Source organism: Platalea leucorodia (assembly GCF_965183815.1).
Source record: "Platalea leucorodia genome assembly, chromosome: 2".
Lineage (NCBI taxonomy): Eukaryota > Metazoa > Chordata > Aves > Pelecaniformes > Threskiornithidae > Platalea > Platalea leucorodia.
Window position 1 is genome coordinate 127,956,241 of NC_138824.1, and position 119,586 is coordinate 128,075,826.

The following is a 119,586-nucleotide window of genomic DNA, read 5'->3' on the forward strand; positions in this document are numbered from 1 at the left end:
CTGATTGTTCACATCCAACCGATGCCTGCCTGCGCTACCCATCCCTATAAATCTGGTCTGCCAGAGCATTGCATGGCGCTCCTGATGGCTTCGTCCCACATGTGGGAGGACAGGCAGCACCTGATCCAGAAAAAAAACCACAGCAGCACAGGCGTGAAGCCCGGCTGTGCAAGAATTATTGTCTCAAAAATTCACAAAAGATTTTGAACCAACAAGTTTATACTCATCTGCCCTGTGCATGGCATGGCCAGGGTGTGTTTGATCTGATGTCAGTCAGGTTTACCACATCGTCAAGCTACAACCTGAAATGGCTGGGAAGCGTCTCCCCGCAGCTCGGTGCTGCCCCGGCGCCCAAAGCCAGGCCCATGGGCAGAGGAGAGGGGGACGAGGCTTAGCAGGCAGTTGGATTTTCTTTTCCCCACTTGGGCTATTTTCCCCTGTTGTTTTCAGTTGTAACTACAGCTAATCATCCAGGCACTTTTTTCCTGTTCCCCCCTTTTTTTTTTTTCCCTTCAAAAAATACTTTTTCTAAAAGCAAATCAGTGCAACAGCCAGTCTGAAACGTGGTTGTCCGCAGCCTCCTCTTTCTCACATATGCTCGCTCGCACGCTCTTACTTCTCTGCTCTCCCAGTTTTTTTAGGAGGCGATTCATCCCCAGAGAGATTAAAATAGAAATGAAAAGAGTTTTTCCTTGGAGAGAAGAATATTTCCGAGTGACCTTCTTTCTCCTCCTCAGTGAAAAATGACCATCTTGGATGAATTGCTCCCAAAACAACAGATACCACTTGCAGGCTTCGAGCAAAGTCTTCTCATTACTGTAGACCAGGGGTCAGGAACAGCTCAGCTGCACTGCTGGCACCCAGCACAAGCTGGTGGAAAGAGTGTGATCACCTGGAAATATGAAGGTATGATAGGAAAAAAAACTTAATCCTGGGATAAGCACCCTCAGGATCTGCTGGGGAAGATCTATTTTGGTCACAGACAAAGTAGTCAAGGCAGGATCCTCACTACCTCCTCTGGAAGCAGTCAGATAGCTACAATCCGAGCCTTCCTCTTTTTCATTCCGGATTTCAGCGTGGTTTTGTAATCAGCTGTCTGAACTCATCAACATCTTTAAACACCCATGTGTCGTTACTGGCATCAAGGAACTTGCACTGGTGTCAGCAGGGTCCTTTTTCATGCCCTCATGACGTAGCTGGTTTCATTTTATCAATGAGGTTGTGTGAAATCCCCAAATTACTACCAAATTTGGAAGAAGCACTAAGCATCTCTTCCTCCTTTCTGTGCCTCATCCTCGAGTTAGCCCCTCGCGTGAAGCTCTCCACTCGCACTGCTGCCTGCACGTGGCTGCTGGGTCCTCAGCCAACGCAGGTGAACCCACCTCCCCAAAACACGCACGTGGTATGTAACAACCATGCTATAGGAGGACTTTTCTGTTCGTATTATCCTTAAGGATTGCCCAGTCTTCACTCACATCGGTGGAATATTAAGACCTGAACACTCAGGCAAGATCTAGTTGTTTAAATACATGACCACAGATGTCTTGCAGCTACAACTGTATAAATACAGCTACATAAATACTCTTTTGCCTGACGACCTTTCAGGCTTGAATAGGCTTGTCCCGCTATCTAGGGAGAGCACAGCAATGCTGTTCCTCCCAGGGTATCAGTGGGGCCTGACCCCCAGCTCAGCATCCCAGCCGTGTCCGAAAGGAGAGCAGAGAGCTGGCTCTGGATACCCTCCAGCAGCAGCCTGGGTAGGTGCAGCAGCCCCCAGGGACAGAGCTTGCACCCTCTGCTCAAAACCACAGGGAGAGGCACGTATTTTCCCCAAGGCTTCATGGAAATTAACTGAATTGCCAGCAGTCCTGGGGAGCAGCTTCGGATGTGCCTTGAGGGGCAATAAGTATGTGATGGCTCACAAGGGATGGGGGGAAGCAAAGCCTCCCAAGCCAGGTTTGAGAAAGGCACCCTGCTAAAGGCAAGCTTGGAGAAGGAAGGAGCACAGAAAAGCCGTTTCTTTCACAGCCTCACTCATACCAAGCCTTGAGGAGGAAAAGGGAGGTCAGTCCCTCTCTGAATTTTGGGCTAACATCTGTGATCCAGCCCTAACGAGGCCTGTCCCACCTTGCTGAGGGACAAAAGTGTCCTCGGATGCCACGTGTTGTGTTCCTGTTAGACAGAAGGCTCTTCACACATCCGTGGGATGAGTTTCTGCGCTCACCGAGTACGGTGGGGACACAACGCTCCAGTCTCGCAGAGGCGAGGCGGGAGTCGGGCGCTCCCAGGAGGGCAGAGTCAGAGGGGTAGGTTTGATGGAAGGGGATGTGGCAAGGGCAGGAGAAGAAAAGCCCTTGATCCCCGCAGCAGCCGCGTAAGGGAGCGCACGGTGTGTCCCACCTCGGCCCACTGGTTCCCCTTGAAGCTTTTCCTCTTCCTGGTGCCTGTCCCTGACAACCAAAAAAAGTGAGAAGGGGGTTTTTTGCTTTCCTTCATTGTAAAGCATTCAGGAGCAGACAGATTTTGCTATAAATGGCAACTTTTTGCTGCTCTGTGGGGAAAACTATGTCACCCTTGGCCTAGGAGTGCAGAGCTAGCCAAATTAGAGGTATTCCTCTGTACTCACATCATTCCCAGCTCCCTAAACTTCCCATCACCAGCCAAGGCTATGCATTAGGGAACACAGGACGGGGGGTGAGATGTAGGAGGAGAAGGGTTCTTAGGAGAAGATCAAATCTCAAAACATCATATTTGCACTCATTAGGAGGCAGTAAAGAAGCTAAGCAGGCCGGACAATTAGAAATAAGGGCGAGTAACACGCTGTTCCCAGCCCAATGTCCTGCCTGCTGGTAAAAGTGGGGGTGCAGCCCAATGCATTCTTGACATTTTGTTCTCTCAACTGATGCCAGCTCAGTTCTTATCAGATATCTCCACGGCCAATGATTTTTCACAGTGGATAACACCACTGAACTGCATAGGAAAAAAATCATAAACCTCTGTCCTAGGCAAGTAAGCAGAATGTTCCCTTCCCGGCCTTCATATGGGGGTATTTGTGGCTTTACCTTTTCCACTCTTCTTCACTTAACGTCTTTCCTGCCCTGCACATTTATGGCTCTGACCCACCTTGAGTTGCATGAAGGTGAGGAACGTCAAACCAGATCCTTCCTCCACTCTCCTGGGCCAGTCTGACCTCCTCTTCCACAAACAACCCAGACTCACTCCCCCTTTTCTATAAGATCGAACACGCTCTTTGATCATAGAATCATAGAATCATTAAGGTTGGAAAAGACCTTTAAGATCATCAAGTCCAACTGTTAATCTAGCACTGCCAAGTCCACCACTAAACCATGTCCCTAAGCACCACATCTACCTGGCTTTTAAATACCTCCAGGGATGGAGACTCAACCACTGCCCTGGGCAGCCTGTGCCAGGGCCTGACAGCCCTTTCAGTGAAGAAATTGTTCCTAATATCCAACCTAAACCTCCCCTGGCGCAGCTTGAGGCCGTTTCCTCTCGTCCTATCGCTTGTTACTTGGGAGAAGAGACCGACCCCCACCTGGCTCCAGCCTCCTTTCAGGCCGTTGCAGAGAGCGATGAGGGCTCCCCTCAGCCTCCTCCTCTCCAGGCTGAGCCCCCCCAGCTCCCCCAGCCGCTCCTCACAGGACTTGTGCTCCGGACCCTTCACCAACTTCGTTGCCCTTCTCTGGCCATGCTCCAGCACCTCCATGAGGGGCCCAAAACTGAACACTGTACTTGAGGTGAGGCCTCCAGTGCCGAGTACAGGGGGATGATCACTGCCCTAGTCCTGCTGGCCACACTATTCCTGGTACAAGCCAGGATGCCATTGGCCCTCTCGGCCACCTGAGCACACTGCTGGCTCATGTTCAGGCGGCTGTCAACCAACACCCCCAGGTGCTTTTCCGCCAGGCAGCTCTCCAGCCACTCCTCCCCCAGCCTGTAGCGTTGCCTGGGGTTGTTGTGCCCCAAGTGCAGGACCCGGCACTGAGCATTCTTGAACTTCATACAGTTGGCCCCGGCCCATCGATCCAGCCTGGCCAGGTCCCTCTGCAGGGCCTTCCTACCCTCCAGCAGATCGACACTTCCACCCAACTTGGTGTCATCTGCAAACTTACTGAGGGTGCACTCAATCCCCTCATCCAGATCATCAATGAAGATATTGAACAGGACCAGCCCCAGTACTGAGCCCTGGGGAACAGCACTCGTGACCGGCCGCCAACTGGATTTGACTCCATTCACCACCACTCTCTGGGCTCGGCCGTCCAGCCAGTTTTTAACCCACCACAGGGTGCACTTATCCAAGCCGTGAGCAGCCAGCTTCTCCAGGAGAATGCTGTGGGAGACTGTGTCAAAGGCCTTACCAAAGTCCAAGCAGACACCATCCACAGCCTTCCCCTCATCCACTAAGCGGGTCACCTTGTCATAGGAGGAGACCAGGTCAGTGAAACAGGACCTCCCTTTCATAAACCCATGCTGGCTGAGCCTGATCCCCGAGTTGTTCCCTGCTGGTCAAGCCAACTTTAAATTGCAGGGCCAGCACGGTCAGCGCGCAGGCTCGGAGCTGGGGCAGGAGGGCACAGCTAGAGCAGGGCTGCCATCAGGGACCGGCATGGCAGCAGGGAGAGGCTGTGCCTCCCTCCAGACCCCCCGCCTCCCCGCAGCAGGAGAACGCCCCTGTCCGCCCTCCCCACTGAGGAAAGCCATTCCCATGCTTGAGGATGCTGCCAGCTTTATAGTTTCCACCAGTCTTGGCGGTGCCGGCCGAGGTGGAGGTGTGCCGGCTGCCCACCACCATTTCAGGCTTAACATGGGGATCGCCTTGCAGCCAACGGAGCCGCCTCTGACAGGAATCTGACCTTGCGCACGCCGGCCTGACCTCCCAGCAGAAGTAGCACCTGAAGCTCCCTCCTGAGTGGATTTTGGCCAAATCTCAAGGATGCTTTTGCTGCTCTTCTTCCTTTATGCTGAACTATGGGCTCGGTGTCACTGTGCTGTGTGAGAGAGACACCCTCCCTGTTCTGCTCTGTGTCCAACTCTCTGCTAAAGCAATATTTGGGGAGCTCAGTTATGTGTGCCAAAGCCAGGGGAGCTGGGGATGCAATCCAACTGCTTCTCTTTAGATTCTGTGCTCCAGGATAAGAAAGCTTTCCAGTAAATGATTACACCCTGGTGATAATGGTGACAAAAGCACACCGTTGCCTGGGGTAACACATGATGGTACTGTTAACACAAGCAAGGTGCTGCTCTGCCTTCCACCCGAGCGTACAACAGCTTCAGGCTCTTTCAGGACTCCCTGGGATGGGTCCTCACAAGATTAGGCAACAAGGAGCATGTTAATTTTGGCCAGGCAGCGCTGGCTTCAACCTACCCTGGGCTGAGCTGCCCTCGGCTACGCACCCCAGGGGCTCCCCTTCTGCAGTGCCCTCACCCCGGGGCACTGGGCATGTCCCTCTGGGGCTTTCGGTAGTCCTGGGGCTGCTTGGGGCCTCAGGCTCTTTGCAAGAGGTCTGCCTTTTTCTGTGACACAGCTGGCACTGCAGCTTGCCTGAACCACCGCCATGCCCAGTCCCACATCTTCCTTTTCAAATCAAAGTGGGAGAACAGCAGCAGAGTTCATTAGTGTAGGGCATCACTATAAACAGCCAGAACCACCCACCTGGAAAGCGATGCCTGACAGCTGCTGCAGGATCCGCTGCCATCGTTCAGACTTGCAGGATTCTTCCAGGACATTAGCAACTGCCGCCAGGAGCAGACATTTTCCTCTGCTGGGTGTTTCATAGCCCCTGCAGGGCTCAGGGATCTCGTTCTGCTGTAGCACTTTCCCTAACTTCAGATCCTGGGGGGGTGTTTGTTGTTTCATCTTCCTTGTCGCTTTGTACTGCTTCAAATCCCCCACGTCTCGGGCAGCAGGGTCTTTCTCTTCAGGTTTCTGTTGAAAGTGATGTCAGCAGGCAGAAACACACTCTTCATCAAGTGCTCTATTGTAACATATATATATATTATAACATATATAATATGTATACTGTATGTACGTTGCCAGTGAGTGTGTGCATATATCCACACATATACAAACATACACATGTATACACAGACATACCTATATCTCTAATCCGTGTCTATATTTACACACGCGACTCTATACGCGCACACCACTAGTTGCTCTGCAGCGCTTTGCAATGGAAGTGCAAACTGTGATAGCAGGGCATGCGGGTGATGAGCTCCGTGGCAAGTTTCTGAGCCAGTTTACACCCTTGTTTGGGTCTTTTTCAAAATAAGCAGGGTTATTTTCCATTTTGTCCATTCCGCCATTGCGTTGACAATGATAGGCATCAGCAGCCACCAGTCTGAATCTCTTCTGTGCAGACTGCTCTACCACAGACCCACTGAACTGTAGCCAGTCTCACGCATTATCATATTACAGCATCAGATACCAGCTATATCCAGCCACGTTCATATTTTCATGGCTTGCCTAGGGCCCGCAGGTCTGTGTGCAGTCATCCTTGACCCACACACCTTGCTCTGCAGGTCCTAACTCCCTTTCTTGCAGTGCTGTGGATTCCCAGCTCTACAGACAGTTTCAGGACCCTGTTTGCCCAGCCATAACCATGCTTTTGGGGGGGATGTCCTGTGTTGCTTGGCACAGCCGGGGTTAGTTCTGGCTCTCCAGCAGTCCTTCTTGTTTTCGGTTCCAGCCACGGGCTGGTCTCCTCTAAGGGAGTTGGCTATGATCCTCTTTTCCTTTCTCCTCCCCTAAAACTACCAAACCTATCAAGCACATCAGAGCCAGCCGGTGTAAGAACTAAGACTATATCTCGAGGCCTTTTTATTCCCTTGCACCTTGTGTAGGCACAGAGTGAAACAGTCTTTGACCTTCCTCTGCTGCTTCCCACGGCCCCAGAGCTCCAGTGGAGCTTTAAGCGCTCCACCCTTCTGCTCTGATGTTTTCTCTGTATGTCTGGCACTGTGTGATCATCAGAGATTACTCAATAATTCGACTATTTATTTGCAGGACAGGGGCTGCTCTGTGGTCAATAAGGAGGTGCCTTTCTGTTTATTACGTGCAAACCCTGCCCCTTCGCTGTCCCAAGAAATGCTTCCCAGCACCTGTAACTGATGGAAACCCTTCAATACAAAAGCCTGGAAGCCACAGGACTGCCAGTTCCCAGCTCCTTGCAATAGCAGGACTATATCTTCCAGGTGAAATCCTAGGGGACCAAATCACATCCCCACAATTCTTCCTTACCTGACCAGAACAAAGATTTTTTTTTTTTTTTTTTCCCTGGCTTGGATCCGGACACTGGTTTACCCTTAAATATGTGAACGAGACACACCAGGGAGATCCTCGGGAGGTTTCCCAGCTCAACCTGAACACATACCAGCTGGTTTCTCTATCTGTGGCCAATCTCTAGCACTTCAGATAGTCAGCCAGAACTGTCCTGCTTTTACAGGAATATGTAGCAATGGGGAGCAGTTAAGCAAGTGGCTTGCAGACAGAGACAAAATCTAGCCAGACAGCATGCCTTCCTCCTGACCATGCAGACCGTAAGCACATCTGTGATGGAGAAGGAAACTTTAGAGAGTGCTCTTTGCACCTGGAGCGCAGCTCAAGAGAAAAGGGAAGGCCGTAGCTCAGCGGCTGCTTCTGGGCACCCAGTGTGCACTGCTACAGGCGCCACGAGGTGCGAGGACACCGGCAGTCAGATCACCCAGCGACCTGTCCCCTCTCTCCCTCACCCCACCCGCTGCGCGGGGCCCTGCGAGCGCCTGGTGGGTGCCGCATGGTCAGGACTGCCTTTTTCAGCAGATGGGGGACGGCACCCTTTCGCCGAGGGCGGATGGGTGGCGAAGGTGAGGACAGCTCACCTGGGCTAGCTGCTGCCCGCAGAACTCCCAGCTGGCTCTTGTTCCAGGGGTTATCTAATGACAACAGAAGGTCGTCAGCCAGCAGCCAAGCTACGTCGCTCGAGACCCATTCAATGTCCATACGTCAGCATCCAACGTCACAGCCTTGCTTCCTCAACGGTGTTCCCTGCCCAGAGACCAGCCCCCAGCAGGGACCGGCTGTGGCCTCTCTCCCAGAGGAATCTTACTGGAAGACCCTGGTTCAGTGTCTACCCAAGCCCCCAGCAAAGGCAGCCCGAAGGAGCACGACGCACTGCCCCACTCCTTTGGATGGCCGTGACGCCGTTGGTGCACGCTGATGCTAATTTCAGTGGTTAACTTTGCTTCTCTGAGGGCGGCGTTGGCAAACACATTTGATCTCCCTAGCAATATAAACGCACAGCTGCTTCCTCCAAAATAAGGGGTAAATGGAAGCAAGTGAAAGTGTGTGCGCATTTGTGATGCTCGTGCTACAGAGGAAATGAGTTTCGGTGCAAAATAGAGGAAGTGGGAGAAAAACAACACAAAGCACACGCTGCATCCATTGAACGGGACCTGAATTGGTATCTTGGCTGCTGTTGGACTAACGTATGGTATCACTAAATCCCATTCTCCTCGCAGGGAAAGAAACCCTGCAACTGTGCATTGTCAGCGTGACGGAAGAAACAACGGCAGCTGATGCTGGTTGGGTCAGTATTACTCTCGGTCTCACAGACCGGCCTTTGTTCCCGGAGTGGTGACAAAGGGCTCCCTTCTTTCCTTTACCTCCCTCGAGCTGTTCATAGGCGTGCTGGAACAGTGCATGTTTTAAGACTATATTGGCTATGGGTGTCATGCTTTAGCTGGCTCCCATCAGGACCACCACCATCCCTGCCCCTTGGGAGGTGCTCCTCTCGTGCACGGGTGCCCTCCGTGGAGGCCACAGGCAAAGGTTCATGTTGTTATCGCCTGATGGAGCTGTGTGCTCCCAGGAGCCCATTGGTACGAAGCATGACCACAGGCAGATCACAAGCCCTGAGCCGGTAGGTCCACAGAGGACCAGGAGCATGCGCAGTGCTCATATCACTTTCTGGTTCATCTCTCTGGTTACCCTCAGCGCTCCAAAACTTGTTCACTTGGGCACTCTGCTCTCTTGCCTCTCCCAGCAGATGAGCGCAGGGGAAAGGGTGAGTGTTGGTGAGTCTTAGCTGGCGTTGATCAGGGTGACCTCCTTCTCCCCCCGCATGGAAGAAAAGACTTCAGAAGCTTTTGCCAGCACCTGAGAAGGGGCAAGTTACTGCTGCTGGTGTAATCCCAGCCTGTAGTGCATGCTTTTCCAAGAAAAGGCAGCGTCTCAGCTGGTGATCTCTGGCAAGCAGCTGTGCCCATCATCTGGCAGAGGGGAAGAGTCTGCAGGACATTGTGGTGGGTGGCAGAGCTCTTCCAGACAAGGGACTTGGCTGGAAGACGTTTCCCACGTTCAACCGTCATCTGACTGGATGGTCTGACCTCTGAAGGTCTCCCCTCCTGGTGTCTGTGTGTTGTACATGGCGAGCACACACAGCGGGGCAATATCTGAAGATCTGAGAGTGCACCTGCAAGCCCATTTGATGTGATACCTGTATTCCCAGTCTGTGCACTCTACACAGCTCTGGTCTGAGCTATCAGTCTGACAGGATTATTCCAGCCACATTTCTAGTGCTCTTTAACTTGGTGGCAAAAGTTCACCTTCATTACATTTCTCATGTTCTTCGTATAGAGGGATGAACCTGCACAGAGACATGCAGAGACACAAAATAGGGGCCACGCCCCGATGCACACAGGTCCTAACATACAAGAAGACACATTTGGAGGCATATACACAGAGACCCACTTGCAAAATAAGGACAAGCAGAACAGTACGTGGAGATAACAATAGACAGATATCTTCCAGTGCTTTACAAGAAATCCTAAATGTCATTGCCCCCCAAGGGAACTGGACAAAAGCAGCACAGTACATTAGATCTGAAGTTGAGGTTTCAGCGTCTCCTTTTCAGAAAACAGGGAAATAATTTTTAACTTCTGAAAGCAGCAAACAGCAGTATAAGGAAGAACCAACACAGGTGCCACAGCCTCTGCTATAGTTTTGACACATGAAAAGACCTCAGCAGGAACATCACACGCTGGCCACCATGTCTGCACACAGGTCACACCGCTGGGAGATGCCTGCTGTCAAGTGATCCCAAATCTGTCTTTGGAAGTTGTGTCTCCATGCCGCATTTGTACCGGGTAGCGCAACTACAAGGAGTCGCCTTCCTTGAACAGAAGATGAACATTTCTGAATGGAAGTTAAACAGGTGGAGCTGACCACATCAGTCAAAACAAGGGGCTCATGACTAATGTTCTCCTCCTCTCTCCTTACACTTCCTCAGGGGCTAATTTTTCCCCTTTGGGCTGTCTGATGCCAGGCAACATGACTCACATGAAGCCTAGCAGGCACTGGTGCACACAAAGGAGGACCTGCCTCTGTCCTGAGGCCTCCACAGGCAGCCCAGGAACACAGCTCAGACTCTCCTCTGGGGTTTGGGTCCTGGATCGTTGGGTTTTTAGAGTAGGGATGGGCCAGGTGACTCCACATAAGGGTAAGTAAGTTCAGGAGAAAAATGAAAAGGGAAGATAAAAGATTCTTTGTGGTGCAAGACATCTTGCTTAACTCATATGTCTTTATTTCCCTTACCTCATGGGCTACTGTCCAGAGCACCATGAGGAGCTGTGGTAACATGTCCACTTGTATCAGAGCGTGCACAAGGCTGTGCCAAATATGTGCATTTTGGGGAGGTCAGCAAAGAAGTTTCTTTTTTATGCTACTAGCAGCCACCCATGCATCCAGATCCCAGGAGCAATGAGACCAGGGACTGTACTTCATGGCTCAAGTGAAGCTGGGCAAAACCACATGCCCTTGAATCTATGACATTTGGGGGGGACTGACCTTCTGCAGCAGGAATTACGAGTTACCTACAGCATAGCTCAGCTAATGTTTCCCACAACAGAGCAGGGGGAAAGGGCTTAAGCTTATTTAAGACTGGTCAAGAGAGCGGGAGTTTGTCTCCAGAGCTGTTTTTTATGGCACACATCTGAAAACAGTTTACATGTGGCTAGAAGGAAGCCTCTACGTTATTGTGGTTAAAATGACCTCTTAGTATCTAGCCTCTATTTTAAGTAGGTGATGCATATATGTTCTCATGCCAGTACTCTTCAGGCTTTTAGCTGAAATAGCAGTTCTCTTTCACTGGGATTTACCCATCTGATGTATTAATAGGCAGCAATCATATGCCCTCTTAACATTCCTTTTGCTAGGCTAAAAAAAGCAGACTCCTACTATCACTCTAGTGCCATTCTTTGCACTTGTTACAATTTTCTCTCTCCTTTTCCAGCTCTTCTGGAAGGTACTTTCCTCCTCCTCGGTCCTGGCAATGCCTCCTTGTTTTGTCTCTTAAGCCAACATCTACATTTTTTCTCCAAGGTCATCAGTGAAGATATGAAATTAACGGGTGCCAAAACCAGTCCCTAAGGAATTTCATTAGCAATTGCCTACTACTTTATGTTTCAGAGTCTCTTCATTAAGCAATTTGTTACCCACTTTTCAGTTCAAGTGTGACTCCCTGTACTCCCCTGCTTTCACAACTTCCCAACCACCTTCTGTGAAACCTAGATACATTTCATATACCACATAACTGATGTTTAAAACATGACCTATTCTCCCCCCCAAGCATAAAAATAATCAAAAATACTCTACCTTTCATACAGCCATTTTGAATTTTGTCTCATTGTCTATGCACTTCAATATCTTTAATTATTCCTACTTTGTTCTAGGATAAAAAGAAAAGTTGTTCTAAGCCCTTGGGTCTCTAAGTAACCACAGCACTTTTTTGTTCCTTAACTAGATTTAGGTAAAATTGTTGATACTGTGCAACTGTGTGGTCCTCATCCAGCCTTCAGTTGAACAGGTTGATTGAACATCACTGCTATTGGATTTACTACTTGATGTGTCTCTGGGAACCTTCTGATCTGAAGAAACATTGTGAGTTTTGCCTTGACCACTGATGGGATTGTTTCTATTTCCAGACACTTTCAGCCATCAACTTGTAATCCCCTTCTTCTACACCGTCTTTCCTGCAAAGTGAGGCAAAACTTTTGGTTTCTGAGGCATGCGTTGATCTTAGCCGTACTGCACAGAGGTCTGATCGCTTGCCTTGTCCTTTTTACCCTTACAAAGAACTTTCAGCAACTCATAGCTTCCCCTGCCAGGTCTAGCTCACCTTGATTTCTGCCGACTGACGTGTCTTTTTCCCTAAACTTTGTGACCTCTGGAATGTAGATTTCTTTGCTGACCACTCCCATCTTTCACTGGGGAAATTTTTTCTCCAGAGAGAGACACCGTTTCTATATGCTCTCCCTCCACCCAGTTGCTCAGGAAAGCAAGTTACCTTTTGCAGTGCTGAGCCTGAATGTCTTCCACATACAAGTACTTGTGACTTTTAGCTGAAATAATTGCTTCATCACTTCAGTCCCACAGCTTCTCTGATCACTCCTGTTTTGAGGCTGAAAAATCTTAGCTGTGGCCCCATGATATTTACTCTTCCATTTAATTTAAACAGAATCAGTCTGTGCCCAGTCAAGGTTAAAAGTTATCTTCTGCCACATTGTTCTGTAATATCTCACTGGTTACCAAGACCAGGTCAAACACAACAGAAGCTCTGATTAGTTTGCTGCCTCTTAGTGAAGAAACACGTCAAACAGCGCATCCAGGAATACCTGGGCCCAGCCTATGCTAGTAGCAATTATTCTCCACATAAGAAGTTAAAGCCTGTAGTAATGACAATCCCTGGTACTGCACAGCTTTCTAAAAAGGTTAGAGACCTTCATCAATATCCTGATGCAACCTTGGATAACTGCAGCAGAACTACAGTTGTCTTTCCTCAAGGTGATTTAAACCCAAACAGATTCAGCTTTATCACCTCTGCTGCTTCTTTTTTCTTCGCACTCAACAATACCATGAACAGACAATACTACCCCACACCCCACTTTTCTTTGCCCTTCTGAGCAGCACAAATCCTTCGGTCTCAGTGGTCCAGCCATGCCAGCTGCCCATCCTGCCTCCAAAAGCCCTGGCATACACAGTTTCATACTCTAGTTCTGGATTCACCTATATGTTGCTCATGAGCTCCTTGTCTTAGTGTTCAGGCACTTCCAGTGTTTCTCCCTGTTTCCCATATGTACTGGCTATATAATCTTGGATGGAGTATCAGTTTCTTGCTCAAATTAGTATTGTACTCCTACTCTCATATGTTCTTTTAGTCACCGCTGTATTTTAATATCTGTGCTCTTCCTTCAACTACACATCAAAAGCAGGCATGGAAACCACACAAATCCCAACTAAAAAGCCTGCACAAAATCCCATGTCCTCCTCCCCATGTCTTAGTTTAAACCCTGTCTCGGCCGTCTCGCTCCCAGCGGGCTGGGTTCCTCCACATGCACACTCAGGCTGCCAAAGAGAGCCCTCTTTCTGTGGATGCCTTCAAAGAGACAACACATTGCTGGCAGCACTTCCCAAGGCATCTATATTGTCTGGGCCATGGATTTGCCCTTCTTCTCTTAGGACATGTTTCACTCGGGTATGTAAAGTGCCTGGAGCAGTATCTGCAGTCATCTTTCTTCCATTTCAGTGGGAATCTGGCTCCCTCATTTGTCTCAACATGAAGGGAATCACTGGATTATTCTCTCTTCCCATCAGGCTCCTTTTCAGTTCCAGATCCCCTTTGTAACAGGGTGATGATTTACCTTAGAGCGTCCCCACTCACACAGACCTGTCTTTCCTGGTGCTCCTGGGGTCTCCAGCTTCATTTTGTCCCTTCCCCTTGCAGCCCCTCCTGCAGCCTCTCCTCTTTTGCAGGTTCCTGGACTCATGCCTCCCTGACCTCTAACCTCGAGCCATCCCCGTCTCCTCTTTTCATTCTCTCCTGGGTTTAGTTTTTCCTTTCCCCTTGTTGTTTTTCCTCTCCATTCTCAGTCTGAAAGCTTTTTCTTGAACTTCAAATGATGCAGTAGCAGGCAAGAACTTGCTAACGTGCCTGATAAGCTCTGCTCAGATGTTTGCTCAGAAGGTGCCGTAGGGATGACCTGAGTGCATCCCTCTCTATACTGAAAACCTGAACTCCCAAAAAGGGCTGGGAGATTTCAGCAGCACAGAAGCTGTAATCTGAATTTAGCCTTACCCAGATCCCAGCTCTGAAGTGGCATGCTGACTTAAGCAGCTGACCTAAAGTAGTACAAGGCCAGAACATACAACTGCCTTTACCTAGAGACAGCAATTCCTGTTACAAGTTTGAGTTGGGAATCTCATCCCCAGGAGGTAGGCAGCTGCTACTACACACATCGTACATCATGGTGACAGAAAGAGCTGCCAGTGGGTTGGGGGACGTGGATTATGTGTCTCTGTTGTAGGCATCTCCACCTGACCGTGTTGCCTCGACTCCCTGGTCCTAGACAATTAACTCAGGTGGAGGCAGAAATAATGGACACATCTTCAGCACCCTATTCCAAGGGTCCTATGTCCCGCTCGCATCTGCTAACGCCCAAACGACAGTCCTTCCCACAGCTCCCCTGCCTTTTTTGCCTGGGCACCGCACTCTTCAGCACGGCGCCGCTGGGTAGCATCGCTCAGGTGGAGCACATGTGTTTCCTCCGTTAAGTTTCCATCCCAGACAGGGCTGCATTGTCCGGGGCGAGTGACGTGATGCTCCCACTTGCTGGGCTGAGAAGCAAACTGCCACGGCACAGCAAAGCACAGCGGCAGCGTCACAGGGACGTCTCCCCTTGCCTCCCGTCAGCCTTGCTCAAGGTCACGCTGCATGGCAGCGACAGGAATAGAGCTCACGAATGCCACCTCCTTATCCCGCTTGTCCCAGGGCCAGGCCCAGCTGGGAAAAAGCAATATCCGTCCAAATGCGGCAGCAATGCCCGGGTGTTGTTGTGAAGATCAAGAACAGGTTAACACTCATGCTGAAACCCCCATCTCGCACACAATAGGCAGCGAGAGGTGCCAGCTCTGGAGGCCTGGGGACGCGTTGTGCTGGAAACGCTGGGGCCCCATCCAGCTGCACCAACACTCCCTCGCCTGTGGGACTTTGAGTTCCTCCCCGGGAAAGCAGCAACGCCCAGCTGATTGCGCTCCAGCCCCGGCAGGAAAACACCGGTTTACGGACAATGCCCAGGCGGGGTGATTAAGCAGCCCGTTCAGCAATGCACCAGCCAACGCGTGAGCTGTGCGTGCGCCGCAGTGCACACCTGCACTCCGGGCTGTATTTTGTGCTTCTTTTTTGCAAAGGTCTGCATGTTAGGGATGCTTCCCCCCAGAGGGACAAGGGAGCAGCAGGGCATTTTCCCCCCACCTGCCAGGCAGCTTCAGCTCTGCCCCAGAGGCATCCTGGAGGAGACCGGGGTGGTGTTCACCCTCACTGAGACAGCTACCAAATCTGTTAGCACGGGCCCTCGAAAGCTCAAGGGATTTGGGCACCCAACCACTAGGGAGTAAAATGTACTGCTTTGACTTCAGTAGAAAAGGTCATGCATCACAGGCTACTGCCAGCTAATGAGAAATGAGTCTGGACAATTAATCAATACACAATCTCCTCTGCTAATTATATTGATGGAAGATGAGCTCCATCCCCCAGGAAGGGCAAAGGCCATTGAGCTAAGCCATTTAGCGGCATTTATTTATATCCTCGGTGGTTCAATAATTTGAGTCTTGCCTGATAGCATCAGGCCCCCGAGGGCTAGGCAATATTGTCCAGCTGGAAAAAAAAAAAAAAACACAACAGGTATTACTTAAGAGAAAAATAGCGTTTAAATGGAAAGGAAAACTTTTAAAGGCAAATGCATTCTTTTCCTCTAAATTTTCAACCACACACATGTGCACACAGAGAATTTCTGAAATATTCCACCAAATGGTCAAAAAAATGTCATTTTCTTAGGGGAATACTCAGAAAAATATTGGCAAGGTCTCAGGGCATATATTACTGTCAGTTGCACCAGAATGCCCTGCTCTAGAAGTCTACCATGAAGCATTACAAGAGAATGCGTCCCTCAGTCATTCATCCTAAAACGATGCCTTTCCTCTGGCAGGCACAAACTGCTTTGTAAGAAACCTGGCCCTCTAGGTAAGGTGAGTTCACGCTTGTGTAATTAAAGCCTATGTTGAAACACAGACGCACCAAGGGACAAAGATGATGTCATGGCACAGCTGTTTCTGCAACACAGCTGGTTTCCTGGCTCCCTGATACAAATCCTGCTCTTGCTGAGCTGCAGCGAAGCGGGTGGTGGAACTGGCAATTGGTAGTTGTAGATTGTCCCTGCCTGTTGCGCGCGGTGCTTAGGCTGTCCCTGCAAAAGCTAGCGGAGCCTTTCCGTTGCACCCTCCGCCAGACAACGTAACCTGTGGAGAAAGGCACTGGTACTCGCAAAGAAGCTGTTTACTTACACAGTTGCCTGCTGGGGCTTATTTACAGAGTACTACTGAGAGCCACCAGATCTGCTTGTATAGCTCTGGAGACGGTTCAAATCCTCTGTTCCCAGACCAGTGATTAATGCTGTACGGCGAGAAGTTAGGACTGAGGATAAAACAGCTTTCAAAACAAGAGCCTCTGATCTCCAACTGAACAAACATTTCCCCTCGCCTGTGTCAGCCACTTTGATTTCCAATAAAAGGGCAGATATTGCTTTGGAAACCGCAGCCATGCCAGAGCGAGCTCCCTCAAGCACCCTGTCCTGCTCTCTCGGTCAAGTCGTAGGCTGAGCAAACTCTGCAAGCAGCTCGCGCAAAGGAAGCTCAGAGGTAAGTAAGTCAGTCTCCCAGCTCAGACCTGGGCAGGAACAAGACTACACTCTTTAGAGCCCCACCTCCTCATTAACCCTTACTTATAAACAGCCACAGGGCCAACGTGTGCTCAGAAGGTGCACCTGATCCTGCCGGCAGCAGATCTGAACACAAAGGCATCAACACAACAGCTAAACCCGCCCTTTGAAAAGACTAGAGAAGCCAGAACAGGATTTTCTCACAGTTTTAAAGCACCTCTGGACAGGAAAGATTTAATTGCATTGGCAAAGATGGGCTCCATGCAAACAGGGTCTGTGGCAGCAACACACAGAGAGCTGTGATAGCAACAGCCCAGGGAACAGTGTCTGGATAGCATGGTCCTCCGTAAGACAGGACCGTCCTCCCCCGCTGCCCTGTCCCCCATACGCAGGATATATGAAACGTGGTGGATGATTATTAACAGCTCTTAAAGTCTGTGGCTTTTAGTCTACAGGTACAGAAAATGCATGCAAGTATAGACATATATATGTGCATGCACACACCATCGTTCATATACTCATGCTGTGGAAAGCCCATCCAACCCGCAGTCGTTGCCTCGGGTACTGCCCATAACTGATGAGATCTTGCTGAAAAGTGCTCTAAGCCTGCCTGCGCTCAGGTTTAACTTTGTGCGAGCCTTTCCCAGCCGAGTCCAAAGAGAACGCCGCTATTGCGAGGGCCAGAGCCTTTCTGCCATGCCAGCACACGCAAAGGCTGACGTTTCATAAGCTGCCTGCCATCAGGAGGACAAAGTCCCGTTGAGTGGGCATTGGCTCTGCCTCCCCTCGCAGATAGCAAGGGATCAGCTGAACGCAAGTTTGGCAGCCTCCCAGGGCATGGCACAAGGCTAGCCAAGCATGTGAGGCAGAGTCATTATCAGTGCCCTGTTCCTAATGAAGTGAAGACATTCCCTTTCATCTCAAACTAATATTTGTCCCTGCTCTTTCCAAGCAGAGGAAAAAAGATGCACACCGTGCCAGATCCCCTGCCGTGATATGTATCTCCTAATCTGTAGCTTGTACGGTTACAGGGAGGCTGCAGGCATGGGAAAACACTTTAACATCCGAATTCAGGAATAACATCCTGTCAAGGTGTAAAGTAGAAGCAATAAATAAAGGCTCTTTGAGAAGGAGGGAAGACAAAATTACTTAATTCCGTGTGTTCTCCCATCACAACAGCTAAGGAAGCTAAGGTTTGCAAGGGGCAAGGGAAGAAGGCTTGTCCATTCGCCTTTGGAAGACAGAAGGTGCTGGCTGCCCCGAGCCAGCCCTGTTATCTCCTCAGTCACCTTTAACACCAGAGGGTTAGGGAAAGGTTAGGGTTAGGAAAGCTTCATCTTTCCTGGATGAAGCTCTAGGACTCCTCTCAGCATTTTAGTCCTGGTTTAGGGCACAGACCAGTCAGTCTCAGGAGTTAGCCAAGATCCTGAGCACCTAACGGGACTTCTTTCTGCTGAGAGTAATCCTAATTCTGCTTCACATTTGTGCATTTTCTTTGTAACTTGACTCCATTGGTGAAGCAGATTCACTTGCATTTCTAAGTAAACAAACTCCATCTGTAAACAGTGACTTATGGCTAAGCTGAGCCTAAGTGATATGACACATAGCGGAGACACCCTGCTCCTGCTGGGACGCTGAATATTTTATGCAGAGCTGTCCTGGGAAACTGCTTGCATGCCTCTTGGCCATGAAGCAGCGGAGATGCGGAGAGTCCATGAAGCACTGAGTTGCAAGGTCCTGGTCCTAGGCAGGCAAGACAGGCTGTCCGGTTACAGAGGGGAACCTGTTCCTCTGCAAGGGTTAGACCGTGATCCAGTCCAGAATGACCTGAGAGCGACCAGCCAGCCCTCATATCCTCGGGCAGCTGAACTCTCAACTGACCCCGGTGGGGAAGGCACCAGAAGGGACTTTGCCATGTGTACTTGCTGCTTTCTGGGTCAGCCGATTTTGGAAATAGAGGACCAACATGCATTTAACACATTTTGCAGTTAGCTCCTGTCCAGAGCCGGCTGGTCACACACAGCCGCTGAGCTGCTCAGAGGGAGACAGAGAGGAAAAAAGAGAGAAAAGCTCCCTTATGGCTCATGCCAGCAGTAAGCATATCGAAGTGGAAAGCACGTGGACTACAGACATTGAGAGGCAAGGTACAACAGCTCAGCCACGGGTTTCCTGCACCTATGTCTCCCCTGAACTGGAGCTATTTCGCATCCAGCGAACTCAGAGCACAGGCAAGGAGATGGGCTTTGTCCCCCCTCCCTGTGGAGACGTCCCCTTGCTTGCTTCAGTGAGGAACGAAACGGTGCAGTGACCCTGAAGCAGGTCAGCCTTGCAGCCCTGCCTTTTATTCACATTCAGGCTTTCCCCAGTCTTTGCAGATATGGGCCCCTTCATACCATCTCCCCGCGATGCTGTCTGGAGAAGGGGATGGGGGAGCAGAGTGAGAGTCGGTGATAAAACGGACAACACAACCCTGGAGTGCCAGGTGTCAACCCCTTTTCTCACCAGCTTTCTTTAGCAGCCCGCTGGACATTCTTTCCAGGTTACTGCAGACCTCTCACACAGCATCTGCATCCCTGAAGCAGAGGTGGTGTACGGCCGGGTGGGTCTGGCGGCGTGAGCCGTCGGTGAAGCAGGTGCCTCCTCGCAGGGGCAGCGCTGGGCATGCAGCAATACCCAGCACCACACAGGGGACGATGCCCAACATCACGGCCAAGAGGCTGCAGTGCAGGCTGGGCAGCCACGTGCAGCCCGTGGGGTCGCAGGCGAGGAAGGCGGCCACAGCGCAGCGCTGCAGAGGCGTGCGATACGTGCAAGGACTGGGGCAGGACCGCACTGCGTGCCTCACGTTCAGCCACGGCTGGGGATTAGCAGGTCTGCAAGCACAGCTAGCCAGCCTGTAGCCAGCCCTGGAGTGTGCAGATTTTGACTCCTCAGTCTACTCCAGACACTCCTTCTGCATCCAGGGGACGACAAGGGTCGCTGCAGTCCTTTCACAAGATGCCAGTGAAGCAACAGGGAAAGAGCCAAGAGAAGCTCTTCAAGTAAAGCAAGAGCCACCACAAACACACCTGACTGAGCCCAGCAGGAGCAAGCGTGTGCTCGGTGTTGTCCCGTTAAACAACGTTCAGGGAAGCAATGTAAACCAGCGGCTGGCTCCCTGGAGCCAGGACTCCTGGCTTCCATGGCCAGTCTTGCCAGTAACCTTGCTTTTTGCCTTTGCCTAGGCCATGGGACCTCTGTGTTTCTGTTTCACTGCTATTACAGCATGTGGCAAAGGGGAGGACTCCTTCCACAAGATGTCTGTTTCGAGAAGCAAAAGACCAACTCAGCTTGGCATCGGCCAGCAAAGACAGACAGAGCATAACGCCTGTGTCATGGAGAGAGGCTGCGTGCCAAAGTCCTTGGAGCACAAATCCTCAGGGAGTAAATCCCCAGGGAAACAGACAACGTTGCCCATCTGTTTCCTACCAGCCACCCAGTGCTCTGCCTCCGTGGGGCTGCTCTGCCAGGCGGTGAAAGGCAGAGGCTCAGGTATCTGTCTCTGCTCTGTAGTTCCAGCACCTGAATGCTGCATTATGGACGTGAGCCAAACATCTAAGCAGCACCTGAGTCCCTTGACCTGACCCACCCCGCTGCCAGCATCTCAGCTGCCTACCCCCCAGCCAGGGCCCTCCTGCAGCCCGGGGGCACGCCGGAGCTCCGCAGGGGTCCCAGCCCACGCGCCCTTCCTGCCCCAGCACATGCCCTTCCCGGGCCTCCCACCCCTGCCAGGCTTAGCAGCCACAGAGGAGAGAACCTTCCCACTCTGTGCGAAAGAAGGAGCTTCAGAGAGGCTTCACAGCAGAGAAACCAGACTGGCTCACTGCTATCCCCTCCCAGAGCTAAGGCGAGCAGCTATTTCGGCAAAGGGGACCCCTTCCTGGGTGGCTGGCATCTGTGGAGCTCGCCTGTAAGCCTTTGGTTTTTCCCGTGTGTTTCCAGTCACAGATGGATTTTAAAGTACTGGATGCAATCTCACCATCTCTGTCCCAGAGTCTGTCTCCTCATTTGTACTGCTGCTTGACAGCCGGCTGGGGCCTCTGCACCTCATCCAGGAGTTAATATTTTATCTTTATTGTATTTATTATTTTATGTCCAGGGAAGCTGGGTGGAAATTGTGCCAGCCTTGAAATGCCAAAGGTAACTTTAAAATATTTCCTTCTGGACTCTGAAATGTTGCTAGTAGAAGCGTATTCTCTGATAAGAAAATGGCTCTGGACCCAGGCTAACAGCTGGGGAGATTAGTCATGGAAATCAGTGCCACGAGTCTCTGTATCACTTTCATCTGTTTTTCCCAAATCCCACCTTTATGGAGACCAAGCGCATCACTCTTCTAGCTCCAGAGATGTGAAGTGGGAGCAGCTCTCCAGCAGAGGAAAGTCTGCTCATCCTGCAAAGGTTTCTTTATTCTCATTGCACAGGATCATTTTTCTACCGTGCAGCAGATTTATGTGAGGAACAGTGGTGGCACAAGGAATAATGACTCCATTTTGTTTAATAATTAACTCACACGGTCGCCTGGTGCCACACGTTCCAGCAGACGCTGCGAGGCAGTCAGGCTGCGCTGGCTGGAGAGCTAAGCACGAGGCGGGCAGTAAGGAAAAACTGATTTTTCCTTCTCCTGCTCACTGATGTTGTGCCCTGACCCGCCCGTGCTTGGCTCTTCCTACCTGCAGCGCTCGGTGCCGACAGCTCTTTGAACTCTGCGGACTCTCCATGCTCTGAGTATTTTACAGAAACAACTGACACCGTGGTGTATTATTTCAATTGGGGGGGGGCATATAACAACTATTTCAAAGAGCGAAGCCGAACTATGTAGCAAGAGTAAGAAAGGAAGCCAAGAGAAATTAATATCTCATTGAGGTCTCCAGCTGCCATCAAGAAGCTCTGTCTTGCAACCTGTCACTGCTTGGTTTGCAAACTGTCAAGAGCGGCTTTACAGCTCGAAGACACAGGTTTCAGGAGAATTTGCTGGAAACCTTTCGCCAAACTTTTCTCAAATTTTAATGCTGGTTCCTCACAATCAAACCATTTCTGGGGAAGAGCTGCTTTCAAAGAACTTCTCAGCTTGAAATATTGCTGAGGGGATCCCATTTCTAAGTGTCATAACATTTAGACATTTTTAAAGAAAAAAAAAAAATCCGGTGCATATTTAAAACAGTTGTTAAAAATCAGAAGATAACCTTTTAAAGTTACTGAAATAAAATATTTCAAAAGGAGCTTTTTTTTTTTCCTAGAAAAATATACATTCTTTGAAAAGTTAGAGTTTTTAACTTTTTCTCCCAATTTAAGATACATATTTTTCCTCAATACCTCAAATCTTTGGGAGAGGGGGAATCTATTTCCCACTCGACTTGGCTTTTAGAGAAGCAGAAAACAATAAAACAGAAAGGAATTTGGCTGGAAAAAAAAAAAAAATCTCAACCAGAATCCTTTACTTGAGTCAAGATGGCCCTAGGGCTACCAGTGGCACTTGCAGCCAAGGTTGAGGCAGCCGTAGTTTCAGCAGCATTTGCCTTCATGAACACACGCCTGAGATGCCAGCAAGTCCACGCTGCCTGGGACCTGAACTCTGTTCCTATCTCTCGGTCTATTTTAAGGCATATCCCGTACGCGGTCCTTACAGCTCCTCACGGTCAGGAATGTGGCTCCTCCTGGAGACCATCTGCTCCGGGAGACAGCTGGGCTTTTACTGAGGGCTGAATCTGCACCCTGCAATGCAGCCCCTCCCGGGTGGGTTAGGATGCCCTGAGTCAGGGTGAGCACCTCCTTGCAGCAGGCTTCCAGGGTTTCAAAACCTCAGCACTCCGGGCAGACCAGCGAACACGGGAGGGACTTTGTTTTATGCAATTCCCACTTATTCCCAGTCTTCAGTCATCAAACAACGCTTTGGATACACCCCAACACCCACACCCTCCCTACCTGCCCCACACGAGTTCCCTTTCCAGGCCTTCACCACCACCCTCTGCCACGAGTCCTGCTGATAGCTTGTGCCAGGCGACTGCTGCTCCACGTCCCACGGAGGCTGCCAGCCAAGCTTTGCTGGCCTGCTCTTCCAATGGTCTGAAATGACCTTCAAGAGACTGGCTGCAAGGTGAAAGTACACAGCAGATTGAAGCTGGTTATTCAGCATCCAGGGATTAGAGCAAACAAGAGAAAACAAAGCTGGTTTGATTGTCTTCTGCAAGACGTCATTGTCTAAAAGTCAGATCTGCAAGCCTCGAAGCAGAAGCTGAGAAGAGCCACGGGCCAAGGTAACCCAAACTCAGGGGACTGGAGGACTCCTGGCTGGGCTCCCAGGAGAGAGGACAAGAGCCAGTGAGAAGCAGGAGAATATTATTCCATACCACATCTAACGGGGTACCGAGGTGTGGATCCCAATCTGTGCCCTATCTTCTCTGTTCCGGCAGTCAGCCCAAGGGAAATTCTCTGTGATGGGTGTCATCTTTGAGTCAAAGTTGGAGAGACAACACTTCCAAACTAGGCACAAACTGGGAACAGGCAAGTTTCAGAAGAGATCCCTGAAAATCCTCCCCCGACTAAATGTCCTAGTAATGTCCTAGTGGTTCCTGAGAGCCCTAATGCAGATTTTATCTGCGCCGTGACCGCTGAATCATACTATGTTCTTTTACTTACCCCCTGAGTGCTTCCAGAGCGGACTGTCCGGGAGGACGCACAACAGCACAATTGCACCCCAAAATCATCAGGTGGCTGCTTAAGCCCTTCAGAGGAGGGGTGAGTGATCTGGGAAGGGGAGGATGAGGGGGCTCTCAACAGATCTCAGCCCCCAGCTTTTGCTTAGCACCACCACATGCCTTCTGCAATGCCTAGTCTGTAAAGGTGGTGCCCAAGCTCAGGGGGTAATGAGGATTCACAGCTAAAATTCTCCCTCTTCAGTCCTTGAACAAGCAAAGGATGGCTCCACATTTCTCCCCAGTCCCATTAAGCTTGATGATGTGTGACTAACTCTTTCATTGACCAAAGCCCAACCACTTCCCTCACGTGACCTTACATAACTGCTCATCTATTTCGTTAATGAATGGAGCTTGAGAAAATTTCCATTGCCCAAGGCCCTTGGGGGAAAATGCGTGAGCGCCATCTCCACCTTTTGTGTGCCAATGTGGGATTTTCCTATGGATTAAAACTGAGTAGGGTGGTATTGTTTTTTTGGTTGCTGTCATTGGTGCCTGAAACGGTAAGCTAACAGCCGGGTGCCACGGAGATGGGGGAAAAAAAAAAAAGAGTCCCTGCCTGAGCCAGAGGAAACAGGAGACTCCCTCTGCCAGGAGGAACGGCAGGGACATCACCGCAGTGGCCAGGGACTGCACCTACTCCCAGGCAAAAGCTGCTGTGTTTGCTCATCCCTGTGTGGAGCCAAAACAAATCCCGGCCTCTCTTCTCTCCCCGCCACAGACCCAGTAGCTGCTGGTGTCCTGGGGGGCCAGACCCGGTCCTGGGGCTGGCCAGCGGCTCTCTCTGCCCTGCCACAGTCAGGACAGAGCAGCCAGGAGGACAGTCCCCATGGACAGGGCTGTCGGGGGTGCTCTGTAAGCTCAGGGACTTCCTCCATGTGCTCTTCAGCTTTTTCTCTGCTTGTAGGGAAGGAGTCAGTGCTCCAGAGCAGCTGTGGGACCCCGGTCTGTTCTTCTCCCTCTGAATGCAGTGTAAATCCCCGACTCCCAGTCTGATGCTGGGCAGCAGTGGAGGAGGGGGATAGGTACCCGTTGGCTATATCAGCATGTCGAAGGCACACACACCAGCATTTGCAGCAGGCAGGAGCTGGACGGAAGATGGGGATATCCCAGTGTTTCTAAAAGCCCATACTGATGCTTCAGATTTTCCCATTTTAACCACTTCAGTGTGGTGCTGCCTAAGATAGAAATTGCTTTTACCATAGAAGTCCTTCCACCAGTGGAAGGCTGGGGAGGGGAGAGCTCTATGTCTCCCAAAGTAACGTCATGCAAAGGCGTTTGTAAGTGCTAGAGACACGTGATTTTCAGAAATGTGATTTATGCTGTTCTCTGAGGATGTACTTTGGAACTGAGGTATTTGTTAGGTGTGCAATGTGGGCTCCCCATGGCATGAGCTACAAATCTCATGGCTATAGGGTTTAGGAATGCTGCTGAAGCTAACAGGATAGCTAGGTTGAACTGGGCATGACTGGACTACCATGAAGGACGGAAGTGGCAGCACTGAAATACTGGAGGATCCTCCTTTCTCTTTCAATTCATGGGGATAAAATGCAAATGCAGGCCTAGCCTCTGTAATGCCTGGTCCATGTGCAGTGGTGAGTAAATATTTAACTGCAGGAAGAACATTCCCTTGCAGGAAGAACATTCCCTCCCAGAGATCGAAGCAGCTGAGTTAATCAGTTCCAGATTATATTCACGTTATGGGTGTCAAGAGGACAATACAAGTTCAAAACCTTGAGGATGTTCAAAGTCTTCTACTATGCCTGGGCAGTTGCCATGTCTCCCCTGGGATGCTAAAAATAAAAATGAAGATCTTTTCACCTGCTGAGAAAGCAGGATGATTAACTCACTCAAGGACACGCTTCACAGAGAGGGGGAAGGGCTGGAGATGTGGCAAACAGGGAGTTTGAAGATCCTCCTGTTGCATCCGGATGGTGCTTCTGAAGCTTGGGAGCAGAGGCTGCTGCAGCAGCTGGGCTGGGCTAGGAAAGCCCTCAGGCAGGTCTGGAGATGTTTCCTAGCCTGACAGCACACTGTATGTTCACCTGCAGGGCTGATGACAGAAGTTGTCACTGGCAGTAGTTCTCAGGCTTTGGAAGATGCTCAGTTCCTGCCAGGCCCTCCTCTTACACAACAACATATTTCCAGTTATTTTACCCCAGTATAGTTAGTGTGCCCTCATCTGTCCCTCCCTCACAAAGCTAGTCTGTTCCCTTCAGAGATTACGCAGTGGAGAGAAAGTTGTTAGTACTCATCTCTATAATAAAACAAGCTGCTCCAGACATGATGTAGTTCATGTTTTCTTATAATGCCTGTAGGGCTCGCACTATGCTCCTGGAGCCTTGGAAAGAGACTTAGCTATCAGCATACTTTCTCCCACCTGCATCACGGCTGACCAGCTGATAAACTGTGGACTTGGTTGCTCTTGGCTGCTCATTCATCTCTGACTTTTGCTGGTGCTTCATAGAGATGTCTCTCTATGGAGGAAAAAAAACCTCCAAGAATATGTTTATCTTTAGGCCCATCTCTCCTCTGGTGTCTCCACCACAAAACCCCCTGAGGTTCAAGGTAGATGTTTCTAGTCCCCTGCACCAAACACTACTCTCTTCTCTAGAGCCTATTTTGCTTGAAAGGACATCATTTAAAGTTGGGACGAGAAAGGAATCCTCTTGATTCAGTGTCCAAGTCCATTTGGATGACTGAGGACCTCTTAAGTGCTTCAGCCAAAGCACTCAACATTTACTATTTGGGGTATTTTTTTCTTAACAGTCAAAAGAGTCAAATATTTTACCATGCGATTGAAACTTTTGTGCATTATTCAAAGCTCAGCTCCTCCTAGAGGAATGCCAAATCAGAAGCTGTAATGGTAAACTGAGTCCTGGCTACAAAATAAAAAAGCAAAAGTCTGTGCTGCTATTTTTCACTTTGGATTTAAATCCTCTGGACTGAACAGCCCTCACCAGGCACTGTGTAAAGTTTTTTCCTAAAATAAGATGACAGGGGTCAGGGGCCCAAGCTAAGCTGATTAGCACAGCTAAAGCTGTATCACATTGCCACAGTGGGGTCATATGATTGATCACTGGGGTAAATATTTAGGAAGCTTCCCAGGGAAGGGGAGTAGATGGGAAGGACCAGAGAAGCCAGGGAAAATGGGCATCTGGGGAGGGTCTGATACCATTCGCCTGTCGCAATGCAAATCAAAAAAGCGGGGCTTGCTTTGCTTTGAGTTACATCTCCCACCGGCTTCCCCTATGAACGTGTGTTCTGCACCACTGACCCAGGACTCCGGATCACCTTCGCTGCAAGGTAGTGTTTTCAGCAGACAAGACAAGGAGACATCAAAGCAGTCCGTGTCACTCTGCAACTACATGACACCGTCCCGCCAGGCCCTGCCGGCACCGGTCAGCCCTGCTCCCCTCTCCCAGTTAGCACAGCGCCCACTGCAGAAGGGCGACACGCTCATCAGTGGGTCAAATGGGGTCTCCATGGGCTTCGACTTTCCCGTAGGCAGCATGGGATCCTCCGTCAAGGGCAGGCGGGCCAGGAAGTTTTGTAGCGGCTCTGAGCAGCTCTCAAGCCCCAACAGCATGGGACCGGCGTGGCGGCAATCAGTACCAGCCAGGCTCCCTGGCCCTTCCCTCCGCCACCACACCTCCTCCTGGGGGAGTAAAGGTGGAGAGGAAACAAGCTGTGCTAAAGTAAACGCTTATTTGTATCTAAGCCACACCTCCTGGTGTAACCTGGGGGAGTTTTCTTCCTCTCCTACCTCCAGTGTAGGTGCTTGAGGAGCTAAACCCTGCTCTCAGAGCAGTACCCAGCTCACCTCAGCCTCTGAGTCCTCCTCTAGGATGTGCCCCTCGCTCTGCTGGGGCTCTGTGAGGGGTGGCCTCAACAGCTTCGCCCCGTCCACAGCCACAGCAGTGGTCCCCACAGCGCCTTCCCCCACTGGTGGGGTCTGCAGGATGGCTGCACTTCTTCACGGGCGGACCACAAAGCTCATGGAGACCCCCTTCCCTGCCAGGCCCCACTGAGGCACCATCTCAGGAGCAAGGGGAGCACCGCAAGATGGTGCCTGCCCTGAGATGGCACCGGTTGGCAGGCCCAGGAGGGGGAAGCAGCGCCCAATCATCCTCTGCTGCCCCACGGTTCAGCGGGGACCAGAGAGGCCTCCGGGTCCCTCCTTCTGCCACAAATGAGGGGCAACATCCTGGGCTTGAACCCGGCCCTTCGTAAGCACAGCCAGGGCCTGGCTCAGCCGCCAACCCACTCGCCATGAGGCACCCAGAGCCATGATGTGAAGAGGTTCCTTGGCTCCCTCCATAATTAACGGCAGCCAAAACAGGAGCTGGGAGGGCTGAGGGGCAGGCGGGAGGGAGGCACTGCCCAGTGACCACCTTGGGACCCCGCTGCAGCACCCGGGGGCCTCCTTGATCCCAAAAGGCACGGGAGCGAAGGCAAGGCCCAAGGATTTAAAAGGATAAACATGAAGACAAGGAGGCTGTGAATGATGGGAAGCAAGCGTGTGGCCGTCCTGAATAACCTGTATTATTAAACAGGTGCCAGCTGCCCTGGGAGGGGGTGGCTTTCCACACACGCAGGGCTTTTACACACTTTTCCCCCTGTCAAACTCAGTGGTTAAAAAAGAAGCCACTAGAAGTTAACCTTCTCCTTTAACCACAGTTTTACCAGCTCTCATTTCTTCGCCGTTTGTCTTTCCTGTCCTATTGCAGCCCGAGGTTGTTTGCCAGAAAATAAGACAAAGGCTCGTTGCTGCCAGAATCTGCCCTCCAACAACAAGGAATGGCAGTAAGTGGGCAAGTAGGGACACACAGAGCTGCACAGAGAGAGGAAGAGAATAGCTCCTATTATTTTGGTAAGTTGCTGTTGACTTTGAGGCAGGACTCTCAGGGAAAGGTAACAGCTGGTGTTAGACAAATGATACAGCTAAAAAAAAACAGAGGAGCTTTTAGACACACAAATCCTTCTTCCAAGCTGAAGCAAAAGGCTGTAAACGTTAGCCTAAGCACAGACTGGAAAAGCTTCCTCCGAGTCTCTCTCTTCTTTCTTCAGGGAAAAATGAGGCTCCATGGGGAAAGACCTTGCCCCTCAGCATGCAGGAAAACAGAGGCATGACTGGATCCCTGATTCCGGCTTTTCTGTGATGAGATCATAGAATCATAGAATCATTAAGGTTGGAAGGGACCTCTGAGATCATCGAGAGATGGTGCTTCCCCACCTGTAGAAGCCATTGCTGTTGCTGCGTCCACCAAATGAAACCTGTTACAGTACCGCAATAACACCCTCAGTACCTGTGAAGCACCGGCAGATGCTTTGCCACACTGCATCACTGCACACAAGTGGTTTGCAAGTGCAACTCAGACCCAGCCTTGTCACGTTGAGCTGTGATTTACACCAACTCCAGAGATTTCACCTCATGCAACTGCTCCAACTCAGTCTTCACCGCAAACATTCATGGCATTTTACAAAAAAAGGAGCAGTTTGCAGGCCTTGAGGAGAGGTATCGGGGTTGGGCAGAGCTCAGGAACTGCATCAGCACTAAAAGAAGCAGGAGAGTTAGAGGAGGCACAGCACAAAGACACTGTTGAGCTGTGACTTGACGATGGTAGTGAAGCAAACTATGCTTTGCCAGGTTACAGGGTCAAGCGGCAGTAGTATATTGATTAACGATGTTGAAGTCGCCAGAGGGCCTGTCTTAGATGCAGCAGACAGTTCACATTGCGTTCTGGGATCCGTATGTCTGCTTTAGGCTGGCACTCTCGATTTGAACTGCAGCGCCATTTGCCCTTAGGCAGACACCTTGGCTTCGATATTGCACAACGGGATTTGCACAGGAGACTGCATTCAAGTATAATTGCATTGAGTGTCACAGGAGAAACCCAGCCTATAGGCCGCAAACTCTGTCCCTGTGACTGGTGCTCAGCTATGCAATTTGCTATTGCACAGCATGGACATTTTCTGACTTGCTGTTTCAGGCCTGCCTCACCCTCTGCTTTCCCTCTGTTACGAAGCTCTAGAGATGCTTCCCCAGCGACAACGCTGTTTTGTTCGGGAGAGAAAAACCCAGGACTGATCAACCCTGCTATCAACAAGCAGGTGTCTCAGATAGCAACAAAAGAACCAGCATCAATAATGGAGAGGGTAGAGAAAGCCAGAGATGCAATGAAGTGGAGAGAGGGAAGCCAATCAACTTAATGAAATAAGGCGCAAGGTTAGTGAAGGGCTATTTATAGACTCCAACTGGTTCAGCCCTGTGCACTTAGAGGCTGGTTCAAACTGGCTCCTTAACAGCAGTAATAATCATTACAGAAAAGAACGAGAAAAAAAGTGAAAGCTTGGAAAATTCACTGCCGGAGGTAAAGCTTTAGAGCCAGGGCTGGCTGGAGTCAGAAGTAACTGCATTACTGAGAGATTGAAAGGTTAATAGGAAACCAGCTGACACTGAAAGGGAACAATTAGAGAGGTTAAGGGGTTTAATATTAGATTAATGGTTGCCTGGAGGAGCAAATGCAGAGATTTCAAGAACATAGGAGAATGGTGTGCAGAAGGCTGTTTTTTCATGGATGGAGAGCCCCAGGTCTGCTCCTGTCGCTCCTCAGATAAACTGGAAGAAGGTGGCTCTGCCATTCCTTGCCACTCTTGCTCAGTCTCCTGTTTCCATCTCTCTTCCTCCTCTCCCATCTGTTTGTCTCTGAAGTCCCTTTGGGTGTGCGCTCCCCGCTTAAGCGCTGTCTGTGTGGTCTTGTCTTAGTGTCTTCCTTGTGTTCCTCCTCCACCCTCCCACTGTCTCCTTAAAGGTCACAATAATAAAATGATGCTTAGCGTTCCCATGGCCCTTTCATTCCTCTTCAGCGAGCTGCTCTCCAGAGTCAGGCGTGGTGGGGATGGACACTTTTATCCGCATTACCCGTAACCAGGAGTCAAAGCTTCAAAGAGAAAAAAAAAAAAAAAAGAGTTGACAAAGATCAGATGACAAGTCTGTTCCCCAGCAAATCCACCCCAACTAGATGGACAATACTGACACTGGTGAGGTCCTGGACTACCAGTAGTCATTTTAAAAGGCTTTTTAGCAGGAAGATATTGGACATACTGCAGAGAGTACCTATTCAGCAAGATCGGAACTTACAGCATGGATCAACGGCATCTCCAAACCCAAAAGGGGTGTTGAAGATACTAAGGAGAGGACATTCAGCACAAGGAACACCGTCCTACCAGATGAAGGGCCATAAACATGCTGCTGCTGTGTGGTGGGCTGAGCGCTGTATGGACAGAAAGTTAAAACATGCCTCTTACACGAAGACAACAAAGAAAGGAGGATGTTCTGTAGCTCAGGGATGCTGGATGTTCTCCTGAAACCTTGTGCTGCAGAGGGAAGGAGATAAGCTGTTCTCCCTTCCCCCACAGTATGGGATGAGTAGCAAAGTATTTGGGATGGACTCACTGCATTCGTACAGTGCAGACTCCCCAGCCATAACCGACCTGGCCTCTTTCCCCATGAGCACTGCAGTTGCTGACATACTCATCAGGCCCCTGAGCGTCCCTGTACCTCGGTGCCAGGAGAGCCTTGTCACAGAGCACCACCAGCTGCTTAGGACGATGCTGGGAGCATTGGGCTGCTCCCTGCACCACCCCGAGGGACTCCTGAGAACCAGGGAGAAATTCTCCCCTCCTGCACCACCCGCGGCTGCTGCGCTCGCGGATCCTTCCCAATGCACGTGCTCCTCCCACGGGACAGGGACAACTTTCCCTGAGTGCCTGGCCCTTGGCGGCTGCTTGTGGACTCAAACAAGTGCGAGCTGGCTGGATCCACCCGTATCTTACACCGCTTCCCACAGCACAGCCTCCCCTCTGAAAATCATCCTGGCAAGATTAGAAAGCGATGCACTCAGCACTTCCTTCTAGGGCCGTAAAAGCCAGGCTGGGACTCCAACGCCGCGCAGGCACCTGACAGAAAAGATTCCTCACTTGTGATAACGACAGTGAATGTCCCAGCCTAGACCGAGTTGTGGTCGTTTGCGGCATATTAGCTCCAAAACACCTGAAATGCAGTGTTCTGGCTTGATGCAACCTATGGAGGTCACCCGTGGGTTCCAGAGGGGAAAAGACCAAGGAGGCTCTGGCTGGTATCAGAAGGCAATTCAAGCTGTTTTCTTCTTATATGCATGGCAGCTGAGCACTGACTTCTTCTTACCAGCTGGGACACTGCTGATTGATAGGAAGATAGCTAGAGAAGCATTCACTGGATGTGTTATTCCTCAGGTCTCTCTTCCACGCAGCCACATCTCTTTAAAAGCAACGAGCCTGAAGGGACAGGCTCTCCCTCCCACCTTCCCATCCTACACAGGAGCGTTTCCCAGGTCTAACATAAACCTCCCCTTGCCTCTGGCCAGCCACATCCCTGGAGCTGCATCTCTGCTTGAAAAGAGCCGATATCCTTCCAGTGACCCACCCATCACCTCCAGTCCGCAGCGTCCCAGAGTTAAAAGCACGTTTCAGCTAAGGATCTCCAAGTGCTGTACAAAAAGCTATTAATCCTCAAGCCACCCCTAGGAGCCAGGCCTGTAATTATTTGGCTTGCCATTTATCTCTGGAACTCACTGTGCCATTCCCCCAGCCCGGGGATGAAGGAAGGTAAAACAATACCTATTTCATAACAAATTGCAAATTAAATCGGCTGCAGCTCAGCCGTTAAGGGAAACGTTACCTTTTCCATAATCACCCCCTGCAGGCAAGAGCCTGAGAAAATGTAGCAACAGCTATTCTTTAACACTTAGGTAAACTTCGACACAAAATTTAAGTGACAGGCTCCAGCGAGACAGCCAAGTGTCAGAAGATTTCCGAGAACAGAAATCAGGAATCCTAGCTCTTGGTTTCTTGTTTTATCAACTGAACTGTCTCTCCTCCACACGTACCCCCCTCCTTAAAGATGACCATCAAAGGAAAAGAAATGCCACTTATGCCCTTTATGTGCCTTTGTAATAGATTAAGGAGCCTGTAGGACTTCAGTCCAAGGGAAAAAGATTAAGTGTTTTTCCACTTGTTCTCTTACATTAGAAATGCAGGTCTTTGGGAGCCTAAAAGTCTCCAGTCTGTCTAGCCTAGATCATGACAAAACCAGGAACAAATGAAAGACAAGAGAGCAAGAACGGGGCAGAGAGGGGAGGGGAAATCAAGTCAAACCCACAAAGTGCTGTTTGCAAGCAACGACTGCATAAACACAGTAACACAATGACGCACAAAATATCAGTGAGAAATTACGTGCTGTTTAAGAGTTGACTCTCCTGCAGCTCCAGCCAGGGTGTGAGAACCCACAGAGGTCAAACCCTGAGTACCCCAGGAGATCTGCATGGGAAGAAGAAAAGGGAAAAAGTATCCTCATATCTTTTTCTTCTTGTCAAACAGAAGCTGTAAAGTGGCATGAGATCTCAAATAAGACAGACCCAACCTACAGGAACGGGAAGGACCGGGCAACAAAAGCCGAGCAATGGCTGTCCTTTTTATGCCTCCTGTGTTGGCCAGGTTCATGCAGGGGACTCCCTGGAGAGGAGATGCCGAAGGGAAGGAGCATGGGGATGGGTGGGGTAAACCAACAATGCAAAAGGCAATTACAAAATGAAGAAAGCAGTAGAAGGACACGGCTGGAGCAAACGTCAGCACACAGAGGAAACCGTCCCGCTTCAGTCCAGAGAGCTAAAAGGTCACTCAATTGGTTTCTAGCTGACAAAGCTGTCCCTCTTACAGTCTTTCTCTGCCCTCTTCCTACAGCTCCTTCCCCTGCCTGTTCCAGGCAGGCAGCAGGACCCCTGCTCTGGTCTAAGCAAAGAAAAATTTCAGTCGCTTCCAGCTGTACCTGTTCAAACTACTTCTGGGAGATTTAATTACGGCTTTAACAGTCTGGGACAGAAACCTGCGTGACCAGAGCGCAGAGGGAAAGGCAGGGGAGGTTGCAGCTGTATTGAGAGACGCGCACTGGAACGGGTCGTGTCTGGATGCGGCTGAGGGGCACGCGAACTGTCCGTGCACAAGGGTACCTGGTTGCAAGTCACCGGACGCTCTGAGGGCTAAAAGCCAATTCAGTAAGCAAAAGCCTTTCCTTAGGAAATCTGTTTTCCCAGTTCTTTGAAAATCCACTCAGGTAGCTCCTCCAGAAACCTCCAAGCACAGAGCATTAAATAATAATCTGTTAAAATTACCTCCCTCCTGACCAACTACCTGCCAGTAACGCTTCATTGCTACATCGAGGTGTACTGACACCCAGGAGAAGCCCAAGAACTTCAGTAACCAAGCGCAAATCTTGTGGAAACCCCTTCCCTGTGCCTGGAAGCAGGTAAGTACACTCACAGCCCCCTCGGTGCGTGCCTGAGCTTCCCAGGCCAAACTGGTGCCTTGAGCCACACCATTCCCCTGTAAAAGGGAGCTGGAAGGGACTGCGAGGAGCCCTTCCCAGATGCAGCCAAGCAATTGCTGATGCTAGAGCGGTGCCTGCTGGCCGGTCCTATCAGAAGCACTGGGAAATGTTTCCACAGAGGATGAACTTGCAGTCAAGGTCAGGAAAACATTTCTAGGGAAGAGCTGCGTGTCCAGCTCCGCCGTGTTTCTGCCGGAGAGCTGGCATCAGATGTCGCAGTTTTGTGAATCAGTCTGGCGGTTATTTCTGTCGTGCCTCCAGCCCCGCGCTGTTTCTCGTCTTTCTTTACTCTTTAAGGTTTTATGATTTTTAAGCCAATCCCAAGGTAACAGATGACTTCTTTATTACTTTGGTATAACTGATGCAGTTTCAATAATGCAACTCCCTGTGAAAGTTCAGATTCGGGACAGTGTCACCTCAGCAAGCTCCTTAACCTGTCTAATGTTGGATGCTAAGAACGTAAGGCACCTCAAACCACTGAGAGCTTTTGAAAGGTCTGACATTTTACACGCCTTTTACATAGGGAAACATGCTCAAAATGCCATTAATGCCACTGTTACGCAAACTGGGTGGAACAGGTGACAAAACCACTGTCCTGTTGCTGTCCTTATGATGTGCTGGGAGAGAGAAATGATGCTATGGGTGGAACAGCTCTCGTCACAGAGGCAGTGTCTTGGATGCTCGCAAAATGCTGAATACAAAAAAGATGAAATCCCAGAGAAATAATCTTCAGAGATATCGTGTAGCACTCTTATGCCATCTGCACAGACGTATAACAATGTATTATACTGGATTTGGTCCTCAGCCCAAGGATTTGGAGACAATTTAGATATGAACGAAAGGAAATAGGTAGTGTATCGTGTAGTTCTTGAATTTTCAGTATGAAAGAAAATAGAGTCTATCCGAACATTGGGATTACGTCCCCCGGAGCCCACAGCTCTTCTAGGTAACAACACACACCTATCCATACACACACGCGCGCCTGCTCCTAAGGCAGGAGTTTAAAATGGATAAGACTGGTAATGGCAAAGGGATGCATCCATCTTCATGGGTCTTCCAGGGGCTGAAACTGTACAGCAAACTCTCTCTTGGACGCTCACGGACCCATGTTTTCTCACTGATGGCAGGTGGTGCCATGTTAGGCAGCCTCAGCTGGAGACTTCCCATTATTCACATTTGTTCGCTATTTTGCCACACTTGAACTGTCAGGCTGACATTTTACACCCTCAGCATAAACAGGGCAGATGTAGGTGGGAGGTGGGCAGACAGAAACAACATAAAGCTGTTAAATGCCTTTCTGAAGAACTGGATGTTATCTGTACCGCTGTCTGAACTCCCCCATGCTCTACGTAAACCAAAACATTCAGTTGAATACCTATTTAAGGTAGACACTGGCCAAATGTCTGTGTTGGGCCAGCAGTTGCACAGATTTTAACCATCCTACTGTTTCAGCAGAAGAAAGCACCCCTCTCCCCACACCCACTCCAGCACAATTCAGTGGAGACTGCTCCATCTAGGAAAAACGGACCCCAAAGAGTTCACAGCCCCGCACAAGCACTGATCTACTAGGAAATACTGTAGTGACTTAAACCCTTTCTACTCTAAAAGCTCCAGCGCACTAAGAGGCTGATAATTTACCTCTTCAGCATACTTCCCTCCCCTGTACGAGCAGCACACAGTACACAGGTGCACACACGTTCACGCACGTATACAGAACACAAACATTTGCACACACAGGAAGCACAAGATTTCCACGCATCATTGGTCTTCCCTTAACAAGTCCAAGCACCAGCTTGTACAGCTCATTTATAAACAACTTTTCTTCTGAATGCACTGTTTCTCTTTCTAGCAGAAGAGGAGGACAAGAGCACAGGGAACCCCATCTTCTCTGCTGGGAGTTTCACCCCAACAGAATTCATACATGGATTGCCATGCTAAAGCTGTTTGTGCATTCCCTGTTTCCCCACGTGTGCAACAGAAGATCTTGCTAGCAGCTTGTAGCTGCAACTGAAGGTGAACGGAGCTCTACCTTAACCATATGAAGGCCCCAAGACTATGCAAGCATGCAGGAAAGCCAAGACTTACTCATGTATGCTCCCTAATCAGTGAACACATCTCACAGACTTGGTCGTAATTTCACTGTGTGTCAGTTTGCCCATCTGTAAAAAGGGCACCATACCACCACCTGTCTTAGAGGGTAGAAAAATTTGTTTGTGGAATGGTCAGATGGTATGGTGTGAACATTATAACTCAAAAATATCTGAAAGAAAGTGAATTACTCTAAAGTGTATCTTGGATTATGCCTAAAAGAGAAAGCCAGGGGGCTACACAAAGTTGATGCAAAAAATCAAATGAAATGTTGAAGCAGGATCCATTGACTACCAGCCACGGGAATTTGTTGAAAATACCAGTCTATTTTCAGAGTGCATTAAGTACAGGGGGAATAAGGGAAGATTGTGCAGAAAATCTTGAATTCAGCATTCGCTAATCTTTCAGTGTTTGATTTTACCACCACAATGAACTTCTGTCATAATTTATTTGGCTCCAGAAATAGAGAATTGAAAAACAACCAGATGATAATAAATAATTACTAACATGGAGCACATTACTTATGATCACAATGTTTCAGTTCACCATATACTTGTTACCAGTGTGATGCCACAGCGATTAGAAAAAGCATATTAAATGAGTTCTGGCTGATATACTGCGGAGTTGAACCCGAGGACTTTCATATTCAACCGGTGCTGTTGAGCAAAACTCATGATTCAGCGCCATGATGGAGCCAAAGAACAGTAAATAGTCTGGCTGCGTTCCATGCGCTGACATATTTGAGGATCATGTAACAGTGGTCCCAAATTAGGTATTATTTCCTGTGACCTTTTTTCCTGCTAGATTGGCCGCAGGAACCAACCAGGTCCACACCCACTGGAAGCCAGCGAAACTTTTCTCAGGACGCTGGCATGCTTCAGAGCAGATGTAATTTAGCAATTGTGCAAGGACATTGAGCAATAAAACTCTCCGTGGAACCCGCTCCGCTCCTCAGTGGTAAAATTCTGCTGCCCTGGTAAAATTTTTCTCCTCCTGCTGTTGAGGGGGGAAAGAAAAGCGGTGGGTATGTTAAGTAGAAGGGTTCCCAGAGCCCAGCACACCAGCACAGGATACCATCAGTCTATGTGTAATGGGAAATGTGATCCACAGCATCCCTGGGTCACAACATCTTTTTACGAGGAACAAATCTCCCACCCCCATGGGCCGGCCCTCAGCCATAAAGGCCTTCAACCTCAAAGTCCCACAGCAAGTTTCTCATAGTTTTCTTCTTCTCAAATCCAGACTTTGGCCCATCCTGTCTGCTGGCCCTGCATCACCCTAAATCACGATGCTGCTGCTGAGATCATTTCCCTCAAGGGTCCAGGCCCCTCTTTCTGATGTCCTAAAGGTAATAAAAAAACATCACATGATTTTGCCAATTTCTAATTCTTCTAGACAAAAAAAAAAATATTGGCCCTTGAAAACATCTGCAACAAACCATCCCACCGGGTAAGCCACCCCCTCACCCACCAAATGCCCTTTGTCTGAGTAAGTGGGCAGCAACCTGCCTCCTACAACTCTTAACGCAAAACAACTAACCCATGGGTGATTCATCTTCAGGAGCCCTTTTCTCTCCCCCCAATGGCCTTCCCTAGAAAATCTCCCTCTCCACACAGCAGAAGGAACCTGGGAAAAACCCCACACACGGCCGGGTCCTGCCCTGGCAGAGCAACAGCGGGACACACAGAGCTTCAGGCTGCCACTCCAGCACCTACAGCTTCTCACCTCTTCTTCAAATGTTGTCTCCCTGGGACAGTCCTCTGGCTTGAGTGACAGACACTATCCCCACCAAGGACTTTCCTTGATTAGTTTAGTTAAATTAATTATTTAGGTTAGCTTAACATTCACTTAAAACTGAGAACTCGCAACTGGAAGTGAAACCTCTGAACATGTAATTCTCAACCAGAACTAGTAGGGAAATGCTGATATCAATGGAAAGGCACGGCTCCTCCGTTGCCAGGACTGCAAGACACAGCCTATTGCAGCATAAGGCAAGCATTTCAAGAGATGATTCTGGGATGAATTTACCCTTGGAGCCCTAAAAAAACACTCGGTTTTGCAGTACTGTACACAGACTTTCTGGACCTTATTTGCACTTACCTCCACCTACCATCCAGCACTCAGTTCCCCTCTGTTCCATCTTCCTGGTCCAACTCTCCACTCTCTTTTCCCCTCTCTCGCCCAGGAACCAAACAAGGATCAAAAATGCATACTCGAAGAGCACTGAATCCCCCAATGAAGAAGAATGGCAAACAAGCACAACTGCATATGACAGAAGAGGAAAACACAGTCTAAATGGGAAAGAAACTTGAGATTTTTAAGGCTAGGAATGATTTTTTTCTAAGTAGAGAGACACAGTTTGTTTCTCTAACTGCTAGAAAAAACAGACAAGTTTTGAGACTCATAGGACTGTCCTCAGATATCCAACAGGGATGAAGCAGAAGCTGCATCATACCCAAGGTTTATATTTGAGTCATACAAAACTTGACAAAGTAGAAACTTAGATATGTCCTTGGGCATAGGATACACTGATTTCTCCCATGACTGAACTAGTTAAGCCCACATGTGCCCCATGGTCAACTCTACTCACCACCTTTTAAGGAGGAAAGTCCCCTTGAGGTCAACCCTAAGGCAAAGCTCCTCAGAATTTTGTTCGCATGCTCATTAGGGTCCGTAGAAATGTTTCATGTCCTTGTACCTACACCACAGTTCAAACTGCACCCAGAGACAGTGGGAGCACACAAGCTCACCTCCCCTTTGCTGCTTTGGGTGTTAGCAAATTAACCTGCTGCTGCTTGAAGAGCACTGTGTTCCAGCGGCAGCGTGCCACATAGGGTGCGCATCGCCTCCTTGCAGTCTGCCAGCTGCTATCAGCCCCTGGTTTGAAGGCATAGATACAAACCTGCTCAAAAGACAACCGTGCCGCCTGTTGGTGTTCCTGCTGTCCCTAGCTTTTGCTGCAATCCTGCTCCTGGAAGCCAGTCCTCACAACTCTGCCTGTGGAGCTCCATATGAAGTCGGCTCTTGGGCACTGACGAAGGCTCTTTCAACTCACATGACTGCTTTCACACTGTTATCTAGTAGAGAGTGTTCCCAACAGTTGCACAGCCAATGATAAAGGGAGGATGGTGTAACTTTTCAACCAGCGCAGCTAGATCCAGGAAAGGGTGTTTGCGAACAACTGAAAGCCAGCCGCTGCACCTCAGCACAACACAAAGCTGCCTTGACAACTGTGGTTTGAGTTTGATGCCCAAAATCCATAAAATCACTACACCAGCACTCAAGCTCTGATCTCATTTATTCTGGGATAAATGAGGAGCAACATCTCCCGCAGGCACTGCTTCCGGAGGTTAAAGCTAGTATAAAGAAAAGGAGAGTCAGGACCAAGTCCTGACCAAGTCAAAAGGAGAGTCAGGACCAACTGGGATGTGTTTTGTGAGCGCAAGTACTTAGCAGCAGCTTCTACTCACTGTGAGTTTCCGTTATTAGCAATAATCAGGTCTCAACATCAGCCTGAGCTGGGACGCCGGGGTGGCAGAGGGCAGGCTTGCTTCCTGGAATACAGTCAGCATTTCCTGGAATCAAGTGGTACACGAGCCAGAAGTAACCGTTTGCATCTCGAGTGAGCTTCTGCTCTTTGCTATCGAAAACTGCCTAGTTTTGTATTCATTGCAAGATAGGATTGGACTCAAATTTTTCACAGGAAAAAATGTTTATTCTTCTTTAGGTATTGTGCAGGTGACATTTGGAGAGAAGGACGTGAGGAAGCGCACTGCAAATGCTGTCACCAAAACTAGCAGGAAGTTAGGTCAATTTATTCTCCCAAATGTCTGGCTTCACATCCCTATGGGGAAAAAAAATCTACCCATCATCATAACCAAAGAAACAACACCACTAGTAAAAAAAGCCCTGAGCTTCACTCTTGCTTTGAAAACCACGAAGTCTATACTTCTACCATGGGTGGAAGTTTCTCATGCACAGCAGACGCTGCAAAGCGAGTGAGTGAAAGCAGGCAGTGAGATACTGTAGAGCCTGTAGTTCTTGGTCCAATGTCAGCCTGCCATACAAGTCGGGTTTTCTATTTCTGATAAAGCTCCAAAATGCCAGGAATTACGCTGAAGTCTTTCAGCAACTGTGGTTAACTAACCACAACTGCTTACCATTTTTCACGGCTGTTGCTTTTTGCTTTGGAAACGAAGTCAATGATATCAGGTGTCAAGGGATTCTCAAAACCACACCCTATGTGAGACTTTTGTGTGATGTTTAGTATTAAATTGCACAGGATGAATGCAGTGTATTAGATGAACTGCTGTCGTTTCTGGGAACAATTTCAGCCAGCTCCTCCAAACAATTAGTTTTTGGACCGTTATTTCTCATATTAGTAACAGAAAGCAAGCCTTTGTCCAAGTAGGAAAACAAGCTACAGGTTTACCCTTACCACAATACACGTGACAAAGGACATCCTTGTGTGGAAACTTGTTAAAAAGTTACTAAGAAGTAGACAGCACCATCCTGATAAACCTGTTGAAGGTGCAATGGAGAAGGACACTTGGCTCAGGAGCTGTGACTTAAACATAGATATATATATATATAAATAAATCACTTTGGGTTAAAGATTATTTTGGGGATCAGTTACTGGCTTTTAAGGTTAAATAAAAAGTGTAGGTGCGTATTACAAAAAGACATGGCAAAGTTTTTTACATCTTAACAATTTTTTTAATAAATTATGAGCAAGTATTTACAGATGGCAGTAGAGGTAAGGTGGTCTAGCTCTAACAAAATATCCTGTTGAATGCTCCTGCAGTGCAGCTGCAAAGCGCAGAAGAAATTGTGGGAGTGGAAATAAAGATCTAAATGGTATATGTAGCAATAAGGAAAGATCTCAAGTTTTCTGTAGAGTCTGTACTTCCTACGACAGGACAGGGCATGGGCATAAGTTACCTGTGATACTTGTCATACTGTTAGTAACTGCTAGTTAAGTTTCACTACCAGAAAAAGCACACAGGAGTAACTTCAATGCCCTACGGAGCTGCCTAATGTAAAATCATTGTGAACAGGCTGGCCAAGCTCATGAAGAAAGCTCTGAAGTAGGAATGATGGGAAGGGAGATCACAACCCACAGTTAAGTAGTAGTGGACAGGGGTCTGAAGTAAAGGGTACAGGGTGACAGGAAAAAAATAGACCTCAGAAGCAAGAAAAAAAAAAATTTGGCAGAAGGCAGCGTGAAGGTACATGCACAAATGGCTAGTGCTGTAAAAGACAACAAAAAACGTTTCTATAAATACATTAGCAACAAAAGGAGAGCTAAAGAGACTCTCCATCCTTTACTTGATGCGGGGGGTGGGGGGTGGAACATAGTGACAGAGGACAAGGAAAAGGCTGAGGTACTTAATGCCTTCTTTGCCTCAGTCTTTAATAGTCAGACTGGTTGTTCTGGGGGTACCCAGCCCCCTGAGCTGGAAGACAGGAATGGGGAGCAGAATGAAGCCCCCATAATCCAAGGAGAAATGGTTACTGATCTGCTACACCACTTAGACACGCACGTGTCTATGGGACCGGGTGGGATCCACCCAAGGGTACTGAGGGAGCTGGTGGAAGTGCTCACCAAGCCACTTTCCATCATGGATCAGCAGTCCTGGCTCACCAGGGAGGTCCCAGTTGACTGGAGGTTAGCAAATGTGACGCCCATCTACAAGAAGGGCTGGAAGGAGGATCCGGGGAACTGCAGGCCTGTCAGCCTGACCTCGGTGCCGAGGAAGGCTACGGAGCAGATCACCCTGAGCACCATCACACGGCATGTACGGGACAACCAGGGGATCAGGCCCAGTCAGCATGGGTTTATGAAAGGCAGGTCCTGCTTGACCAACCTAATCACCTTCTATGACAAGGTGACCCGCTTCGTGGATGAGGGGAAGGCTGTGGATGTTGTCTGCCTCGATTTTAGTAAAGCCTTTGACACGGTTTCCCACAACATTCTCCTGGAGAAACTGGCTGCTCAAGCTTGGACGAGTGTACTCTTCACTGGGTGAAAAACTGGCTGGACAGCCTGGCCCAAAGAGTTGTAGTGAATGGAGTTAAATCCAGCTGGCAACCAGTCACAAGTGGTGTTCCCCAGGGCTCAGTATTGGGGCCAGTTCTGTTTAATGTCTTTATCAATGATCTGGACGAGGGGATCAAGTGCACCCTGAGTAAGTTTGGAGACAACACCAAGTTGGCCGGGAGTGTTGATCTGCTGGAGGGTAGGAAGGCCCTACAGAGGGACCTGGACAGGCTGGATTGATGGGCCGGGGCCAACTGTATGAGGTTCAACAAGGCTCAGTGCCGGGTCCCGCACTTGGGTCACAACAACCCCATGCAACGCTACAGGCGTGGGGAGAAGTGGCTGGAGAGCTGCCTGGCGGAAAAGGACCTGGGGGTGTTGGTCACAAGCCGGCTGAATATGAGCCAGCAGTGTGCCCAGGTGGCCAAGAAGGCCAATGGCATCATGGCTTGCATCGGAAATAGTGTGGCCAGCAGGACCAGGGAGGTGATTGCCCCCTTGTACTTGGCACTGGTGAGGCTGCACCTTGAATATTCTGTTCAGTTTTGGGCCCCTCACTTACAAGAAGGACATTGAGATGCTGAAATACTTAGATTTATGGATGAGGGAAAAGTAGTAGTTTTATATCTTGCCTTAAGAAAGGCTTTGATACCATCTCCCACAATATTTCTGTATCCGGGTTAGAACATTATGGCTTGAACGGATGCACTAGATGGACCGTTGGATGGGTAAGGAATCGACTGGATGGCCACATCCAAAGAATTACAGTCAATGGCTCAGTGTTCAAGTGGAAACCAGTAATGAGTGGTGTCCCTCAAGGCTCTGCACTGGGACTAATACTATTTAATATCTTCATCAATGACATGGATAGTGGGATTGAGTGCACCCTCAGCAAGTTTGCAGGTGACACCAAGCGCATCTTGGTGTGATCAGTGGTGCAGCTGATACACTTGAGGGAAAGGATGCCATCCAGAGGGAACTTGACAGGCTTGAAAAGTGAGCCCACATGCACCTTATGAAGTTCAATAAGGCCAAGTGGGAGGTCCTGCACATGGGTCAGAGCAATTCCCAGTATCAATACAGGGTGGGGGATGAAAGGATTGATAGTAGTCCTGTGGAAAAGGACTTGGATATCCTGGGGTACAAAAAATTAGATATGAGCTGGCAATGTGCACTTGCAGCCCAGAAAGCCAATTGTATTCTGGGCTGCATCAAAAGAAGCATGGCTGGCAGGTCAAGGGAGGTGATTCTCTTCCTTGACTGCACTCTTGTGAGACTCCACCTGGAGTACTGTCCCCAGCACAAGACAGACATGGACCTGTTCGAGCAGGTTCATGAAGATGATCAGAGGGCTGGAATCTCTCTCCTGTGAAGGAAGACTGAAAGAGTTGGGGTTGTTTAGCCTGGAGAAAAGAAGGCTTCAGGAAGACCTTACTGTGGCCTTTCAATACATAAAGGAGGCTTGTAAGACAGAGAAAGACTTTTTACCAAGGCCTGTAATGACAGGACAAGGAGCAATGGTTTTAAACTGAAAGAGAGTAGATTAGGTTGGATATAAGGAAGACATTTTTTACAATGAGGGTGGTGAGACGCTGGAACAGGTTGCCCAGAGAAGTTGTGGATGCCCTGTTATTGGGAGTGTTCAAGGCAAGGCTGGATGGGGCTTTGAGCAACCTGATCTAGTGAAAGATGTCCCTGCTCACAGCAGGGGCGTTGGACTAGATGACCTTTAAAGGTCCCTTCCAACCCAAACCATTCTATGATTCTATAAGTAGGTAAAGAACTGGTTGGATGATTGGGCTCAGGTGGTAGTGGCTAACAGGTAATAAACAGGGGATAAAGTGCAGTCTTGTCAAGTTTGCATATGACACCAAATTGGGGAGAATCAGTCAACATGCTAAAGGGCTGGGCTGTCAGAGAGACCTAGACAGGTTAAAATTAAAAAGGGACGAATGTAAAGCTCTGGGAAGGAGGAACCACTTGCAAGGATACGAGCTAGCGTCTAGCTGGCGCGGGAGCAGTTCTGCTGAAAAGAAGCAGGGGGATCTCAGTAAGCAGCAAGCCGAACATGAGCCAGCAGTGTCCCCTGGCAGCAGAGGCAGCCAACAGCATCCTGGGCTGTATGAACAGGAGCTTAGCCAGTAGATTGAGGGTAGTGATTATCCCCCTCTACTCAGCATGCATTAGACTGCATTCACAATACTGTACCCAGTTTTGGACCCCTTCAAGAAGTCTGACATCAGTAAAATTGGATCAAGTTCAGTGGAGGGCTACCAAGATGATCAGAGCACTTGTACTATGAGGAGAAGCTGAAGGCACTGTGCTTGTTCAAGCCTGGAGAAGAGTAGGCTTTTGGAGGGTACCTAACAGCAGCCTTCCAGTACCTACAAGCTGATCATTGAGAAGATGGAGACGTGTTCTTCATAGTAGTGCCTCGTGGAAGAACAAGAGATAATGAGCATAAGTTGGAACAAGAGGGAAGACGAAGGGGGAGTTTCTGACTCTGGTTATCCTTGTCAAACCTTCATGATTCTTTACACGTACCAAGTTCAAAATCAACTGAAATGGCTTTCAGCTTTCATTAACCATCAGCATGCAGAAGTCATGAAACACGCTCCATAGCTTGATGTTTTGAAAACATTAATACATGGTATTCTTTTCTCTTTGATTCTTTTTGAGCTTCAGTGTATACATGACCTCAAATTTCAAGTTTTCTTTCCAGTCACAAGCAACCTAAAAACATACTATTATTCTTTAGAAATGGGTAGGTTTACATTCTCTTGGAGTAATGTGAAGCAGAAACTAAGACATAAAAAAGAACCCTAAAAGTGCAAAAATATCAGAAGTTCAAGGGAAAAAAAAAAAAAAAACAAACACTGCTAATAGCAGTAGCTTTGTTCCAGTGCAATAACAAATTGCATTGTAGCTTTATCACAAAGTCAATCACCATCAGGAGATGATCGGTTTGCCAGTCTTCTGCCAGTTCCAGGAGACAGCCACCATCTTGGAGAACATTTGTCTGGGGCACTGAGTTCCTGCTGGAGAACTGAGACTAGCAAACGCAAACTTCCGTCCATCTGGAAGTGCTGAAGGATGAACCATCTTTCTTCTGACTGTAAAAAGGTACTGAACCAAAACTGTACAGAAAGCTGACTAGTTTTTGATTTATCCACGTTCATGCAAATGGATATGACTTTGTTAAACTCTAAATACCAATTATTAAAAAGGCCTTAGCTCTTACATTTTGTGTTAGTAGAGCACCATTTGTTAAAAACAGATACAAAAAAATACAGAAGATTTTGTCCATGATTCAGCCTACTTATCTTCACGCAGTGATACTACAAAAGGAGGCTGTCCCTTCTGAGAAAAGAAAAACAGGCACTGGAAAAAGCTCAGCTAGTCTTCAAAGCACTTCTTTATGGATGACTTCAGTGCTGGTGGAAAACCTTCAAGACAAAACATAGCAGCTCCTTCACTGTTGAATTCTACTGCTTCTCTTCCGTTGTTGTTTGGTCCACAGAGCAATTATTTGCTTCTGATTCAAGATCCCAAGCAAAAGAAAAAAAAGAAAAGCACACAGGTAAATTATTATGTCTTCTCTTCTAGAAATTGAACTAGTTATACAAGAATACTGCAGGCTTTAAATACTAATAAAGTATGAAGATGAATTAAGACATGATCCAAAACAATCCAATTACAGCAGCTACGCGACCCATGGTATCTGATAGCCACTAGCTGTTTTACCCAAATTATCTGCTTATGGTTAGACACGTTCCTCTGCAACTGGAGCAGGTTAAGGACATTTATCACTTACTGCCAGCCACCTCCTAAGCTGCTGGTAACCTGTGAGGCTGTTCTGACTCCATGACTTTGGATCACATAACTAGGCACTTGAGACACCACTTTTATGCAAAGGTTCAGGTCTATAATCTTGGTATCAGCTGTGCACCACACATACATGTGATGCTGCTGCTATTTCTTCCACACAGTAATGCCAGGTGCTTTTGGAGTTTTCTCTTTTGAGGACTGCAAAAACAGCTCTTATTTGACAAGCAAGGAAACCGAAGGCAAAGGGGAGTTACAGCGCAGAAAGGTAGAATCCAGCAAGTTCAAGACTACGTGCCCAATCTAACTCACTGCATGCAACATGCATCAACCTCTAACCAGGCTGATTTCCAATAAAGCACACACAAGGCCCACTTACATCGGTCTTGGTGCACACAGAGCAACAGTATAAGGGGAACCAACTGGATGTGCCAAGGCACTGCCTCATTCAGTCTTTGCTCCTATTTTGATGGCACTGCCCCGCCTTTCCGCTAGTCTCTAGCTCAGCATCACTCCAACCTAGGATAAGACGCCAGGAGACAGTCTAGGAGAGCAGCACATGGTGACACATGGTACTCATCTCTGTAGGCAATGAGAAAGATGTCCCTACTCTGGTTCTCACAAGGCTCCTGGATAGGCCTCAAGTATTTTTATGATTTGTATCCTTAAAATCCAAGCAGGTTTACTGCTTTACCTATGGCTGACTTATGCCAGCTTGATGACAACACTAAAGAACATGATGAAGAAGCCAGCCTACGGGGGGCCTGCTATTTGCTTGTGTCTATGCAGTGAGAGGGCCTGAATATGAAATTAGTGTTCTCCTCTGGCTTTATAGCTGTGGTGATAAGCATCAGGTTTGACACTCCCCACAGAACATGGAAAATGTTCTGTCCCCACACAGCTTGCAAACAGCACCAAAGAAAGCACAGCTACGTCTGACGTCTTGACGTGACATAACCACATAACTATTTCAGATGCTAAACCTTTAAGCGTGACGTAGGAGCACAGTTTAACCAAGTAAGTAGCCCTTGCAAAGCAGCATATCACGTAGGCCATGCATAACACGCTGACTTACTTCATTTGGTTTTCAGTATTACTCCTTGGCAACTAACAGGATCTGACTCAGTTATGACAAGATACCACAGCTTCCTCTCCAGCGATACAGCCCTGTTTCAAGCCTGTTTCCTTGTTTCATGACGGTTTCACTGGCAGTTTTGTCTGCATCACAGAGTCAGGTTTCTTATACTCAGTCCTAACTCCCTCCCACCCTTCCATTCATCCATGTTTTCTCACATTCGGACATTTTTTCCCTTCTTTTCAACATTGTCTTCAGCAAATATTTGAATGTGATTGCTTAGTTGGTAATTCAACAGAAGAATCAAACGTGGCAGAACAGAAAACTTTGCAGCAGTAAGGTGCCACTATGCGTCCTGCACATTTTGAGAATCTTTAAATGGATTCTCTGCATCAGTGGTCTCCAAAGTGGGGTGTGCATGAGGCAATCCATTGTGGTGCAGGAAGAGAATATTTTTGCACCATTAATAAAATTTAAAAATAAAATAATTTTAAAAATTAAAATAAAATAAAAATTCAAAAGCAAAAATAAAACTTAAAAAGGAAAAATTAAAAAATAAAAAATTAAAATACTATTTACTTCATCCTTATCCTTTTTTAATTTCTATTTTTGTGCATGTTTTATAATGTACATAGTACTCAAGTATGGTAGCATATGTATATAATTTATAAATAAACATAAATAAATTGGGTGTGTATATTCAAAATATTTTACTGATAGGGTGCACAATCAAATCAGTTTGAAGACCACTGATCTACACCACAACAAGCAGAAACCAGTATGAAATGCCCATAGTTACACCATTTAGCTAAGGGCTATATGACAGACAAAACAACGTTTTTCCTTTTCTTTTGAGGAAAGGAAAATTGTTTTCAGTCAATCTGAAAGCTTCATTTCTTACCAAACAAAAATGCTTTGACACACACTGGCTTATAGTACACATTTTCTAAAAGCATTTTAAATTGTCTTTTTAAACATTGAAGTCGGATAAAAAATTTCAAAACAAGAAGTTTCTGGTGACTCAGTGAATAAATTTGCAGACAAAACCTTTCATAGAATCATGGAATATCTCAAGTTGGACGAGACTCATAAGGATCATCGAGTCCAACTCCTCACTCGTCGCAGGACTACCTAAAACTAAACCATATGACTAAGACCATCATCCAGATGCTCCTTGAACTCTGACAGGCTTCATGCCATGACCACTTCCCTGGGGAGCCTGCTCCAGTGACCGACCACCCTCTCAAAGAACCTGCTCCTAAGGTCCAGTCCGGAGACCTCCCCTGACGCAGCTCCCATGTCCTCCCGTCCGATCGCTGGTCACCAGAGAGAGGAGATCGGCGCCTCCCCCTCCGCTGCCCCCCTGGAGGAACTTGTAGACTGCGAGGAGGTCACCCCTTCCATTTCACAAATAGCAAAACAATTTCTTCCGTCCATTCCTGTCTTCCCTCACCCACTTTATTTCCTATAGCTGACCTAATTTCACATCCCTCCAAAACCTGGTTTCTTCACAGATGTTTTATTTGCCAAGTACTTTTTCACTAGCTACGTTCTATGGGTAACCAACTCTTGCCCTCTTCCACCAGGCTCACTCTCAGTTAAACTACAGCTGCTCTACAGCATGCTCAAAGTGCAGCAAAGCTTAATGGAGAAAGTAACAGCTTCATGCAACACATATTGCGCACACACATCTCAGCCTGCCCTGCATTCACTGCAACAGCCCCCCCCAGCCCCTCTCCCTGTCTCCTGCCCTTCCTTCTCCTTTGCAATCCTCCGCTGACCAGCAAGCATCCCATCCCCTCCAGCATGGCAGCCCAGTGCTCACCAAGGCCCTTTATGATCACATTTAACCTATCAGTCCAGCAAAAGACCACCCAGATTTTTCTGCTGGCTCAGTTTCCTGCTACATGAGGTAGTCAAACTGGCTCACAGAGGTGCGCGATGAACATCAGAGCTGGCCCAAAGAGCAAGACCTCCACTTTCAGTGACAGTACGTGGCCAGATTGGCTCAAGCCATCCTACCAATTATAGTCGATGTGGAACAATTTTCACCCATCCACAGGAAAGACAGAGCTCCCTAGAGTCAGAACTACGGTAAATTACAGCAAGACTCTCAAACCCCGATAAGTTCATTGCCCTCGTCAGATGGATCCAAAGTTCAGCAACACTTCTCAGTATCACCTTAATCTGTGTAAGCTTTGCAGACACACCAGCAATAAGCAAGTTTTATTACATATTTACCTACAGTTTTACTTCTGAAAATCTTACACAACTCCAGTGAAGTTCTTTCTAAGCAGGTCAGGCACTTCAACTATATCCCTTGGGAAGGCAGAAATTCACAATTACTGATGGCAGCTGATTTCACTTCTCCATGCTGCCAGTGAATCTGCCAGGTTGGGGAAATGACTTCTACCTCCACCACCTGGCTGTCATGAAGACCAAAGCCTTTGAGATATAGCACTATGCTACGCCTTCAACTATTCTGCCTGATTCACGGATAGGAACTTTGGATTTTCTACAGATAAGTGCTCAGCATCATTTTCTGCAATACTACCAGGTGATTTGGAAGCCAAACTTAGAGTGTAGCAATTGTTCTCTTGGCAAGGGCTTGACCTTTGTGTGTTCTTTGCCAGGTTTAGATGTCTCAGTAAGACTTTTCACTAGAAACTGATGGTCAGTGATCTCAGCTCCAAACCTATGATCTTTAATACTTCTTGGGAATCACAGTGTGAAACTAATTAGTAACAAGAGTAAAACCCGTTAGAATTCCATAGGCTTCCTCTACTCTAGAAAGATTCTACAGAAACAGTATTCTGGTCTGGATGGATGACAGACCAGTGTAAGCCCTTGCCTGTGCAGTTTATTAAAGGACAGCCCTCATATCCTTCTGTTATCAGAGTTGGACAGGACAGGGACAGGACTAACCTGAGTTTTTATATTCTCCATGTTGACGTACTCTAAGAAGCAGCTGTGCGACCTCACAGGTGCTCTGGTCTGCACACAGACCATAGAAAACAGATTGGGAGGGCAAAACATCTTTGGAGATAAGTAAATGGAGGCCTGTTATGCCCCCGTAGTAAATGCGGCATACAGAACTGATGACTGAGTAAAGGTTCTACCTAATGCATGGAATATGAAACAATTGTTGAGAAATATTGCGTCTTTGCAGCCTGAGTTTCACTAATATCCATAAAATGTAGTGTTGATCAACTGTTTTCCCATACAGAGTAATAATCAGTTTTCTCATTCCATGTGTCAGTCCTCAGGCTCACTGCTCTGTTTATTTAGAAGAGCTTTCCCAGCATGTCCATGTAGGTTTAAAAAACAACAACAAACCACAAGAAAAACACAAATTAAATCAACCGCATTCTTTGTGACCAAAGAAAACACAGTTGCACACCTAAACAATAAAAAAACCCTTCAGTGTTCCACAATATCTCTCTACTTTGATATGATCTTCAACAGCATTCATAACTAACAAGGCAGAATTGCAGTTCAGGAATCTACTGACAAAAACTACTGCCTTACTGACACCTCAGCCGCTAGAAGCCTTTATCACTCGGTAAGGCATGGAATAAAGTAAAAGTGCAAGCATGAGCGAGAGGTGTCTTATTAATGAATGCCACTGACATTTAATCCTGCAGTTTTAGACTGGCTAAATTGGCCAGTCTTCCCAACACTTCCCTCACAAACATATGATTCCCTAGCACACGTCACACACGCACGTGCCCACCACACGCGTGCCCCTTCCCTCCTAATAACTCCCGCTCTGTTTTCTACTCGAGCAAAGAGGGGTCAGGGTCGTACACAGCCTGGCCCAACACTGCCATTCCCAGCCGCTGTGACACTCTGCACGCTCTCCCAACACACAGGGAGCTTCACCCTCGCATACCTTCTGTCCTGCAGCTGGCAGAGTTGCCCGGGTGCTCCCTGATTCTACCTTCTGCATCCTGGGTCACTTCTGTCAGGACAACAGGCAATACTCAGACAATCCTGGACCTCACAACACTCCCCTTCCCCGCCCAGATGGGTCAAGAGTAATCTGACTGAGACCGGGGATATTTCTTCGGCATCACTAATAGCCCTGATCAACATCCCCTGCCCGCATGTGCCATCATACCTCCCCCTCTCTCCTCCATACCCAACGCCACACTGTCCTCATGCTCCCTTCCAGACCCTGCAAAGCCCAAGCACAGAAGGCACTCAGTGCCCACGGTGCCACCCATAACTTCACATCAAGAAGCCACAGGCAAAAGTCACAACCAACAAAGACCACGCCACAGCACATGCACTTACCACCCTCATTTGCGCATTGGTCGTCTGTATGATTGACCAGCAAGCTGCTGTTCTCCGTCTTAGAGATGTCTGAAGAGAGATCAGAAGACAACTACAGTCCCCTGCCTTGCTCAGCTTCAAGACAGCTCCCCACCACAGAAAGAACAGGCACTCACCTTCCTCACTTGCACCATTGTCAGCTCCACACTTGGACGCCAGGGCGCTGTTCTGCTTGGTACAGAGCTCTGAAAAGAGATTACAGGACACCAACATCCCACTGCTGAACTTCACAGTGGTATCGGTTCTTACTTACTACAATTCTTATGAATTGTAATAGTCATTCAGGTTTGCTCCGGGCGGGGAATCCAGGAGGTCTCTAACCCAACCCCCTCCTCAGGGAAAGGTCAACACTCATGTCCAGACAGGTTGCTCAGGAATTTCTCCAGTCAGCTCTTAAAGACCTCCAAGTGTAGAGACTCCAGGACGACTCCATGCAGCCTGTCCTAGTGATTAGTCGTGCTTAGAAGGCAAAAATCTCTCTCTTGTATCCACACAATCTCCCCTGCTTCAGTTTAGGACCATCACCTTGATATCCTGCTATACACCTCAGAAAATGGCCTGGCTTGGTCTTCTTCTCAATAGCCTCAGAGGTATTGGCAGCTGCTCTTAGGTACCCCAAAAGCCTGCTCTTCTCGGGGCTTGAACAAGCCCGGTTTCATCAGTGTCTCCACAGATGAATTGTGCTCCAGCCCCTGACCACGTTGGTGCCACTCTGCTGAACTTGCTCAAATTTATCAGCACTTTTGCAGCACTGGGTGGGCCAAACTAGATGTAGTACTCTACGTGTCATCTAACGAGTGCCAAGTAATGGAAAATAACCACTTCCTTCAACGGACTGGATTAAGCACTCCTTAAAACAGCCTAGGATGCCATCAGCCGCCTTTGCTGCCAGGGACCACTGTTGACTCATAGCGTGCTGTCCATGAGGACTCCCACCTACCTTTCAGCACAGCTGCTCCCCTACCAGTCAGTCCCCATTCTGCACCAGTGCAAGCTGTTGGTCCAGCCAGGCGCAGGACCCTGCAGAATTTCATGAGGTTCACGCAGGCCTCTTCCCCTCCAGCTCCCTCTGAACAACAATCCTGCCCTCATACTGATTGACTGCACTCCACATTTTCCTGTCATCTATAAGCTCAGTGACACTGTTTTCTCTCCCTTGTCCAGGTCACCAAAAAAACAGACCTCTGCAGTACTCCACTTGCCACCAGCATCCATGGGGAGTACAACCCATTAACCACTACCTGCAGGCCTGACAATCTAGCAAGTTTTGTACCCATGCAGATAGACAGACATTTATCCAGACTAGGACATCCCAACTTAGGACTCCAACGATGCTGTGGGACACTGCCTTGCTAAAGGCAAGGTATACGACACCCATCGTTCTCCCTTCATCCACAGATCTAGCCATTTCATCCAAAAAAGGTTGTCAAGTTGGTCAGCTGTGATTTACACTTGGTAAAACCATCCTGCTTACTCCCAGTCACCATCTTTCTCCTGTGACCAGAAACATGTTCAGTTTTCAGTCCACCTCACTGTCTGCTTATCTAGCCTATACTTCATCAGCATCAGCTGTCACTAAATCAACTCCCTGTTCAGCAACAGGCCCACATGCTCTTTCCTCATTCTCACAGAATCATAGAATCATGGAATCATAGAATCATTAAGGCTGGAAAAGACCCTTAAGATCATCGAGTCCAACCTAGCACTGCCAAGTCCACCACTAAACCATGTCCTTAAGCACCACGTCTACACAGATAACCTAGCAGCAGAAGCTGCTCTCATTGTCCTGGTCATCCCATAGTGGTTTCAAGCCTCCCTGAGCCCTGGCTTTCCTGACACCAGCCTTAACCTGTCCGAGCAGTCTTCCTAAGTTCCTCCATTGTAGCCTATCCCTGCCTCCACATCTAGGATAAGCACTTTTGGCACTGGAGCTATGGCAGGAGTTCCCTGCTTAGCCAAGCCCATCTTCTCATTTACCTGCCTCTTTTCCTGACTGTGGGGATGGCCAGTGCTCATGCTTGGAGAAAGTCCTCCCTAAAGGCCTGAGGGCTCTCTTGAGCCCCATTGCTCTTCGGAATGGTCTCCCGTGAGATCCTGCCTACCATCTTCCCGAAGAAGTGGAAATTTGCTCTCTGAAAGCGCAGGGCCTGCACTCGGATGCTCCTCACTCCTCTCAGGATCTGAAGCTGTTTCTTGGTCGCTACAGCCAAGGCAGCCATTCCTGACCACATCCCCAGCCAGTCCTTCCCTGTTAGTGAGCAGCAGATACAGCTGCACAGCAGCCCTTGCTGGTGTACCCGGTAGCCTGGGTGAAGAAGTTGTCCCTGGTGCTGCCCAGAAATCTTCCTGACTGCTGGAATTCCTGTGTTGCCTTCCCAGCAGATGTCAGGGAGGTTAAAGACAGACACACACGCAGCACCCTCTTCCACCAGAGACAATGACGGACAGCCTGGGTCCGTTTCACAGACTACCAGTCTCTCCAAATCCAGACAGAAGCTGGCAAAGCTTCTTCTTGGTCACATCAACTCTTGCTCCTCACTTAAGTGCTACATGTGCACGTGGTGGGGGACTGGAGGCCCCCTTGCAGACATCTCCCAACAGGCAGCATTAACCAGAAGACCAGAAGCCACCACTTCAGCAGGGCTGCCACTTGACTGTTCTCACCTCAGTCTGACTGGGATTTTTTTTTTTCAAACCCCACCGATCTCCAGAGCACGCCTCCTTCAAGCCTGTATGCTCTGCTGGGGTTATTTCCAGGGGTGGGAAAAACACAAGACTCACTCTGCCCTAGCAGAACGTAAACCAGCTGCTCTTCACTATGGCCTGAAAGCTGCTTCACTGCTCCTGAAACTCCTGCACAGAGGACAGGTATTCAGCACTGATGGCACAATCCCCTCCAACACCACCACTGAGAACCATTACACAGAAGTCACTCTGAGCCTTCAACTCTAAGGAACCCTGCCCAGTTTGCCCACTGGGTCGTTAGCCCCGACTGCTCCATAGAACAGACACTTACCTTCCTGATTTGCACCACTGTTAACTGTCTGCTTGTCTTTCAGGACACCGTCCTCCTTGTTCAACTCTTTATCTGAAAAGAGATCAGAGAAGACCTACAGTCCCTCAGGAGCACAATCCATTGCTTCTTCCCCACACCAGGCTCTGTGCTGTCCGGAGCTCCGCAGCACACCTTCTCCTCTGCAACTGTTACGTACTGCTGGGCTACCAGCAGAAGCCCTATCTAGAATTGCTTTGTACACACATTTCAGAGAGCATCATCGCCTTGCCTGCTGTTTATCATCTGTGCAGCAGCGATTGCATGCTACCTAGGTGCTGCAGGGCATACTGCACAAAGGTGCACTGACTCCCCTTCCTGATGTTCCCACTCCATACTGCAACAAAAGAAAGTATTTTAGTTTGTTCCTCTAGTGTCCAAACAGACAACCTTTATCTATGGATCTGATTCTCTTCTGCCTGAACTGTACATTTCCCTCCTTTCTTCCATAAGACAGGAAGTAAAGAAACCTCCTTCTCCTATATCCATCTCTATGTATGTGGAAAGAGTTACACAAGTGATAAGACAATCCCACAGTGCACCACACCTTCGCCATCAGCTCGCAACCTCTGTTTTTTCAGATGAGGAAAGCTGTTCTATGCCCATTACAATTCATGCAGGAAGAATAAGCAGCAAAACCCAGGGGCTTCTGGGTTTCCTTTGCCTTAGTCTCATCATTAGTGATCTGTCCCTTCATCAGGAAAAACTGCCGCCTTCAGCCCCCTTATTATCAGCTACTTGTGGAAAATGGTGGAAGAGTTAGTGAGTGAATGAATCACCACTGCAACAGCCTGGGGAAAAAATCCCATTTTTTTGCTGACTTGAACTATAATGTTCATATTTCAGTATCCCTCTGGAGTAAAAAGAACTCTCCTAGAGCATAAAGCAAGTGGAAGATATTGCATCCAGAAATGATGCTTCTCGAAGGAAAGAAGCCTGCTGTATCTCCCAAATTAGCATTTTGCAAGCTTGTAAGCATCCCATCTCTAAATCGCTGTGTCGAGGCTCACATCTATTTGCCATCACTACAAACAAAGCTTTGAAGTCACAGGATTTTATTCTCTTAGGTCCTGCTTGAGGGTTTCTTTCTAGCAGAAAGCAAAGATGACCTACCCATGACGACAAACTATAAAAACATCCTTGCACTCTTTTGCATGCAAATAAAAGGTAACATTAGACAAAAGGGTAATTTGCTTATTTACTATAAAAAGATGTTCCCTCATACATGCTTAGTTCTTCTTTCCACAGATGGCAAAGTGATTTACAAACACAGCACGCAGCATCATTCTCATCATATCCAGAGGGAAGCTGAAGCCCCAAGAAGGTATTTGCTCATTGCTGTTTAACAAGCACAAGGATCCAGGTCTTTCTCACTTCTCATCAAGTGATCTGCCCATTAACTTTTACTGTTCCTAAGGCAACAGGTCTTTCTAGGCCAACAGGGGAATGGCACTCTCTACGCCGAGAGCACGGTAGTATGTTTTGGATTGCAAAAAGCCATGTGAAAAACTAATTCCCCCTTCATGTTCCCCTGGCTTAGGGCACCACCCCACTTGTTACCTGCTTCAGGCTTTTCATTCTCACAATCAAGGGCTTGTGAAGATGTACCTGCAAGCAAACAGAAATCCTTTTTAGAAATGTGTATGGAGGTAGCACAACAGTCTGCAAAATATGCAACTCAGCCTTAAAGCGGCAGCTTCATTGTAACCCTTCGAGCAGATACTCCTGAGAAATAGCATGTTATGCCACTTTAGGGAAGGACTCACAATTAATTTCAACTTCAACTTCCCTCCAGCAACCACTTAAGGTCCCAGATCATAGCCAACATTATCTACACTTATGCCTACAGCTTTAAAAAACCATTCTGAAGTGGGCTTACTTAAGGTGATAAAGCTGCACAGATTTGCCATAACAAGTCAGGGACAGCTGAGAAGAGAATCCACATCTCCTTTTTTTACTTTATCTATGCCTTGCACTAACACTGGGACTTTAAACCCTTTCTCTTTGCAGATCTTAAAGAATCTCTAATAGAAACATGGGCCATTCTAAAGTAAATTTAAGTGCAGTACCAAAACGAGGCTTTTTTTGGTTGTTTTTTTTTTTCTTCCCATCCTTCTCCTTTTTTCGCCTTCAAATCCATCCATAGTCTCTTGACTTCAGTGATTTCTGAACCATGGGCTAGAACCACAGCTTTAACAAATGTATGAAAATAGCAGAAGAAAAATGAAGTTCTTTTTATCCAAAATCCTGCTAAAAAGCTCAGAAGACTTTGATATGCTGGGGCAGGGGGCATAGAAAGGGAGGGAAAAAACCCCAAACAAACCCAACAATAAAAAACCCCCAAACCTTGCTTTCACAGCGCTGCCTTCCTACCTGTGGCATCTTCTCCAGGCCCATCTCCAAGGGCCTCATCATGCTTTTTTTAACCTCCAAACCCATAAAAACATTAAGAAACTTCAGAAATTAAAGAACAACTTAAGAAATTAAATTAAACATACAGAAAACCTCTGCAAAAGCGACACAGTAGTTTGCAATCCAAGAAACATCCTGCTCCAGCCTTGTGCTAACTCCAGCAGCTCTTTTAAGACACCAGACCAAGTACCCCACATGAAGCCACCATTACTTCAACACCTGAACACTCCAACAGGGCCCTGAGCTCGTATGTGATGGCAGGAGCCTTGGCCATTCCCCACTGAAACAGTATTTATTTAGTCTGGTGACCTCCACAACAAAGTATTTAAGAGTCTTTCCCTGCTCTCCCTAATCTGCTTGACTGCTTGATTTAGTTTGGTTCATAAGAACAGACCACAGTGGTCCTGGCAACAAGATGCGTACATCTTAAAGATGGAACATGTTAGCCTCATTCACCCTCATGAAAGGAGCACAGACTAAAGGCGCTGTCCCCTTCTCCAGCTGCTCGCCATATAGAGTGATTCGCACTCCAACACACAGACCCACAAGCCAGAGAACTGAGCAATTTTGCTGCAAATCAAAGAAGTTAAAAAAAAAAAACAAAGCAGCGGGATTAGAATGGACAGCAGCAGCACAAGTGGAGATCCGGACAGGGAGACAGGAATGGGATCGAGTGCACCTCGAGTACGGTGTTCAGTTTTGGGCCCCTCACCACAAGAAGGCCATGGAGGGGCTGGAGCGTGGCCAGAGAAGGGCAAGGAGGCTGGGGAAGGGTCTGGAGCACAAGTCTTATGAGGAGCGGCTGGGGGAGCTGGGGGGGCTCAGCCTGGAGAAGAGGAGGCTGAGGGGAGACCTCATCGCTCTCTACAACTGCCTGAAAGGAGGCTGTAGCGAGGTGGGGGTCGGTCTCTTCTCCCCAGTAACAAGCAATAGAAAAAGAGGAAACGGCCTCAAGTTGCGCCAGGGCAGGTTTAGGTTGGATACTAGGAAAAATTTCTTCACCGAAAGGGCAGTCAGGCACTGGCCCAGGCTGCCCAGGGCAGGGATTGAGTCCCCATCCCTGGGGGTATTTAAGAGACGGGCAGACGTGGTGCTCGAGGACATGGTTTAGTGGTGGGCTTGGCAGTGCTGGGTTAACGGTTGGACTCGATGATCTTAAGGGTCTTTTCCAACCTTAACGATTCTATGATTCTATGATTCCTACACCGACTGTCTCCTTCCCTCATCTGGACTGTTACAAGGAGAAGACAGGCCTGCAAAATGGAGTAAGAGTGAATCGAAAGGTGCTGCTAAGAGATTTTTTCCTGAAATAACTGAAATGGGTTAGAGACAGAAAAGGAGACAATTGCAGCTTGACCCACAGGATGTAAGCATGCACCAGAGTCATGCACCAAAAGCAAGGACCAGAGTTCTGCACACCAGACTAGCAACGTCTTCACCAGTCTTGGATGGATTTTCAAGATAGGACCAAGGTAAACTAACAGCGAACTCCTGCCTGTCTGATGTGGTAACACCTTCAGCAGTCATCATTAAATCTACTGCTACATGCACAGCATCAACCCCCACCCGCTGGAACCACCAGCTGTCCGAGTCGAATTCAATGCACAGAGGAAAAGGCTAGCTGCCCAATTTCCAAGATAGGCCAGCAAGAAATTGCCATGGGGAACACTGGGAATGAGCAATGTCTGACATTCATGCTCAATCCTAAGCACTTGACATGAATACTGGGTTTAGAAAAACAATCAACGAAACATCTGAAAGAGGTATATATAAATGGCACAGGCAGGTAAGACTGAAAGAGATAGAAGAAATTTTAACCTCATTTCAGCATGGAAACCAGCCCTAACCAAACAGGTAAAGAGCAAGTTCTCCAACAGACAGATTGCCCTATAATGTGTGCTTTTCCAGCCCTCATCCTGAGGCCAGCCCCCATTCTCCATTGTCAGAAGCGGAATTCACCTCCAAAGAGAGCTGCTGACCAGGCACATCTCAGGCCATTCAGTATTTCAATATTAGTCAGTAATTCTGCCAGCCCCACTAACACATCCACTAAGTGCAGGTCCCTGTGATTATCCAATATTGGACCTCAACTGAGACTTTGAGGCTGCATGTGCACACACTGAAAATCAACTCAAAAGCTTACACCCTGCAAAAAAGGAAAGAGCAGACCAGACTCCTTGCTCCAACCAACAGCAGGTGTTTAAAAACACCTATACCCCAACACAGGTTTCTTACCTCTGTCTGAGTTAGACTGTTCTTGGCTGTCCCCAGGGAAAAGTTGCTCATTTTCTCCTACAACAAAATTTATTTATTTTAGAAAGCATATATTAATGACCTGGAAAGAATAACTACACTCTGTAAAACAACTAAGGCCTGAAAGAAAACTTACTCCTCTGCTTCTCCAATGAAAGACTATACTGCCACAGAGAAAAAATTCACAAGTCTAGACCAAATTAAAGCAATAGTCTGATTTCCACACATTTGTGACACTCTGGCTCTCTTACCTGAGGCACATACTGAACGGTTCATCTGAGCAGCTCCTCTTGTGCCACGTTTAGTTGCAGCTGCACCAAAACAAATAGAATATCTGGAGAAATTACTCAGAAATAACGTTTTGTGCCTTTGGAAACTAGCTGACAGCCTCTACCCATTCCCCACACCCCCAACTCAAATAAAAAAATTAACTGAGACATACAACTGAATACTTGACTTGGGGAAAGAAGAAACAGTGAAATATTGTTTTGGGGCAAAGACAATCAGTGAGAGATCAACAAAATGAGCCTCCTGCAACAACAAGAAGTCAGAACACATCTAACCAAATCTAAAGCAGAGTTTAGGATTTCATGGCTCTGAGTCTTGTTCTTAAATCAGCAAATCACACCTTCTGTTTGATTATACCTACGCAGCGCTTATCCTACTGAGGTATAACAAGTTTATTTTCTAGCATGGTCAAACCTTTGCTGTTTCAAGAGAAGAAGTTGAATTGTTTTGAGTTTAACTGATGGCCAGTTATGAGTGACATTCTTCATGTGTTGATACCAAGCACAGTGTTATTCAACATCACCAACACGGACAAGGGCACAGAAGGCACCCTCAGAAAGTCTGCAGATGACATCAAACTGAGGAGAGCAGGGGATATGCTGGAGGGCAAGGCTGCCACTCAGAGGGACTTCAACAACCCGGAATAACATGCTGGCAGAAAAGACATCATGTTCAAAGGCAAACGTAAAGTCCTGCACCTTTTAAAATCACCCCACGGAGCAGTACAGGATGAGCTCTGCCTGGCTAGAAAACAGCTCTGCAGAAAAGGACCTGGAAGCCCTGGCGGACGATGAGTTGAACATTAGTCAGAAATGTGCCCTTGTAGTAGAAGCCTACCAACTACTGGGCTCCGTTAGCAGAAGTCTACTCAGTCCATCGACAGAAATAATTCTTCCCCTCTATTCAGTATTTGTGACACTACATGTGGTGTACTGTGTCTAGTTTTAGGCTCACAATTCATGAAAAAACACTGGCACTCCAAAGCTAGTCCAGCCAATGTCCACCAAGACGTTTAGGGGGCAGGAGCTCTGCACGGAGGTGCTGAGAGAATTGGGTTTGTTCAGCCTGAGAAAAAAGAAGGCTAAGGGGATGGCTAATTGCAGTCTACAACAACCTTACATAGTAAACAAAGGAAACTCCTCTCAGAAGTACAGGACAAAAAGACGGGAGGCAATGGATGCGAGTTGCAAAAGGAAAATCCCTAACAGAAATAAGGAAAATATCCTTCCCCACAAAGGTGATTCAGCGCTTGAACACATGCTGAAAGAGGCTGGAGAATTTCCATCCTTGGCATTATTCAATGTTTGACTGGACAAGGCCCTGAGCAACCTGATCTAGCTTTGAATTTGATCCTGCTTTGAGCAGCAAGTTGGATGAAACCTCCAGAGATTCCTTCCCACCTAGTTTATTTTACGATTCCATGCCAACAGAAGCTAAACGGAGAACGATCAGGAAAGCATGAGGTCCACATGCAATGTACATCTATGTATGCTTTGATCAGAGCCTCCCTCCAGAATATCATCAATTAGTCCTTCCCAGATAGAAGACGCATCCCATGCGCTTCACCCTGCAGCCACCCCCCAAGCGGTTACCCCACCTGGAAGCCAACAGGCATTTTCCACGCAGAGCACTCTTAGGATGAAGTAATGTATTCCTGTTTGGGACTCTCTCAAACACAAAAAGAAGAGATGGTGTGCACCGATTTTTCAAGTCAGAATACAATCCGACACATTAACCTAAAAAGGTGGCAGCAAGAGATACACCATGATAGCCTACAACTACCATTTCTAAATAAGCTGTCAGATTTACAAAACGACACTTGAATTCAGTGTAGGGATGGATCGAGAAACAAATCTAGAACTGCAAGATGATGGCAATGTAGGCTGACAGGAGGCACCGAAGTCCCTATGTATCAGTTGAGCACACCGAGTTGCCAGATTAGACTCAGCATAAGGTATTCAAAAGGCCCTGGTATGAGCCAGTCCCAACAATAAATCTCATCTTGAGAGCAGCTTTATGATGCTCTCAAAAAAGGCAGTGAGAGCACACTCAGGTAGGAATGGGAGAGGCCATAGACACTTGGTAAGTAGAAACGCACAGTAAATGAAAGACCCAGTCTGAAGGAGAAATATGCAAATACAAACTACAGCGTTTCCCAGTACACAGAGCCCACTGTCCGAGTGCATGGAAGTTCAGTATATTATTTCCTTCAAATCTATTAGCCTTTGCCTAAGTTGTACTTGTTTCTACTACTGTATTTACAATACATCCCACAGTCAGAAAATTTCATACATTCTACAGAACCTTAGATCAGCATAATCTTGAAGCAAGTCAAGCTCAATTAGGAAATTCTATACATACCTCTCACACATAGGAATGCTGTGATTACTGTAATTAAACCCAAAAGAAAAGCCACGATAAGACCAACTCTGCTTCTTTTGTGATAGCTGTGTCCTTTAAAAGAATAAAATAAATAATGATTGATTAGTTAAAAAGCAACTGTGTGATACACTACTTCAGTAGAAATACAACCCTGAGTATGTTTCATAGCTATTTGTTTTTAAAAAAGTAACCTCAAGAAAATAATGCACCTGAGTCAGTTATTAGGAAAACCCTACGCCAGCTCCAGGAAAGTTACACGGTAAGTACCTTAGTTCAGCGAAGGCACATCACTTGAAAGGTGCTCGCTATTCCATTTTTTGGCCCATGAAAGGCTGAGCCAGATCTCAGCTAAATGAATTTCAGCAAGTATCTTGTATTGGGTTTGCATGGCAAGGTTTTGGTAGCAGGGAGGCTGCAGGGGTGGCTTCTGCGAGAAGATGCCAGAAGCTGCCCTCATGTTGGACAGAGCCAATGCCAACCGGCTCCAAGATGGACCCGCCACTGGCCAAAGCTGAGCCCATCGGCAACAGCGGTAGCACCTCTGCGATAAGATATTTAAGAAAGGGTGAAAACTGCTGCGCAACCACAGCTGGGAGAGAGGAGTGAGAATATATGAGAGGAACAACCCTGCAGACACCAAGGTCAGTGAAGAAGGAGGGGAGGAGGTGCTCCAGGTGCCGGAGCAGAGATTCCCCTGCAGCCCGTGGGGAAGACCATGGCGAGGCAGGCTGTGCCCCTGCAGCCCGTGGAGGTTAACGGTGGAGCCAATATCCACCTGCAGCCCATGGAGCACCCCACACCAGAGCAGGTGGATGCCTGAAGGAGGCTGTGACACCGTGGGAAGCCCATGCTGGAGCAGGCTCCTGGCAGGGCCTGTGGACCCATGGAGAGAGAAGCCCAGGCTGGAGCAGGTTTGCTGGCAGGGCTGGTGACCCCGCAGGGGACCCACGCTGGAGCAGTCTGTTCCTGAAGGACTGCACCCCGTGGAAGGGGCCCATGCTGGAGCAGTTCTTGAAGAACTGCAGCCCATGGGAAGGATCCATGTTGGAGTTCATGGAGAACTGTCTCCCATGTGTGGGACCCAACGATGGAGCAGGGGAAGAGCATGAGGAGGAAGGAGCGGCAGAGACAACATGTAATGAGCTGACCGCAACCCCCATTCCCCGTCCCCCTGCGCTGCTCGGGGGGAGGAGGTAGAGAAATCGGGAGTGAAGTCGAGTCTGGGAAGAAGGGAGGGGTGGGGGGAAGGTGTTTTAGATTTGTTCTTGTTTCTTATTATCCTACTCTGATTTTGATTGGCAATAAATTAAATTAATTTTCCCAAAGTCGAGTCTGGTTTGCCCGTGACAATAATTGCTGAGTAATCTCCCTGCCCTTATCTCAACCCATGAGGCTTTTGTCCTATTTTCTCCCCACTGTCCCATTGGGGAGGGGGAGCGATAGAGCAACTTGACAAGCACTTGGCAGCCAGCCAAGGTCAACCCACCACACACTTCATTTCTAACAAGTCTCTAACACATAATTCCAGTGAAGGAGGAAGAATTCTATACTGGTACACCATGAAAATGACTTTTGCACAGAAGTGGGAAATTTTGTCAGTTAGGGACTGCCTTACACACCCTACAAACCAGGTGGTTCCAAACGTGTTCTCATCCTGTGTTTGCTTTCCCCCCCGAAAGCAAGCCTCAAGCTGACCTGAGGCTGTCCCAAAGCATTAAGCAACAGCAGGAAAACTCTCTTTTCTCCTTTTTATATTTGTCTGTGAAGGAGAAAAAGAAGTATGCTCGCTGACTCATGCATACGCTACATGAGAAATTATTTTATCTAACGGGTGCTAGATGACTCACTTAAAATGACTGAATAGTTTCATTCCAGTTCATGGAAAGCAGTACAAAGAGCACAACAGTCATTAGCATTAGTTACACAAGGCCAGAAGGTTCAGAAGAGATCTTCTAAGTGTGCCTCCCTCCTTATTATTACTCATTTCAAGTCACAGCTAAAGGTTTTATTCTGTTGAGATCCCTGCAAAAAGTATCTTTCTCAGGGGATCAAACTGTCAACCTCATACCTTTCACCAACCTTTAAACACACTTTCAGCAGACAAATCACTTCTGATGTTTTTTACTCTTTAAATTCAACTTCCTGAAAAGTCAGTAGAAATCTTACAGTCAAAGTCCATGTTGCTTCCCAACCCAGCCTCTCAGACTTGCATATACAACCTGACCCATTCATTACCTGGGTTATCTGGAAAGCATTGAGTGAGAGAGATTTCAGAGCTCTTTTCCGTTTGAGAGAATTTAATGAAACACGAAGCTTTCTTGGAAGCATCAACAATCGTCTTAGGGATTACAACTTCCTGGGTCTGACGAGTGATTGACGTGCTACTGAACTTCCAAGTGTAATGAAGAGGCTTCTGGAAATCTGCTGTACATTTTAACAGGAGGTCATCACCACTGATGTTGCAACTTATTTCAGGTTCTGAAGGGGGATCTAAAAGGAGAGAAAATATTCTGTATTACTTTGGTTATAAACTGCCTTGAACTTTAGCACAGGACAAAGGCTGGAGCAACAAAAGCAGCAGGAGAGTGCATAGATAAAAGCGTATGTGTAAGGTGTGCGTGTGTACGTGCACGTGCATGTGCGTGAGAGAGAAATGTATTTTTAAAAGCGGCCCTGTTCATGGTTATTCAGTGCCTAGTTTAAGACTCCTCATGGTTCATTGTCAATAGGACTAACAGACACACTGGTCAAATATATTTCCCAAAGACTACTAGTGAAGCTGCGCAGATCTCCACCGGATGATGCCACAGATATTCAAGCACGTATAATACGCCTGCAGGAGCATCTTTAGTAGATACATAATGCCTGGGATAACTTGGTCAGCTTGCTCAAAGAGTTTGGTTATCTACCTGGAAGTACACAGTGTGCCATCTACACACATTCTAGAAGTCATTCTAAGGTGAGTAATGATGGGCACACAAATTAGATGCCACCTTTAAAAATTTGTTTAAAGTGCCTAAGCAACTTAACAATAGAGTCAAAGAACAGCCCCCCTCTCTTTCTGTTTGCTTCCCTGGCAAATAAACAATCCCCTTTCCAGCCTTCTTAAAGTCAATAAAGTGGTACAAATCCTTTATGCAGTTCTTCCACTACTTACCTAACACAGCAAGTGTGAAGATTAAGTCATAATTTTTCTTCCCAGAATCGAAGTAGTCTAACACATACGTGCCAGCATCACTGTTCTCCAAGTTAAATATAGTCAAGGACCCATAATCCTTGTTAAGCAAGCCTCTGTTACGGAGAGAAGTAAAATATGTCGGGTTGGTTTGCCCTTCCCATTCAGCCACTTTATCCTTGTTTTTCGTCCAAATAATTTCCGTTATTTTTTGGTCTATTTTTACTGGAAAAGTAAAATTTTCTCCCACGATGCCAAACACGTCCTCACAGTGGATATGTGCTACAGGGGAAAAAAAAGAAAAAAAAGTTACTATTGCTTGACTAATGCTGTATGCATTATCAGATATATTCAAATTCAGATTAGAAGCACATCACAATGTTGCAAAGTAAGGCGTGTGTCAGCTAAGACATTACCCAAACCCAGCCTGTCTGCACAATCATGTGGCAGGCGCTGCAAAGGGATCCAGTTTCTACATTCTGGTCCCAGGTAGAATCATTTTCCTGATCTTCTTCCCTATCCTAAGCTCCTCTATCCTCCATACTTTCCCTCCGTTCACTTGAATTAGGCCTCCTGCCCGTGGTCTGGTGAAAAAGATGAAATGAATAATCGTTGTCACCAGTAAAATCTCTCAGCATCTTGTTGCAGAATGCCCAGACTGAAGATCCTGCTGAGCAAATAAACTGCAATTTTTCCAGCACGAATATTCACAGAGTTAGTAAAAAGTACACTTCTGACACAAAATTGCTAGTCAGTTCAAAGCACCTGCTCTGAAATCATGGGGATACTAGGGATCTCCTTTGGAAATGTCACTTAAGCCAGTTTATTTCAAAGCCAATGTATGTGAAATTGCATCCCAATCTCCGAGATCTAGCAGAGCTGCAAGCAAGAAATGGGAGCTGTCCAGAAACCCTAACTGCTATCGGTTTCGAATCAATCATATTCTGCTAAAAAAGGCCCAGACATTCAATATACATAAACAAACAACAACAAGAAAGAATAGGGATAAGGAATTTTCTTTAGTTTTTATTAAAAACAGCTACATGTGCGAAAAAAGAAAATCTACTGATGAGACCAAATTGTGCTGTGGGGAAGGGATACCGTAAACCATTAGCATCTCTGTGTCCCCGCTTCAGTCTTCAGCAATCATCTCCTACTTCCGAATACCTCTGAATGACTCTAAAAAAATCACAAGACCACTGCCATGGCAGACGTGCATGTAGACATAGACAAAAACACGTCAATACTGAGTTCAAGTTACACTTGCATTAAGGACTCAATTCCACTCCGTGGTAGCTGGTAACTTTTTACTACTAAGTTGAAGGAAGGGCATGATTAAGATATAAATGAGGTCTCATATTAAGGTAAGATTCCCAATATGTGCCATGGAAAACTTCCCTTTAAGCAGTAACTGTGCATGGTGAAAGAGAAATATTTCAGAAGTCTACTCCTCAAGCCAACTGCTCCCAAGTGAGAGCTACTATTTTGTGTTTGTTTTCGTTTTGATTTTTTTTTTTATTCCTAAATGGAATCAAGTCACAAACCCACCACAATCCCTATATCATTCTGTGCTTCTCTTGCTTCTCAAGTCATCATCGTACGAAAACTTACTACTGTTCATGAATCAATGCAGATACTATAGCTTTATCACATCAAAACAAAAAGTCACTTCCCTTTACTGTATATGAGTCCAGAAAACAAACTATAGCCCATCTTGCTCCACATCCTATCTCCTGTCCATATGAAAGCAAGCCAGGAGGTCAGCCAGGCCAGTCATTAGGAAGATTAGGTTCCCCATTGGCACAGAACATCATCAGCATACTAAGCGTCCTGCTGTTCTGCCTGGTGCCACACCACAGAAACAAAGACTTTCTCAGGCAGGAGACTGAAGGCAAACGATGGGAAACACGCTCCTGTGTGCTTGGGTACAGAACTGCACACACAGAAGGTCTTCTCCATGCCTTACTTCTCATGGACTATCCAATTTGTTTGCGATTTACCCATGAAAGTACTCTTCTCACGCCATTACAGTTTCTACTTCTTGTTGCCTGCAGTTATGTTGTGGCCTTTTCCAGGCACAGGAACTGGAAAAGTAAACAGAGTAGAGAGGGCTCAGCTATCACTCCCACATCTTTTCAACACAACCCACCTGCCTTTCTTTGTCTTCTATCCTGTTCAGCTTTAAACATCTCACTTGTTCCTGCTGCTGCAGTATGAGCATCTCTTTCCACCCATCTCAATTAACAATTTCCAGAAAAGATAAGAACCCAAGAGTGCCAACATTTGTGTTTGGAGACCACCAGAAGACAGGATGCTGGGCAAGATGAAACACTGTTTTGATCTGATGAAGCTTGGAGTCTTGTTAGAGACTTTTGTTTCATAAAGACAATTTCTAGGAGTGCATTTTCCTCAAGAAGCCATCTCTCACTGCCTAGGGACCTACAGTATTCCTAGCATGGAGAAAAACTCCCTGCTCTACCTCTCAGTAACTTCGGCTCACAGACACAATCAAGCTGTGGTGGCTTAATGTCACGATGCACCATCCCGTCACAACTGGGGTCCCCCAGGGATCAATATTGGGCCCAACGCTATACAATATCTTCACAAGCGATCTGGGTAACGGGATCAAGTGTAGCCTGAAGTTCGCAGATGACACCAAATTGAGTGGGGGAGTAGACACTCTGGAAAGGAGAGCCACCCTGCAGGAAGATCTGGATAGGCTGGAAGAGTGGGCTAACAAGAACCTCGTGAAGTTTAACAAGGACAAGAGTAAGGTCTTGCACCTGGGAAAACATAATCCAGGAGTGCAGCTCAGACTGGGATCCTCCTAGCTGGAGAGCAGCTCCGTGGAAAGGGACCTGGGGGTCCTGGTGGACAGGAAGCTCAACATGAGTGAACAGGGTGCTGCTGCGGCCAAGAAGGCCAACAGGAGGCTGGGTTGCATCAACAAGGGCATCACCAGCAGAGATAAAGAAGTCATTATCCCTCTCTACTCGGCGCTTGTCAGGCCACACCTGGAATACTGCGTACAGTTCTGGTCCCCGTTACACAAAAAAGATGTGGACAGGCTGGAGGGGGTCCAGAGAAGGGCCACCAAGATGATCAGGGGTCTGGGCAGCCTGCTGTATGAGGACAGGCTGAGAGAGCTGGGTTCGTTCAGCCTTGAGAAAAGGAGGCTTAGAGGTGATCACCATGTACCAGTACTTAAAGGGGAGCTACAAAGAAGATGGAGACTCCCTTTTTACAAGGAGTCCCATGGTGAGGACAAGGGGTAACGGGTACAAGTTACTCCCAAGGAGATTCCAACTGGACACAAGAGGAAAATTTTTCACAATGAGAACAGTCAATCATTGGAATAATCTTCACAGGGAAGCGGTTGACTCCGCTACACTGAACACATTTAAGACCCAGCTGGACAGGGTGCTGGGCCATCTCATCTAGACTGTGCTCTTGCCTAGAAAGCTTGGACCAGATGATCCTTCAGGTCCCTTCCAACCTGGTATTCTATGATAAGCCAAGCCACAGTGGCTGCTGACAAGAGCGAAGTAATGCAACTCCCTTCTAAGAGGAAAGCAGCCATTTGCTGGGGACTAAGAACATGAGCAAGGACAGCCACCACTGCTCAGTCAACCACTAATGACTTCCAAGGCTGGGTGTTGATGCATGTAAACTCTCCATGACTTTGCTCTCTTTCAATTAGTCACAAGAGCTAGGCTGGAGTTATGAGGGCAAGATTGTTTCTTCTTCAAACCCAGAAAAGAAACTGGAAGAAAGCAGAGCTGAAAAGACAAGACATTTTCCCTCCACAGCTTCTGCTAGGCAGGGGGAGCACTGCCCTCTTTCAGCGCACTCTCTTCTTGCTGGCTGGTGAAACAAAGGCTTGGCAGCAAGGAGCTGAAGAGTTCCTGCCCAAGGACACTCAGGGGTCCCAAGAGCAAGACAAGGAAAAGGTTATCCTTTCAGGGTAACCATCATCTCTTCCCGTCTAAAACCAGGGATCGGACACTTTTACTTCCCTGCTTCACTGCTCTAGTGAAAATTGAAGAAACCTCCCACTCAATGCTGTCGGCTTCCTTTTTTCAAGGAAATTATTCATCATACAGAAGTGTGGCATAAGGTCTCTACCACCTAGCTTTGAGCTTCTAAAGAAAGCATGTGTCACCATATGTTTTCTAAATTTCCAAGGAACCCTTCCCCTTCTTTTCTACTTCATTTAATATGGAGTCAGATTTCCCATTCCACAGCAGTTAACTTCTCCGCTGTAAGCAAAGAGGAAGAAGTAACAGCCAAACACTTTCTCATACACTCTTTTTGGAAGGCTAGAAATAAGAAGTATGTTTCTCTGCTTTCTCCCTCTCTCCTTACGGTAGCCTATTATTCCCAGGTAAAGTTGACACAACGAAGTAGTGCTGCGCTAAGGCCTTCAGTAGCCTCTACAGAAACCATCAGACTACCTGCTCCTGCATCTCCTTCAACCCACTCCAAATTCCCCCTTATGCCATGTCTTTGTGTTCTATCCTTCCAAACAAATCACATATTGAACGTGTTACTGATAAAGAGAAGTTAACATTGTGTGAGCAAAGCCTCTTCTGCAAACCCACCACCTCATCTCGTCTTACATCGTCTTCTGTTCCCACTTCTCCAGTACCTTTGCCTACGCGGCCTTCTCGTCCAACCCAGGACTCAGAGCCACGGTCGAGCGTTCTGCCTACTTCGCATCAGCTGAACCACAACAACAGCACGGATGCACAGATTTGGCCTGCAGCAAACAGCAAGCTATGAATCTCAGCCGGGTTTGCAGTGAAAACATTTCAGATTTTCTCACGTTTGACAACAACTCAGCTAACACACATAACCTGGAACTCCATGCTAACCGAATCATGCCTCTGAATGCAGAGTTTGGATTGCAGCCTACGTACAACAAGGCACAGTCCTCCACTCACAGAGTAACAGGTCGCCCATACAACCTAGTGTGCTATACTCAAGTTTTTATATTCACCTGAATAACTCTGACTCTTTAAGCATTTAAGCAGGCTAAAGGTATCCACATGTTCTGTTCAGACTGAGTAAGTGGAAGTTAATATTCCATTTATCATCAATAAATGCTTCATTACTATATTTGTCTTCCTGATTTGATTCTCTTCACTACTTGTCTTGGAGCTGATGTAAGGCTTAGTTATTCCAGGGAACTTCCGTAAACTAATTCCCTTTTTAGTTTTAATGCTATCATTATAATCTTTTTTGGTCTCAAGTACCTATTTGAAATGCATATATGTATATATTAGGTCTACACAAGCAGCAGTTAGGCTCCCATATCACCATTAAGACATTAACGTTCCACCTGCTGAAGCTGGCTGGAAAAGTCCTTTCTGATTAGCTTACAGCAGGGAACAGCCTGCCTCAGGAGCTGGGCTTTTTAAATTGTGGATTTTTGTTCTATGTTTTGTAACTTCCCAACTACCCCTTTTTTAGGCCTTTTTTTTTTTTATAAATTGTGAATTCCCCCTGCAACTGTAAGCAGCAGAGAGTTATGTTCCCTCCTAACCCTCAGAACCACCAGCTGCAGAGAACCCTGAAATAAATGTTCAGTCCAGAAGGACTATCAGAATATTCACCCATAGTCCTCCTAATTCCCCCACAGGCCACAAACACAACCCCCTTCCCAAAATCCACTAGCAAAGCACTTAGACCCATGGTATATAGGGATGGGCAAAAGCTACAGCCAGGAAAGAGAGAACGTGGATGACAGTAAGCTGTAGTAGCGTCCCAGGCTGTTGCAAGAGAAAATCAAATTCATGCAGGAATGAGTGCAAATCTTACATGTATCATCAAAAGCAGAGTTTTTCACTTGCCTACTGCAGCAAGTTCACAGAGGTATGTGTTGCTCTTCCTGGGCAATATGGGGCTGCCTGCATTTACAGAGCTCTACACATCAGCAAAGGCAGGACCCAAGGGTTGTACCCACCAACAAGCCTGGGTCCCTCCCCACCACAAAATCCGTACCTTCGGTTATACCCCTCAGCACAGGCCTAACAACAGGCAGCATCCCTGTGCAAAGGTTACCCAGTCATTTTAAAACTATGCTGTTGACCAAAAGTGTAGGGATGACCTACCCATTCCTCCCTCTCCTTTGTTTTTGTCTGCCTTTTCCCTCAATGAAATAGTCACGCAGAGAGTACAATCCACTGAAAGTTAACTTGACACACACCCCCACTCCAAAAAAAAAAAAACCAAAAACCCACAGACGGATTGTAGGTCCCAGATGTGACTCACTCTGGCAACGCTGGTGCTTGCGCATGGGATGGAGCGGAAACAAAAGTGAACCGGGGAAGAACATGAGTAAGACGGTCCCTTTGGCCAGCAGCACGGGCTTGGCTCGGAGCGCAGTGACTGCACTCACGCCCCGGCACAGACTTCCTAAATTAGCTACCAGGAAATGATGAGGATTGAGCTGCATCCTAAATCCAACCCCTCGCGTTTACGCGTTTCACTGAGGGCGCTTGCCTCTCTCCACTCTGGGTTCGCAGCCCTAAACCTTCCTAGGACAGAGGTAAAGCCTTCCAAAATGCTGTCAAAGACGGAGATGCTGCTTCCCTTTTCTCCAGTAACTCACTAGTCAGACCACATGTTCAAGACATTTTCCCGTATTAAAGAGATAAAATGCATGGTCAAGTGAAGAAGAGCCTAAAAACTTCTCACTAGTATCCTGACCAGACCAGACCCTCACGGGCCCAGCTGCGTTATAATTCCCTCGTGCACACTGGCACAACCTGAAGAGAAGGAAGAAAGAGCAGGCTCCGCTGCACAGCTCAGGGCAGCCTATGGTAGGGTTAGCAAAGGCTCAGTACGTGACTCTCGGAAGGACTCAGCGGATCCCAGCAGAGCTTATGTACAAGCAAGATGCAGAAAAGCTTGGCTATGACAAGGACTAGGCAATCCTGGATACTTCCATGGAAAGAATCATAGAATCATAGAATCGTTAAGGTTGGAAAAGACCCTTAAGGTCATCGAGTCCAACCGTTAACCTAGCACGGCCAAGTCCACCACTAAACCATGTCTTCTAGCACCACGTCTACCCGTCTTTTAAATACCTCCAGGGATGGGGACTCAACCACTTCCCTGGGCAGCCTGTGCCAGTGCCGGACAGCCCTTTCGGTGAAGAAGTTTTTTCTAATATCTAACCTAAACCTCCCCTAGCACAGCTTGAGGCCATTTCCTCTCGTCCTATCAGTTGAGGAATGGGGAAAACAGAGGGCCAAGACACGAGCTACACAGGAATAAAGGTGCCACCAGGGTCAGACACCAGCTGCCTTCGCCATCAGTATTGAGAGGAAGGTGCGAATCTCCAACAACTTTTCTAAGTTTAGTTCCTGCGGAGGGGGAGCGAGCGAGTGACGGGGTTGGGCTTCACAACTTGTTTCCAGACCTCTACCCACCTCTGACTCTCCTGTGAGCCAGCAGGATCTGGTTCACAACAGTGCACCTGAAATCCTCGTGCTTTTGCCTTTGAACTAAGGACAGAATCTGTGCAATCCAAAATTTTGGAGCTCAGGCCTGTTTCTTCAAAGATCTGAAATGGAAGCTCTTGAGTCCAATGCAGTGCACAGCTCAACACGGATACTGGTTGTGCAGCTCTGGCAAATTTTCTTGAGCTTTAAAACTTTTGATATAAAAGCAACTCTGAGGAGATGCCTCTAAATAAACTTCATATTAGAAGCATCCACTGGGCTATATTTCCAAGTTGGAAAGGATACTCCTCTCTGTCTTGGCTTTGGCTGGGATAGAGTTAATTTTCTTCCTAGTAGCGGGTATAGTGCTGTGGTTTGGATTTACTATGAGAGTAATGTTGACAACACACTGATGTTTTAGTTCTTGATAAGTAGTGCTTACACTAAGTCAAGGACTTTTCAGCTTCCCGTGCTCTGCCAGCTGCACAAGAAGCTGGGAGGGAGCACGGCCAGGACAGCTCACGAACAATGGCCAAAGGGATATTCCATACTGTATGATGTCATTCCCAGTATACAAACTGGGGGGGAGTTGGCCAGGGAGCAGTGACCACTGCTCAGGGACTGGCGGGGCCGGCATCAGTCGGCAGGTGCTGAGCAATTGCACCGTGCATCACTTGCTTTGTGTATTTTTTTATTATTATTATTATTATTTTACTTTATTTCAATTACTAAACTGTTCTTAACCCATGCGTTTTCTCACTTTTACTCTTCCGATTCTCTCCCCCATCCTGCCGGTGGGGGGGAGTGAGCGAGCGGCTGCCTGGTGCTTCGTTGCTGGCTGGCGTTAAACCATGACACTCCCTCTGAAAGTAAACGTGTGGGCTCTTGTTTTTGTGGCAGCTTGGGTGTTCTGTGTTTGCCAAAGCATTGCTTTAGGTTAGTTCCTGGTAAGTCTATTCATTTCACAGTAAACAAACATCAACAAAAATATTCCATCTCTAGCAAATCTGCCCGTTCATACATCAGGATAAAGGTATGTGTACAGTGTCACCAGGGCCACGCTAAAGGTAACAGCAAGAGAAAAAGCTTGGTATTTCTATGATCAAAGAAAACGTAGAAAGGAGCATACGTTTCTGTGTGTAGAGAAAAAAAGGGAGAAAATTTAAAAAAAAAAGTAACAAAGTTACTGGTATTTTAGCTAGCATAGCATCTCTACCCTTCAAGTGCTGTCAACCTGCACTGGCACCTCTCTCATACTTGGTTACGTTGCGCCCCGTTAACAGCAAGGGGAAATTTCAGATATAATGGCCTAGATACACACATTCTTCACAAACTTCACCTCATCATCACCCTGGATTAAGTAGAGAGTTTTCGCTTCTGCTAAGCAAACCACACACAGTTTGTCATGCTGCTTCTTACTACCCGTCTAGCACAAACCTGACTTCACGTCCGTCATTCCTATCACTCGGACAGTACTGCAGCCTTACAACCCAAGGATTTTAGCTCTGTATAGTCCTTCTACCTCCCGAGCCTCAGTCCCCAGAAATTACCTCTGAGCAGCACAATGACTTTATTAATAATTATTCAGTCAGAGTTATTCTGATCATTGATTTAACCCATCTTACTATAAAAGGCTACGGAAGTGCAAGACATTCTCTAGGAGGCAAAAAAAGACAGATCCCTGCCGTACAAGAGTCTTTCTTATGTGCTGCTCTAGAGCAGGGAAGCTTCATCTATTCCGTGGAAGTCCAAGTCCACTAACAGAGCAGTACTCCAGGGAATTCACCATACAGAGGAGGAGTTACTGCAGGACCATGGTTTCCAAATCTTTTTTTGCCGTGAGGGGCACTGTATGGTGCGAAGAGAGCACATAAAATCATACTTGTATGTAGTTATAGCATATACAAACTTAGGATAACCTAATCACTTAACTCCAGCTTCAGAAGGGTTTATATCGTAGACTCTTACTGCCTGTACTTTGACACAACCTAGATTCAGCTAGTTCTCCTGTCAAGAACATAGCCAACGAGGCTCTTCTTGAGGTCACACATAGGAGCAGGCTGCAATGTCAGAACTCCTATTCCCCCTGCCCCGGACAATTGATTAGCTCAGGGCAATTAAGCAAACACCTGAGTCCACTCATGGGGGGTAGCTGTGTGTGGCCATCCCTCTCTCCTTCCCCTCCACCTACTTCTGCCTTCCTTTTTGCAGTCTCGGGGTCCTGCTCCATTGGCATGCTCCCTGGACTGAGCCGACACCATTCATTAACTTTATAGGGTTTTTTGACAAATTACATTGCCATTAACGCAATGAGCTAAATCCAGTGAATGCCCAGGCCAACACATGGCAGCGTGAGGCGAGGGAGTGAGGGGGAGACCTAGGAATCCCCATTTTGGCAATGAACTATGCTGTGCCCTGTAGGATGCTATTTATTTTTGATCTCTGGGCTTTGCTTAGCGACAGAGCTGACTTGCATTTAAGCCTACCCTGAACTGCCAGAAAAAAGCAGTTCAAATCATCTGGCCGCTTACCCCCACCATCCAGACAGCACTTCTATGCTGTACTAGCACAGTCTTTATGTAGCTATATGATCAATAGGACTGAGAAAATAATCTGTCTCAATAACTTTTTTCCTTCAACCGAGTTCATTTTCAGCCAAATCATCTTTGCAGTTCTGCGGGTAAAGAACAGCACAAACAGATGCCATAGAGAGGAACTGTTCTTCTCCTGTGGCAACATCAGCTTAAACGTACTCCAAACTACAACCTCTGTCTCTTCCAAACCCTCTACCACCCGGATAGCCTACCGCCATACCACACTGAACATGGCCAATATGGTCTCATGAGACTGCACACTCATAGGAGGACCATTCAAAAAAAAAAAGACAAACCCATATACACGATTAAACCTTTTTTTTTTGTTGGTAAACACCTTTAACCACACTGTTAGCTCTCAAGATCAAAGGAGTCTTGCATGTAATCCAGAGATGGCCCTGGCCTTCCAAGGACTAAGACCATTAATCACATTAAGCCAAGAAAGTATCAGTAAACATTTTTCACTCTGTTCATCCTGTAGCGTTAAATACCAATGGCAAAAAAACATTTGTTTCTTTTTGGTTTTAATATGATATAAGCTCTGGAGGAAACAATTTATCAACAGTTTTTAAGCAGGGGGCAGAGTATTTTTTTTTTCTTTCTCCCCCCCCCCCCCCTTTGTGAGAAATTCAGAACTTCCTCTGTTTATTCAGGACAATTCCAGAGTAAGTGAACAGGACAACACAATCAGGGGTCAGCTTCATACAGCTGATGACTAGAAAAGATTTTTCCATTCACACCATTTAAAACTGTGGTTAGCATTTCTATTAGCAACCTACCGAACTTCACACATTCTACAAGCAACCTGAATTTGTTAGAAGTCCAGATTTCCCCCCATTCATGCCTACGCCTTGTGACGTAGGTTCCCCTGACATCTCTCGCGGAGCGGAAAGACACAGGAAAAAACATTGAGCAATCCTGGTATTTTTATGATCAAGAAAATGTAGAAAGGAGCATACATTTCTGTGTGTAGAGAAAAAAAAGGGAGAAAATTAAAAAAAAAAAAAAATTTCTCAAACTGCCTTATGGGAAAGAAACAAAAAGCCACATTAGGGTAACTTTGGTTTCTGTGTTGGTCATTTTTAGAAGTCAGAAAGAAAACATGAGAGTTCCTACCAAATATCTTTCTGTCTGCCCATGCTCAATATTGTATATGGTAACTTCTACTCTTAGGTGAACCAGGTTGTCTCCCCTTAACTCAATTTTTATCAAAGAAATTGAACTGGGAAATGAAGCGTTAAGGAACCCAGCAAAATATGCGAGAACCAGAAGGCAGCAATACTGCTTCAAAATGAGTTGATGTTCAGACCACTGAAAGAGTTTCCTGGCTTTCAGATGAGCCTCGCTACAGGTGCAGAATGCCTCCAGGTGCTCTAGTTCTCTAATCCAGCTTACCTCCCTTATCCCCTCTGCTTTTGGGGGGAAGTCCTGACTTTAGCAAAGTCACTAGAAGTTTGGTTGCCATCTGCAGCGCGGCAGAACGTCCCCGCCGGTGTGGCTGGCACCGCGATCCTCCTGCTGGTGTGGTAGCCACCAATTTATTTGCCTCACATAGGGAAGATGCAAAGATGTCTCTGTGCGTTCCTTCAACAAACTGGGCCACAGATAATGACTTTTTTTTCCACCCATATACAATCATCTCCAGGATCCCAAAATTGAACACAGTTTTGTCTTGAATTTCCACTGACTGAAGGAGTGTCATCTTAGTAGGTCTAAAATCAAAGTCCTTCACGGCCTCAATGTGGCCTTTACACTTTAAGCATTTTATTTGCAAGCCTGAAGTTTTAGACAAAAGCCTGACGTGGCAGGGTGTTGTGAAAAGCAGTAATCCCTACAGGGCGAGCGGGGATTCTGAAGACACCAGAGCTACACTGCAGCTTCTGTGTGTCACAGGTTCCCACAGGAGAACGAAGAAGCACATCTTCAGGATGGATTACGCTATGTGCTTCTCTCTCCCCCCCCATTTCCAGATGTTCAGCAACATGAGACTGGGATAGGTGCAGTGCTTTGAATTTGGGTGGAGAAGCGGGGAGGCAGGGATTCAGGAGGGGAAGGCTGACAGAGGATGAGGATCTACCAACAGCATCCTGGTGTTTAGCACAGGTGTTTGCAAGGCTAGAAACTTGCATGCCAAGCCCAACTGCTACTGCTTTACTTATGCACTTGGGCAGATCAGTCTGACTTTCAGAGTCTTGATTTTCTCATACGGAGATGACATGTTGTTTTACCTTGATAAAATCAACACAAGAACATTTACACATAGGCAACAACACACATAAAAGCAATAATGCAACCATACAAACAAGAAGAGGATGTGAAGTCTTGCTGATTTGGTTTAGTGAACAAGAGTAACGAGTTTGTATTTGCACTCCTGATCTCCTACCTTAATCAACTACTGCAGAATTAAAGTTTTATAGAGAGGAAAAGACAACAGAGCTAGTTAATTTTTTCATTAAAGGATATCATGATACTTGCAGCGACAACTACTCTCTCCAGTTGCCCAATTACCATTGTCTCTCCCATATGTTGTTTGGAACCTGGAATCTCATTGCCTGGATAAATCTACAGCACCCGGACTCAGTTGTGCAGAGTAGCAGCATGCCAACTTAGGTAACGTACACACAAAAAGTTACAAGAGGGTGCCAAATCATGCATTACTAATGCTCATTTAGAACTATCTGCAAAAGCACTGCAGGTGAGACGAAGAAATTGCGCCTAAGGCTGAATACAGGCAGACTGACTTACACAGGTATGCAGAGTCCTAGCTTCTCCACCAGTCCTCCGCAAACACCTCGTCCCAAAGCTCTCTTACAGCCTTGGCTGCAGAACAGGATCTCACAATCTTAATTAAATAAAACACGCTGAAGACTTCTGGAATAGTACGAGAGGAAATCTCAGGGAGCAGTTCTGAACACTCAGTAGCAGAACTAGCTGCTTGCAGCCTTCAGGAAAAGCAAAAGTTCTTTTTTTAAAAAAGGGATGCAATAAGTCCTGTTTCAGGCATATCCAGGAAACTCCCAAAGCAAAGGAAAAGCCGCTGAGAAATCCCTACGACTAGAGGAATGAGAAAAAGATCTACATACAGCAAGCCATGCTGCTTGGCTTATCCAGCAGTAACAGCTACTTCGGATGACCGTCAGAGAGTTTGTAGGTCGGCCTTTGATTTAAAAATGATCGCATGTTGTTTGGACTTCCCATGTTCATAGCCCTATGCAAGGGCTATGGACATGAGGGCTATGCTCCTCAGGCACACAGGCGGAATTTGGATTAGGAAGGCCTTTGTAGGCAGAATTTGGATTAAGAAGGCCTTTGTTTAGTATTTCACCAGAAGTGAATATTAATAGTTTACTTTGACAAAAAAAAAGCCCCACCCATTTAAAAAAAAAAACACCAAAAAAAACCAAAAAAACCAAAAAAACCAAAAACATTGAGAACTTTGATGATTTTTCCCTGAGCAAGAAGTAACACAGAATACAAAATAAACAGCATTTTCATATACAGGGATGACAACAATATTTTAACAAAAAAAGCTAGTTTCTTAAACTCCCTAACACCCCAGGAACCGGGGGCAAACGTGCTTTGGGAATACAAGGCTCCCAGGAAATTAACTCTACCACAAAACCACACCCATTTCCCACTGTAACCTTCCCATTTACACACGTTTGAGACAAACAGAGCGCAAGGATTACCCGTGCCAAGAGCGGGGCGGGGGGGATCCTAAACATACCGACCGGTGATATTAAGAAATTCTAGTGTTAAATGGGGGGGAAGGCAGCTATTTTGTTTGCCTGCTACCACCGAGATGCCCCTGGGCAGTGCCGTGCTGCCGGGAGGTGTCTGCAGGGCAGAGCCGAGCGCGCAGCGGGCGAGATGGGGTTCTGCGGGCGACGGCAGGGAGGAGACGTGGGGACGGAGAAGCGGGTCCCAGCAGGGACGGCTCCAGGCAGCGGAGAGGCGGGCAGGGAGCGAGAGGGAACTACAAGCAAGCGCTGAGGGAGGCTGCGTTCAGGCAGCTCTCTTCTGGTCCTTCGCTGCAGATCTCCAAAGAAGAGCAAGGAGGCTGGTGAAGGGTCTGGAGCACAAGTCCTGTGAGGAGCGGCTGAGGGAGCTGGGGGGGCTCAGCCTGGGGAAGAGGAGGCTGAGGGGAGCCCTCATCGCTCTCTGCAACAGCCTGAAAGGAGGCTGGAGCCAGGGGGGTCGGTCTCTGCTCCCCAGTAACAAGCAATAGAAAAAGAGGAAACGGCCTCAAGCTGCGCCAGGGGAGGTTTAGGTTGGATACTAGGAAAAAATTCTTCACTGAAAGGGCTGTCAGGCCCTGGCCCAGGCTGCCCAGGGCAGTGGTTGAGTCCCCATCCCTGGGGGTATTTAAAAGACAGGCAGACGTGGCGCTTAGGGACATGGGTTAGTGGTGGGCTTGGCAGTGCTGGGTTAACGGTTGGACTCGATGATCTTAGGGGTCTTTTCCAACCTTAACGATTCTGTGATTCTATGATTAAGAAGGACAGAAAATAAACGGCCAGGGACAGCACCCCTTCAGCACCAGCCACAGGCCCGGAGCTCGGGGCGGGGGGCCGGCCGGGGGGGGGACGGCCGAGGCCGGGGGCACGGCCGCGGGCACCTGCCCGGGCCGGAACCCCCCGGCAGCCGCCAAACCCCAACCGCGACTGCGAAGCCGCCGCCCTCGCCTCAGGGCGGCCCCGCACCCCGCGGCGGCCGCGGCCCGCCCGGCAGAGGGGCGGTGAGGTGTGCCCCGCTCTCCGGCCGCCGCCGCTAGCGCTCTTTGCCCGCCCTGCTCCCGCGCCCGCTCCCTCCGCCACGACACCGGCGAGGGGAGGCGGGCGGCAGGGAGCGGGGGGAAAAGCAGAGGCGCTCGGGAAGGGTCCCCGCCGCCCCCCCTCACGACTTACCCAGCAGGGAGCCAAGGAAGAGGAGCGGCCCCAGCCAAGCCAGCAGCCTCATCGCTGCTCTGCCGAGCTGCTCGCTCCAGCAACGCCCGAAGAGAAACCGAAAGACGGCGGCCGATACCCGCCTTTCGCCTGGTCACGGCCGCCGGCCCACCCGGCTCTCCCCGCCCCTCTGCAGCAGCAGGGCCCGGCGCTGGGGGGGCCCTCCGGGGTGCTGAGTAACCGGGGTTCCGCTGGAAACTCCGGGCCTCCGTTAGGGAAGGGGATTTCAGCCCCTCAGTTGCTTCCGCTGCATCTTGGCGGGTTGCGGCTGCCAGCGAGGGGCTGCGGTGCGAGGCGATGCCGCCAAGGGGGTTTCTGGTTCTTGGGGGCGCAACTGCCGCCAGCGCTGGCGGCAGAAATTGTCATGTCGCTCTTACAGCAGGGAAGTTTCAGCTCCGCTAATTGAAAACCTGAAATTAAATCGATTTAACGTGGAGCGGGAGCCCCACAGGTTAGGGGGAGAACACGTTTCGGCAGGTAACGCGCCGCTCGCCGCCTCAGAACGTGATGGTCATCTAAACCTCGTGCTCCCTGGAGCCTGGTGCTTGGCACCGGTGCTCCCCAAAATGCCCACCGTCCTCTTTGGGGGACGCCTGGCAATGTCTCCGTTTGAGGGGTGGGCTCAAGGCTAAGCCTTGCCATGCCCACTGGTGTCAGCCAAGGCTGAGTTGGCCTCTGCGGCTGTGACCCTTCTGCCTAAGCAAAGGGAAAAAATAAAACAGAAACCAGCTCTGACTTCTAGGGGTTTCCTTCGACACCAGCTGCTCAGAAGCCCATTCACAAAACTAAAACAGAATTACATTCACTTTTGTGGATGACTGGCCTCTTGACACTACAGTGTTTTTGTGGAAGAAAGAGAAAATACCACAACAGTTTGGGAAACATAAATACTCAGCAGCTATTGAAAAACTGCTACTCTGCCAAATACTCCAGTGGCAGCTGCGAGCCAGCTTTCCTCCCACGGCAGCAGCTGCTGCGAGTGGGTACGTCAGCCTCCTTCGCCTGCCTCCCACTCGCAAGCGCGTTATCCCGGCTGAGAAGAATCCAGCTGCCGGCAGGTCCGGCCGCAGACCTTACAGCCTCAAAGCATGCTCAGTTCCCTGAAGCTTGACTGCCTGTCCCGGGGGAGAGCAGCACAGCACTAGGGCTGGATGGGAAGGCAGGTTCAGCCCTCGGCTGGCTCTCTCCCAGTGCGCTCAGCCCACACGGTCACTGCTGAGCAGCTATTTACCGCCACTTGGAGCGACCTCAGCTCGGCTCTTCACGCAACAGTGCCCATAGGAAAAAGAAAAAAATGGGCAACCGTGGAGGCCTCTAACCATAGGACCTTCCAAAATCAGCACTGAAGATGTTCCAACGCTAAGTGGGTTTTTTCCCTCCTTCTAGGAGTTGCTGTAAGCTCCCTTACCTCATCACTGCAGGCTGCAGAGGAACTAGAATGACACTGCACCTTGGGCTGAGCAATGCTGTCTCGTCCTGTTCTTACAAAATCAGACTACTACTGATCTATTCTCCAAAGCTATGTTGGAATGATGTGGCACATAACTGGCTTCCAGTTGGAGTCAGGCCCATCCCATAAATTCCTTTTGCTCTGTGGCAGAAACCCACAACGAGCCTCTCTGTCCCTCCGTTCCCTTTTCCCCTCCCTTCTCAATCTCTCTCTGGTGTCAAAGGGAGCTCCTGACCCTGTAAAGGCTCCAAGTCGCAGTGTTTACACCAGAACTGTAACATGGCCATCCTCCTGCCGTATCCTGGTGGCAGGAGCAGCTGTTCTCTGCTGCTAATTAGTCCTCTTATCAGGTAAAATGTCATTCCAAGATGTCAGAGACTTTGGATTGAACCTTGTTGCTGGATGCCACCTCCCACCTTGCACACTACAACTTTCCTGTCGGTTATGACATCGTTGGGGTTAGCAGAGAGAAATCTGAAGCAGGGACTGACACTTTCACTTAGATTATTTTAGGGTGGAAGGAACCACAAGAGGTCACCCACATGTACTCAAAGCAGGGCTAAGTTCTTCCTACTGAGCTGCTCCACGTTGTAGAGGATGATTAGGGCTTCACGGGGCAGAGAAAGTGAGAGAGAAACTTGGGCCTGGTAGCTGGTGGCCTCACCTAGGTTCCTCTATTTTTGGGAGACTACAGCAATACGTGGCAAGGATGCATTCTCCCTTCTTGTGCATACTTACACAGTCATACTAGGTAGAAGGTCCATAAAGTACTCATGAAAGACTCAAGAAAATGACTGGTTTTCCTCCTTTCCTGACGGAGTACCCAGTCAGACTTGCCCATGTTTCCCCTTCCTCAGTTGCCAAGTGAACCTTTAATGATTTCTTCCTACTGTCTCATAGTTAGGACACTTCTGAAAGTCAGGAGTTTGAATTAGTTTTTGTTGAGGTGAGAACTAAACCCAGTTCCTCCATTAAATCCTGGGAACAACACATAGGAGCCTAGGTGCTTAACATAAAGCCATGGTTTCTACTCCATGGGCAAAGGACAGAAACTACAGGAGCTGTGATACCAAGTATTCCAGCAGTAGGGTGGATCCAGGCCTTAATGGACAGTGAGCTAAGCTCTGCATGTATTTCATGCCCTTCCTCGACTGCAAAGACCACAGGCAGTGCTTTTAAATAGTCGTCATTTGCTTAACTCACACTTGGTTTCCCCCAGGGTCCCGCACCGCTCCCCCGACTGCATTGTTTCCGGTATCGATGAACAGTTTTCCAGTCTTAAGTGAAGTTTCCTGTGATCAGATTTGCACTTGACTACTGGGCATTCGCAGTGCTCATATGCCTCTGCCAGTGTTGCTTCGTGGGTGGGGAGACAACATTTTCAGCTGAGTTGGGCACTTTCAGCATTTGCTGGAATGTGCAGACAGTGCCTTTTTTTATTTTTTTTTTTTTTTAATGAAAAGAACATGTGCATAAAACCAAATTTGTTTGCTTTCATTATCTCTGACAGATTCTCAAATGAATCACACCGTGCATTGTGATCGTACTCTGTAAGGAACTGGTAAATCTAATGTGGTTTTCAAGTCTTCGCAACAGTGTTCCCATTGCCATTATAATCACTCCCATTGGGAAGTAAAAGAAGTGGTACCAACATTACCTTTCTGAACTAATATAGCCGTAGTTACTGAGTAATTAAGTTCACAAACAAAAAAGAGAAAAGCCTTCATACCAAAATAGTTTTACTGGTAAAAGCATTTTAAGCACAGAGGAACTGAGTGGCTTTCGCTGTTTGCATAAGGGACCACCACAGTGTGCTGACTGCATCAAAAATTTCCTGGAATTACTAAATATGAGATTACAGAAAAAAAAAAACCTGCTCAGGAAACATAATTTTCAACATCATGAAGAAGCATTTTTTTTTAGCATACCAGGATGTTGTTTAACAACTCTGCAAATACACACGGCAGCGCAAAACTAAATCATATCTGCACATCTTGACTGCAGGTTTGTTTTATTCTAAGGCTGTAATACCAGTGCAGCCATATATTACGTGGCATTTCAAAACTTCCATAGAACTTGGCAAAGAGTAACATTTGCATCCTGCTGCAAAGAGTAGAGCCCATTGCCATAATTTTAAATAAAAAATGGAAAGAAGTGTTTGCTGGTTTTCTTTAGGTGCTCCCATTTGTTTTAGTCTAAGAAATTTGTCATTTTCTCAGTTACGCTGTTGCTCTGGAGGCTTGTATGGAAACGTCACTGCCTACTGGTATGATTTCACAAGTTTATTTTCTTCTTTCTTGATTGGGAGATTATCCAGATCAGTGGAATTTGTGGGTGCAATGAAGAAGGAGTTGCCCCGTTGCAGTCTATGGGCTTTTGTCTTACAATCTGTGAATCAACGTGAGTCTCGTACTGGGGTTGGAAAGCTGAAGAGCGGGCTGGAAGCCAGGAGTTGGCTATTCATACTGCAGCTTTCAATCTTGGAAAATTGATCGGGTTGACAAACTCAATTGCATATTTGAAGGGACGCTAAGATCCTACTTCTTTGACAATAAGCCAGCTTGATCGTGGAGCCAAGTATTTCAGGATCAGAATGTGTCTGTATTTATGCATCTCTGGGAGGATGCAGATGGAGACATTTCTTTCAGGAGTGACTTGGAAATAAAAAAGGTCTTCTGCCTAAAACAGCCCCAGAGCCTTTGGCTGGAGCAAACTGGGGTAAGGGAATGACTGCTATTGCCAATAACTGTAAAGGGAGATGATGTCTGATGCATTTGGAAAGGTAGTCATCTTTCTGATCAGACTGAAGCAATTTCTCATTTTGTTGTTCAGATACAGCAGCCGTACAATAGTGCCTGGACTGGGAATGCTCCTTCGCTCCTTACCCTTCTTGCCATTTAACATGGTCAAGGCCAAAGCTGCTTTGTTCTTCTGCTGGAAGGACCAACACGCACCAATGAGACTTAAGAAACAGGCGTGCCCTTACCTGAAAGTCTAACGCACCCAGGGAGATGGTACCACCACCTCATGAATGTCGTGCGATGCACTCCTAGGTACGCGTTTGGTTGTGAGCTCATGCTTCTTCATCTGTTTACACCAAAGCAGTCAATTTTTTTTTTATTCCAAGATCTGTTTGCTTGCCGATGATACTGGTGCATTACTGGCATCATCCTTTTATTTCCTGTAGTGTCTGAAATGCAGTCTCCAATGGAAGAGTGTCCCTGCCCTCAGAAACGTGCAGTCTGAGTGTATCACAGCAACATGGCCACTGTACGGCCACTATATTTTTAGCCTCTTTCCCTCAATTTCAGAAGCAATCTGTTGCTTTGCCTTCTTTGGCAGTTACAGGAATCTGACCAAAAGTAGAAATACCGCAAAGAGACAGCAATACAATAGGAAAATACACAGATGCAAGGCTGGTATGAATCTTCCTGGCATGGACCTACTGTGAAGCCTTCTGACGGATCAGTGTCCCCAGTCCGAATTTGGCAGACAGGTCTAGGTGGCAAGGATAAAGCACTGTAACTCTGGCGCTTGCTGGGACTGGTTTCACTAGCTGATTTCTGAAGTGAGAAGGAAAGGGAGGTAAGGAGGAAAAGGGTGTCACCATCTTTTTTAATCAAAAAGTCAGCGAAGCCCTCTGTTGACACAGACTTTGGCTGATGGTCAAATAAGAGCAGAGGTGATTGCCCCTACCCTTTTTTCCCAAAAGAGCACAGGCTGGTTGATCATTAACAGTCAAGCTGATCGAGAAACCCACCACGGCTGTTTTGCCCTGTACAATCCTTGTACTTGTAGTGGACTAACAGGAAGATGGTTGAGGATCCGAAGAGAAAGCCGCTCGTTGTTCTTGCTGTCCTCTTGCTGCTCAGTTCAGTGCAAACAGGTAAGAAAAACATGAGTGCCTGGCAAGGGATTGAAGGTTTTACATAGAAGGATCTGAATTCGGTTCTCCCTAAACAACCTGTGTGTCAAGAGATCCTTGCTATAATCTAGCTAGGTGCCAGGAGAAAGGGTAGTGCAAGAATGGTCCTTTCTTCTCCCACGCTTTGATTCAATCAGTCTCAGCGATTTAATTCCACTAACCTGATTTAAAAGAATGATCTGGATTTATCCTGGAGTGTAAGGAAGTGGAAAAGGGACCACTTGACCTCTGGCACTGGCACCTCCTGCTTTGAGAGCTTAGCAAGTGTAATCTGCAGCAGCTGACAGAAAATAAACAGATGCCACACTTCCATTTCTTTCTTTAATTGTACTGTCAATGAAGCCGCTTTTGTGACCATCACTACAGTCCCACATCGCCTTCACAGCAGCGGACCTCCTGCCTTACCTTTACCGACGATCCCCCTCGTCTTCCACCATTTCTGACATGCACTGTGCTCGCCCTGAACCTGCCCTTTCTTGTTAAGCTGGCTCACGAGCTGTGGTTTTTCTGAACTGATCTCAGAGAACAGCTCTTTCTCTCTTGCCTTCAGTACACAGGAAGACCAAAATAAGCAACCGTGAGGGATAGTCACATCTCACAGCAGGGAATCTGAATATTGAATCTCACTTCCTTGTGCTGACCCTTAGGCCATGTTCAGCCTAGCTACTGTAAACTATCTTCTATGGGAACAGCCAGCAGTTACGAAGCTGGTTGTTGGATTTTTTATTTTTTTTATTTTTATTTTATTGTACATGCAGATTCAAGGCTGTTTCACTTCCTCCAGTCCAGAAAGGGAAGGTGCATGCATTGTCGTTGCAGCAGGATGCAACTACGCCAGTTAATGAAGTAACATTTTTTAGGTCAGAAGGGATCGTTTAATCAATTATTTGGCTTCCTGCTCATCGCAGGTTAATAAATTACACCTTCAGTCCTTTGGTAAATCCAACAATTTACCTTAGCCTTCCAAAATAGCAGCCAGTCCTCTGAAATGACAAAAGATGAAGAATCCAGCTCTTCTGTGGGTAACCTAGCTACACATACTGCTAGCCATATATACCTCTAAACTTCTGTGCTTGCTTTCTAGCCTAAAATTGCTCAGTTTTTTACTAGCTACAAGTTTTAGATTTTTTTTTTTTTTTGATGTCTGGAACAATGTGCCTTCCAGTAGCTGCCTTTTCCTTCCCATAAAGCATTTTCATCCAGTAAATGAATCAATCATGAAATTATCATTGACACATTTTGTCAGCAGCATTCTCGTATTCTGTCATCAGCATTCTCATATTTATTTCTGGATTTTTGATACAGTTGTCAATTAGACTTGTACCTTCTATTAAGCCTACCAGAATTTGAACAGAAATATCCCCATTCAGTGGTGACTACCTGTTGGCAACCATTTTTTTCAAGATCTAATGGCCAGCTCATAAATGTACTTAGTAACTGGCATGTGTGGCTGATTTGGAAAAAAAAAACCAACAGAATGTCATTCACGTCTCAGTAAAACAACCCTCAGAAGTCAAAGCTACCATGACATCCGCGGTTATCTTCCCCAGCCAGTGCTGGAATTCCATCAAAGGACAGAAACAACTTTATCAGATAAATAAAGCTTACAGAATAGGCTGATTTTAATTTATGTTCTATCCTTTTAATCTTTACCAATAGAAGCAAGATTGCTACCTTCATTTTCCTAATTAACTAGAATGAGCTTTTTTTTCCCATTGCACAGACACAGACTAAATGCGTTACTCACTCCCTCTCATTGCAGGGAATACAGGCAGACTCTCAGGGCATCACTGCACTGACTTCCAGAGGGCAAATTTCCTACGGGGCAGTAAACTTAAGGTCCAGTTTCTTCTATTCACCTCCTCAAGCCCCAGCTGCGGCGAGCTGATTTTAGCTGATGATAGCATCGAGAACTCCAGCTTCAACAGCAGCCTGGAAACCAAAATCATAATCCATGGTTTCAGGTGAGAGAAAGAAGAGCACTGCGACTAAGTTTTTCCTGGTAAATTAAACACTGCTGGGGCATTCCCAAGCACTGGGTGGGGCTGGCACAGAAACACCCTGCTCGTTTGACCTTCTTAGTCTCCCCAGCAGAGTGGCTGCATTGCAAAACACCTGCTAAGAACAAAGTCTGGAGTGCTCAGCCCCAGACTGGACCTGGGAATTGTCTGGGAGACCGTTGGTGGGCTGGGGCCAGAGGCACGGAAAATGGTGCTGACAACCCTCATTAGAAGTCTTTTCTTCAAGGTTCTTGTCCCTTTAAATTGTCCCCTTGGAGCTCATGTCCTGATTTCTCAACAGCCTGGATTAGTCAGCCATTTAGAAGCCCTGCCAGACACATTTTACTTCTATTCTTGAAATTGTAGGGATTTGAGCTGTTTTTTTTTTAAAGCTATCACCATTCTGCAAGCTTATTTTACTGTGCCATTTTTCAGCCAGGTGTGACCATATAACAATTATTTGTTTTGATGTGCAAAAGCCGGAATGGAAAGTGCATAGAAGAACCAGGATGAACCCACAGAAGCTGTTGCAGGGTCTTTTCAGAAAACCAACTGTTGACTTCATGGGGCATAGCACAGCCCCCACCAGGTGGTAGTAGGGGAATTGGGTAGGACACAGACTCCTCAGTTTTCCTTGAATTCTTGGGTATAGAATTTCTTTTTTAATTGTCAACAGATGAGGAAATGTAGGAGTCAAAGACTACATGATTTGACCAAGGACTTCCTGCCAGTTGGTAGCAGAGCAGGATCCAGGTGTTCCTGGTCAGATGGGCTCCGTGGTGGCTAACTGAAACACCACAGCAAGACTGAGATCTCAGCCTGAGCCCTGCAAATGTTATCTCATTCATTAAAATACCTGGTTCCCTTCTGAATCAGCCCATTCTGGAAAGTGTTACTACACGACAGCAAAGAAATGCCAGGTGTGGGTGTCTGGCACCAGAAAAAACTTTCAGTAACTGTCTGGCAGCCTCCTCTGAGACATGTGAAACTCCAGGACCAGTGGACAACATATTGGCATATGCCCTACTTTGGAAGACACCTAACGTACTTGTTTCTGATGACTCCACAGAGCTTTGGGTACCAAACCTTCCTGGATTGAAGGGCTTGTCCATGCCATACTGCACACAAGTCAGGTGAACGTGATCGCAGTAGACTGGGTCTATGGGTCTACAGGAGCCTATACCTCTGCAGTGGAAAATGCCACACGGCTGGCCCTCTCCATCTCACGATTCATCAGCAAGCTCCTGGTAAGCTACTGTGCATTTCCAGTGGGGGGAGCATGGCCAGAGAACATCATTCATGCAAACAATCCAGAGAACTGATCCCAACCTGCCGTCTCCAGGAGCTGGACAAGCAGGGTCTTTATTCCAGAGTGAGTGCTGTGTAGTGCTGAAGAGATTTCTGTCTTCCCTCTCTCTCAGTCCAGGCTTGAGCATGCCACTGTTTTTCTTCTTTCTTTCCTTGAGTTTTGACATTTTTGGAAAAACATCCCAGTTGTCAGCTGCCTCTCCAGCCTGGAACAAACCTGAAAGATGCCCTGGGTTTTCTCAGGTCCATGCTTCGCTGGACAGTCATTTTCTGCCCGGAAATTTTGTCTGGGGAGCTGGAGGGGTTGCGATTTGAGGCTATTTTATATTTGCTTTGGGCTTCAGAGATACTTCCCAGTAGCTGGAAATCCCCACATGTCCCAGTTCGCTTGTGCACAGCACAGCTGAACACCACTTATGCAATGAGGGTGATACATCTTTGGGTTAACCAGCTATGCATAAACTCTCCGTGAAACATTTTCACCGCAGACCCGCGCTGCACAGCCTGGGAGCTCCTGGGTATGCACTACGTTGTGCACAGTCACACATTTCTATCCAGAAATACGGCAACCCTTGGAGCCTCTGTGTCACTAGAAGGATGGGGGCTGGGGTGGAGGGGGAGAGGACTGTCACCCCTCATTGCTGATTAGGTGACACAGTGAACAAATGACTGAGCTGGACAGTGTCCCCACCACTCATTCCGTGTCTGTGCTGAGCTCTAGTCCAGCTGCTTAAGGACTTTTTCTGTCCAGCCTCTCCTGCAGCACACCACCACAGAAAACTATATTCTTTTCTCATAAGCCTCAGTACTGCTCCAGGATATGGCCTCATACATGTCAAAGTCAGGATTTTTCATCCTGCCCCCACGCTCTCGTGCACCATATGCTCTCCCATTGTACGGTACTGCGTCGTGCAGGCCAGCCTGCAGGCAGCTGAATTCCTGTGGATGGGGTCATCTCATGTCAGGTCTAAGTGGCTATGCTTTACCTGGCAGTTTAGCCCACGGATAAATCCTTACCCTGTGAAAATATGATCTTAAAATACTAATCAGGATATCGGTACAATGGTGGTATAAAAGTGAAAAAAAAATTTCCTCTGCTTTACTGAGAAAAAGATTATTCGCATGGTGAACGTGGGTCACTCTGCTGAGAGAGGGCAATTCAGTCTGAAGCAAGCGGTGGAAAGAGAAGCTACAGGCTATGTAGTTATGAACCAGAGCATCTGACCAACCTGGTTAGGGTTGGGTTTGCATCTGTGGACCTGAAGAAGGACTCTGAAAAACAGAAAGGGCAGTACCCATCATTCCTACATCTATTTGGTTCTCCATTGTACACCTCAGAAGCAATCCTATATTAGAAGAGCTACAGAGCTGCTGTGTGGGCTGGGACAAGGTATTTCACCTTTTTGCTACAGAAACATTGATTTGTATTATCATCAATCTGCAGGCCCTGGGAGTCTCAGGGACATCCATCCACATCATTGGGGTAAGCCTCGGTGCGCATGTCGGAGGCCTGGTGGGGCACTTCCATGGCGGTCAGCTGGGACGGATAACAGGTATCCTAAAACTGAGTCTTGGGTCTTGCTCTTCAAGGAAGAGGGTGAAAGAGCAAGGAAGGGGAGTCATCCATAGTGGTCTTTTAATTGTATAAGGGCTCATCCAAGCTTATGGGCTTCTTCCTAGCTTCAGAAGAGCCTGACAATGCCTTTCCAGCCATCAGTCCCCTCCACACCACCAAAAGAATGCATATATTTGCAAAAGCGTCCTTCCGCCTCTGCTCCGCTCTTCAAATTGGTGGCAGCTTAAAAGAATACAAGGCCTCGTGTCTAATGAAAACTCACAACACCCACATGGTTTGCTTCCACTTTATAGCATGTTTACCTCTGTGGTTCTTAAAATTGAAGCCACAATGCATGTCGTTGTGGGGGAGCAGCAAGAGTGAGCTGCCCTGCAGGAAAATGTGAGCTGAGAGCCAAGGGGACAGCAAGGTAGGCAGGGGCAGTGGCTTTCACTGACAAGGCATACAGTCCTACCGTATCTGGGCAAGAAGAGAAGGAACCAGGGTCATCCACAGCCCAGTGACGACCAGGCAAGTCTGTAGTGATGAGGCAAGCCCAAGGTCGAGCCAAGAAGTCAAGTCAGCAAGATAAAAGTAGGAACAGCAAGACAAAGGGCTGGGCATGGCATCCCTACAACACAGCTCAGGCAAGGACCAAAGCCAAGAGCCCAAGCCAACGTTGGGAGGCCCCAGATGAGTCTTCTTGCTGTTCTCTCTCACAAGTCAGCTGTTTTCACAGTAAACTGGTCTAAGGCCACCCAGTTGTACCAAATCAGAGCTGACCTTAAACACAGAGAGCCAGACTCCTGGGTGTGAGGAAGAGGTTACAGTGTGGGAATTACAGAGAAAGACGGTTTGAGGCTGATCATGGCATTTGGTTCACTCAGCGCCTTGTCAGCCTTTAGGTATGGAGTGTGAATAGAGTCACAGAATGATTTAGTTAAGAAGGGGCCTTGGAAGGTCTCTAGTCCACCCCCCACACACTCAAAGCAGGCCTGCCTTCTAAGTCAGATCAGGTTGTTGAGGGTCTTGTCAAGTTCTGGGAATCCCAGGGGTGGAAATTCATTTTGACAGGAGGGAAAAATGCCACCAAGAAGGAACAAACATAAAGGCTCCAGTAGAGTGACCACAGCTCCCAGTCTGCCTCAGCCCATGCTGGTCTGTCTCAGAGAGGTGTCCTCAAGGAGGGTCTCACTGCACACTCAGCAGGGCAGTCCAGAGAAACCTTGGTTCAGCCTTCACATGTCACAGCTACCCATACTGCATGAAATACAAGCATTTCTTAACAGGAGCTGGGTTTAACACCGGGCCCTTTTTTAAGCTGTGAATCCAAGTTTACATTAGGAGGGACTTGGAGTAACCACTCTCCTGCACCAGGATTTTATGATCAGCAACATCTTCAGCTGAGCAGAAGCAGGCACTTTCCTAGTAAACCATGGTAATTAACTTCAGAGTCAGAGTCTCCTCCCCTTTATGTTGTCTACATGTAATAAAAGCTCTGTAGGTTTATTTATTCCATTAATTTTTAACTCTGCTAGAAGACAACCCTTTTTCTACACTCCTGATTGTCCTATGATTTCATAGGCACACTGGGCATTGCGGGTTCCAGTTCAGATTACGAGCCTGAAGACAGGTGGAATTAGACCCAAGATATGTCTGATCTCATCTCCTGCCTCCTCACACGCATGCATACACGCACAGAGGAATGCGATCCCAGAGCCATAATTTGCTGAAGTGTTTTCAGTCGCCTAAAAAGAGCTGTGGGGCGAGTGAGTCTTGGAGATCAGAGCACAGCCTTTATTTTTGTGAAGCGAGTTTCTTTAACCCATGCCTGTTCCTGTGGCTATCTCCCTGTGCAGGAAAGCAAATGGTACAGGAACTGGAATGAACAGCCCATATTCAAAATTGCTGAAGAGCAATTTGTTTCAGTACTTGCAGAGAAAATGAAAAAGCCTGAAGGAATTCCGTTGCATACAGTATAGCTTCAGTGAATAGTTTTCTTAGCCGCTGAGGATGTACACCTCAATGGAGTTTATGCAGCTTGTGCTTGGAGGAGGTAGGCATAGAGAACAGAGGATAGAAACGTGCTTGCCACGGAGCTGTGCTAGAATTGACTGCGGCTCGTATTAGGTGTTTCTCCCTCCTCACGAAGAACTTTAAGCTATACCAAATAACACTTTTCAGTATCTCTTACCGCCTTTAACTAGAACGTGGTCTGTAGAAGTGGGTGGGGAACCTCTCGGCTTTTTGTATGTGTGAAGATTAAAGAACACTGAAGAAAAATTAAAGCAGTAAATTCCTCTGACCGCTGGTCCCACTATTAGCTTTTATTTATAGAAAGAATAGAATTTTTTTTCTTCTTTCCCTTTTCCTCCTTCCCTCCCCCCTCACAAATGCAGACACGTCCGTTTGTATATTGTTGATATTGCCTTCTCCATAGGGAATTAATGGGACTGAGTCCAAGGCAGTGCAACTGGCCAGCTCTGAGGCTAAGTGGCACATGGAGCAGAGCTGCTTCTTAAACTATTGTTGTTGCCTGGGGAGTGAAAAACAATCTTGTGAGATTACTTTTCTACGAAAAGTGAACAGGATAAACTTCAGCCAGAACAAAAAAAAAAAAGATCTTTAACCTGTTCCTTGGTATTGCCAAGGATAATTTTCTGTATTCCTTTGACTCCCCAGAAGTTGCTTTAGGAGCAAGTTTTAGGCAAAAATGTAGATGGCTGCTTAAGGACTCGATTTTATTTGTGGGGAGAGGGCTCAGAAGCCTCTTTGTTTTAAGGATGTTTGATAGTATCAAACCTTTGTGATGCTTGGATTGGTTAATGCCTGGGATGCTGAATTCATCACCTAACTGATGATCTTCAGTGGCATTTCTCAAACTGTACAGATGACAGTACAATTGGGGAAGGTGTTACGAGTTTGATTCTCTTTCACTGAAAATCCAAAAGACACTCTGCACCCACTCTGTCAGAGCTATTTGTAGCTCAGTCATGGCTTTACAGCCTAGAAACTTGAGGTACAAGACTGCTAAAAAGGGGAGCAGAACAGTGGACAACAAGGTAAGGAAGCTGTAGTGGAAGACAGTGGAGGCAGAAGCCATTCTGGAGCATAATCAGTGCAACCTGGGATTTATCGCTTCTGCCTAGCAACATTTTTAAAGTTTTGGATAACATAACTGGTCCAGAAATAAGAAAGAGAGGGGCTGAAGAGCACTTGTTGTTGAGGCGTTTGGTTTTGTTACAGGCCTGGATCCCGCAGGCCCTAAGTATACCAGAGCCAGCCCTGAGGAACGCCTGGATCCTGGGGATGCCCTCTTCGTGGAAGCCATTCATACCGATGCTGACAGTAAGCTGGCTTCCATCTTCTTTGGCCCGTGCTTCTGTTCCTCCTGCCGTCATTATTGCTAAGGAGTGTGTAGGTCATTGTCCCTTTTTTGCCAGATTACCATGAGTTCAGGTTCACTCTGAGGAAATTTCTTGATTAGGTAGGCTTTAACGATGGATTCATTGGCAGATATCCACTCCCCAGAGCACTTCAAGCAACAGATAGGTGGAGATTAGACAGAGGGCAATCTTCCAGCAAATATTACTTCCTTAACCCTGCCACAGAAGAGTGAGTTTATGCAGAACCAGCTCAGCATGGCTTTTACCGCCTGGAAGGAATTTACATGTCTAGTCTCACTTTGTTTTTTCCCACCTGATGTAAGAAAGGTGCCACTGCAAGTGCCGGCGGAAAGTAACAGAGTCAAACCAACAGCTGGTGCAACAACAGGGTAACTTTTCTAAAGCACTTAGGGCCTACGTAGGCAGAATATGTGGTGAAGAATAACGTGGTGCCTTTGAGTCACACCTCTTGCCTGGAGATCACAAAAATCCCTACCAACATAACTCTCAATCATGCCTCATAGTCCCCCATTAAGGTTGTGGTCCGTTTTGTTCTCCTTTGCACAGAATCAAGAATGTGAGTCACGGAGGTGGTGATTAAGCCGCAGTTCCCAGTTATTTTGATGGCAGGGCCCGGAGCACCCTCTGCTCCGTGCAGCAAACCTGCACAATGCAGGCGCGTAGGAACAGGAAACCTGTCCTTGCCGTCTCCAGCGCTGGAGCTGGGTCCAGCACTACTTATGTTCAACCAGTTATTGGGGCCTGTCATACACCATGTAGGGTGAAGCCTATAGAAGAGCCAAGTGTAAGAATGAAGTGGCATTTCACCTCCTTTCAGATTTCGGGATCCGGATTCCTGTAGGCCATATCGATTATTTCGTCAATGGAGGCAAAGATCAGCCAGGATGCCCCCGATTCATCTCCTCAGGTGAGAACACTCTGTGGCCAAGCAAAGGGCTTTCATGGCCATTTAGCAGCCTGTGAAAACGCTGTTTGGCAACCAGCTCCTGCTACAAACAGGGCAGACATCAAAGCGAGACAACGTGTTCATAAAGATGCATGGCAGCAGACATTCGTGGCCCACATCTTCTCTCATCAGTACAACAAGCAGCTGAGATTGAAATCTCATACAGGTCAAGTGTCTTGGCAGCACCGCTGCCGAGAGATGTGATTTTGGTGATTCTTCTGTGTGAGCCAAAACCCTAGCATCAGTAGAGTTCGTATCAACAAAGAAAACTTTTTTGCTAGGAAGACTCTTAGGTACTACTAGCAAAAGCTGCTTTTTGTTTTCATGCTGCAAGCTGTGTCTATACTTAGAGAGATAGCTTGTATGATTACTGCCCTACTGAGAATAGGACTTTACACTGTAAATAGTGTGGATAAATATTCAAATATATTCTGGGTGAACCAGCTGCATTGAGAATCAGGTTACAGGGGACTCTGATGGTACCTCACTTCCCATAGCTGGGCTCACAGTGCAGGTGGGAGTCAAAGCTATTGTACCCCCTTGCAGAGTGCGTGGGGCCTCATCGATGGTACGCTGATGGAGACATGGCAGCCCCGTGGTCCCCCTCTTCTGAGGGACTCTGTTAGTCTGGGAGATACACTTCTAACTTCCTGCGTAACTTCTCTTGCAGTGGGATCTGGGCTTGTCATCACAGAGATGCTCTGCAAAATGTTATTAATGGGGAAGGGGAACACTGCAGAATCAGTAAAAGTGTTTCTTGACTCTCAGTTGCTTGGGAACATGCAAAGAGGCTGAAGCCAACAGAAAGGCTCATGGCTGCTTTTCTCTGGGTGCATTGTTTCTTGCAGGCTATAAGTATTTGATCTGTGATCACATGAGGGCAGTGCATCTCTATGTCAGTGCCTTGAAACATTCCTGTCCGATCATGGCGTTCCCCTGCGCAAGTCATCAAGATTTTTTAAACGGTCATTGCCTGGATTGCGTTGACCCCTTCCTGTTCTCCTGTCCCAGAATAGGTACGGTACCAGCATGACACCTTCCTGGAGCAGATGACTATACATTCCTGACGGGTGCCAGTGCAGAGCACAGTACGCGGTTCAGATTTCTCTGAGCAGGATTTGCTTTGGATCTCTTTGGGGATAGTGAGAAGCTGTTTCGTTTTCAGGTTTCTATAGAGACACTCTAAAAGCTCATCTATTGCCCGAGGTAGAACACCAACATCTTGAACATTTCGGATCTTTAAACATGTCATAGGGCCCACAAATGTCAGTCTCCAGAATCACCTGCCCACAAGTGGGCAATTAGCTCAAAAAGTGTCTTGTTTAGAGAAGCAGCTGGAAATTTTCGCCCAAGCCTGAAGTCCCATTCTTCTACAAACCACTCACTGCTGCTGTGTCACCTCCTTCTCATAAATTCCTGCCATGGCCACCCCAAAGATGAACCGCCCCTGGACTGGGAGAAGGTAATAGTTGCCTCTTATAGGCTTCTGAAACTGGGCTGTGGCACGAGGAGAGGAAGTGTTTTCTAGTGCTATTTGCGGTCTGGTACCAGATGAATATAAAGAGAGGTCTCTCTGGGCATAGGTGCTTTCAGATCAGCCACCCCTTCCCCATCTCACCAAGCCACGTTGTCAGCTAGTCAGTCATGCAGGCCTCAAGTTATGGTGGCCTTCTCACTTGACCAAGAAATTCAGTTTCCCAGCACCTTGTGTTTGTATTGTCATTTACATCTGCACTAAGTTTCCTGACTTGGTAGTCTTTAGTCTTGCTCATTTTGCTAACACAGAGGAATGAAACAAAGCCTCCATGAGGTGCTCTGATGATGATTACCGGGGGTAGCCAGAATAGGTTTTCTGAGGAAATGTTAACCTGTCGAACAGACACTACAAGCCTGTACTTGCTCTGATTTGCACTGGTACAAAAAAGGGTCTGTCCTCTGAGACAGCGGAGCTGGGCGGGGTGAGTGGAGGTGAATCAGGACCAATTCTATTTCTTTTCTGGGTCATTCACGGCTTTCCCTGCACTGGCTTTATTTCCCCCTGCAGGCCTGCTGGAGCAGGCAGGTGTCAACATGGGAAAGCTGCCCAAGGAAGTGAAAGTTTATTTAATGACCAGTCCCTCAGCCCCATTCTGTGGTAAGTAGAAATGACAAAAAATGAGTCAGAAGGGTGTTGACCAAATGAGGCAGATCCTTCAGGGAGGCCAGGTAGTTACAACCCACCATCCCCATCCGAATCAGCTGCTGTGTCTCAGATGGTCTGAGACACACAGCTGAAGAGCAATAACCTTGCACATCTCCCCCATAAAGCCCTTTCCAATGGGTTTATTAGTGTGGACACAGCCCTGGATTAAGACAACCAGCTGGCTTCAGGACTGAAGTAAAGGGCAGTGAAAATGCCTGTCTGTTTACACTGGACTATGCAGACCTGCCCACTTGGCCTCTCACACCACAGAGACTAGTTTCTTTCTTATGTCTTTAATCTTCTTTCTGCTGGTGGGGCCAGGGAATGAATGCTAGGGGCCTTCTTTTGGCAGGGGTAGGTCCAACTGATAGTACCTGCCCTCACTCACACATCCTTTGCCTCTTGCTCAGTCCATCACAGCCTGGTTGAGTTCCACTTGCAGAAGAGAAGAAACACAGTCACCAGCATTGAGATCACTTTCTGCAGCAACAGCACCGAGGACACAGCGAAGATCACCATGTGAGTGGCAGTACATGCTTCTGGCCCATTTTATCCCAGCTCCGTGTGTAAGGATGTTCATACCAATCCGGGAAAGGCATAACGATAGCTTATCTCCCTGAGTGCAGTCACTGTGTGATGAACCACAGCTTTTCTTCTTGAGTCCCTCCACATTTACCTTAAATCCTCCCAAGAATCAGGCATGTGCTACCATTACTGGGTAACCCTGGCTAGGTCCACCTCGTCCCTGAGTGCACAAAGCAGTAGGTATACTCTGGGATCCCCAGATTTGTATACTTTTGTGTTGCTGTGCTGGTTCCTTTTCTACACCATACCCTTGCCTGGTGCCAATTCAAACCACAATCGCTGTCAGATAGTTACTAGCTCTACTCTGCCAGACAGAGATGGCTAGAGCAAGACTCCATCCACCAGAGGTTCCAGACTGATGGACTTGGTGGCTTAGACATTTCTCTTGATGCCCAATAGGACAACAGTTGCAAAGAGGAGACAAGTGCATCTCTGCACAGTCAGAAATGTGTTCAGTAGCTTGTTGCCACTGCAGGAATGCAGCAAAGCTCTCAGGCTCCCTTTGCAGGGAAAAGTCCAGGGAGCAGGTGACCAAGACCACACGTGCAGACAGACAGATCTCTCTTGAAAGCACCACCCTCCTCCAAACTGTATCTGAATTAAAGAACCAGACTCAGACTCCTGTTCCACAGCTCTTGCCTCAGGGAGATCTCCCCACCACAGAGAAGTTCCCCAAAAGAAGTCTTCCTCATTTCTTCCTACACCCTCCTGCCCACTGCCATGGGCTGGCAACCACAGTGTAGACAAGCGGCTATCACATGCTGCTGGCTGCCTCGGGAAACAGGAGAACAGTCTGCTAAGGAGCCCCAGCCAGCTCTCCTGGGATCAGAGGGGTTCCAGCCCTGGCTCCCACAGAGTCCTAAGCTAAAACATTGTGACCTGAAGCTAACTGTGTTGCTGCTTCAGTCCTGGGCACCAGGAGGTAGACATGAGAACCAGGGAAGGGAAAGCCACGCTCCAGGGTGCTTCCAGCATGACATAGCTGCTCGGTGACAGATTTCCAGCCAGGAACTGCAATTTGGAGTTTATACTCCAGCCTGGTGGAGCTCAGTCTGTTCGACCCCTCCCCGGCTTGGAAGCCAAATCTGCCTTTCCCAAAAATGCAGGAGGGAGGAAATTGTAATGCCCAGGTCAAGGCAGGACCCGTGATTTGCTCAGGAAGAAATGCAGCACTCCCTTTTGCAGTGTCGGACACAGGGTTTGATAGGTGCCCAGCAAGAGGCATGTGAGCACTGGCGGGAAAGGCTGCCTGGGGAAGTGAGACAGGCAGGCAATCCCGAGGCTTTGCTGTACCCTCAAGTTTTAATGAGTTATAGCAGGGTAACCTATCCAGAGATACCCTTACCCTGGGAGAACAGCAGCTGTGTTTTATTTAAGTGCCTTCCTAAGAAGCATAAGGCTAAACCGAAAAATTGGCTTACAGCAATAAATCTACAGATTTGAGAGTATAAAATTGAAGATATCCCTTTTAATTCACACTGTAGCAAAGAGCAAAGAAACTTCCCCGCTCTAGGAAAAGCTCAACCCTACAGCGCAGTCAAGCTCAGCGTGTCGAACGGGCATCTAAACATCCATTCTCACATCGCAGTTCAGACAGTGATCGATCGCTGACTGACTTCAGGTGATCTGACGTGCATGTCATCCTGCAGTTCCCCAGAAGTGCACAGGGACTTGGGAGTGTTCAGCCAGTCTCATCCCTTCAGCAAGTGACTCGCACGGTTGTGTCTTGCCTCACGTCGCCCTTCTCTTCTCCTCTCCCAAACATCAATTCCAGTCTCACTCCTCGGGTTGCCGTTACCCCACACGTTGCTCAGAGAGCCCCAAGAGACATGTCCCCAAGCCCCATAGCTGCCATGTGGCTGGCAGAGTAAGGAGCTTGTTACACAGCACACTTCCCAGCTGCACTGCCATTGCTTACACATCACACGACATCATCCCCCATATCCAAGCAAACATACTTCTGAAGCCAGCCAAGAGTCCTACATTCATCTGATGTATGGCCCAAATACATTGGACATTTGGTTGGACCAAATGTCAGTCCCAGGAATGACTTTCTTCAACCTGCTTAACCTTACTGTGTTCCTGTCTCCTAGGGCAGGGCTGGATCCTGCCCATGGACATTATGCAGTAGCGAGATGGCCTCCTCTCTGTTTTCCATTTGCTATCCATTATTCACCTTTATAACCACAATTTCATGATGCTTCCTATTTTTGGCAGCTTCAAGCCAGACACAGAAAACCTCCAGCATCTACCACTTCAGTCTAAGGGAGGGATGGGCGGTACTGGTTTGGGTTGGCCACTCTGGCCTAGGAGGATGCTGAGTGCAGCTCTCAGCCTGCTCCTGGGAGCAGCTTTGGTTAGCAGAATTGTAGGTGCTTCCTGACCCTTTTGTCACCTCTCCCCTTTCCCTACCATCACGTTTCTGATCAGGCAGTTGCCCAGGTGCTTCTGGGATTGCGCTGAGTCAGCTACATACATATTCTTCATGAGCACAAGGAAATCAATGATCTTGGGCTCTTAGAGGTGCCAAGTAGATCATAGAATCATAGAATTGTTTAGGTTGGAAAAGACCAAAGATCATCAAGTCCAACCGTTAACCCAGCACTGCCAAGCCCACCACTAAACCATGTCCCTAAGCACCACGTCTACCCGGCTTTTAAATACCTCCAGGGATGGGGACTCAACCCCTGCCCTGGGCAGCCTGGGCCAGGGCCTGACAGCCCTTTTGGTGAAGAATTTTTTCCTAATATCCAACCTAAACCTCCCCTGGCGCAGCTTGAGGCCGTTTCCTCTTTTTCTATTGCTTGTTACTGGGGAGAAGAGACCGACCCCCACCTGGCTCCAGCCTCCTTTCAGGCTGTTGTAGAGAGCGATGAGGGCTCCCCTCAGCCTCCTCTTCCCCAGGCTGAGCCCCCCCAGCTCCCTCAGCCGCTCCTCACAGGACTTGTTCTCTAGACCCTTGATCTAGAGATCTAGATCAAGCATAAGAAGGCCCACTGGATGGACTCCACAGCAGGGAGGTGGCCCACCTACGTAAAATGGCTGGGCAGCACCCCTTCGTAGCACACGACCAACGAGGCTCTGATCATTGGCTGTTTACCCAACCTCTGGTATTTCTCAGTTCACGTTACCTAGGTAAGAGCATGGGGACAGACAAATGTCTCTCTAACCAAGCATGCCACCTTCCACATGGTCAAAAGCAAATATGTAGAGAAGAGTATAAAAAAACACGGTGTAAGCCTGTAGCAATACTTCCCCCAAATAGTTTCCCAGTGTCTGACTAATTACATCTCAGGGACTTTCAGAGCCAAAGGTGAGATCTTTGTCCCTATTAGCTCCCAGTGCTTTTGTCTTCCACGAACTTGTCCAGTCCCCCTCTCATGACTTGTACAGTCATGTAAACTTTCTAGCATCCACAACATCCCACAGCAAGGATTTTAACAGCTTAAAAGGAGTGGTACTCTGTGCAGTGTGCCATCTTTTCGAGCCTCCCACCTGTCAGCTTTCTTTGATGACCCCTAGTTCCTGCACTGGAAGAAATGGTGAACAACCGGTCCCTATCCATGCCATTCGTGATTTCATAGATGTTGACCTTATCTACCACTTACCTCTCTGTAGCAATCTGAGAAGTGTTTCAATCTATATGCAATAGCAAGAAGAGTTGTTGTAATTGTGTGATGGAAGGAAGGATATTTGTACAGAGATTTTCCTGACTTTAGAGATAAAACATGGAGAGACAGTCAATAAGACTCTCATGCAATGCCCTGTTTTGACAGATGAGTCTTCTCACTCCATTTTAGTATGTGAGGGCTTCACGATAGTAGCCCAGGTTCCTCCAGTGTTTCAACGCATCTGCATACAGCCTGCATCTGCAGGTTGATTGAACGTTCTCCCTCACATCTCTCACCCTGCCTTGCAGACCTAAGCACCAGGAGGTGGGCAAACAGCTGCTGGCCCACAGACTTCCCCTCTGCCAGATAAACAGCGTGACACTGAAGTATCTCTCCAAGAATCACTTTTGGAGGAAGGATGAGTCATCCATCGTCGGCAAGTTCTGTGCAGCCCCGCTGCCTCTTGATAGCAAGTAAGTCACAGGAACATCTTATGGGGATCCACTGAGCCTGTGGATGCAGCCTGTGGTTTGAAACAGTGCATTCTCTCTCCTGTTTAGATAAACATGTAAAAAGGTCTCTCCCATCCCCTCTGTGTCCCTAGGTAAATCATTTTCTACCTGAGAGAAAAACTTCCAAGGTGGTTTTCTAGGAGTTTTCTGTGATTCTTCCCTCAGGATAAAAGGGTTGTGCCATGGAAGGAGAACGGCTGCAACTCACATCACCTTGTGACCTAAGTCACAAACCATGGCAAAAGCTTGTACTAACTGGAATTTGTTCCTTTTGTCCTTGCTTGCTCTCTCCATCTTCCCCCTGTTTACAACAGGTCCCCATTTGAAACATGACAGACACACATTTTTCAGGATGAGGCAACAGAAGACCAGTAATACATTTCTGCCTCTTATACTGCACAAGTTTATAAAGCATTAAGGCTAAAGACAACCACTTGGGCATTTTGTGGGCCAGGCATTGTAGCATATATGCCTTCAGCCATAATTACCTTACCCAGAGCAGAAGCAGCCAAGTGCTTCTCGTTCCGAGAGAGATAATGGTCTTCTCCATAATACAATATTCGTGCCAGAGTTCTTGCAGGCAGGGAAAAATAGCTGTGTCTATACTGACACCTTAAACTCTGTCCACATTGCTTCTGAGTTGACTCTTATGCTGGCTCCAGGCTGAAGCAAGTTAGTGGGTACTCCAAAGCAGGGAAAACCAGACGCAGAAGGGAGATTGGGCTCACATCCAAATTCTCTTCTGATGGGCAGTAAGGAGACTCGAGCACAAGGCAGTAAAAATATATCTAGCACGCCCAGATAAGGAAAAAAAGAGGCGTTCCTATGTAAATACCAGGCACTCCCTTCAGCATAAGGAGTATTGCGTAGTAGCATGCTTCGCAGAGCAAAGCACTCCAAAGTTGCGATGGATGTGCAGATACGTGGCTTTTTATCACTTATGAATGGGACAGCGTGGCACGTTGCCTTAAAGGTGTGCTAACCTGCACCCCTGCAAGCGCTGGACTTGGCTGTGGTTCAGGTAGAAAGCTGTAGAGTCGCACAGGTTCGCAACTACACTGTTATCACTAAACTGGGAGCACTCAGAGCAACAGTGGTACTGCTAGGAGGAGGCGGTGGAAAGGTAAAGGGCACAACCCCATACGCACCCCTCCGGACAATTCATCCCAGCCAGGGCACAGCACCCCGTTCATCATACCCTTGCAAAGCAGCACGAGGTCCACCTGCAGCTTGCTTGCCTCTGCGTTAGGATAGCAACCTCCGCCTGTTAACGCACAGCCTGACTTCCCTGTGCTCTTCCCGCAGCAGGACAATGTTGTGCCTGCCCTGGAACCTCACCCTCCCCGGCAACACAGACATCTCCTACAAGCTGCCCACTGCTTGTGCCTAGCACTGCCTTTGGAGCACACAGGCATACCCAAAACCAGAAAGGAGCCCTAAACCTATTGCTGCGCTCTGCTCACGGATGATACTTCCACCATAAACCTGGATGTGGATTTTGTACTTCCTGCACTAGGCACAGGATGTCAAGGAAAAGAGGTGTGAGCAGATCGGTGAGTACAAGGGTGACTGGTTACATCAAGACCTCTCAGTTAAAAAACTGGATTGGGACTTTTATCCTACGGATTCTGTACCCGGCTCTGAAAGTGAGACAGGCAAGTCATTTAATCTCAGCGTTCGGATTTGTATGAAGAAGAAGATAATATCACTCTTCCTACAACAGGAGTATTGGGATGATTCATTTGTGGTTTATATTAAAGTGTCCTGAGAACTTCATATTAAAGATGAGAAGTATTATTTTTCCTTATCAAGGGGAAACTGTGTGGTTCAGGTTTGGCACAGGAAGGAGTCATTCTTGGCCAACGCTCCAATGGGAAACTCACTAGTCCTACCTACAAGACGCTTTCAGAGTAAGACCCTCTTGATTCATGTTAGTGCTCCTGCTAAATAATCAGAATGAATCTCCTTGCCAGGACAGGCCTGGAGCAGCTCTTCTGGCTGTTGGCTTGTTCTGTTTGAAGCTCGCATGAAGTGAAACAGACACCAGGAGCACGGCAGCGCTCTTGCGTCCAGTTTTGCACTGCTTTGAACAACTGCCCAGAATAGAAGGTGATAGGAGGAGAATGGAGCATCGTAGCTACAGGGCCACCTAACATTAATTAGTCCCAGGAACTCAGCACAGCCTTTAAGACCCAGAAGAGTAGCCGAGATTTAGAAACAATTGGTGAAAGATTACAATATGAGAGACGTACATAGAAACAGCCCTCACCCGTCCACACCTTTTCCACCACCTTGATGCACATGCAAATTATAGAGGAGAAAGTCTTACATCACTTCTGCCCACAAACCACATCTTCTGTGTCTACATTTGCTCTGGTTCCCTGAGCTGGTTTCACTGGGTGATAGAGAAGTGCACCAGGAACACCATGGTCAGGAGAGAGGGACATGCTAAAGGCACTTCTGCCATGAGGAAGCCTCAGTCATTTGGCATGAGCTGTCACTACTGCTCCACCAGACAGTGTCACTGCGGAGTTAGCTCCTGCTTTCAGCTCACGTCCAAGGTTTTGGTCCCTGCCATGTGGCTGTTTGGAAGGCCAGCTAACAAACACCATCTCCAGCATACACTCAGGAGAGGGTTAGAGCTGGGCTCTGACAACCTGACAGAGATCCAGGTTAGCTGGTGCCATGACTGAAGGGCTTCCAGGGAGCTTCTTGTTGAAGATTGGAATATAACCTCAGCAGGCACCTGTGAAGGGCAGCATGTAATTCAGCCCAGTGCAGTCCACTACTTCAGGGAGGCGTATAAAGCACCGCAACAGACTCGGTTTCATTGTGCATTTTGGTTCCTTTGCAGAAGGGACCCCAGCAACTCTTCTGTTAATTTGCTGGAGACATTTCCTAGCTGTGAAGGGCAATGGGGTCAGGCTGAAGCAAGAATGCAGCAACAGAGCATGGTGACAACCATTAGCAGGATGATCCCCAGGCCTGGGGCAGCCCCGTTCTCCTGCCCTGGGGTGACAGCAAAGGCCAGCAGCGTGAGGAGCGGCGTACGCCATGGATGCCACATACCCACCGCTTCAGAGGCCTCTCCAGACCTCAGCAAGAGTGCCAGATCCCAAGGGCACATCTCTCGCCCAGCCAAGACCTGCAAGACACGCCAAACTGGTCTCTGGGCCATAGCTCCTGTGTGAGCAGCGCAAGGCAGACAGGGCTGCCTCCACCAGCCGGGACTGACACAGAGCCAGCCCAACACGCAGGATGGTCGTGCCCCTGTGTGTCTGTACCAAGAGGCAATGAAGAATGCCCTGCCCTGTGCATGCAGACGGACAGACTGACGTTCCTTGCTCCTCCCCTGGATATGTGCCCTGGAGACGCTGCTACCCTCACCGCCCAGCTTGGTTGCACCAGGCTCTGCAGAACAGAGGATTCCTCCACTGCGACCGCCATCTCCGATTCCCTGACAGAGGAAACGGCTGGGGAAGCTTGTCAGCCTGTTGCAACTGAACTTGGAAGAGGCCATCCATCTCCACACTATTTTCATCTAAGACATTGCACTTCTTCCTACCAGTGTACTCTCTCATTTCTTCCCTTGGTGTGTGCACCCTGAGGTCATCGAGCACAAAAAAAAAAAGGGTTCAGGCTCTCCGTCTTGCCTACACCTGGCCCCAGTCCCAATTCATCCCCTTTCTTATTCCAAATGAATCAACTCAAACAAACAACCTTTCACCAGGAGTCAGTAACTTCTTTGAGAAGTGGTGCGTGTCGTGAGAAATCCTAACCCCTGGGAAAGGAATTTCTGGTCTTACGACAGTGGATGCCCAGTGGGATGCATGATATCAAATCTCCATATCATGGTCTCCATTACAAGCCCATTACCAAAGTCATCAGGCAGCCCATTTCCCCCCTGTCCTTTCCCCCCTGTGCCTTGAGATCACCTCAAGCGTTTCAAACGATGTTCTCTCTCTCTCCAAATCCTCAAACACCAGTAGTTTCATCTCCGACTTTAATGGGAATCATTAAATCAAAGGGAACACAGATTCCGCGAGCAGGCTGGTATCGTTTGCAGCGATATCGGTGTACCTTGGTATCAGAGCTGCCGACACACCTCAGAAAGGCAGGACTAGAAAACAAACCGGGGAAACACACTGGGGCAGGCAGCTCTGGTGAACAACCGTGGGGTGGGAGGTGCTGGAGTGTCACACCGCAGTCTCACGCGTGTGCTTCACGTGCTCCCGAGTGTACACGTCTGCAGGCAGACGTCTCAGTGCTTGCTAAAGAGTGTCTCTCTGGTCAGAAACCTATGTGAGCGTACGCTCCCTCCCTCGGAGGGGCTTCGGGATCAAAACAGCCTGTTGTTCCCTAGAGTTCGGGGGTCTGAGTGGGAGCCAGAGGGGCTCGTCCTTTGCAGAGAGGGTGGGGGGAACTCCGGAGAAGGCTTCCAGAGGCTGCAGGAGGAAAATGAGAGCAGGGAGAGAGAGAGAAAGAAAGAGAGCACCATTATTATCACAGGAATAATTCTTCCTTACAAACTTCCCCAAGACACAAACCCCAAGGAGCCCGCTGTTACCTGTCCTTCTCCCCTCCCCTCCTGAATTAGCATGCAAAATTATGCAGTTGTTCAACATGCGATAATTCAGAAAATGGAGTTACCTACCCATCCTGAGGCAGCAAAAACAAAGCCCTCCAAAGCACCTTCTGTAATAACAGTTAAAAGCCCACAGCTCCTTTGATTTTGCTCTCAAAGAGGATATAAATCAATTCCTACTAACTTAGAGACCAAGCTACAGGCCATCAAGCACCCATCCATCCGCCTCACCCACCAGACAGAAAGCCAGCCCCCAGATGTAATTGTACAAAACTCAGTAGCAGCAGCTCCACATCTTGCAAGCACTTGATAGCAACGAACTAGAGCAAATGCAATATGAAAAGGGGAAAAAAGCAGGTGGCTTTTGGTTGTTTGAATTCTCATGCAAGGAATAAAGCTTAGTTTGCTACGGAGCGTGGAGCTATACAGCAGTACACTGTTAAAGCAAGTTTTGAACTGAACCTTTGAACCTGCCTCTTTTAAACTGTAAGTTACTGAAGTGTCTCTCCTCCTCCTCAGAGAAAAAATGTGCTCATCAGTGGATATCACAGTCTGTCTTGCTTGTAAGCAGACTAGAAACTCTTCCAAGGAACTAGATGATAAGACTAGTAGGCCAATATATCTCTCAGGAATATTTTCTTCTGCATGATCTTTGCGGCCCTTTGGGCATTCATGAATTGCCCTCCTGCACTGTGGCACTGCAAGGCGGCCGTTGCAGCGACAGAAAATGAGAAGGAAGGTGATCCGTAGAAGCACTTCGGCATGGGGAATTTAGAGAGCTGGGAGGTGATTACCCAGGTTGGAAGCTGCTGGGGAAGGAGATGAGAGCACGGACCTGGGGAAGCCTCACGGGAGCTCTGATCTCTGGGAGCTATCCTTACTTTGAACAATGACACTGCAGGGAACATCCCTGTTTACTAAGGATGTTTTCATGCCTTCTAAGGGCAAAGTTACGAAATTACTTTCCCTGGGCCATGGCAGACCTGCTGAGATCATCCGCTGAGCTGTGACAAGTGCCTGGCCAGAAGGGAAAACTGCAGTCCCTCTGTGTCACTAATTTTTGTGGTTAGGCACTCAAGTCGCTGTGGAATACTGTCCAGATGTGACAACTGCTGTTGTGCTGCTGGGACGTGATGTGGTTAGGATACCCAGGTGGTGAGCAGAGTAGCAAGGAAGCGCTCGTTCCACCACTATGGATGCACTAAACAGAGTTCGTGTTTCCTTGTCTAAGTACCTTAGAAATTAAAATACCACACTGGTTATTGTCTCCAGACTGAGAGACAAGGAAGATCATCCTCCTCTCCCGCCCCAAATACTGGCCTCTGAAATATTTGGGCTCTTATCGCAGGTCTCTAATGCAAGCATCAGCACACCTGCCTCATTCACAAGATCTAAAAAGGCAAAAGCTTCCAGCTTCCAACATGTTTTAAAAGAATTGTGTGAAAGAAAGAATAGCTTTGTGCTGTGTAGCACAAGCTTTCCCCAACACACACATACACACACCCCTCTCGTGTGTATGTTTACAGTATTGACTCATTACCAAAACCGAGTGGAAATGATTCAAAAAAAGCTACGGTGTTCCTTGCCTCCTTCCTTTTTTCATTTCATTTGAAATTCTGATTTTATTGAGCTTGATCAACCAGGACAATTCTGCCAATGACCTGAGAATAGATATCCTTCTGCTGAGAAGACAAAATACAGGCAAAGCATGGACAAAAAGTGACTTGACCACATTTACAACACTAACTGCATTCATTTTTGATTGCATCTATTCAACAAACATGCCTGACTGTTAGGAGGATGGCTGTCTCATAAGTGACTCAGTATTCCTGCTTCTCCAAGTAAGGACTGAAAAAGCTGCAAATTCGTATCTCCAGCAGTCTACCAGCAAAACCAGGGACTTCACATTCCTGGGACTTCTAAGCTAGACATAAAATAAGGACGTTTTTTCTTTTTCTCTCTGTCTCCTTTAAAAAACAAAACAAAACAAACACTAAGCAAAACTCTTGCTGACTTTTTAACTGATGCAAGCAAACCCATATATACTTGTTCCTTCCCTGGCCAGTTTCTTCATATCCCAGATTTTAAGTTTGGAGGCATGGAAGCAGTACAGGAACAGGTACGTGACTCAACTCAAATCAGAACTGTACAAAACAGGAAGATCTTCCTGTTCCACTGTTTCAAAAACTGTTCCGCTCTTTTCAGAAACTAAAAACAGCAAATGGATGAAACGGCAAAAAAGGCCTCTTCCACCAGAGGCCTGCTGCAAACAGCAAGTGCTGTCTGACCCAGACATTTTCATTTAGGGCACCTAGGAGGGACGGTCCCCTTGCCGTCACAGCAGTGAGGCTTGTGCTCAAGCACTGCAGGGTAGGGAAGGTTACTGCAGACTTGTCAGGGCTCGTGCCAGGAGTCACTGCGTCCTGCTTCGTGCTCCCTGCCAGCAAGTCCGCAGCCCAAGCATTTGCAGCCCAGAAGCAGGGTGCAGGGAAGACCTGGGTGTGATGGTGCACTGTGTTCAAGGATGCCTGCTGGAAGATAACGAGCGATAGGACAAGAGGAAACGGCCTCAAGTTGTGCCAGGGGAGGTTTAGGTTGGATATTAGGAAAAACTTCTTCACCGAAAGGGCTGTCAGGCCCTGGCACAGGCTGCCCAGGGCAGTGGTGGAGTCCCCATCCCTGGAGGTATTTAAAAGCCGTGCAGACGTGGCGCTTAGGCACATGGTTTAGTGGTGGGCTTGGCAGTGCTGGGTTAACGGTTGGACTCGATGATCTTAAGGGTCTTTTCCAACCTCAACGATTCTGTGGTTCTCAGATGGTCTCCCCAGCTGCAGCCCAGTCCTGCGACTTCCTCCCTGCCACACAGACCCAACTGGGACACACGCAGTGGTCGCTTCTAGGACAGAAATCCCAGTCCCAGGCTTGGTGTCTGGCAGCTGGATGCAGGAAAGCAGCTATTATGGGGCAGTGGCAGGAATGCATATTTCGGGGTCTGCAGCTGGCGTGCAGCGGCTGGCGTGCAGCGGCTGGCTAAAAGTAGCTCAGTGTGGAATTTCTCTCTCGGCCACTTGGATCTGAATTTCAAGCACAAGCCACCCTCCCGTCTATTTCTGTTCGCCTACATTGCTCCTCTGCCCCAATATCCACGAAGCGCAGGAATTTTTCCCTTGCAGGGTAAAGAGTTTGCATTTTGGAAGAGAGCATCTCGTTGCCACTCAGTGGAAAGCAGAGTTTGGAGTGTGTTAAAACAATATTTAGCCTGTCAGTCCACCTAGGGCCATTGGAGAGAAGAGCCATACCACACAGGGCAGCCTGTTCAATACCATACTGATCTGGCTGAGCCGAAGCTCAGCAGCAAAAAGGAGGACAGAGCAAATGCTGGGAGGAGCTGTGGTGGGCAGGGGGAGGAAGGACTCTCAGCTTTCTGCCCCTTGCCCAGATTGAGCACTTGCAAGGTGAACAGCAACTTCCCACTATCAGTCCGCTGTAAACCCTGGAGCTGTTCCTACCCCTGTCAGCATCTCCGGGGTTGTCTGCTCTCTCACATGCAGATGCCTTCCTCAGCTCAATCCTGGAGTATCTCCAGGCACAGCTCTACCTCGTGGCGAGCCAGGTCGAGCCTTGTGGGGTCTCTGCGGGCACTCGTGTACCACCCGCCAGCCTGGACACCGTTTCAGTTTTTCTGCCTCCCCTGAGGGATGGAAAGAGGACAGGGCAGGGAAGAGCTTCCTACGGCTGGGTTACTGGCCCTTCCACCCCCAGGGCAGCTGATGCCTGGAGTCAAGCCTCTACCCTCCTGCTTTTCCTTAAGAAAAATCACACAGCTGGAGCCCACCTCCCGGGATTTCTTAGGGCAGCAGGCAAAAAAATGCTGTGGAGAAGCAAACCCATGGCAAACGAGGGCGAGAGGCTGGGGGCTGCCGCTCTGCCCGGGCAGTTGCATTGCAGGAAGGACTGGCTTCCGCAAGCGGGTACTTACGCGGGGGTCCCACACAGGGTGAGGCGTGCCCGTGCCAGGAGTGCCCTCACTTCATATACTCCCCTTCGCTCACATAGTCCATAAAAGACCCCGGCAACTCAGCAAAATCTTCCAAGACAAGACTGGTGGAGTCCTCACCCAGCAGGTCACTGTCAGGCCGGGATGCCCGGGGGCGCGGAGCCGGCTGCGGCGGTGGCGGTGGTGGCTGCGGAGGGGGCTCGGAGGCACCAGCCTGGCCAGAGGCAGGTGGTGGCTCCTCGCAGTCCTCTGGCTCCCCCTCGGAGGAGGCTGGCCCGAGGACGTGGTAGAGGCTGGGCAAGCGGATGTCGAAGCGAAGGCCGAACTTGGCGAAGAGCTTCTCGTTGAGGGAGTAGAGCTTCTCCGAGATGTCGTAGCCCAGGTGGGAGGAGAAGAGCCGGGCAACGTAGCGGTCCTTCCTCAGGAGGAGATACAGCTTCTTCCTCGGCCAGGTGATGAAGCTGCAGTCGGTCTCGGCTGTCAGCGTGACCTGCGGGGCAGGGATGGAGCAAAGTAAGCGCTACCACCTGGGGGCTGTGTGCCTCTCTCCAGTGAAGGACCCCAGCCCCTTTGATGCCTGCTCTCCTTGGAGACGGCCGGGCTGGAGAGCCAGATCACCCAAACCAAACGATGGGATAAATCCTGATCCACCTCTGCTTCCTCTCCCCAAGGAGCCAGAGACCAGGTTTTCCTATGCAATTAGCAGCATGCCCTTGCTTAATCTAGCCAGGTGACTAGCTACGCTTCAGCCTCTCACTTTCAGATGATGCTCCCTGTTGACACCTAAGCAATGCAGCTGAAATGAGCGGGGTGGCACAGATGGCCTTATGCCTCTACAGAAACGTTATGCAGGGAAGTGTTTCTGTGTGCCCAGCTAGCCCAAGTCACCAGTGGGTAGCCCTGCAGCAGGCTACCGTCCTGTCCTGCCGCTGGGTCGCACACCCCCTGCTCCCAGAAGGCCCTGGGTATGGGAAGAGCCACCGGGAAGGCTTGCCTGGTCCCCCTGCGCCAGAGGGACATCCCGTCTCCTCAGCTCTGCCAGGCGATGTAGGGCTGAGTGGCCTTGAAGGATGCACAGCACAGCTCAGCGAGAGAGTGTATACATGAGTATATATGCTGTAATATATAAATTTAATAATAATAATAAAAGTTAAGAAGCACAGGAAGGATCAAACTGCTTTGGGCCAAAGAAGAACATCCGAGTGTAATGGAGACACCGGCATGTGAACAAGTGCCAGAGCCAAAATATCCCGGGGGCTCCCTTTCACTCTATATCCAGGGGTCTCCTTGGCCAGCCACCATGGCAGAGAGCCACTGGGAAGCTGAACACGGCTTGGCTGCATGTGTGTGTCCTTGGGTTTGATATTTAACGCCACTGCCATGCAAGCAGCTGCCTTATGAAAGAAATATAGGAGATAAAACCTGAGAACTTTCCCAGGCCGAGGTGAACGAGAGGAAGGGTCACACAGAAACTGAAATGACCAGAATCTCATTTTCCTAACCACTTTCTGGCACGGCAATCAAAAGCCTCTGCTTCTCATGAGGGATTAAGTGAGATGTAATAAGAAAACCTGCCTCCTAACCGGAGCAGCAGGACAGATTTCAGTCATGAATCCCCCTGGCACAAGTGCTCCGGCATCGGCAGAGCCCCATAATTCAGCCTTCTGGGGGAAAGTGCCAGCCCTGAAACCCAACTCCTTCAGGCACTGGGAGCCAGCAGTCCTGTGGGAAGAAGACACAGCCAAAGCAGAAAGCTCAAGGAAACCAGCTCACCTTCTAGACTGAGTTGTGCTTCTGCCATTTTTCTGTGGGCTCAGGATTGAAACTGCTCAATCCAGAGAGCCATGGGGAAAACTTGGGCAAGAAAAACCTTCCATGTCCTCCTCCAGCAAAGTCCCAGAGTCAAACATGCACTTTTTTAACCAAATGATTGTGATGCTAGGAATAAGGTTGAGTTATGCCACAGAGTTTTATTAACTACTCAGGTAAGAGGGGCCAAGAGCGTGGTGCTGGCAGGGCTGGTGCAGCCTGGCACCAGCTTGCTCCCGAGCTGTCTCACACACCACAGATAAAGACACTCAGGAGATCTGGGAACATTCAGTTCCACAGAAATTAGCTCAGAAAATGCTGCAGATGCCTTTGCAGGTTGCATGCCATCCAGAAGCCCATTTCCCCGCCACGAGCACTGGGCTGCTGTCGTTCTCTCTGCTCGACTCTTGGGCAAATACAGTCCAGGAGCTAGCAGCAACCTGCTGCTGGATTGAAGCCCTGTGCAAAACATGAGATACCCCCACCCCTAGCACAGCCATGCTGTTGCTGCCTTCTCTACCCCATTATCTTGGCCCGACATCCCTATTTCTGCTCACAAGCTGTAGCCCTGTGCCAGTCACACGGTCAGCCATCTCCTGCAACCGTTCCTCTTGCAAGGCCGTAATCACTGGCGATGGCATAGCTTTCAGGAGCGACTGCCATGACCCTTTCCCACATGGGCCAAATTCAGACCTGAGGAAAGCAGATTCAGAGAGCTGCCGTGGTTTAACCAAGTCTGAACGCGGCTGCCCTCATGAGAAAGCATCATCATTCCCTCATGACTGTCCCATGCTCCCAAAGGATTAGCAAAATCCCTCCTCATATGCCCTAACTGACATATTCTAGATTGACATCCTGACAGGCATCAGCCTGTCCTGGGATGTGAGTTAAAGGCAGAGAGATGCGGGCTTAAGTAATCTTCTCCAGAAGGAAAGCCAAACAAATACTGTGGGGTGTTGACAGCAAGAGCAAAATCCTTTCAGTTGCTGCAAATAAGAATTGGTCTGGCCTCTCAGCAAGGGATTCTTCTGCTCAGAAAGGACCATATTCGGGTGTGAATCATCCTTTCTGCTTCTCCACCCCAAACACATCACCATCAGAAACTTCTCTGAGGAACAGGATATTTATGGATTTACATCACTGCTGCGTATTGCCATGGCTGCCATCCTGATGCTGGAACGACGCACCCTTCTAGCAGCGTGGAGGGCAAATGCATCGATACAGGTACTAGGGAACGCTGTAATGGAAGAGAGCCAGCAATCCGATACCTCATCTCCCTGCTAAACTGGAAGGAGCACCGCGCTCCACCTTCCCTGCTATCAGCTGATCGTAGGAGCACGCTCTGAGGTCTTCGGAGGAAGGCTGGAAAAATGATAACACAGCTGATCGCACCATCCTGTGCCGGCTAAACCACGAGGAAGGGGAGGAAAGTATTCCCGGTTAGCTTTGAAGGGCATAATAAGCCCCCTCCGTCCCCTTCTCAGACATGCAACGAAGCAGCAAGGAGCGGAGCTGGGCTGCTGCGGGGCCGTGCGGGGTTACCTGGAAAGTTCCTTCCTCGGAGGGACGCAGCGATTCCCATTCTGGAGAGTCCAGGAACTGGTACGGAAAGACGTAGTGAAGGAATTGTCCGTCCTGGCTCACGCGGACCCTGCGGAGACGACAGGTGAGGCGCACAGGCTTAGGCCACAAAATAGATGTCCCACAAACCTGATCAGCTCACACAACGTGCAGGCAACCAGTCCCACCAGGGAGGAAAGGACTTCTCCTCATCTCACACGTCTCTCATACCCTCTCTGGCACAGCTGCAGATGCTCCAGTCTATGGGGCTGCCCCTCCTTTCTCTGTGGGAAATGATATTTGCTGCCACTTCCCCGCATTCCATCCGTTTTCTGCTTCCTGCTACAAAGCCAGCCCTCGCAGGTGCAATGCTTAGTCCTAAACCAGGACTTCTCAGCCCGCAAGACTGCTGCTGCTTTTCAGGCACTTCCTAGCCAGCCCGTGGCTCTTTGTACTTCCATCTTCTTCCTGTCCCCAGGGTTGCACGAGGGCATTCCCTGCCTCGAAGCTGGGGAGCTGTTACACCCAGAACCCCCCAAAATCGCGTTGGCCATCGTTCCTGACATACCATGCCGCGAGCTCATAGTTTGCTGCACGTTACCATTCAATCTCTCTTGGCCTCCCAAGTATCCCTTACCCCTACTTTTGCTGCAATTGCCTACCAGTGTCAAGGTTGAACTTGCACCCAGCTCTGCTGTGGGAGCAGAGAAGGAGAGCTGCGCAGGCCTGGGGCAATGGCAGGGCACCCTGGAGCTCTACTCGTAGCTCTGCACCACCAGATTTAGGGCCTCTTGCCTCCCTGTCGCCATGTTCCCCCCTTGTATGATGCACAAAGGCAGTTCTTGCTTTCAGGAGTTACACTGTTGGCTTCCAGTCAGCTGGGAGTGCTGCCTGGAAGGGTCAGGGATCGCAAGGCAGGTTTCCTGATCCAGGCACATTCTGCATTTCCAACCCCGCCTTGTCTTGCTATTGTTCAGTTTAAGAGGGGGCACGGTGATAGTAGCAATGCTCCGCTGGGTCAGCAAGGACCTCACCAGGCAACAGAGGGGGTCCCAGGAAATGCAAATCCAATCCCATCTCCATAACACATCCTGTACCAGCCAAGACGCATACTTCCCACTGCAAAAGAGAGCAGAACAACTACCCCACCAGTACTGGCTTACTGTCTGTTGCAGCACTTTCATGCCCACAGAGCAGCATCAGATTATCCAGTGCAGGGCACGACAGCCCAGACTCTTCCCCGCTAACATTATTTGCAGATACGGTAAAGTTCAGAGCAAGCTGCTCAGCGCAGACGTTTGGTAAGGGGAAGAGACCTAATGGAAATAAACGTACCCAATTTCCTCCCAGTGCTTTGCCATTCAGCACTGGTCAGTGGTCCCAGGATGCTCTTAACACATCTTAGAAAAGGGACAAACACCAAGAAAAGGACAGCCCTTCTTTACACCAGAAAGGACGGACCACTGCAGTAAAACACGAGCCCCAGATGATGCTGGGTTTGTCTTCCGAAAGGAAAATCCTTGTGAGACACACCTCCAACAGCTCAGCACTGCTCCCATTTACAGATCTCCTTCCTCTCCTGCTCTCACTTGGCATTAGCGCCGAGTGCCTGGCAGCAGCTGGGAAGCCAACATCATCACTATTTGTATGCATTTGGAGTTTGCAAATCATTAAAGAGATATGCTCATAAAGGCATGCCACAGGATCTCAGGTGAACAAATGCCAGTACTGCATCAGCACAGTTCACTCAGTCATCAAATCCCCAGTGCGACTATCTAGAGGTCCCTGAGGTCCTCCTTGGTGGTCCGGAGGAAGGAACATCATCAATGCATGACAGCATAGGGAAAGAAAGAGGCCTGATGAGGCGGGATCCACCATAGGAGAGCTCTCTCTCTTTTGACCTAATAACCCTCAAAGTGAAAAATTTCAGAGCCTTGAGGGTTGAGGTGTGGGGAACAGAGTTGGAACCTCTCCCTGAACACTGCTGGCCAGGGGGAGCAAGCGAACAGAGGACTTGGTGTCCTCAGTGCACAGCCGTTCACATCACAGGGGTGTATCTGCTACCCCCAGAGACCACCAGACACACCGCCTTCCTGCCTTGAGAAACACTCCCTCACGGCTGGTCTGCTCCCATCAGAAATAAGATCACTTTAAAATGACAGAGAGAGAGTTAAGGATCCCCCAACAGTATCACAGGCAAGGCTGAGCTGGCAGCTCCACGGCACATAGCTTGATTCTGCAAATTGTTCCCTGAAATATTCTGATTTAGAAAACCAGAACAAAAACAACTCCCAAAAGCAAATTACCCCCCTCCCAACAAACAGATGCATATCTCAAAGCCCTTTCAGAAGAAGGAAACAGTCCTCACCCCAGTTTCTACAGAGGGTGAAAATACAACAGTAAGCCACAGTGCTTTGCTGTCAGACTTTGTTCGGAAACAGGCGAGCCTTTACCTGCCAGACAGCAGCAACGAGAGGCGGTCAATGGGCGTCTTGCCCTCCACCGCGTAATTCTGGTCTCTGACTAGCGACTGGACTTGCTCTTCACAGCACTTCACGATTTCTTTGTAGACTTCCAGGGGCACCTGCAAGGGCAGGTACATGGTCTTGTAGAGGAGGTCAAACTCTTCTGGGATGGTGTCCCTGCGGAGCCGGTAAGCCAGGTGAGCCAGCTGAAGCAAGCAGGCGAGGACGAGCAGCATGTTCCAGACGAAGATGTCCAGCCCGCAGGCGCTCAGCCAGCCCCACAGAGCATAGCAGAAGTAGCCTGGGGCCAGGACGCCAAAGATATAGAGGGACCCAAAGATGCCGCTTCCCCCCATGTAACCCAGGGCGACGATGCAGCTGGCCAGCTGGTAGGCTGCTCCCTCCATAATGTCCTTCCAGGCATCACACACCGGAGGCTGGAGAAGAGCCTGGTCCCAAGAGAAGCCGCTTGCGCTCATCCTTCCCCACTCCCCACCCTCCCCGGCCGTCCTGCGCTCAAAACGAATTATCATACACAAAGGGTGCCGCAGAAGTCTGAAACCAGAGCTGCTGGGTAGCTGTTCCTCCTCCTCCTCTTGAGCACCGGCCGGTCCCACAGCAGCGCGCTTCAGAGCGACATGTTAAAGGGCTGCCAAAAGTTTTCGTGCCCAACAAATCCCCAAAGGGCTCGTTTCTCCTCTTCGTGGCTCACAAACCGGCAGCTGGCCCCCTCCTTAGCCACACCAGTGAGAAAAGGAGCGGGCGAATACGAGGCCAAAAGAGCTCAGTCAAAGAAAGAGTAGAGGCCATTAGCTGGAAAACTCGCAGACCGGACAGAGATCTCGTTGCACTGCCTCTCGCCTGCCCTCCAGCACTGGAAATAGCGACCGTGAGAGAGCAGCGGAGGGAGCTGGTGTTGAGTGTGGAATGTGTATCACTTGGCAGCAGAAAGGAGAGAGACCCCAAATGGATAACCATGTTTGGAATTGAAATCCAAGGAGCAAAAGCAGCGAGGAGAACAGAGAGCAGGCACGCACCCGCTACTTAACATAACTCAGGCGCCCAGATAAGCCCAGCGCAGCGCGAGGAGGGAAAAGGAGAGGGGAAAACAACCAGCTTATCGCAGCGAGCTGCAGCCACGCATGGGGCTCCGCACCGCTCTGCACTCCTGCAAGAGAGTGACTTTCACCCAGCAGAAAAAAGGAAAAAGGTCAGCCCCTTCTCCCGCTGTGGCTCGCAGCAGCGGCGGGGACTTAGCAAAAGACGAGAGGCTGGTTCTCGAGAAATGCTTTGCAGGTGCTGCAGCACGGCCTCCCCTTGCTCCAGGGAGCTCCATCTCGTGGGGTGTTTTAGACCAAGGGGCACAAGGTGAAGCCCTGCATGGGCCGACAGTTGGGATTGCAAGGGATAAAGCTAGAGTAAATCAGCCATTGGGACCCCGCTTCATCTATCACGAAGAGGAGACTATCCTGCATAAAACTTTGGGAGTGTAACACTTGGAAGCCTGTTTTGCGGGGAAATCCTAGTTGAGAGAGGATGCTCCCACCCCACAGATAACAGGCTCTGTTGGGAAGCATCCTTGGGAAACGTCATCTCACATTTTCATTTTTTTATAGCTATTTAGAACCCCCCAGATCTTCATTTGGCACAAAGAGGAAAGCCAATGCTTTCCACTCAGGTAGCCCGGGACGCAGGCCTGAGAGGGACCCACCGAGTTCAGTCCTCCGTGGTCAGCCACAGAAAAGATGCATAAACGCCATTTCTCCCTTGCTTCAAGTAGCACGTTATCAGTCTCGCAGGCAGGACCTGCCCCGCTGCCAGGAAGCCGTTACATTTCAGGCATTGACGCAACCCGCACGGTCAGTCAACAGTATGAAGTCAGCCCGCATGGGTCAGTGGAGTAGAGATAGGGTTTCAAGGGTGGTCGTGTTTCAGGCCGAGCTTGCAGCTGCTCTGCCTAACATGCCATTCCCATTGGCACCACTCACTTAAAGACACACTAATCACCTCTTCTACTAATAGTGCTCTGGAATAATGCTGCCTACCGGGCGGGGCTTTATGGCAACCTTAAAGAATTCATCACGGTCTTGGACAGCACAATCTATCTGTACAACGATCAGCCCATGCGCAACACGAAGCGGTACGACTCCCAAAAGCAGCAAGGGCTGCACCATCTTGACAGTTTGCCACGGGGGAAGGAAACAAGACAAATGAAGCTTTGCGCAGGCGGCGAGTATGATCCACTCCGAAAGATGCCTTCTGTTAAGGGTGAAGTGAAACAGGGAACCTTGTCTCCAGTCGTCCCTTATTTAAGTGAAGAAAGAAATCCTACTGACTGAAGCAGAACAAGGCTCTGCTGCAAGAGGGATGAGGAAATGAACTTCATTTCTCTTGACCTTCTCTGCAAAGAGGGAAGGATGATCTTAGAGCCGAAGCACTACAATAAAAATCTTGGGAGCCAAGTTCTGTTTTTCGTACCATTGCCATGTACTTGCTAGATGATTCCAACAACAACTTGTCTACCTTTAGGCCTCTGCAAAAAATCAATATTATAAGGGGCCCTCTTTCCAAGTTAGGCTGACATCTGATATAATGGGGAGCTGGGATATCAAGATTGGGAATACTTATGAGAAAGATACTTTACATAAGATCTGTGAGGCAAAACTGAACTGCTATGAATAGCAACGTAGAACTACATTAGAGGAAGCAATCTGAAGAGCAACATTGCAATTTCTCCCACCTTACCGTGCTACCAAAAAACCTTTCTGGCAACATCAAAGAAAATGACCAAAAAAAAAAAGTTATTAATTTCACTCCTGAGTTAGGTAAATTCCTGAGCTAGAAAATACTCTGGAACACAACGTTAACGACTTGTTAGGACAAAGAAGGTGCTTCCTCTGGCATCTTCCAGAACACGGACAGCAGCGTTGCGGTAACGCCAGAGGCGTGCGCTGGGGTCGCAGCGCTGCCGGGGCCGGCACCGCGGGCGAGGACGCCCGGTGTGACTTCCCTACGGAAGGCGGACAGGAAGGTTTAAACCCACAGCAGTCGCAGCACAACGCTCTCATTAGAAACGATACAACTTTTCTGCCGGGGCTGAACGTGACGTTGTAGAGCGAACGATACAGCCTTTGAAAAGGCAGATCTCTGAGCACACGCTAGAGATTAATTTAGGTGTTTCCAGGCCCAGTTTTTTTAAAAGGAAGATTTTTAAAGTGGTTGAACCACCGAGGCTCAAATCTTCCTTTCTCTCTTGAGAGTACTGTGGCCATACAGCCCGTCTTCACAGTTTTTCCACCCAGCAAGAGTTCAAAAAGCTCTTTAATTTTCCAAAAAGAAATTTTATTTCCATGCCTTGTCTTGAATTAGACTACATGCCCTCCATCCAGGGATGCTGGGCTTCATCCGAGATCAGCATTCAAAAGCCAATACTGATTCAAGGGGAAAGCCACCCAAGTATTAAAAGGGAGATACCAAGGCCCAAAACAATTTGGAATCAAGAGAGCAAGTGCATAGAAAACACCTGAGCAGCATTAAGATTATTCCCTGGAAGAATACACATAGCCATTACAACAAAATGAGTCTGTGAAGAAGAAAAACAGACACACCAAGCTTTTCAGCACTGGAACTGGCAGTGTTGTAAACAGGTACTCCACCGATTCCCCCACCTGAATTCAACCAGTAGCAGTTAATATCTAGCCCCACGCAATGATGCAATCCAGGTGCAGCCTGCACTGTGTTTGGTAAATAAATGCTCTCTCCTCCAGAGCAGCACCGCACCAAGAGAGCATCAGTCCCAAATCTCACAGCAGCTGAACAACTGGCTGTTTTGCCCATCCTCAGGAATTC

General features: G+C 48.2%; 3 protein-coding genes and 1 long non-coding RNA gene across 8 annotated transcripts; 1 reads left to right on the forward strand and 3 right to left on the reverse strand.

The window, feature by feature from the left end:
* Positions 1-24,557: 24,557 nt before the first annotated feature.
* On the reverse strand, positions 24,558-39,050 carry LOC309601711. 2 transcript variants are annotated; one of them, XR_014230580.1, is made up of 3 exons: positions 38,918-39,050; positions 38,116-38,277; positions 24,558-30,445 (listed from the first exon to the last, which is right to left on the reverse strand). It is a non-coding gene; the product is annotated as an uncharacterized lncRNA (long non-coding RNA). The 2 variants fall into 2 exon arrangements; XR_014230581.1 differs by lacking the exon at positions 24,558-30,445 and adding an exon at positions 36,500-37,011.
* Positions 39,051-40,532: 1,482 nt separating this feature from the next.
* On the reverse strand, positions 40,533-79,879 carry CD58 (CD58 molecule). Of its 4 annotated transcripts, XM_082334801.1 has the most exons (11): positions 79,802-79,879; positions 64,835-65,134; positions 63,913-64,167; positions 61,657-61,749; positions 59,259-59,318; positions 58,990-59,046; positions 55,903-55,950; positions 54,307-54,378; positions 51,407-51,475; positions 51,252-51,320; positions 40,533-45,590 (listed from the first exon to the last, which is right to left on the reverse strand). In XM_082334801.1, exons 1-11 carry the CDS (start codon positions 79,851-79,853, stop codon positions 45,541-45,543), a joined length of 1,125 nt encoding a protein of 374 aa, XP_082190927.1. In that variant the 5' UTR covers positions 79,854-79,879; the 3' UTR covers positions 40,533-45,540. The 4 variants fall into 4 exon arrangements, with proteins under 4 accessions (XP_082190927.1, XP_082190929.1, XP_082190928.1 ...); XM_082334803.1 differs by lacking the exon at positions 61,657-61,749; XM_082334802.1 differs by lacking the exon at positions 51,252-51,320.
* Positions 79,880-85,100: 5,221 nt separating this feature from the next.
* Positions 85,101-102,711, forward strand: PLA1A (phospholipase A1 member A; the record flags this gene model as incomplete). Its single annotated transcript, XM_082334856.1, has 11 exons — positions 85,101-85,176; positions 86,978-87,179; positions 88,285-88,462; positions 89,968-90,076; positions 93,325-93,426; positions 94,303-94,392; positions 95,280-95,447; positions 96,476-96,565; positions 97,024-97,132; positions 101,118-101,282; positions 102,627-102,711. The coding sequence occupies exons 1-11, from the start codon at positions 85,104-85,106 to the stop codon at positions 102,709-102,711; spliced, it is 1,371 nt and encodes a 456-aa protein (XP_082190982.1). The 5' UTR covers positions 85,101-85,103.
* Positions 102,712-105,598: 2,887 nt separating this feature from the next.
* POPDC2 (popeye domain cAMP effector 2) lies at positions 105,599-116,216 on the reverse strand (the record flags this gene model as incomplete). Its single annotated transcript, XM_082334837.1, has 4 exons — positions 105,599-105,766; positions 110,024-110,393; positions 113,255-113,363; positions 115,726-116,216. 4 exons carry the CDS (start codon positions 116,214-116,216, stop codon positions 105,681-105,683), a joined length of 1,056 nt encoding a protein of 351 aa, XP_082190963.1. The 3' UTR covers positions 105,599-105,680.
* Positions 116,217-119,586: the final 3,370 nt, after the last annotated feature.

What these genes read in the sequence shown, in the direction of transcription:
- CD58 (XM_082334801.1), bottom strand. Translation starts at nt 79,853, where the DNA reads ATGAGGCTGCTGGCTTGGCTGGGGCCGCTCCTCTTCCTTGGCTCCCTG. An exon ending in CTTCCTTGGCTCCCTGCTGG is followed by an intron (nt 65,135 to 79,801) that starts GTAAGTCGTGAG and finishes TTTCCCCTGTAG; the next exon opens with CACATATCCACTGTGAGGAC. An exon ending in CAGTGGTGCAAATCAGGAAG is followed by an intron (nt 51,476 to 54,306) that starts GTAAGTGTCTGT and finishes ATCTCTTTTCAG; the next exon opens with AGCTCTGTACCAAGCAGAAC.